This window comes from Clupea harengus, chromosome 15, assembly GCF_900700415.2.
Source record: "Clupea harengus chromosome 15, Ch_v2.0.2, whole genome shotgun sequence".
In the NCBI taxonomy this organism is placed as follows: domain Eukaryota; kingdom Metazoa; phylum Chordata; class Actinopteri; order Clupeiformes; family Clupeidae; genus Clupea; species Clupea harengus.
Window position 1 is genome coordinate 378,805 of NC_045166.1, and position 144,179 is coordinate 522,983.

The following is a 144,179-nucleotide window of genomic DNA, read 5'->3' on the forward strand; positions in this document are numbered from 1 at the left end:
TTTTCACTCCCCCTTGCCAGCATACATGGAGGAACTGTTGGGCTAACTACATTTTGAAATCAATGCTGTTTAGCTTTCACCTCCAAAAAAATCCCCAAAAATGTGTCAACCATCACTGAATGCAAATGGTTGTAACACAAGAATGAATGTTTAAGATGGCGTTATCTTTATCCATATACATAGGAAGACCTAGAGCGGCAACGCCAGCGACATGGCCGGTCACTTACATTACTTTTGGAAACCAGGAAGTTATCCCACTGGGAGGGACCAAGGGGACAAGGAAGTGTTTTGCCCATGGAGTGAACAGGAGTACTGGGGGGAGAACTGGGGTCCAAAGTAATGGAGTGATAGTAACATTTCTCTGAGAACAATGATAAGACATACATCCTTAGGTCAATACATAGGGCAGTTAAACCTTCGTATTAAAGTGTTTTCCATGTAAAAGTTCCACTTCATGTTTATTCAGTAGACCATTTAGTGCTGTTGACAAATCCCAGACTTTCATGCATGCTTGTTTACACGGAATACAAGCTAGGCTCTAATGGCAAATAACTATGGAGGGACAAACGTAACACCAGATATTTAAAATAAATGCTAAATATCTTACTGTATGTTTATACTGTTTTTCATGGAAGTGAAACATGGAAGGGCAGTTTAAGTGTGATGTAATACCTTTGGGCGGGTGTTGCCGTGGTGGGTCACATATCATCATTATAACCTACGTATAATACATTGCTTTTACAGCTGTACCTAGCCTATGTTATGCAGGAAAAATGAATTGTATATTTTTTTTCCGTCTAATATATATTTTTATTTATTTTATTGTATTTGACCGAGCCTCTATTATCAGGTTAGATTACATATATATTAAAATATACTATTATGATGTGGAGAGAAAATAATAATTGCTATATTTTGCAAAAAGTCTGGCCAGAAATGGTAGACTATGAATGTAATTGTCATGGAAGAAGAACCCGCTCCCTATAAAGATACAAAGGGCTCATGCTAGCGAAAACACAATGATTCATAGTTACAGGTAGACTATACACTAATGAACACAGAATTATGAATACTATACTGCACCTTTTATTGTTTAAAATGGTGTTTTCATTTAAAAATCTGCAGTGACATTAATTTCCCTTATTTTGGAAGTAAAGGTATTGCTAGTAATGTGTCATTTGGGAATGATGTTTTTTTTTTATAAATCTTTTCCACAAGGATGGTTCCTGCCAATCTTCCATGCCCATCCTCCAACTCGTTTATTTAGTTTGCTTGGTTTTTTGTGAAAGTGCCCTGTGGGCAGGAACTTGCTCCCTGATACGACTGTGGAGCAGCATAGGGGCCAGCTGTAGTCCAAAGGTTTGAAATCTTAATGGTCGAGCTAGGTACCTGAGCTTAGTTTCACCGGGAAAACATTGTAGGCAACCATACCCTTCGGTGTGACTAGGTGCTTTCGGACCGGAGGAACTTCTTTAATGGTTCTTAGAACTGCTGGAGGAAGTACCCCTTTTAGGGTGTCCACACTGCAGGACCTGAGGATGATCATAGTTCTTAGAACGCTGTTTTGAGGGACTTATTTGAGGTTCTCTCCCAGCACAAGAGGAATCATGAGTGACCTAAAACGTACTGTGATTGGTCGAACACATACCCGTGTAAACAACAGGTCCTACCGTTACCATTAATAAAAAATGCCGCAATACCAACGGTTGGCCATCTTAACCAACATCACTTCAGCTTTCCTGCTGGCGGTGCAAATGCAAACAGAAAAAAAGCCCTTGAAGGTATGTAGTTCTCAGGGAAATACGTTTGCAAGGGTGACTAAGTGGGTAGTACCCTTTAATGAGTCCCAGTTTACACTGTTTTATGTGTGTATGTTACATGTTCTTATTTCCGCCTTTAGCATGTCCCTGCCTTTCATTTTCAGTGAAGGAACAAGTTGCCAGGCTAGACATCTCAAAATAACCACTCGTACCACATTCACCAGTGAACAATGATTCAATAACGTTTTCACTGACAAGGTCTGAATCCACCACTGTCATTCCTCAGCCCCCTAGGTGAAAGATAAGTGTTCCTCCATGACCCAATGATGTTCTCATCCTGACTGATTAAGCCTCGTCCACACGACAATGGTGAAGTGTCTGTTTTTCCAAAAACTGAAAAGTTGTATTGCATTTTGGTCTTTCTTCCACATTAGAACTGTGTTTACTTCCCGTTCCAGGCAGGCATGTAGGAATTTTCTGTTTTTGTTTTGCGAGAATACAGTAAACATTTGAGTGAGATCCTTATGTCTTTGGAACGGTCTGATGAAAGATTAATACATTGTTGAAAAAAAAATGTGCCATGCTTTGGTTTTGTTTATAATCTTACAATCTGATCAGACCAATCCATTTATCAGATGGGAAAAACCATAGTTTACAATCTTACAATCGGTGTCTTTTTCCGTTTTTTGAGAATATAGTAAACGTCAGTACTTCATTCCTTAATACACAGGATAAGGTGTTACAATCCCTTATGGTAGAATATAGTAAAACATTTCAGTGAGGTCATAAGGTCAATGGATTGGTCTGATCAAAGATTATTATGTATTATTATTATGTTTGAAGTCATGTGAAGTTTTGGACAATTTCTTTCCATTCCATGCAGTGGAAACAAGATTGAAACAAGATGCCAAGTACACTTACTTTGTTTTGTCTTATTTTCACAACTGAAGTGAACTGAGTATTGCCTACTCACTGTGTGCTAGTTTATTTTAAGTCACTTAGGTTAACTTAAACAGATACGTTCTTTTACTTAATTTTTTCCAGGTAATCGGTTTCCACAATTTTTTTTAAGTAAAGTTAACTTATCAGGTGTTATAGTGTGGGCCTGAAAAAGCAAACTTTTTAAAACTGGTTCCAGAGTGTAACCTTTTGAAAATGCAACCCTTAGGTCGTTGTGTAGACAAGCAAATGCTGAACCATTTTAAACCGATGACATCGCGGTCACAACTTTATCCAACCACATTTAATTCCCTATTAAACTTTAGTCTGCACTCTCTAAAGCCTTCAGCACATCCTCAGAAGCAATGAATAGAATTTTTAGTTTTGTTTGCCAGACATTTTAATCAGCCAATTTATTCCATATATACAAAGGTGAAATCTATCTGGAAAATCATTGGCCAAAGCCTTTTCTCAGTTCGACATAAAGTGACGCTAAATTCTAGCAGGTTCACTTCACCAGGGAAATTCTGTTCAGCCAAACCACATTTTGCTGATGTTGACAAATAAACGATTTATAGGATTTATCTCAGCTCGTAGTGCCATTGTCGTGTGGGCCCTGTGTTTTTTTTATGAGGGATGTCTTATGTACAGTGCCCTCCACATCTTTAGTAAAAATGAGCAATATGAGATGCGAATAAATGTCTTTATTATTTATCCTCATGATCTTTCATTTCAAAATATTTATAATAATCAAATCTTTAATTGAAGTAACATAATTGAAAGAAACATAAAATTCTTATAATGAAACAAATATTTTTCTCAGAAATAGGTGTGCCACAATTATTGGCACCCCTTCATTTAATATTTTGTGGAGCCTCCCTTTGCCAAGATTACAGCTCTGAGTCTTCTCTTGTAATGTTTGATGAGGTTGGTGAACACATGGCACAGGATCTGAGACCATTCCTCCATACAGAATCTTTCCAGATCATTCAGATTCCTAGGTTGACGCTTGTGGACTCTCCTCTTCAGCTCATCCCACATATTTCCAATGGGGTTTAGGTCAAAAGCTTTATCCTGTGGTCGGGAAACCATCTCTGTTGATTTTGATGTGTGCTTTGTTGTTGATTGACAGCAGAGGCTTTTTTCTGGCAACCCTCCCAAACAACTTGTGGTGATGTAGGTGACGTCTGATGGTAGTTTTGGAGACTTTTTGACCCCAAGACTAACCTCTGCAATTTTCCAGCTGTGATCCTTGGAGATTCCTTTGCCACTCGAACCATCCTCCTCACGGTGCGTCGGGTCAATTTACAGATAGGTCCTCTTCCAGGCTGATTCCTTACATCTCCTGTCGCTTTGAACTTCTTAACTATTGCCCTGATTGTGGAAATGGGTATTTTCAACTGTTTAGATATTTTCTTATATCCTTTTGCGGATTTCTGCAGCTCAACAACTTTTTGTCGCACTTCGACACTGTGTTCTTTTGTCTTTCCCATCTTGATGAATGACTAAGGGTATTTGGCCTGTGTCACCTCATATTTATACCCCAGTGAAACAGGAAGTCATGGTTGACCACTTAAGAGTTCCTAATCAAACAGGTGAACTTAAAAATGTAAAATATGACTGGTAATATACTTCAGTTAGATTTTAATTATAAGATTTTCTAGGGCTGCCAATAATTGTGGCAACCATGTTTTGGAGAAAAATATTGTATTTAAATGTCAAAAAGAAAAAAGTCTTTCAATAATTTTACTTCAATGAAAAGGTAAGATTTTTGTGAATATTTTGAGTGAAAGACCAAGAGGATAAACAGCAAAGACACATTTTTTATATCCATATTATATCTACATTAAGATATCCACCCAAATCCACAATAACAACAGCAAACCAATCAGATCATGTTTCAAAAAGTATGAAATTATATTTATAAAAATATCAGTACATCATACGTAATTTCAGGATGAAGGGGAAGGAAGATAAATGCTACTAATAACAGTGTGTAATATGCTAGTGTGTGTGTGTGTGTTATATTTCACTATATGTTTAAATTTGGAAGTTCATTAAGTAATCTAGGGGGATGCTGATAAGGATATTTTGTTGCTCAAGGTTAAATGTTAACACTTCCAACCCTAAGGCCTTTTTTTGACTCTGGTAGGTAGTCTGCCATGCCTGATATTTTTGTATATTTTACTAAACTAAAAACAATGAGACAAAAGTGGCATTTATTATTATATTCTGGAATACCTCAGCAATAATAAAATGAGAGTAAACTGAATGTAATCAAACTAAATCTAAACATACTCTTACAAAAAACTAGTTTCAGAGGTGCTCAGACTTTGTACAAAAATACATTGTAAATATTTTGGAAGTTTTCTTTTGTACTCTGAACCTTGAAAACATATGTGTTATCTCCACATAGGTGAGTTTAGCATTCAGAAAGTGTTTCTGGTTTCTATACCAATTATGAATAATTTAGCAAGTGACACTTTCTTCACCTAACCCACAATGAATATTGATGAGTTAGGTAAATGGAGGCCTACGATGGCCTAATAAGTCTAAGGAGATTTGCACAATTGATTGATTTCCTATTTTTTTCATTCGTACGCATATCAGGAAAGGTGCGATGTTGGTCTTAAATTTCATTTAAAGTGGTCTTGAAAAGGTCTTAAATTTGAGGTGAAAAATCCTAAGGGTACCCTGCATGCAAACAAATAGGTTCAAATAGGTCAATATAATGATTCAAATAATTGAAATAATGATTTAAATCTGTGGCTGCAATCTATTATTATCAAATTCATGTCTCAAATTAATTCAAATTCAATCTAGATTAATCACGATTAAAAGTTTGTTTTTCTTCTAAAGACTAAATCTTATTAATTATAAATTAACGAGTAATCACTTCAGACAGCGTGTATTTTAGACACTGTTGTTTAATGGTATTTTTTTCGTGCTCACTCGCCGTCATACAAGGAATGTATGCGAGACACAATGGTGCCCCTCACGGTAAATCGTAAGAATTGTCCCCTGAAGCAATTCGGAACACCTCAGTCAGCCCACCGTCTTCAACTATGTTGATGGGCCAACATTCACCGGCAACCCAAACTGCTACAGCGTTGGTAACCTTTTCACGGTCTACTTATTTTCCTAGAGAAGTCATGGAGTGTGGGTTGGCGACCATCTAACCTGTGACTGCTTTCTGTCGGGTGCTTTTGCATTAAGGTGATAACTTAAAGACGAGCTGCTTCTGTGATAGCTAAATTCAGCATGACAAATGCTACATACAACTTTAGTTTTGTCGATTGTTCCGTCATTTTGCCTCTTAAACAGAAACTTTCCACCCAACAATCCCTCAGCTCTCTCCATCTTCCACTAGCCAGGGGGTATTCGTCATAGCTCGCTAAGTGGTTTAGCGAGCTAATTTTCAGGCTAAAATAAAAAACGCCCCTCTTTTTGGTTCGTGGAAGCAACTTTCGATAAATCACCATAGTAACATATCACTTAGCACTAACCTGCTCCAGCGCAGGCTATCTTAAGTGTAGCTGGATAAGCTTGCCACACCCCCGGAAAAAGGAGGGATCCCATTGGCCAAGGAGCCATATTAGATAAGTAAGATTAGCGTAGGGAGAGAGTTCTTTGCGATCGCAAAGATCCATTATTCCATCTTGTATGAGCGCTACCGATTCAGCCGACAAGGAATAATTAATTTACAAGACCTTCTCGAGTCATTTATTGCAAACACCACAGTCGAACATTGACTCTCTTGCGCTTTTTTGCGAGTGGTACATTTTTGTAGTGTCGGCGATGCGGAGAACAAAGCACTGATAATTATATGACAGTGTTATTAGTACACCATTGCAGGCCCGGGGTGGGTAATCGGAGAGTTCCCGCTGGGCCGCTTCACTTCTGGCCAGTCGAGAATTAAATTTTTTGACATTTGTCACGTCAGTCCATCTTCTCTTAAAGTAGGCTACACACGTTCCGCATTCTGACACCGCAGCTTCGGTATGGGTTGTAGCATGCGATGGAGTTCTCCCCTCCCAAATAGAGTTGGTTGGGTCCATAGCCTGTCTTTTCCAAAAAGTTTTCTCAGATAGACTACCGATAGCTGGGCCGGCCCTACCGCAACGATACGTGTCAGGGAGGATGGATGGGAGGAAGAGGGGCTTAAAAAGCCAGGTTGAAAAAAAGAAAGGCATTGGAGGAGGATGCTGCCAAATGTGCCAAGCTTACTGATTTATTTTCAAGAGGACAAACACAAGTGGCTACTGGTAAAGAGAGACATAGGCCTAATGATTAGCAACGTAACTATTCGGTTAACGTTGTAGCGTTGGTTAATATCGTTGTAGCGTTGTCAACCTATTCGCAAGCAAAATATTACCAGAGATGGAGCTTGAAAGCAGGACCTGTTCCTCCTGCAAAAAATGTGCCATTTGTTTCCATTTAATACTCTCACAGTACAACCTCCTCACGGATGCTTATCATGTCATTGGGGTTAGCATATAAGTTTCTGTTGACTTTGTCCATCACACAGGTTGCATGTGAGAGAGCTTCTCAACCTTAAAATTTGTGAAGAATAGGGCTACGAAGCTCATTGAGTCAGGACAACTTTGGAGGCTTTCATGTTAATGTGCACAGAGAAGGAAATCCTCATGTCTATAAGCAACGACACAGTTATAGATAAATTGGCTGAAACCAGTGCACTGCTTAGGCGGTTACTTACTGATGCTGTAGATGCTGTTGGTGCTATTTGCAATGTAACTGTATACTGTACTGTGAGTTGAACTGTAAACATTAGTTCAATATGCCTCTTTGTTGAAGAGTGGGATACGTTTCAAATGCTTTATTTATTTATTTCTGCTTTTGTTAATTTATCAACCTATCCTTGTGGAATAGTGGAATATTTTTGGTTAACTTCTCAGTTTAAGTGGATTATTATTTACCTTTACATTATTTGTTGAACCACGGTATTATAAAAAAAACTACAGGATAGTAAGAGCTGAACTGTTGCTTCATTTATCCAATTTCCACTACCATGGAAAAAGTGGGCCGGTCTTGGGCCTGAAATTCCCGGGCTGAAAAGTGGACCCACTCCGGCCCTGCACCATAGCATATCATTATTGTAGAAAATTATTAAGGTGGACTCAAGATAAGAATAGAGAGAAATACACACAATTTATTTTCACTGCTTCAATTTATTGCATTTGTTATTAATACATTTACATTTAGTAATTTAACAGACGCTTTTATTCAAAGCGACTTACAAGGAAATGTAAAACTACACCAAGGTAGGAGGTGAGGGGACTCGAACTAGCAACCTTGCAGTTTCTAACCGGTAGCAGTATCCTCTGTACTAGTCCACACTTGCCATCACGTTTTCATACATAGATATCATCCTATAAACATCCAACACACTGCCTCTTGTTTTGCTCTTACAGCAGTGGCAGTGTTAAATTTTGCCATGACTATGGTCTTGTATTCTTCATAAGCGTTCATGTTCATCTCCTGCTCGCCAGCGAAGAAAAAAAGAGCCCTTTTCTTTGAGTTTAGAACCATTATACCGTTAGAAAATCGTTGTTTTGGCGATCGACCTTTCCTGCCTTTTGAAGTAGGACGTGCACGCGCAACTGCCCTGATAAGTTTAGACTGGTTGAAATTAACCACATGATTTGGAGGCGGATGAGCCGTTGACGAACCGATATTTGCTGTTCTCAATCAGCTCGCTAATGTTAACGGGCTAAAAGGACAATTGATTAACTTAGCTTCAGCCCTTACGACGAACAGGGCCCAGACCCTCCAGGATTTTGCGATGTTGCGATCGCACCAATTCACGCGAATTCAACGATTCCCCGCGAATTCAGCGCAACGTTGCAATTTTAACACATCACCGCAACTTTCCCGCAAATTTGAAAAATCATTGGGCCTCATTCTCGAACGCAGTTAAGAAGAATTTAAGAGGAATTTAAGAGGAATTTCTTCTGAATTGGATTTAGGACAACATTTGGCATTCATGAATGTTTTCTCATCTGGGATTTGCTCTGAACTTCAGAAGACTTTTCGAACTCGAATTAGCAGTCGTAACTCGGCCAGAGTTTTCTCAAATGCGATTCCTTAAAAAACCACAAGATGGCCCCGTGCGCCCTCTTGTGGTTTTTTGAGGAATCGCATTTAAGAAAACTCTCCGTGTTAATGAATTTGTGAGAAATCGTTGGTGATTGCGTTCACATCAACTCTACAGATCCTCGGATTAAAGTATCATTAACAATTACGTTTCACATGTAGGCCTATAGTCATGATTATACGAGGCACCGTGATGTCATAAAATAAATAAAAGGACTACACCGGAATGCTGCGCTCGTCTAGTTTTGGCACTGCCGTCTGTGCAAGTACGGCAATCCAGAATTTTCAAGTAGTTCCACGTTGGTGGAACGAACTGCCTAGCACTACCAGAGCAGGCGCGTCCCTCTCTACCTTTAAGAAGCTTTTGAAGACCCAACTCTTCAGAGAGCACCTCCCTTCCTAACTGGCACTTCGACTAGTGCTTAACTTGCACTTATAGCAGTTACATTACTGCACTTCGTTTTTATTTCCTATTTCGTTTTTCTATTTCTTATGTTAAGTAGTATTTATTGTTACACTAGGTCTCTATTGCTCGTAGCTTGACTGTTCTATCCCTTGTACGTCGCTTTGGACAAAAGTGTCTGCTAAATGACTAAATGTAATGTACACGAACACTGCAAATGTAAGTGAATAAATAAATAAGCACTAAACTCAATCACGTTGATATAGCTATAGTGGAATAGAATGGACACATCTACATCCTGCAACAGTCCATCTCTGCACCGTTCAAGTCATAGACATGACTTTCCGCTTTGACATGACTCGTTTACGAGTTGCTTTCGTGTAGATTCGGTCGATTCCGACTGCACACGTCACTACGGTTGCGTGCCCTTATAAGGAGCTAGCAGGGCGTGTATGTATGCAAATTCAGGAGCACGAGAACGCGCTTTCAATTTAAGAAAACTTTTCCGGGGGAGCACAGCCCAGAAAACTTCTGCTGCGTAGGACCCCATTTTCAAGCGTACATGAATTTGGCGGATGTCTTTTGCTTACGTTGTTTTTCCGAAGCCCGTAAGAAACATTTCAGAAGAAACTTCAGAAAATGTTCGAGAATGAGGGCCATTGTCGTCTCCCACAACTTTCTCGCTTCCGCGGCGACACCAAGGGTGGAAATTCTGCCCTGCGGACACAGTGCAGACACGTACTAGCAGAGTTCTAATCCGTTGTAAACAATGAGAATGGCTACACCAGACGTGGAAACAGAACTCAGCCCATGTCCTCCGAGGATTCAGAAATAGATCTGGCTTCAATTTTTATAATTTTCTGCAAGGTGTGCGTGGTCCTTTTTACATAGAGTCTGGTAATACATCTATGAAATGTAATGGAAATTCTATATTTTGCTGTGAATAATGAAGGAAGCAATGAATCCGATTATTTCCCAGACCCTCGAGAGCTGTTGCCATGGAGATTTAACCTTACTTTCTGCTTGAAGATAAGGTAGCAGCTAGTGTTGAAGATGGATAATGGATAACTTGAAATTAATATATGAAATTGAACAACATAAACACCTATACGGATAAAATAAATCAACAAAGATAGCAAAACAGATTGATCAGCATAGAATGAGAACGCCAGAAACGCAGGAAGGACGTCATATGAGCATACCGTAACTAGCATATGTTTCTAGTAGTGCTGTCAGTTTAACGCGTTATTAACGGCGTTAACGCAAACCCATTTTAACGCCGTACATTTTTTTATCGCGAGATTAACGCGATTTTTTTATTTAAGATTTACATTCTTTTTGGCCTCGCAAACTGTGTAGTAGGCTAACGTTACGGTTTGAGTGAATGGTGAGCGCGATACGGCGAAATGGATGATAAAAAGCTTCTGAATGGAAAGTTTACTTTTAAAAGTTGTGTTGTGCAAAAGAAGCGAGCTTCACTGTTGTCTGAAAATGTCAACAGGCAGCTGGCTGAAAGCAGAGAAGTAGTAGGCTTACCTTTTATTGGTAACCTAACTGTTACAGTTCATTGTTTCTGAAATAAGAGGCCTGACTGCTATGTTCCCAGCAAACTTGGAAAAAAGAAAATATTAAGCCATGGTTTAACTGCACTATAGGCTTAGTCCTTGTTTACCTGAAATGTGCACTTAATAATTTTATTTTGTACCGCCCTGTTTGGCAATGTTGGTTTTCAATAAAATAAAAGATTTGCATAAAGCAAGCCAATCCACTTTTCCATGTTGATAAGGGCATTAAAATAAAAATAAAATGATGGAAAAAATAAATAAACGAAGGGACATTTAGAATAGATAAAAATGTGCGATTAATCGCGATTAATTTTGAGTTAACTATGACATAAATGCGATTAATCGCGATTAAATATTTTAATCGTTTGACAGCACTAGTTTCTAGATAACTGTCTAACAGCTGTTGCTATTCTCACGAGACGAACATTTTAATGATTAAAAAGTAAAAGTCCAATACTATACTGTGTTCGTTTCTATAACAACAATACAAGCAATATACATTTGTTGACCTAAATAAGCTGAGGGCAGAACAGCCTATTTTGCTAAATTTTTGTAGTCCTGGTAATCTTTTGTTTGGTATGTTGGTAAGGTTATTTAGAGGACCATTTCTCAATGGTTTTGTTCTTTAATGACTGTTTGTTTAACTTATTTTTCGACAAATAACTCAATTATAATTACAAAGAGGGAAATTCGCAACTTTCATTTGCTCTGCAATTTCATCGCAACAAACACCTAAAAAGCCACGCAACTTTCAGCGCAACTTTTTGGAAAAGCTCCCGCGAAATCAGGAATTTTAGGCCGCAACTATCTCAAAAAAGGCCCGCGAAATCCTGGGGGACTGGGCAATGTTGCTTGGTGTCATATGCAGTCAACCTGAGCTACCTACCAGAGACATTTGAAGCTCTTCAGAAGATTATGAAACTAGATGGAAACAAACTATCAGTGAAAAGGCAAGCGCATTTGAAGCTCTTCAGAAGATTATGAAACTAGATGGAAACAAACTATCAGTGAAAAGGCAAGCGCTCAAAACCAAGCTTTTCAGCGAGTCATGTCATTGAAAAGGACACTGACGCACTACGTAGCAAGGACCACATTTTTTAACCATATCAAATATTTATAGTGACAGTTTTAGAAACTCTGCTCCGCGTCGTGCCTAACAACTCCCCTTACCAGTTCTAAAATCAGCGCAAAACACGGCCTCTTGGGGCTTATTGCTTAAATAAACCAGACCCACCTCTGTCTAGTTGTTGGTAAATAGAGAAGCTGGGCCCCGTTCGTCGTAAGGGCTGAAGCTAAGTTAATCAATTGTCCTTTTACCCCGTTAACATTAGCGAGCTGATTCAGAACAGCAAATATCAGTTTGTCAATGGCTGATCCGCATCTAAATCATGTGGTTAATTTCAACCAGGCTAAACTTATCAGGGCATTTGCGCGTGCAAGTCCTATCACCAAAACCATGATTTTCTAACGGTATTATGGCGGAAAAGACAAAAGAGAGAGCAGTGATTTTCTCGGCATCCGAGCAAGCTATCATAATGAGTCTCTACGAAGACCATAAAGATATTATCATGGCTAAGTCAAACACCGCCACCGCTGCCAGAGCAAGACAGGCAACTTGGCAAAAAATTGCCGATAAGCTAAATGCGTAAGTTTTGGGGAAATGTATAGGCTCATCTTAAGTGCCTCATTACCCCCAATCAATCAGATCACATTTCTTTAAATGTGCCTGCTGGCAGTAGGCTTAATGGAAATGAATCATCGAATGAGATCTTGCTAGCGAAAATAATGATCTCAACTCTTTCAAAATAAGTAGATAAAAACAAGGCCAAAGAGTATCTAATTGATACGAATTCATAGACACTTATGAGGATATATGTACTGAAAGCGCTTATATATCACATACTATGTGTATATGCATGTATGTGTAGATGACCATATAGAAGTAGGAGTTTGAATATTTGTGTGCAAATCTGTGTATGGGCGGATCACAGTATGTATGTATGTATGTATGTATGTATGTATGTATGTATTATTCATAATCAGAAATTCAATCAATTGAAGCAGTGTAAAGAAATTGTGTTAGATTCTCTCTTCGTATCATGAGTCCACTTTAATAATTTTCCACAATAATGATATGGTATGGTGTACTAATAACACTGTCATATAATTATGAGTGCTTTCAACCCCCATGTAGTTGCAACCCGGCCACTAAAAGGACTTGGGAGCAAGTCAAAGTCAAGCATAAAAACATCATTCAGGGTGGTCAATACAATATGTGCCATGGTAATGTATTGAACAGCTTGTCAGTGTCATATCCTTCATATTTTAGCAAACAAGAAAAGGGCTGACATGGCGAAGACGGGGGGGGACCCAGAGGTCCAGAGTTAACGCCTGCTGAGGAGCTGGCCCTGGCCAATAACAGGGGTAGGCCCATTATGCAGGGCATAGCTGGGGGCAGCTCCTCTGGAGAGGTGGTGGCAGGAGAGAATCCCTATGTCCAAGGTAGGTGCATTTCATTCTATGAGTTTCCTTCATAATTAGTCATTTGGTTAACCATCGTCACATTTTGCAGTGGTAGAAGGTTCACTCACACTCCTGCAGCCACCTACCAATGTGTTGGTCGGGGGAGAGGAGCCCACTGCTGATGTAAGTTGATATTGCTGCATCATTGTGTAATGATTCTAAACATGTTCATTGTGTGTGTCTTTTAAAACCCAAGGCAATTTTCCACAGTTCCTAATAATTCCTAATTCACTAACAGGAGGTCGGTCTAGACGATGAGGACACTCTTTCCGCCTTCTCCAGCGATTTGGTAAATGCAAGTTGTGTTAACTGAGAAAATGTCATGTCTGTGCTGAACTCCTCTCCGGCCACGCCCCCCTATTCAACGGCTGATGCACACACACACACCTCCGCTACAGCCTGTCACATTCACTCGCTCATCTTCCCAATCGCCTGCAAATAATGTCTTCTGTTCTGATGGCTGGCAAACAACAATCTTAGAAGGTCTGGGTCACTTGTGGCACATATTATTCAGTCATTTTAAGCCATCAATCTACCTCAGGGTGAACAAAATTAGCCGAAACAGAATAAAACGGAATTCACCAAAATGTGAAACGGAAAATTCATTTTTTTTAAACGGAAAATCATTGATGTTTCGACTGAATGGCAATAACAACGAACGTCACACATGCCAGCTAAAATAAAATGTCAAAGTTGCATGTTGTTACTCTAACCAGCATAGTTCTGTTTCATTCCTTCATCCCACTATATATTTTCTATAGGGAGATGACAAAGATTCTCAACCCAAGGTATAAAGACAAAATAACTGAACACATAAAAAAAAAAAAAAAAAAACGTATATCACTGGGCTACAGACAGCGTATGTTGTACCCTGCAACCCTAACAAAGCTTACGACTAAAATCTCCATATGTACCAAACCAAACTAATTGCTAAATGGCAGCATAACTAAACATAACTAATGCTAAACCAAACTAAATGCCAAACCAAACTAAATGCCAGCATAGCTAAACACATCTAAAACACATGCAATACCCCCCTAATCAACATAACTGGGCTACAGACAGCGTATGTTGTACCGTGAAGGAGTGCGGAAGATCCCGGGTACAGCACACGGCGCGTATTGCGACTGTCACCAGCCAACTAAATACTAAATAAAATCCCCATACACCCAGCCAGGCAGCCTCTCTCTCTCCCTCTCCTTTCTTATCACATTGCTAATGCCTATAATAACCCACTCACTCTGTTCCTTTTCTTTCTCTCCTAATCTAGACTATCTTCGCCATGGGACGCTGCTGTAGTCTCTCTACCCGGTCTACCTGCAGAAACCCTCGACCAATTGCACCCACCGCACACTTACTCTACCTCATACCCTATGCTAGCATTTATATACAATATATATTATTGCCACCATCGACATGTTTCTCTGTTCCTACTCCCCTTACCCCTGTATTAGTAACCCCATCAGCACAGTGTATATCCACTAAACTGATCTTGTCTGTATCATGTATTTACCACTGGATGTCTGTATATATATTATGTACATCTACCAAATGCAGGCTATGTACAACACCTGTTGTTTCCCTTCCCCTTCTACCACACAACCCTCCCCCTTCCCCCCTTCCTATCTCCACCCGGCCGACCTCAAGCAGATGGGTTCCCCCTTATGTGCCGTGGTTCTGCTTAAGGTTCCTTCCTGACTAACAGGGAGTTTTTTCTTGCCCGTGTTGCCATTGTGCTTGCACTAAGGGGGTTTCAGGCTCTGGGCTCTGTAAAGCGCCTAGAGACAATTGTATTGTTATGGCGCTATATAAATAAAATTTGAATTTAATTGAATTGAATCCCTGCTTGGTATGAGGTTGAAAAGAAGAATCTTATGTCAGAGCTGAAGCTTGTCAAAAAGGCAGCCATCACTGCTGATGGATGGACAAGTTCACTCACTGAACCTCGGAGCTCAGAAGCTGTACAACTGTAATACGATTTCCAACTGGGTGGCAAGGATTCGTTCTGTGGTTGTATGGATGAAGAGATCCCACATGGCCAAAGTAATCCTCAAGGAGAAGCAAGAACTCCTCAGTAAGAACACATTTAAAATACTTTCTTTAGATCATAGCCAACTACGCTAACATACATATGTTAATGTAAATTAGCAGATTATGATCCATTTAAAATGATAAACTAACTAGTAATATAATATTGTTTATTGTAAACTTGTATGTGTGTGTTTGCCTTTCAGAGCTGCCAAAGCACATGCTCCTCTTGGATGTGAAGATGAGATGGAACTCTCTGTTTTTGATGATGGAAAGATTCTGTGAGCAGTTTTGTGCCATCCAAGCTGCAGCTATAGAACCACGGCTTAGAAAGCCCATGGAAAAGGAGAAGTAAGTAACACTGTTTTAAAAGATAAATAAATAAATAATATGGCTTATTGCTTGATGGACTAAAAGCAATTAAAAGATTTGTTAATGGAATATATATTTAAATGTTTTTGTGATATTGCAGACTGGCCAAAATGGGCAACGAGGACTTGAGGAAAGCAGAGGAGTTTGTGCTGCTGATGCGGAAGCATTACATGTCCACACTCGCTGTCTCCAGTGCCAAAGTCCAACCTGTGGCCAAATACTGCCTATCCTCCAGAAGTTGCAGACACATTACACAGTGCAGGCAGATGACTCTGCATTCGTGAGGAGCGTTAAAGAGAACATTTGGAACGATCTTTCAAAACACTACCAGGTACAGTGTCTGACATTTATTAGTTTATATATTATTAATAATATATGACAGTTAATCATATACACTAAATTAAATTCATATTCAGTAACCAGACCCTCCAGGATTTCGCGATCGCTACTACTAACGCAAATTCAACTATTCCCGCAAATTCATCACCGCAACTTTTACGCAAATTTGACAAATCATTGTCGTCTCCCACAACTCCCTTCCTTCCGTGGCTACACCAAGGGCAGACATTCTGCCCTGCTGACACGTGCAGACTAGCCTGGATACCAGACCGAACTTAGCCCCGCCCACAACATTTGAAGTTGGGAAGTTCGGTCTGGTGTTGCTCCATTGGGGAGAAATTATCTCCGGACAGAAATTGCCGGACCAATCAAATTGTCAAGGCGGCTTTATACGATGATGGACAGATGATCAACAGTAACGTAATCAACACACGGGTTGAATTCGTTTTCAACAAACATGGCTGCCGCTTGAGAGCTGAATTGTATAGATTCGAGTCCATTTAGACATTGACAGTGCATTCATTTTGAAAGAGGAACAGAGAAACGCGATCAAAGCATTTGTCAATCGAAAAGATGTTTTTGCCTTCCTTCCTACGGGATCCGGTAAAAGTTTAATTTATCAGCTGGCCCTGGTCTCATACTACGTTGTTCTGATTGGTTGTAGGTAACCAATTGAGCAAAGAGGCATTTTTTCTCCTGGTTCGGTTGAAACACGCCCCATAATCACAGCCCAATTGAGTGGTATCAGACTCATATTGTTTACAGGCCAGTCTTCACCTCACCACTATGGCGGCGACGTTGGCACGTCGCAGCAACGGGCTGAAGCGGTCAATGGGGCGTCTATGTGTAACGGCCAACTTCTTAATTTTCTTATTTCAATATGTGGCCATATAAGAAAATGTTTTTCTCATCATTATTGCGTTAACATATAAACAAACATTGAAAAGAAAGTTTTAACACTTGATTTATCTTCAGAAAGTACATTAAAGAATCATTGAAAGCCACATAAACACTGGACTAAATGCCACTACATGCACTTTGTTTTAATCTTACTATTTAAAAATTCAATGGAAACGTTCAGTACAAAGTAGACCTATACTGGCCACTATTGCTTAGGCCAATAGCCTATTGAGGCAGTATTGTTTCTGCACCTTAGTGTTCTTAAGGGTCAATAAATAAATGATCATACTGTATAGCCTATGTCTGTGGACACATTTCGCCACCGCTGAAGTGTCCCCTTTTTCACAAACTCAAATCTGGTCACCCTACGTATAATAAACCCTGATATATACCGTAACCGTGATATGAAATGACAAATTACGTGATAGAAGATTTTGGCCATATCGCCCACCCCTACCAACTACCAAATAACCATGAAAATATACAAACCGTTATGTTCGGTGCACAAAACAGATGAAATACATGAACAATGGCATATGTAAACAGTCCTATGCTTAGCCAGGTTGTGAATAGCTAGGATAGCTAAATGCCCAGTTAATATCAAATTTACCAGTCCTTTAGAAAAGGGTCGTGCTGGCGGATCCAACGTTGATTAGGCAGAGAAGAGATGATGATGTCCGTAGATGGAGAAAGTTGTCCTTGCTGGGATGTCTTTGTTTCACTGCAGTTTAGGTCGGAGGATTTGATAGCTCGTCCCGTTGCAGGTCTCCGCGATGTATGTTGTTGTGCTTTTTCCCGTTGCAGGGTTAGCTAGCAGGTCTCTTGTTAGCTGCTTGCGGTAATCTTACTTTGTCTACGTTAGCGGTCCGTGTTTGGCCAACGAGAGAGCTTAGGCAATTATTTGCCGTAGATAAAAGTGAGAGCTTTGTCTGTTGTCGTTCGTGCGAGAGAACAAAGAGAGTAGGGTTATGTCTCAAACCGAGCACTTTACGAAGTGCACTGCAATACAGTGCACTTACATATGTAGTGCACTCCGTCGGTGATTAGTGCTGTCTGAAATGAAACACTTACGTTAACCACTTGGTGGAAGTGATGGACGCAAATCTGCTCTCCAGGTGCCTCCACTTTCTCTTGTGTGTACGTGCGCATTGAATCAGTAGCCTGCCGCCCCCAACTTACGAGAAGGAGCCTGTCATGACCTTGACTCTAAGCCATGACAAAAAGTGGTGAGGACACAGTTTTGAGTTCAGCGAGATACGGTATTTTATTATTACAACGCAGTGGGGTCAGACCCAGTCTTCTCTCTCTGGTGGATGTTATAGCCCGTGGAGACGCGGGGCCCAGGTGTAATCACTTTTCCACTAATGGCCTGCTGCAGCCACGCCTACAACATAGATAGAAAGAGAGCAGGTAACAGGCATAGCCAGTAGGCCATGACAGAGCCTCACTTCATTGAACTTTGAGTCTGACATTTAAAAATTATTTGAAGATGGGGCCATAGAGTAGGCTAGGCCTATCTTACAATTTCGGCCTTAATTATGCCACTTCAACAGTATCTTGTTAAGTTTGGACGTGTGCGGCCCACTGACATCCCGAATGGAAAGGTAGCCTTGCATTGTCCACTAGTTAGGCGCTCAAATGGCCTTAGTTATCTGACCACATCACATGTGTTTGTTTTATAGTAGGCCTATAGCCTTTATTATTTTGGACATCACGACATAAACACATACAGTTTGAGATTTGTGCCATGGGGTGTTTGCCCGTCTCCTAATAAAGTTGGTGAAACAAATGCAACATTCGCTGATTAGCCTACCTCTTGTTACTAGCAGAACACACAACACTATCCAAAATGGCATTGCATGGAATAAATCAGGCCTATGATGTGCATTGTGCATGCATGCTTTGCCAGTGCTTGACAAGATCTGCGTAATGTCCTGCGACAATCTGCCGGTGATTTCCTTCGCACGAGTGGTACCCTATATTCAAATCCAGAGTAGGCTAAGTTAACAAATATTGCCTAGGAAAAGTTATGTGCGTGATAGCCCGGTGAGCGTCTCCGCTCTGCTGCGCAAACTTAATGCTGAGTGTGTTTTGTGCCACTTAAAATATTTCTAAATTATGTCAGGGGGTGCAATGCCCCCCCCCCCCCCCCCCCAAAAAAAAAACACAGCGCATGCATAGGCCTACATTTGGGTATATCATTAAACTCGTGAGCCTGCACTTCCAGCATCCCTGTGTGTAAAACATGAAAATTCCTCCCACGGACTGCAGCAAACACGCCAGTGAGCTGGCCTCTTGCATTGTTCACCTTGCACACGCACTTTTTGCCACAAACATGAATCCGGCACCACTGGTCGGAACAATGGCATTTCGGAACAAAATTAATTTTGTCGGAGTAAAGATATTTCGGACTATTCTTCGGAATATTGAGATTTCGGAATATCGGTCTTTCGGAACACTGGGCCGTTCCCCTAAATAAATACATTAAATGTTTTATAGGGGGTTCTGAACACCAGAATTCCCCTATAATTGGCAAACAATCTATGAGTTTGTAATATTTCAGTGCTTTTTGTCAATATGCCTTTAAAACTCCACGAGAGACCACCCACAGAAACCTTGAACCCTTTACTTTCCAAATGTATGCAGTTTAAAACTAAAATATAAATAAGCATTTTATAAGAAGAATAGAACTAACCCCTTGCACATTTCAGTCTTTGAGTGAGGTTTGAGCTCCTAACAGCCCGCCCATTAGCAAATGACAGCTACTCATATGATAAGGGTATGGTAATTCAGTGATCACTATTGACTTCCTAAAAAAGTCAAACAGGCCTCAGCCCCTAAACAGACATCTACATAAATCTGAAGTGACCAGGCTTTATTCATTTTTGAGCACCAAACTTTTCTAAAAGGGTGAGGAGGCGCTCCTCTCTGGCGGCTACCTCCCTCTCTCTCCGCTCCTCTCTGGCGGCTGCCTCCCTCTCTCTGAGAAGATGAAATTGCCTCTCCTCTCTTTCCACCATCTCCCGGTGGCGACTCTCTTCCTTCTCCAGGGCCTCCCTATATCGCCGCTCCTCTTTTTCAGCAGCCTCTCTTGCCTCTCTCACCCTGGCCTCCTCTGCTCTCCTCTGCTGCTCCTCCATCTCCTTCCACGCCTCGGTGAACTGCCTGTCATTATCATTGATGAGCTCCACAACCTCCACAGTGTCTACCCTCCTTCTTTTTGGGGTTGACACTGTGGAGGAAGCTTCACTCACATTTGTGACTACAGGGAGGGGTGTCACCACAGGGGGGGCCTTGCCCCGGCCCCCAGTGCCTCATAAGGGAATACCACTTCCAAGAAGTGGCAGTGACCCCACCCCCCTCTGTGCTGACACCCGTCCGGGGTTTCTTGAGCTCCTGCGGATGAAAAGACGGCCAAAAGAAAGAAATGCTGGCAATATATGCTCAGATTGAGAGTTATAGCAGGTATACATTTATGCTAAGAAATGGATTCCATTTTACCATAATGGAGTTGCACATCATTGCGCCTTCAACTGGTCTGGTAATTGGTTATTGAACTGAAGGCTGACCATAACATTACTTTACACAACTTGAGCACATTACATAGATAAGAACAAAAGTAACATCACCTTAATCATAATATATTGCATGCATGTAAATACTCACTAGCCATGCCATCTCTACATTGTGTAAGTGTGTCACTCTACAGGGGCAAAGTTATGATCAAGAAAGATACTTTATTGGACACTAGGCTTAGTCTGACCTTGTATTTGTGAATGAGGTTTTCCCACCTCTTTTTCACAAGCTTGGGATCCAAGCCCTTTCTCCTTTAAGAAGACCCTGATGAAAACATATGCTGCTTTAACATCTCACCTCAACCACATCTCATATATTGATCATTGATCATTGTAAAGTTAGCAACTAAGGCAACCATTTACCATAAAGCCCTTTGACTATTAGCTACCGTATGACTAATTTCACTTACTCATATCCTGTCACGGAGGCGTTCCTCTTGCCCGTGAAGAGAGACTTATTAGCTTCACGCCATGGGATTAAGGCCCTTGTGTTCTTGTCTGTCCCTAGACATGTGAAATGTCACGACATAAAACAAAACAACGACGATTGAAAGCTACAATTATATCTAGAAAGATAAATTGCAGATCCTAGCTTAGATAGCTATCGTAACGGTATTATTTATCAGACGGCGTGTTACGGGCAAACGTTGGCGTTATGTTAACCCGTTAGCATTAGCATTTCAATTGTTTAACAGAACAGCCGTTGTTTGACACTGTCTGATAACTGACATAGCTATCTGTCGTCGGACTGACCGTTGGAGCGAGCGCCTCGAGCCCGCCACCTGCCCCCGCACGTCAAAAGAAAAGTGTCCGATAAAAGTTCACCTTCGTCGGACTGGCAAGAGGACCGAGGCCGTTTGGTGGATTAGCTAGCTAGCACAATTACATTTTCACAAAACAGGGAATTGTTTGCAGCACCTTTAACTGTAGAGCACAACTGAGTAATTCCTAATCGCTAACAAGATGCTAGCGGCGAAACCTGTTGAAATTTGCTACAGGATACCGGCAAGGCAGGTGTAGCTAAAACTACAGCTTAGTCTCTTAATATTGTGCCTAAAAGGACACTATGTAACCCGGACACTTTTTGGCTATCAGTCAGATAGTCTCAAGAGTTGTTCGAAAGCCATCAGCTGCTTTTTAGTCGCTTAATATTGGCTGCCAGTCTCCTGTAAGTAAGCACATAGGCGTAGCCACTAGCATCTCGTTAGCGATTAGCAATTCCCCCGTTGTGCAACAATCTTAAGCGACTAAAAATCTGATGGCTTTTGAACGACTCTTGAGACTCACTGACTGATAGCCAAAAGGGGTCCGGGTTACGTAGTGTCCGTTTAGGAACAACATTAAGCGATTAAAAAGTAGCTGATGGCTTTCAAACGACTCTTCAGACTCACTGACTGATAGCCAAAAGGCGTCCGGGTTACGTAATGCTAGCGTTGGTATAGCAACTGTCACTCAAGAGTCGTTCGAAAGCCATTGTGACGTCGCCCGGACCCCTTTTCGCAGCCGGACACCTTTTTCCATGACAGCTCCTCCTTATCCGCTACGTAGCCAAGATGGCGCCCGTTTAGGGTGAGTAGTGTCCATCGTTTTACACTGCATTTTTTGCAGTGCGCCATCCGGATACTTTCAGTGCCCTGAATTCTGCTGGTTCTGTCAGTGTGAGCGCCCTAAGCACTGAAAGTCAGTGCTCAAAGTGCACAAGTGCTCGGTTTGAGACGGAGTCTAGGTCTACACCCTTGGAGGTGGACGAATGAGACGGTGTGCTCCAGGCGATGCTGGAGGTGAGAAGAAAGGTGTTTTCCTGGCAAAGCCAGCGGAGAGAGAGAGAACAAAAGGACACAACTGTTGGTCTTGTAGTCCAGTTCAGGGGCGTGATTTAGAGTGGGATCAGGTTACAGTTACAGTAATGGCTGACTGTTGACGTAGGTTCCCATTTAAACCATACGCAATTCTGTGATTAAAGTCAAACACAATAGACGAATTCCAGGTGTACCTGCACTGGCTTTAAAACTCAACTGACCTTTTAGCTCAAAAGAGGTACGTGAATGCAAATGTTATATGAATGAATTAAACAACATTAATTGACATTAAACTTTATAAAACTTCTAAATGAACCATTATGTTAATCTGAATTCCATCATACGTCAGCGCTGAATTCCAACGAATCACAACTGTCCCTCTGGAGTCAGTTTTTCTCCAAGCTGGATCTAAACTCCGCTAAACTTTGGAAAGTGTTTGATGTCTTTCCTCATAGTGATGAAATTGACGTAAAAAGAGAGTATGCATCCTCAAAGCTTTGTGTGTGTATATGAATAAAGATCCTGGCAATCCGGCCTGTATTTGGGGCAGGCTTGTATTAGGGGCAGGCCTTTATTTCTTACTTATTATACGGCTCTTCAGAATGTTCCAAAAAGTTCCGTTGATTTGAATGGGGCACCCCAACGTTAGCAGGTCTGTAATTTCTTGATATTCACCACTGCGAAAAGTTAATGGCCACTGTCATTGGCAAGTTCTATTAGCGTGAAGAAAAAAAATTCTTAGCGGAAATCACGAAACGGCAACAAAATCATTAAAAAGAGGTATTTTGTAGGAATGTCTTCTATCGTTTAGGCAAGTAACTATAATAAATTCGCCTTGTAGGCTGAAACATTTCCTTTTTTATTGCAAACACCCATGAAATTAGCCAACAACATTAAACATGAGGAGAACATGTATTTATGAAATGCATTCAATTAAATTGTGATGTCTGCTTTGTGCTGATGCTGGTAGGCTACAGTAAAATAGGCTACCGGTACCCTTTTTAACCCCTGGTTTGTATTCGGGGCCCGGCCTTTATTTGTACGTATCGACCACGCCCCCGGCTACTATCTGAAGCCCGGCCTCTAATTGAATCCCGGTCTTTATTTGAAGATTTACAGTATTACCTATTTTCTCTGTATATTTTTGTGAGGACAAAAAGATTTATGACAAAAGACGGATATATACATTTAACATGTTTTCTAATTTTATTAGGGCTGTCAGCGTTAACGCGTTAATCCATGCGATTAATGCGGCCGCGATTAACGCGATAAAATATTTTAACGCAACTTAAAAATATATATATATATATATAAAATTATTATTATTTTTTTTAAATGCCTTTATTTGGATAGGACATGAAGTTATGACAGGAAGCGAGGCGGAGAAGAGGTGGGGAGAGGATTGGGAAATGACATCAGGCCAGACTTGAACCTGTGTCCCCTCGGGCAATGTAGCCCGTAAGTAGGGGGCTTGGCCTACCATTTTATGGGAGCGATGAGGGACAGATGGGGCTTGAAAAGGTTCCATGGCAATGTTCCGAAAGCCCATTATTCCGACAGCCCGCTGTTCCGAAATTGTGAGCACAGCAACGTGAACCACTATAGCCCACATGCACATCCCAATGAATTGATCACACAATCATAAACATATAAATGCAATTATTTCACAAGCATGAACTTTAATTCAGAATATTATTATACACACATGGCATTTGCATCGCGATGATAAAAAAAATACTTTTATGATAGCCAACGCATGCATGCTTTGTCAGTGCTTGACAAGATCTGCATAATGTCCTGCAATAATCTGCCAGTGATTTCCTTCGCACGAGTGGTACCCCATATTCAAAACCAGAGTAGGCTAAATTAACAAATATTGCCTAGGAAAAGTGATATGCGTGATAGCCCGGTGAGCGTCTCCGCTCCGCTGCGCAAACTAAATGCTGTGTGTGTTTTGTGCCACTTAAAATATTTCTAAATTATGCCAGGGGGACTATTTTTCGGAATATTGAGATTTCGGAATATCGGGCTTTCGGAACACTGGGCCGTCCCCCTTGTTCAAAGTGGGGAATGACAGAAAAAGTTTGAGAACCACTGCGGTAGTTGAAGATGGAGAGAGCTGAGGGATTGTTGGGCGGAAAGTCTCTGTTTAAGAGTCAAAATGACGGAACAATCGACAAAACTAAAGTAGTATGTAGCATTTGTCAAGCTGAATTTAGCTATCACCTTAATGCAAAGCACCCGACAGAAAGCAGTCCCAGGTTAGAAGATCGCCAACCCACACTCCATGACTTCTCTAAGAAAATAACTAGACCAGTCCGTGAAAAGGTTACCATTTGGGTTGCCGGTGACTGTCGGCCCATCAACATAGTTAAGGACAGTGGGCTGATTGAGGTGATTCGAATTGCTTCAGGGGAAATTCTTACGATTTACCGTCGAGGGGCACCATTGTGTTTAAAAAGAAAAAATACAATTAAACAACAGTTTCTAAAATACACCCTGTCTGAAGCAGTGTTAATTTCGTTGACGAAAACTATGACGAAAAATATTCGTTAACGACCTTTTTCCCGTGACTAAGACGAGACTAAGACGTGACGAAAACGGATCTTTATAAATAAAAACTATAACTAAATCTATTTTAACTTTCGTTGACGAGACGAGACGAGACGAAAATGTTGGTGGTTGACTAAGTCACAATTGTTTTTTTTTTCTAAACTTGTATGCACATCATTGGTTGAATGTTGCCCGGTCCTGTATCTATCCCTCCTCCACTCCCTGAGATGGCCAGACATGCAAGTGACGCCCTATGGCTTAACGTTATGATGGCTGAAGTTCAAGCACTCGGTACTGGAAGAAAAATAAGAATAGATATCTGGACAGTCTTTAATTATAACTTGACAGAAAATAAAACACAATGCACCGCAATAACCGGAGAGAAACCGTGTGGCTTCAAAATAGATGGGAAGAACACAACAAGAGGCACCTGAAAGCGCACAAGACAACCCTGCCATTTATGCCAAGGTAAATTAGCTAGTAACTGTCAATGATAATTAGCTAATGTTAACTAGTTATTCGAATATATTAGCCAACGTTAAGTTAACTTCAAAGGGGCAGTCGAGTGTATAGGTTGTGTCAGCTTGGATAACTAGCTAGTCATTTTCGATTGAAACCTCCCGTTTGGCTTGGCAAATGAGTTCCAAAACTTTTAGCTAGCTAACGTTGGCTAACTATGAGGTAGCATAGCTAAGTTATACTAGCTATCGATAACTAGCTAGTAAACACATTGCAGAATGGACTATAGGACAGGCCACGCATGACATTAATCAAGAAAAAATAAATGAATATGTTATTGGTTTACATATCCTTGTCTATTTATGCAATTGTTATTAGCACTACTTTCAACTCTCAAACTATCCGCCTAGCTAAATACTGTATGTTGGTTATCAGATTGCACAGCAATTCATATGGAGGATATGTGGTTGATTTAACTAAGGCCAGGTAGGCATAGTAGTTGTATTGTGTTATCAGATCATTTGAATCTTCAAAATCTAGACTTGATATTCTCTTATATTTTAATGATAATACTGTTAATTAAGTATTGCCTTAAAATTATTATTTACATTGAATTCATTGGAATTCAGCTGTAGGCATAGGAGATCTGTATCTTAGAGACTAATTGCATCCACAGTTTACGTACTGCAAGCTTGACTATTATGCAGTTGTAGACACAACACAAGGGGTCCCCGGGCCTGAGAAGGGATGGAATGGAGTTTAATGTGACTATAAGATGGACTTCATTTTTAGTTTAATGTGACTAAAACTAGACTAAAATGTAATGAGACTTCGTCGACTAAAACTAGACTAAAATGTTCTGAGTTTTCGTCGACGAAAACTAGACTAAAACTAAGCAGGATAAAAATGACTAAAAGTGACTAAAACTAATATGCATTTTCGTCTAAAGACTAAGACTAAATCTAAAATAGCTGCCAAAATTAACACTGGTCTGAAGTGATTACTTGTTTATTTATAGGGCGTATTCACCCACGTGACCCCTATCCATAACAACAAGCTTTGGCGGCCATCTTGGGGTCCATGTACGGCATTGTTTTGCTGTGTTTTATTCCGCTCTGACCATCATATTCTGAAGGAGACACAATTTCAGTGCTTTGTAATTATGGTACTGTGCCTCATTGTTGGATGTGGGACTAGGACGGGTAAAGCGCACACACACCGCGAAAAGGTTAGGTTATTTCGCGTCCCGCGTGTGATAACTAACCAGGGGGAACATGTGGATGGACTAACATCTACTCGGCGCAGACAATGGATTTCTGCCATAAGTAGAGCGAATCTGACAGCGGAGAAGTTGGAGAATGAACGTGTGTGTGGTAGCTTCAAAGGTTCTTGCTGCTCCTGAGGAACAAGACAACGCTACTACTGGTACCAAAGAAACATGGACAACTTCACATCATCCAGAAAACCAGACTCCATCCAGTTGTACGGAACTCACAGGTACAAGCACTTCTGACAAATCTTCCCAGACATCCGAATTTAACTATCTGTTCAAGGAAAGCAAGATGCAGTCTTTTACTGAGGAGTATTTTTCAAACTGTCATGACAGTGATGACAAGGTACGATTTTACACAGGCTTGCCAAGTTTTGATACATTGAATACAGTTTTCAATTTTGTTAAGGCCCATGTGTCAAGGAGGACCAAAACCTTGACACCATTTCAAGTTTGTGATGGTTCTCTGAACTAGAGGCTCAATGTGCCTCAGCAAGATCTGGCATATCGATTTGATGTCAGTCAGCCTACTGTCTCAAGGATTTTCTGGTCATGGATGATAATGATGCACGACTCTCACCCCTTCTCAAATGGCCTGAACGAGAGGAGATCATTCGGACAATGCCAGCATGTTTTGAGTACTCATTTGGTAGTAAGGTGACTGTAATAATTGATTGTTTTTAAGTGTTCATCGAGAGGCCTTCCAACCTGCTCGCAAGAGGGCAGACCTTCTCCAACTACAAGCACCACAACACTGTTAAAGTACTAATCGCTATCACACCACAAGGATCCATCTGTTTTGTGTCTAGGGCATGGGGGGACGTACATCTGACAAGCACCTTACAGCAAACTGCGGTCTGTTGGAAAGACTGAAACCTGGTGACTTAGTCATGGCTGATCGTGGTTTCACAATTCAAGAGAGCCTTGCCCTACGCCAAGTGAAACTGGCCATTCCTACATTCACTCGTGGTAGCAAACAGCTTGACCCAGTTGACATTGAGCACACATGAGGAATTGCCAATGTGAGGATACATGTTGAACGTGTGATTGGACAGTTGAAACAGAAATACAAGATGTTACAGGAAACCTTGGAGATTGATTATGTCAGCCTTACTGGTGGTATGTGCTGTGTTAACAAACATGCGCCCATCAGTTGTACCCTTAACTTGAATTGCAGAAGTCTCAACCATTACATGATAAGGACACTGTTTTTTTTATATATACTGTTTTGAATTCATATTCATACTGTACAGATAAGGATAGTAATAATCGTCTCCCACAACTTTCTCCCACACCAAGGGTGGAAATTCTGCCCTGCGGACACAGTGCAGACACGTACTAGCAGAGTTCTAATCCGTTGTAAACAATGAGAATGGCTACACCAGACGTGGAAACAGGACTCAGCCCATGTCCTCCGAGGATTCAGAAATAGATCTGGCTTCAATTTTTATAATTTTCTGCAAGGTGTGCGTGGTCCTTTTTACATAGAGTCTGGTAATACATCTATGAAATGTAATGGAAATTCTATATTTTGCTGTGAATAATGAAGGAAGCAATGAATCTGATTATTTCCCAGACCCTCGAGAGCTGTTGTCATGGAGATTTAACCTTACTTTCTGCTTGAAGATAAGGTAGCAGCTAGTGTTGAAGATGGATAATGGATAACTTGAAATTAATATATGAAATTGAACAACATAAACACCTATACGGATAAAATAAATCAACAAAGATAGCAAAACAGATTGATCAGCATAGAATGAGAACGCCAGAAACGCAGGAAGGACGTCATATGAGCATACCGTAACTAGCATATGTTTCTAGATAACTGTCTAACAGCTGTTGCTATTCTCACGAGACGAACATTTTAATGATTAAAAAGTAAAAGTCCAATACTATACTGTGTTCGTTTCTATAACAACAATACAAGCAATATACATTTGTTGACCTAAATAAGCTGAGGGCAGAACAGCCTATTTTGCTACATTTTTGTAGTCCTGGTAATCTTTTGTTTGGTATGTTGGTAAGGTTATTAAGAGGACCATTTCTCAATGGTTTTGTTCTTTAATGACTGTTTGTTTAACTTATTTTTCGACAAATAACTCAATTATAATTACAAAGAGGGAAATTCGCAACTTTCATTTGCTCCTGCAATTTCATCGCAACAAACACCTAAAAAGCCACGCAACTTTCAGCGCAACTTTTTGGAAAAGCTCCCGCGAAATCAGGAATTTTAGGCCGCAACTATCTCAAAAAAGGCCCGCGAAATCCTGGGGGACTGGGCAATGTTGCTTGGTGTCATATGCAGTCAACCTGAGCTACCTACCAGAGACATTTGAAGCTCTTCAGAAGATTATGAAACTAGATGGAAACAAACTATCAGTGAAAAGGCAAGCGCTCAAAACCAAGCTTTTCAGCGAGTCATGTCATTGAAAAGGACACTGACGCACTACGTAGCAAGGACCACATTTTTTAACCATATCAAATATTTATAGTGACAGTTTTAGAAACTCTGCTCCGCGTCGTGCCTAACAACTCCCCTTACCAGTTCTAAAATCAGCGCAAAACACGGCCTCTTGGGGCTTATTGCTTAAATAAACCAGACCCACCTCTGTCTAGTTGTTGGTAAATAGAGAAGCTGGGCCCCGTTCGTCGTAAGGGCTGAAGCTAAGTTAATCAATTGTCCTTTTACCCCGTTAACATTAGCGAGCTGATTCAGAACAGCAAATATCAGCTTGTCAATGGCTGATCCGCATCTAAATCATGTGGTTCATTTCAACCAGGCTAAACTTATCAGGGCATTTGCGCGTGCAAGTCCTATCACCAAAACCATGATTTTCTAACGGTATTATGGCGGAAAAGACAAAAGAGAGAGCAGTGATTTTCTCGGCATCCGAGCAAGCTATCATAATGAGTCTCTACGAAGACCATAAAGATATTATCATGGCTAAGTCAAACACCACCACCGCTGCCAGAGCAAGACAGGCAACTTGGCAAAAAATTGCCGATAAGCTAAATGCGTAAGTTTTGGGGAAATGTATAGGCTCATCTTAAGTGCCTCATTACCCCCAATCAATCAGATCACATTTCTTTAAATGTGCCTGCTGGCAGTAGGCTTAATGGAAATGAATCATCGAATGAGATCTTGCTAGCGAAAATAATGATCTCAACTCTTTCAGAATAAGTAGATAAAAACAAGGCCAAAGAGTATCTAATTGATACGAATTCATAGACACTTATGAGGATATATTTACTGAAAGCGCTTATATATCACATACTATGTGTATATGCATGTATGTGTAGATGACCATATAGAAGTAGGAGTTTGAATATTTGTGTGCAAATCTGTGTATGGGCGGATCACAGTATGTATGTATGTATGTATGTATTATTCATAATCAGAAATTCAATCAATTGAAGCAGTGTAAAGAAATTGTGTTAGATTCTCTCTTCGTATCATGAGTCCACTTTAATAATTTTCCACAATAATGATATGGTATGGTGTACTAATAACACTGTCATATAATTATGAGTGCTTTCAACCCCCATGTAGTTGCAACCCGGCCACTAAAAGGACTTGGGAGCAAGTAAAAGTCAAGCATAAAAACATCATTCAGGCTGGTCAATACAATATGTGCCATGGTAATGTATTGAACAGCTTGTCAGTGCCATATCCTTCATATTTTAGCAAACAAGAAAAGGGCTGACATGGCGAAGACGGGGGGGGGGACCCAGAGGTCCCGAGCTAACGCCTGCTGAGGAGCTGGCCCTGGCCAATAACAGGGGTAGGCCCATTATGCAGGGTATAGCTGGGGGCAGCTCCTCTGGAGAGGTGGTGGTAGGAGAGAATCCCTATGTCCAAGGTAGGTGCATTTCATTCTATGAGTTTCCTTCATAATTAGTCATTTGGTTAACCATCGTCACATTTTGCAGTGGTAGAAGGTTCACTCACACTCCTGCAGCCACCTCCCAATGTGTTGGTCGGGGGAGAGGAGCCCACTGCTGATGTAAGTTGATATTGCTGCATCATTGTGTAATGATTCTAAACATGTTCATTGTGTGTGTCTTTTAAAACCGAAGGCAATTTTCCACAGTTCCTAATAATTCCTAATTCACTAACAGGAGGTCGGTCTAGACGATGAGGACACTCTTTCCGCCTTCTCCAGCGATTTGGTAAATGCAAGTTGTGTTAACTGAGAAAATGTCACGTCTGTGCTGAACTCCTCTCCGGCCACGCCCCGCTGTTCAACGGCTGATGCACACACACACACACCTCCGCTACAGCCCGTCACATTCACTCGCTCATCTTCCTAATCGCCTGCAAATAATGTCTTCTGTTCTGATGGCTGGCAAACAACAATCTTAGAAGGTCTGGGTCACTTGTGGCACATATTATTCAGTCATTTTAAGCCATCAATCTACCTCAGGGTGAACAAAATTAGCCGAAACAGAATAAAACGGAATTCACCAAAATGTGAAACGGAAAATTCATTTTTTTTAAACGGAAAATCATTGATGTTTCGACTGAATGGCAATAACAACGAACGTCACACATGCCAGCTAAAATAAAATGTCAAAGTTGCATGTTGTTACTCTAACCAGCATAGTTCTGTTTCATTCCTTCATCCCACTATATATTTTCTATAGGGAGATGACAAAGATTCTCAACCCAAGGTATAAAGACAAAATAACTGAACACATAAAAACATTTTTTTTAAAAAACGTATATCACTGGGCTACAGACAGCGTATGTTTTACCCTGCAACCCTAACAAAGCTTACGACTAAAATCTCCATATGTACCAAACCAAACTAATTGCTAAATGGCAGCATAACTAAACATAACTAATGCTAAACCAAACTAAATGCCAAACCAAACTAAATGCTAAATGCCAGCATAGCTAAACACATCTAAAACACATGCAATACCCCCCTAATCAACATAACTGGGCTACAGACAGCGTATGTTGTACCGTGAAGGAGTGCGGAAGATCCCGGGTACAGCACACAGCGCGTATTGCGACTGTCACCAGCCAACTAAATACTAAATAAAATCCCCATACACCCAGCCAGGCAGCCTCTCTCTCCCTCTCCCTTCTTATCACATTGCTAATGCCTATAATAACCCACTCACTCTGTTCCTTTTCTTTCTCTCCTAATCTAGACTATCTTCGCCATGGGACGCTGCTGTAGTCTCTCCACCCGGTCTACCTGCAGAAACCCTCGACCAATTGCACCCACCGCCACCGCACTGCCGTACACTTACTCTACCTCATACCCTATGCTAGCATTTATATACAATATATATTATTGCCACCAGACATGTTTCTCTGTTCCTACTCCCCTTACCCCTGTAATAGTAACCCTATCAGCACAGTGTATATCCACTAAACTGATCTTGTCTGTATCATGTATTTACCACTGGATGTCTGTATATATATTATGTACATCTACCAAATGCAGGCTATGTACAACACCTGTTGTTTCCCTTCCCCTTCTACCACACAACCCTCCCCCCTTCCCCCCTTCCTATCTCCACCCGGCCGACCTCAAGCAGATGGGTTCCCCCTTATGTGCCGTGGTTCTGCTTAAGGTTCCTTCCTGACTAACAGGGAGTTTTTTCTTGCCCGTGTTGCCATTGTGCTTGCACTAAGGGGGTTTCAGGCTCTGGGCTCTGTAAAGCGCCTAGAGACAATTGTATTGTTATGGCGCTATATAAATAAAATTTGAATTGAATTGAATCCCTGCTTGGTATGAGGTTGAAAAGAAGAATCTTATGTCAGAGCTGAAGCTTGTCAAAAAGGCAGCCATCACTGCTGATGGATGGACAAGTTTCAGTCAAGACAGTAACTCTGCACTGGGTCAGGGTCAGAATAAGGACAAAGTCCTGAAAACTAAGGCGGTGTACAGACAGGGCCAGCTGTGGCAGAGGAGATAGATGGGATCCTGGAGGAGTTTGAAGTGAGGCAGAGGGTAGTGGCAGCCACTGTTGACAACGCAGCAAACATGAGTGTAGCCTTGAAGACTGATCAATTTGCCATGTTTCGCGCACTCACTGAACCTCGGAGCTCAGAAGCTGTACAACTGTAATACGATTTCCAACTGGGTGGCAAGGATTCGTGCTGTGGTTGTATGGATGAAGAGATCCCACATGGCCAAAGTAATCCTCAAGGAGAAGCAAGAACTCCTCAGTAAGAACACATTTAAAATACTTTCTTTAGATCATAGCCAACTACGCTAACATACATATGTTAATGTAAATTAGCAGATTATGATCCATTTAAAATGATAAACTAACTAGTAATATAATATTGTTTATTGTAAACTTGTATGTGTGTGTTTGCCTTTCAGAGCTGCCAAAGCACATGCTCCTCTTGGATGTGAAGATGAGATGGAACTCTCTGTTTTTGATGATGGAAAGATTCTGTGAGCAGTTTTTTGCCATCCAAGCTGCAGCTATAGAACCACGGCTTAGAAAGCCCATGGAAAAGGAGAAGTAAGTAACACTGTTTTAAAAGATAAATAAATAATAATATGGCTTATTGCTTGATGGACTAAAAGCAATTAAAAGATTTGTTAATGGAATATATATTTAAATGTTTTTGTGATATTGCAGACTGGCCAAAATGGGCAACGAGGACTTGAGGAAAGCAGAGGAGTTTGTGCTGCTGATGCGGAAGCATTACACGTCCACACTCGCTGTCTCCAGTGCCAAAGTCCAACCTGTGGCCAAATACTGCCTATCCTCCAGAAGTTGCAGACACATTACACAGTGCAGGCAGATGACTCTGCATTCGTGAGGAGCGTTAAAGAGAACATTTGGAACGATCTTTCAAAACACTACCAGGTACAGTGTCTGACATTTATTAGTTTATATATTATTAATAATATATGACAGTTAATAATATACACTAAATTAAATTCATATTCAGTAACCAGACCCTCCAGGATTTCGCGATCGCTACTACTAATGCAAATTCAAAGATTCCCCGCAAGTTCATCACCGCAACTTTTACGCAAATTTGACAAATCATTGTCGTCTCCCACAACTCCCTTCCTTCCGTGGCTACACCAAGGGCGGACATTCTGCCCTGCTGACACGTGCAGACTAGCCTGGATACCAGACCGAACTTAGCCCCGCCCACAACATTTGAAGTCGGGAAGTTCGGTCTGGTGTTGCTCCATTGGGGAGAAATTATCTCCGGACAGAAATTGCCGGACCAATCAAATTGTCAAGGCGGGCTTTATACGATGATGGACAGATGATCAACAGTAACGTAATCAACACACGGGTTGAATTCGTTTTCAACAAACATGGCTGCCGCTTGAGAGCTGAATTGTATAGATTCGAGTCCATTTAGACATTGACAGTGCATTCATTTTGAAAGAGGAACAGAGAAACGCGATCAAAGCATTTGTCATTCGAAAAGATGTTTTTGCCTTCGTTCCTACGGGATCCGGTAAAAGTTTAATTTATCAGCTGGCCCTGGTCACATACTACGTTGTTCTGATTGGTTGTAGGTAACCAATTGAGCGAAGAGGCATTTTTTCTCCTGGTTCGGTTGAAACACGCCCCATAATCACAGCCCAATTGAGTGGTATCAGACTCATATTGTTTACAGGCCAGTCTTCACCTCACCACTATGGCGGCGACGTTGGCACGTCGCAGCAACGGGCTGAAGCGGTCAATGGGGCGTCTGTGTAACGGCCAACTTCTTAATTTTCTTATTTCAATATGTGGCCATATAAGAAAATGTTTTTCTCATCATTATTGCGTTAACATATAAACAAACATTGAAAAGAAAGTTTTAACACTTGATTTATCTTCAGAAAGTACATTAAAGAATCACTGAAAGCCACATAAGCACTGGACTAAATGCCACTACATGCACTTTGTCTTACTATTTAAAAATTCAATGGAAACGTTCAGTACAAAGTAGACCTATACTGGCCACTATTGCTTAGGCCAATAGCCTATTGAGGCAGTATTGTTTCTGCACCTTAGTGTTCTTAAGGGTCAATAAATAAATGATCATACTGTATAGCCTATGTCTGTGGACACATTTCGCCACCGCTGAAGTGTCCCCTTTTTCACAAACTCAAATCTGGTCACCCTACGTATAATAAACCCTGATATATACCGTAACCGTGATATGAAATGACAAATTACGTGATAGAAGATTTTGGCCATATCGCCCACCCCTACCAACTACCAAATAACCATGAAAATATACAAACCGTTATGTTCGGTGCACAAAACAGATGAAATACATGAACAATGGCATATGTAAACAGTCCTATGCTTAGCCAGGTTGTGAATAGCTAGGATAGCTAAATGCCCAGTTAATATCAAATTTACCAGTCCTTTAGAAAAGGGTCGTGCTGGCGGATCCAACGTTGATTAGGCAGAGAAGAGATGATGATGTCCGTAGATGGAGAAAGTTGTCCTTGCTGGGATGTCTTTGTTTCACTGCAGTTTAGGTCGGAGGATTTGATAGCTCGTCCCGTTGCAGGTCTCCGCGATGTATGTTGTTGTGCTTTTTCCCGTTGCAGGGTTAGCTAGCAGGTCTCTTGTTAGCTGCTTGCGGTGATCTTACTTTGTCTACGTTAGCGGTCCATGTTTGGCCAACGAGAGAGCTTAGGCAATTATTTGCCGTAGATAAAAGTGAGAGCTTTGTCTGTTGTCGTTCGTGCGAGAGAACAAAGAGAGTAGGGTTATGTCTCAAACCGAGCACTTTACGAAGTGCACTGCAATACAGTGCACTTACATATGTAGTGCACTCCGTCGGTGATTAGTGCTGTCTGAAATGAAACACTTACGTTAACCACTTGGTGGAAGTGATGGACGCAAATCTGCTCTCCAGGCGCCTCCACTTTCTCTTGTGTGTACGTGCGCATTGAATCAGTAGCCTGCCGCCCCCAACTTACGAGAAGGAGCCTGTCATGACCTTGACTCTAAGCCATGACAAAAAGTGGTGAGGACACAGTTTTGAGTTCAGCGAGATACGGTATTTTATTATTACAACGCAGTGGGGCCAGACCCAGTCTTCTCTCTCTGGTGGATGTTATAGCCCGTGGAGACGCCGGGCCCAGGTGTAATCACTTTTCCACTAATGGCCTGCTGCAGCCACGGCTACAACATAGATAGAAAGAGAGCAGGTAACAGGCATAGCCAGTAGGCCATGACAGAGCCTCACTTCATTGAACTTTGAGTCTGACATTTAAAAATTATTTGAAGATGGGGCCATAGAGTAGGCTAGGCCTATCTTACAATTTCGGCCTTAATTGTGCCACTTCAACAGTATCTTGTTAAGTTTGGACGTGTGCGGCCCACTGACATCCCGAATGGAAAGGTAGCCTTGCATTGTCCACTAGTTAGGGGCTCAAATGGCCTTAGTTATCTGACCACATCACATGTGTTTGTTTTATAGTAGGCCTATAGCCTTTATTATTTTGGACATCACGACATAAACACATACAGTTTGAGATTTGTGCCATGGGGTGTTTGCCCGTCTCCTAATAAAGTTGGTGAAACAAATGCAACATTCGCTGATTAGCCTACCTCTTGTAACTAGCAGAACACACAACACTATCCAAAATGGCATTGCATGGAATAAATCAGGCCTATGATGTGCATTGTGCATGCATGCTTTGTCAGTGCTTGACAAGATCTGCGTAATGTCCTGCAATAATCTGCCAGTGATTTCCTTCGCACGAGTGGTACCCCATATTCAAAACCAGAGTAGGCTAAATTAACAAATATTGCCTAGGAAAAGTGATATGCGTGATAGCCCGGTGAGCGTCTCCGCTCCGCTGCGCAAACTAAATGCTGTGTGTGTTTTGTGCCACTTAAAATATTTCTAAATTATGCCAGGGGGACTATTTTTCGGAATATTGAGATTTCGGAATATCGGGCTTTCGGAACACTGGGCCGTCCCCCTTGAAAAGCCCCCCTTGTTCAAAGTGGGGAATGACAGAAAAAGTTTGAGAACCACTGCGGTAGTTGAAGATGGAGAGAGCTGAGGGATTGTTGGGCGGAAAGTCTCTGTTTAAGAGTCAAAATGACGGAACAATCGACAAAACTAAAGTAGTATGTAGCATTTGTCAAGCTGAATTTAGCTATCACCTTAATATAAAGCACCCGACAGAAAGCAGTCCCAGGTTAGAAGATCGCCAACCCACACTCCATGACTTCTCTAAGAAAATAACTAGACCAGTCCGTGAAAAGGTTACCATTTGGGTTGCCGGTGACTGTCGGCCCATCAACATAGTTAAGGACAGTGGGCTGATTGAGGTGATTCGAATTGCTTCAGGGGAAATTCTTACGATTTACCGTCGAGGGGCACCATTGTGTTTAAAAAAAAATACAATTAAACAACAGTTTCTAAAATACACCCTGTCTGAAGTGATTACTTGTTTATTTATAGGGCGTATTCACCCACGTGACCCCTATCCATAACAACAAGCTTTGGCGGCCATCTTGGGGTCCATGTACGGCATTGTTTTGCTGTGTTTTATTCCGCTCTGACCATCATATTCTGAAGGAGACACAATTTCAGTGCTTTGTAATTATGGTACTGTGCCTCATTGTTGGATGTGGGACTAGGACGGGTAAAGCGCACACACACCGCGAAAAGGTTAGGTTATTTCGCGTCCCGCGTGTGATAACTAACCAGGGGGAACATGTAGATGGACTAACATCTACTCGGCGCAGACAATGGATTTCTGCCATAAGTAGAGCGAATCTGACAGCGGAGAAGTTGGAGAATGAACGTGTGTGTGGTAGCTTCAAAGGTTCTTGCTGCTCCTGAGGAACAACTACTACTGGTACCAAAGAAACATGGACAACTTCACATCATCCAGAAAACCAGACTCCATCCAGTTGTACGGAACTCACAGGTACAAGCACTTCTGACAAATCTTCCCAGACATCCGAATTTAACTATCTGTTCAAGGAAAGCAAGATGCAGTCTTTTACTGAGGAGTATTTTTCAAACTGTCATGACAGTGATGACAAGGTACGATTTTACACAGGCTTGCCAAGTTTTGATACATTGAATACAGTTTTCAATTTTGTTGAGGCCCATGTGTCAAGGAGGACACATGGGCCTTAACACCATTTCAAGAGTTTGTGATGGTTCTCATGAAACTGAGGCTCAATGTGCCTCAGCAAGATCTGGCATATCGATTTGATGTCAGTCAGCCTACTGTCTCAAGGATTTTCTGGTCATGGATGATAGTGATGGATGCACGACTCTCACCCCTTCTCAAATGGCCTGAACGAGAGGAGATCATTCGGACAATGCCAGCATGTTTTGAGTACTCATTTGGTAGTAAGGTGACTGTAATAATTGATTGTTTTTAAGTGTTCATCGAGAGGCCTTCCAACCTGCTCGCAAGAGGGCAGACCTTCTCCAACTACAAGCACCACAACACTGTTAAAGTACTAATCGCTATCACACCACAAGGATCCATCTGTTTTGTGTCTAGGGCATGGGGGGACGTACATCTGACAAGCACCTTACAGCAAACTGCGGTCTGTTGGAAAGACTGAAACCTGGTGACTTAGTCATGGCTGATCGTGGTTTCACAATTCAAGAGAGCCTTGCCCTACGCCAAGTGAAACTGGCCATTCCTACATTCACTCGTGGTAGCAAACAGCTTGACCCAGTTGACATTGAGCACACAAGAGGAATTGCCAATGTGAGGATACATGTTGAACGTGTGATTGGACAGTTGAAACAGAAATACAAGATGTTACAGGAAACCTTGGAGATTGATTATGTCAGCCTTACTGGTGGTTCCACAGAACCGATGGTAGACAGAATTATCAGAGTATGTGCTGTGTTAACAAACATGTGCCCATCAGTTGTACCCTTAACTTGAATTGCAGAAGTCTCAACCATTACATGATAAGGACACTGTTTTTTTTTTTTGTAGGGATGCTCCGATCTGATCGTTGCCGATCCATATCGGCCGATATTCCCATTATCGGTTTTGATCGGCGTTCTCAAAACGGCCGATCAAACATGGCCGATCAGATGACATAAAATCTGCGAGAACTACTATCAGGGACATTTCAATAAAACGTTAGAGATAGGCATTTCAGGCCGCCAATGGTAAGAAATGATTCTTTAAAAAAAAAAGAAGCTTGTGATTGGCTGTCTCTCCGTGTTATTAAATTTCATTGGCCCCCGTCTTCGGTGGCGGGTAGGTGAAACCACTGAGATAAAATGGCTTCGCCGGTCTGGCAATATTACAAGGTGTCGGAGAAAGATAACAAATTTGTAGTTTGCAACGTCCGTGGAGGAACGCATCAAAGGGGTTTCAACACCACGAAACTCATACGGCATTTGAAGGCTTGTCACATCAATGAATTTGAGGGGTTTACGAAGTTGGCGAGGACATAACCACCCGGTGGAATAGCACTGTTGCCATGCTAAAAAGTTTACTGGAACAGAAACGTGCCCTATGTGCTTACGCAGCTGACTTTGAATTGCCTTCCACGTTGACCGTCCATGAGTGGAAATTAGTGGAGAATATGATTTCAGTGCTTGACCCTTTTGATGAGCTTACAAAAACGATAAGTTCATCAACTGCAGCAGCTGCAGATGTCATACTGCCTGGACCAACTCTTAGCACCTCTCTTCTCGAAGTCCTACTGCGCTTTAGACAAGATGCAGTGGCCATCAGCGGTGACATACGCAGTATGTTCCATCAAGTCAGGCTCCAACCAGAAGACAGGCCACTTCTCAGGTTCGTTTGGAGAGACATGAGGCGAGAGGACCCCCCAGATGTGTACGAGTGGCAAGTCTTACCATTTGGCACAACCTGCTCCCCATGTTGCGCCACGTTCACGCTTCAGCGTCATGTCAAGGAGCATAGCTCTCCCAATGAAAACGTGAGGCGGTCCGTAGAACAGTGCTTCTACGTCGACAATTGCCTACAGAGCGTGCTAACTGTTGAGGAGGCTAAGCAGCTCGTGGATAAGCTCTGTGCTCTTCTCGCCACTGGTGGCTTTGAACTCCGTCAGTGGGCAAGCAGTGCCCCAAGTGCAATCAGTCACTTACCCACAGAGGCCAGGTCCAACAGCCTTGAGCACTGGCTTTCGAAGGGTGATGCCAGCCATCCAGAATCTGCCCTCAGACTTACACTGGGAGTCTGATAGGCTCGGCTACAGGCACCGACCCCTAGAGTATGGAGAATTAACAATGCGGAATGTCTACAAGGTCCTCGCTCGACAGTATGACCCGCTGGGGTACATTCTGCCATACACAACCCGTGCAAAGATCCTTGTCCAGCGCCTCTGGGATAAGCATCACAGCTGGGATGATCCACTGCTCCCCTAAGAGGTGCTGCGAGAATGGAAGGATTGGGAAACAGAGCTTCAAGTGCTGCCACGTATGTCACTTCCCCGACCTTACGTGCCAGTCCAGGTTGACGTACTCACCAGGCAGCTACACATATTCAGCGACGCATCTGAGAGGGCCTATGGGTCCACCGCGTATCTTCGAACAGAGGACACACAGGGTGGAGTCCACCTGTCATTCCTCGTGGCAAGATCAAGAGTGGCGCCACGGCGGCAAACATCAATGCCAAGATTGGAGCTCTGTGGTGCCCTTACCGGAGCGCAGTTGTATAGCCTGCTGGAAAAGGAGCTCACATTGCACATAGACCAGACCATACTGTGGACAGACTCCACCACAGTATTGACGTGGCTCCAATCTGAATCGTGCCGTTTTAAGGTTTTTGTAGGCACACGTGTGTCTGAAATCCAAGAGTTAACGGACTCCAGCTGCTGGCGCTATGTAGACTCAGCCCAGAACCCCGCCGATGACATTACGCGGGGCAAGACCCTGGAGGAGCTAGCACAGCCAAACCGTTGGAGTCATGCCTAACACTTAACCCGTAGGGGGCTGAGGCCTGTTTTACTTTTCTAGGAAGTCAATAGTGATCACTGAATTACCATACCCTTATCATATGAGTGGCTGTCATTTGCTAATGGGCGGGCTGTTAGGAGCTCAAACTGAAATGTGCATTGAGATTAGTTCTATTCTTCTTATAAAATGCTTATTTATATTTTAGTTTTAAACTGCATACATTTGAAAAGTAAAGGGTTCAAGGTTTCTGTGGGTAGTCTCTTGTGGAATTTTAGAGGCATATTGACAAAATAATTTGGTTAACAAGTGAAATGGTGATGGTGAAATATTACAAACTCATAAATTGTTTGCCAATTATAGAGGAATTCTGGTGTTCAGAACCCCCTATAAATATTTAATGTATTAATTTAAATGTAATCGTGGTCTGGGACATAGCACTGAATGGCTATCCTATTTCTGTTTTCTGCCCCAGAGACGTTTCCTGGAGGTGCTGGTGATGGTTCTGGTGCTGGCTGGTCCTCTGCTGCCCAGCAGGTCACCGTTGGTGAGGCAGATGTTGTGGAGCACAGTGCAGCAGACAATGACCTCTGGCACAAACCTCACATCCACCTCCAGGGCCTTTAAGAAGATGGACCGCCATCGCGTCTTCAGTATCCCGAAGGACCTCTCCACAACACACCTCGCCTTTGACAGGCAGCAGTTGTAGCGTGCTTGGAGGTGGTTGCGGACAGGCTGCCTGAAGGGGGTCATGAGGCAGATGGGTTGGGACAGGCAGGGGTAGCCACCATCCCCCAAGGATACAGTATCCTGGTGGAGGGTATGACTGCTCATAGAAGATGGGGCTGTTTTTCAGGATCATGCACTGAGCCTGGGTAGCCCACACACACATCTATGAATTTGCAATTATCATCACAGATGGCCTGCAGCTGGATGGAATGAAAAAGCTTCCTGTTGAAATAGCAGGCAGCATCGTCCACTGGGGGCTTCACTCGGATGTGGCAGCCATCAATAGCCCCCACCACTCTGCTGAAGGCTGCCGACCCAGCTAGACGGGCGAAGCGGGCACCTAGGCGTGGGAGTTCCTCTCCTGTAGGGTGGCGGACAACGGTGTACAGGAGCGCAGCGATCTGCCCACTCATCCTGTGCACCAGCCGGTGAACGGTGGCCCGGGGCATGTTGAAGGCCCTGGCCACCACCCGATAGGAGGTGGCGCTGGCAAGCCAAAAAATAAAAACTAGACAGGAGATCTCGGGGCCCCAACCGTGGTCACAGTCAGTGCCCAGCACAGCCATGAGGGCGTTGAATGACTCTCGGGTGAGCCTGAAGTCCACCCTCATGTCACTGTGGCCATCAAAATACAATGCCAGCAGTGGCATTGCATCATTGATACGGCAGCGCCGCCTGGGACTGGGTGGCTGCTGTAGAGTGTGTGGGGAGGAGAAGGGAAGATTTTATTAATATGTAAGTCATTTTATCAATAAAATGTTGTGTCATTGAGGTTTTGTAGTCTTTTATTGCGTTTTCTGATTTATATTAGAATTGATGCATGTTTGTAACAATAATTAATATGCCTGTGTGTTCAATTGCTAATTGATTCCTGTATCAGGGTAAACTTAACTACAATAGAGATGTGTATAAAAGTACAGTCAGTCAAAGTAGGCCTATTACTGTGTGAATTCAAGCAGATGATGCCTATCATTTCAGTGGATAATTCTTAAAACTAATTGGAATCTAGGGACAAACATGTACAGATTTGTCATGTTTTATTTCCATATGGTGTGTATGTGGACTGCGAAGAAGAAGGCTACTTCTGACAAAGATAATTGAGAATTAAGCATACCTAGCTAGGAGAATTTAATTGCAACTACTACATGAAGCTATGCTGTGAAGGTAAGGCAAAATCACAATTAAATGTACATACCATCTCGACTTCAGCCAGAAGGCGGAGGCTCCTGCCGCGATTGTGGAGGTATCGCAGTTTCCACATGGGGTGGAGAAAGGGGTAAACGAGGGACAAAAAGAGAGCAAGAAGTGCATTCATTTTGTCAGTTTTAGTTTCGTGGGTATCGCAAGCAGATTTGCGTACGTCACTCCCGGCTTAATTTAGCGGGTGCCGTGAACAGATTTGCGTCCGTCACTTCCGCCAAGTGGTTAACGTAAGTGTTCCATTTGATACAGCACTTATCAGCGACGGAGTGCACTACAGATGTCCGTGCACTGTATTGCAGTGTACCTCGTAAAGTGTTTGGTAATAGACATAGCCAAGGTCTTGTTAACCAATCTATGATACTATGCTAAACTATCCTAGCTATCTCTAGTTTAGGGAACCATCTTAACAGTTGGAAGCTAGCGTGTGTTTAATATGAACTCGTGTCTCTTGTAAATATGAAGCTGCACAGGCACCCTAAGGGTTTATAGGTCATCCTAATATAATTTTATAAGTTATGCTCCATGTAAATAAGCTAGGTTATCATACTACTCAGTTATGCTAATTACTTGCAGCTAATGGCTGACGTCTCGTCACCTATCCTAGCTACTTATTACGATTTTCTTCATTTCTAACCTAGATCAGTGTCTTTGTAATGCACTGAACTCAGAATGTAATGTGAATGTAAGAGAAATTTTGCGAAATCAATGTATAAACTGGTTAATAATCTGGAAATTACAGTAATGTCATTTAAAGTTTCGTTAGCTAGCTAGCTCGTTTTGTTAAACCCAGCTAGCATAGCAATTAGAATAGAATAGAATAGAATAGACTTTATTTGTCATTGTGCATTGGATACACAACGAAATTTGTTTGTGCAATCACTAAAAAAAATTGCAGTTGTGCTGGGTGGAGGGTATGAGGGTTGTGTGATTGTTTAGTTCTGTGATGGCCCTGGGGATGAAACTGTTCTGCAGTCTGGAGGTGCGGGCTGTAGTGGCCCGGTAGCGCCTGCCAGAGGGTAGCAGGGTGAAGAGATGGTTTGCGGGGTGAGTCTCATCCTTCAAAATGCCACATGCTCGGCAGAGGCAGCGTGTCCTAAAGATGTCGTCCAGGGGAGGCAGTGAAAGTCCAATTATTCTCTCCGCAGACCTTATGACCTGACTGAGGGATTTCCTGTCCTTGTCTGTGCAGTTGACATACCATGCAGTGATACAGTATGTGAGGACACTTTCAATGCAACAGTGGTAAAAAGACTTAAGCAGCTCAGTATTCTCAAGATATAGAGCCGCTGCTGTGCTTTCTTGACTGTGGCGGTTGTGTAACTCACCCATTTCAGGTCCTCTGAGAGCATAACCCCCAGGAACTTAGGAGGTCCTCTCCACTTCCTCACCATTGATGATGAGGGGTTGAGGGTTTGCCTTTTGCCGTCTGAAGTCAACTATGATTTCTTTTGTCTTTTTGACATTCAGGGTCAGGTTGTTTTGCTTACACCATCCTGTCAGTCTGTCAACTTCGTCTCTGTAGGCACTTTAATTTCCGTTGGTGATTTGTCCTACCACAGTCGTGTCATCTGCAAATTTGATTACTGTATTTGAAGTATGGGTGTTGGTGCAGTCATATGTGTAGACAGAGTAGAGCAGGGGACTCAATACACAGCCTTGTGGAGCTCCGGTGCTGAGGGACAGGCTCGAGGATTGGTGAGGACCCAGTCTCACTGTCTGGGGGCGATCTGTTAGGAAATCCTTAATCCACATACACAGGCTGTAGCTGAGGCCCTGATCAAGGAGTTTGGTGATCAGCCGGTTGGGGACGATGGTATTAAAAGCCGAGGAGTCTCACATATGTCTCCTTCTTGTCCAGGACTTGCTGACTTACGAGTTACGTTAAATGACCGGACTACTTGCGGAATGATATGATATGAAAGACGTGAATTAAAGCACAAAACCCGTTGCCAATGATGGTCATTACTTTTTCGCAGCAGTGAATATAAAGAAATTACAGACCTGCAAACGTTGGGGTGGCCCATTCAAATCAACTGAACTTTTTTGAACATTCTGAAGAGCCGTATAATACAACCAGACAACCATGCAACCAGGAATCATTGTTTGCTGCATAGTCTCAAGCAAGTTTTCATTTTCTTAAAATCAGCTTACCAATAAAAGGAAGTCTTCAAAGTTATCCCAATCACTCGCGGATGATGTTAAATGGCTTCACATAGCTATTAAACAATCCTGAGAGAAGTAATGAAACACCAAGGGAGCAAGGTCTTACTCTGATATCAATGTAGTCCCCCCTGACGAAAGAATCAGTCACAGGTGTGCTTGGCTGAAGAGCGCGCAGGAAACAAAGTGCGGGTGTCGGTAGGGAAAACGTATGGCTAAGGAATGTGTATTAAAACCGGATGTCGTCACTTTAATCCGGTCTCTGGTTGGATAAAACTTTTCAACAGAAATGGACAAGGACCTTTACGTTTTAGTTGAGAAGTTGTGTTGATCGCCTGACATGCAAACGATCGGTTTTCTTTAAATTATTATTATTTTAGTGAAGTTATACGGCTTATGTGAATAAAGCTATCTACACATGTTCATGTGGTACACGTAGGTCTTAACTGAAGCTAACGCTTAGACCAACAATCCATTGGAACACATAGTAGCTAGCTAGCCTCGCTGCTAATAAGTCTAACGTTAGCATGCTGATATGAATAGACCCATTATAGTCAGGTGGCTTAATGCTCAATTGACTTGTTAACCGAACTTTTACGAAGTCATACAACTAAACACACAAGTGACTTGTTAACCTATGTCTACATTGACTCGGTTAGTTGTTCATGTGGTACACGAATGTTGCAGAGTATTGTCCTATTGTAGGACTTAACTGAAGCTAACGCTTAGACCAACAATCCATTGGAACACATAGTAGCTAGCTAGCCTCGCTGCTAATAAGTCTAACGTTAGCATGCTGATATGAATAGACCCATTATAGTCAGGTGGCTTAATGCTCAATTGACTTGTTAACCGAACTTTTACGAAGTCATACAACTAAACACACAAGTAACGTGTTAACCTATGTCTACATTGACTCGGTTAGTTGTTCATGTGGTACACGAATGTTGCAGAGTATTGTCCTATTGTAGGACTTAACTGAAGCTAACGCTTAGACCAACAATCCATTGGAACACATAGTAGCTAGCTAGCCTCGCTGCTAATAAGTATAACGTCAGCATGCTAATATGAATAGACCCATTATAGTCAGGTGGCTTAATGCTCAATTGACTTGTTAACCGAACTTTTACGAAGTCATACAACTAAACACACAAGTGACTTGTTAACCGAACTTTTACGAAGCTGTATGACCAAACACAAAGCTAGCACTGTTAATTCCGCTATAGCTAGCCAGGTCAATTAGCTCGCCTAAGATACTGCAATTTAAGCTAACTAATTACCTAATTTCCCCCAAAACCCATCGATTACGTGTGTTTGTGATGTGTAACATATATCCTTAATCAGTCATTCAAGTTATTAACGTTTATTTACCGCTAGCGATTACACGACACAAGGGTAATTCAATCGCTATTAATGTTGAACTTGAACTTCAACAACGTCACACAACATTAAAAGTCAGGCATCGGCATGGTTCCTAAAGAATAAACCGAAGGTCCTTGTCCATTTCTGTTGAAAAGTTTTATCCAACCAGAGACCGGATTAAAGTGACGACCTCCGGTTTTAATACACATTCCTTAGCCATACGTTTTCCCTACCGACAGTGGGGTTCAGGCAAGACACGGAGCAGAGTAGCTGGGACCATGGTGTACAAAACGTAGCGTGATGGCTAATTACAGTGCATGAAATGCCCTGTATTGTTATTCCGACGTGGCTTCTTATTACAGTGCATGCAATGCCCTGTATTGTTATTCCTAGGCTTCTTATACTTCTTCTTCTTCTCGACTTCTGAGATTAATTCAGCTCGAACCGCTTAACGTAGAAACTTCGTTCAAACGTTGTCGCGTAGGTCTTGTAAAGGACACATTTTTCTTAACTTTATACTTTTTAAGATATTAACGAAAAACTAATAAAAAAATTCCCATTGACTTACATTGGGCCATTATGACATCATAATAGGGTAATAATAGGGTGGCTTAATGCTCAATTGACTTGTTAACCGAACTTTTACGAAGTCATACAACTAAACACACAAGTAACGTGTTAACCTATGTCTACATTGACTCGGTTAGTTGTTCATGTGGTACACGAATGTTGCAGAGTATTGTCCTATTGTAGGACTTAACTGAAGCTAACACTTAGACCAACAATCCATTGGAACACATAGTAGCTAGCTAGCCTCGCTGCTAATAAGTATAACGTCAGCATGCTAATATGAATAGACCCATTATAGTCAGGTGGCTTAATGCTCAATTGACTTGTTAACCGAACTTTTACGAAGTCATACAAGGTTCCAAGGCTCCTCTCCTCTCTGTCCCTCTCCATTCAACTGTATAACTAGGAATATTATTCTTTCCTTCTTCCACTCTTCTTTCCTTCTTCCCCTCTTCTTTCTTTTCTTCTTCCTTTCTTAACTATTACATTTCATGCACTGGTATTTCCTTCAGGAAATGCATTTTCTAGTTGTTAATTATTCAACTGCTCCTCCGCGTCCCCAAAACCATGCTCCGCACCATGGGCGACCGGGCCTTTTGCTCGGCAGCGCCACGCTTATGGAACAGCCTCCCTGACCACCTAAGGGCAACGCAGACGCTGGACTCCTTTAAAGCTGGACTAAAAACATTTTTATTCAGGAAGGCATTTCTGGCCTTGTGTTAAATCGTATGTTAAAATGTTAAAAAGTTTTCTATTATACTTATGTTAATTCTTTTTTATTTTACTGTATTATTATAGTTAGTTTCTAATATGTTGGCACTCTGAGATTCGTTTGAATAAAGAGTGCATTACAAATAAAATAAATTATTATTATTATTAACTGTATTAACCTTTAACATCAAAATATTGCAGTGCCTTTTATGTATTGCCCGATATGCATATTGAATAAAAGGATACTTATACACAACTCTTGAGTCTGAGGTAAACTTGAGTGTGAATTTTCACGTAACAGAAGTTAATATAAGCATGTCATTACTGTGTTTACTGTGCACACATCTCAAAAAGGTCTGTGTCATTGCTGCCGTCTGAACGTGTGCAGGTTTACATTTGGAAGAGGTGGAGTATGATGACCCTGCTGGAAGAGGTGGAGTATGATGACCCTGCTGGTATGTTCTCGTGCTACCGTCTAGAGTGTCAACATGTAGGTCATCATGGTTTGAGATGTCTGAAAATACTTTCACATACTAAGAGAATTGGCAATTTATAATAATAACTACTACTTTACATGAGTGCAGGAAAGGAAGACCCAACTCTTCAAAGAGCACCTCCTTTCCTAACTTGCACTTCCTCTCCTTATCCTTCCTCTAATGCCATCTCCTCCAACTAGTATTTAACTCGCACTTACAGTAGTTACATTCCTGCACTTTTTATTTCTTATGTAAAGTAGTATTTATTGTTACATTAGGTCTCTATTGCTCGTAGCTTGATTGTTCTCTCCTTCATACTTCGCTTTGGATAAAAGCATCTGCTAAATGTAATGTAATGCGCTACACTCACTAGAATGATTTAACATCTTGATTTGAATCTCCTGTCACTGCTCAGTAATGTCTCCAGATATTAAAATCTACATGTTATTGCCAAGTGTGTCATTTCAGAAGTAGGCCAAATGGTCTCAGCTGCTGAAAGAGCAAAACAAGTTTATATGTCTCTGAACCGAGAATCAAGTGGCCTCTTGATATCATTCGTAAAGGCCAGAGTATCAAACATACCCACAGTAGAGAGGCAGGCTTAGCAAAGCAAAGGATCTAAAAACCAGCTGCATTTTCAAAAACACAGCAAAGGAGGGTATTCTGGTTTGGTGAGTCAACTGTTGAATTGTTCTGCTAAGGTTTTTATAGGGAAATAAATCAAATAACATAAGAAACTGATGCAATATTTTCAAAATCCATCAGTAGTAGCTCTGTTTCTGTAATGCAATTTCTTATGACAGTTGACGTGCTTCTTTCTATAATTTTGCTCAGGAGTGCATTTTTTATGCTCATACAGCAGTGAATGGAGTGTGGTTATAAAAACATTATATAGAAACATTGGTTATGGTGGCTACAGAAACAATAATCAAAGACTATGCCTGATTTCACCTGGTTAGCCTACTGATTAGTATTTAAGAAGTCTACAAAGCTATTTCAGAATGCATCACTATAACAGTGTGTCCAAATTGCACTACAGTCATTCTTGGACATTTTTAAAGAAGAGTTCCCAATCTGCTCATATATACAGTATATATCTATAAGCAAGGCTTGATTGGGGTGCAAACAGAGATGCACCGGAATAAGGCCCAAAAGCCAAAAGCACTAGTTTAAATCTGAATTTAAGTTGATATCTATATACTATTTTAAGTAAAAATTGAAGTTGCTATTTGACAAAAGTCTCCGCTGCACATATAGCTAAATTTCAGGGAGGACTAATGACAGAACATTGAGTTCTTCAAATCTAGCCTCCAGCCCCCAAAGATTTCAAATATGTGAAAAAAAACTTTTTTTAAGAATGCATCAAAGGCTTGAACCTGAGTTTGTCCGAGTAGCTGGTTAGCTAACCACCTAGCTGGTCCAAGAAAAAACTTGTGCACAGATGTGTTCAATGAAATTCACCATTATGCACTAACTAAACAGGTTATGGACAGTTATGTCACCAAATATAGGGCAACTTAAACAATGAAACTTAATGAAACTTGATTTTAACGGACGGTAACGGTAAGATAGACCTTCCGCCTCCTCCTCAGATTCACCAGCGAGCTAACGGAGCGAACAAGGATTTCTATGTTAAAATTTAGAATGGATCATATTCTTTCTTGGCTGTCAGATGAAATTGATACATAGCATCTTGTGTTTCCTGGACATGCATTTTGTGTTCGTTGCCATATTTTGGAATGTATTAGCGAGGGGAGGGGGCTGACAGTATTAGGTTTATATTCATTCAATATCACTGAGGCAACAGGTCCATACATATTACTTTCCATAAATACTACAAAACCTCATGTCAGTGAGTTCAAATATTTTGTGTGATTGCTGAGCTTGGGTGACTGATCAAACGTTCATCCTTTACATAGTCCATCATGGCGGCTGCTAGCGTCAGCAGGCATACACCCACTAACCAAGCTTTTGAAGACTACAGTGTCTACAGTCACTTATCTGACGAAGAACTAATTCAGCTGGCCGTTGAACGCAGTTTTACGGATGCCCACTGTCCTTCACAACCTGCTCACCAGTCAGCATATTCACCACCCGCACAAAATCAGTTGGAGCCCTCTCAGGATGAAAACATGCCTACATTCCGTGAGGTCCGAGGACAATATGCAGCGAGCAGACAAGCTGCCATGCCCACTCAGAACGTCCCTCCCCCTGCCAATCCACCCCAACCTGTCAATCCCTCCAGGTGATGTGAAACTTTACAGGTGTGCTGTATGTAGAACAGATCGTTTTCTTGAGATTCACCAAAAATCTTTTATCTTATTTGAATCACCTACAGTATAAGAAGGGTCTTTTAGCTCTGTTCTGGTATGACAGAGGATGCAATGGATATATTCACACAGAATGCTAAATGGAATAGACATCTCTATTAGTATTTTGTGACCTTTGGTTGCAAGTTATGTTGGAGTACACTTGAGCATTTTTGGAACCTCTGCTATTTCTGTCTGTTTACAGTGAAGGTCAAAGCGACGAAAACCATACTGAACATTTCTTTCCTGGAGACAGGGAGAAGTTACTGGCTTGGAGAAAAAGAAAAAGATGTTTGGAGGTTACAGTGGAATCTGAGGAGTAAGGATCTCTCTCCATGTAAATCCACTTAAATCCTACACTTAGAGGTTTTAAGATCTAAAATTGTTCTTGAACTCTAAGTAGTTTACTTGGGTAGGATGTAGCCCATAAATCATATCCACTTGGCATAATGCACTGACTAGTTAGCTAGCCAACACAACAATTCAACTTTATGTTAATGATAATAAATCTTCTTTATTGCAGTGTTGTATCCCATTTCAATTCAGCTATCTGGAAGAATAATGCCAAAACAGTGAGTGAAATTGTACAGAAAGAGCCTGCGGAGAGTCTGAGCAAACCAAACCAGGATGGTTGGATACATTTGCATGAGGCTGCATACTATGGTTCTTTGGATTGTTTGAAGGTGCTTGTAAAAGGTATGGCTGAAAAACAACTTACTGTATGCAACAACAGTTCAGAGTGAATGTTTATATAATGTACTAATATTTCATTTTTAATTTCTCCATCTCTACACATTATAGCCTTTCCTCAACTAATCCACAATCGTACCCACAAGAACCAAACCCCTCTGATATTGGCTGTTGGTCGTAAACACCTCTCATGTGTCCAGTGTCTCCTTGCAGCTGGAGGAGATCCTAACATAGCCAACACATTAGGAGAGACAGCTCTCTTCAAAGGTATAAAAATAAAATACATTTGTTAAAGATGGTTGGTCATAAATCAAGAATAAATATAAATTGTGTTTCTTTCTGTATAAAAGTTAAAACAAATGACAACGATGAAACAAAAATGGCTGTTGTTTCCAGCTTGTGAGAAGGCAAATGAGGAGATGGTGGAGCTTATTCTGAAATCTGGAGGCAATCCCTCCAGGGGCAATAATTACGGAGTCACACCTTTACAAGAAGCAGTGCAAAATCAAAATGTCAGTATGTGTAAGCAACTGGTGGAAGCTGGAGCGAAGATATGGACCAAAAATACTTACGGCATTGAGGCACTGTACACAGCTGCCCAGGGAGGATGGACAGAAGTACTGAAGTTCCTTATTAATCAGGGTGAGTTTCACCAAGATTCTGGAGGTTTATACTAGCATGGAAAGCAGAGGATTTGCCAGCAAGGATGTGGCAAATATTTCACTCTGGCCAGTGCCTTGACTAGGGGTGGGAATCTCTTGGCACCTCACGATTCGATTCCGAGGTCAACGATTCGATTCTAAACCGATTATCGATTATCAATTCTAAACCGATAAAACAATTATCGATGCATGTCGATTTTTAAAACATTTGAGTTTGCTACTCAGAGTCTCAAATCACTTCCTACTTTGTGTTTGATAATTAAAGAAAATCAACAGATGAATTACCTTCTCTATTTTTTTATTAGAGAAAAAGGTTTTCCTTGTCACAATTATGACTTTCAATGAACAATGCAATTAATCAATGCAGCTTGCATTTCAACACAAAATGGATTTTTTTAATTTTTTTTTTTATTAAAAAATCGATTATGAACTTTTCTGAATCGAGACAGAATCGTTCTAGAGAGAATCGAGAGAAATCGAAGAATCGATTTTTTTCCCACCCCTAGCCTTGACACTCTTCATTCTGAGGGTTCAGTGCGCCCCCTTGAGCGCTAGAGTTCAGCTGTCAGATTGGCCCATCATAACATCTGGTAGTCATGTGGGGAGGAGCTGAAGCTGTGCAGGGTCTTCCATTTCAGTTATCTTAGACTCAACATGTTTAGTTTCTGAATTCATTTGAAACTTTGACTTGACGCTGTGAGGGACCGCTCGGTCACCCCACGTTCTTATAGGGATGTGGCGACTGGACTTGGTGGTGTAGTGGAAATACAGTCCAGGAGATAGTGGTTTTGATGTACAAATATATATTTATTTATTTACAGGGGGACTGTCAACCCCAACACAGTGCACACAACATAAACACATATAAATCAAACAGATCACAGATACAGGGCGTACTCACCCGGGACTGAAGTAACCTGGCACCCTAGGCACTTGCTTGGCCGATTAGGCCCAAATATCGGCACCCTCTCAAGGCCCAAGCCAGGCCCAAACTAGGCCCAGGCACTCAGCCCGAAGCTAAGTACATATACTAGCCGTACCAAACAAAGCAAACAAAACAAGCACACAAAAACAGGCACAATATACAAGACACACCAACAAAGCACAAAGACACAGTCCACACAACTAGACACAAAACCCTTCACCTCACACCGGTAAACAGGGAAGTGTTTTATCTTCATACCTCTCTTTGCCAGTGCTCTCATGCCTCTAACAAACAGTCTCTCTTCACATAAAAATGAGGCACCCTTTAAATAGGTCCATCATGGACACAGGGGAACCCAGACCAAACCATTATGGTGGGGGAGTCCAAAAGTCTTAAAGGGCACCATCCCTTCTTGCAACAGGAGGGGGAGAATTCACATAATATACCAGTCCCCCCAGGATTTCGCAGGCCTTTTTTGTGATAGTTGCGGCCTAAAATTACTGATTTTGCGGGGGCTTTTCCTAAAAGTTGCGGTGTTTTTCAGGTGTTTGTTGCGATGAAATTGTGGGAGCAAGTCAAAGTTGCGATCAAAAGTTGCGAATTTCCCTCTTTGTAATTATAATTGAGTTATTTGTTGAAAAATAAATGATTCATAAACAAACATTCTTTAAAGAACAAAACTATTGAGAAATGGTCCTCTAAATAACCTTACCAACATGCCAAACAAAAGATTACCAGGACTACAAAAATGTAGCAAAATAGGCTGTTCTGCCCTCTGCTTATTTAGGTCAGAAAATGTATATTGCTTGTATTGTTGTTATGGAAACGAACACAGTATAGTGTAGGACTTTTACTTTGACATCATTCAAATGTTTGTCTCGTGGGAATGGCAACAGCTGTTAGGCAGTTGTCGAGAAACATAGCTAGTTATGCTATGTTATGCTAAACACGTAGCGGGAACAGTACATAGGATTTACTTATCCACAACGAAGTGCACCTGTTAGTATTACAAAAGGACCACAAGTAAGACTGAATAAAATGTTATGAATATCTCAGCCTTCACATAAAACGAAAAAAAAAACAGCCTGTGTCACTGTGATCTGTTTCGTCGTTTGACATCCTGCCTGCGTTTCTGCCGTTCTCATTCTATGCTTATCAATCTGTTTTGCTATCCTTGTTGATTTGTTTTATCCGTATAGGTGTTTATGTTGTTCAATTTCATATATTAATTTAAAGTCGTCCAATTTCAAGTAATCCATTCTTTTACACTAGCTGCTACCTTATCTTCAATCCGAAAGTAATGTTAAATCTCCATGGCAACAGCTCTCAAGTTTGGGAAATAATCGGATTTATTGCTTCCTTCATTATTCACAGCAAAATAAATAATGTTCATTACATTTCATAGATCTATGTGTAGCCGGCGTGGTCTGTACTTCGCCGACTACTGCGTTGTGTTCAGGTGCAATTATCACAGGACGCTGAAGTTCTTTTAATCACTTTACTTTCTCTTCCAGTATGTAGAATGTAGCTCTCTCGTTGCCAAGCAAAACACATACAAACATAAGAAAAGAAGGACAACTGAAACATATGGGCTACATTACAGAAAGACAGAAAAACGAAACCTAGCATACAGTTAAACAACACACGAGGTTAGCTATATCAGCAAATATATCCCTAACTCTCAAAACAGCAAAACCTCCAAAACAACCCGACCAATTTATCACAACTCATCACAAAACACATTTACAATCCACCGTGTGCATCCAAATTTAAGCTAAAACACATACATTTGAAACCTTCATAGCACTACAATGTGAACACGTACCTCTCGTTGCCAAGCAAAACACATACTGAGCAAGGCACGAAAATGCAGCCTGTAACCACCAAACCAACCAATAGAGGGCGCACTTACCCAACAAATGATAGGCCTAATACCTAGCTACCATGAAAGAAACCAAGATTTTGGTGAAATAAAATTACATATACACAAAATAGAAAAGAAGATTGCACAAATATGCGTCATTCATTAGCCTGTTACATTCACCCCTCTTCAATTTCGCCAAAATCCTCAAAACATAGAGGGTAGAAAAGAAACAAAAGATATACAAAACAAAGCTCTTGTTCACTTGGTCCAAGATAACCCTGAGAACTCTATTTCCCATTCACAGCATATAAAGCTACTTACAATGTAAGTTAAAAGAAAACAGCAGTTGATCAGGCTACTGCCTCTTCCAGTGTGTATGATGCCTTTTACACCATATAAGATCTTGGAACACATCTCATGACAAGTCATACTGCATGCATTAAAGCAAAGTATACCACAGCACCTAAGTCTCTATTATTTTTCTATCTAAAATAGGTTGAGTAAAGACAGTGACCTTCTATTGACCCCTTCAACAAAACCCTTGGTGAGTGGTTTTTGCACCATGTTCTCTATCATGCGATTTACTGCCTTAACAACCCTGCCAGTACGTGTCCTGACTACCTGTCTCACAGGCCCTAGTGTTTGTGTGGGTATCTGACTATCAGTTCTTGTAACAGGTGAGTCGACATTAGGGGGTACTGTCTCTCCTAAATCAAGAGCCTCAGTTGGGGAGTCAAAGTCAGTGTCAGTCAAGTTTGAGTCAGGAGGAACACTGGAACCAATTAAGTCTCTCACAGGTGAGAATTCGTTTTCCCCTTGACCTCTGACCTCATCAGACTGGGTTATCGTGGGTGTCGATTGAACAGAGTCTCTGGACAGAGAATGGGGTCTCTCATCCTCCACCTCACACTCATCAGCATCTCCCATAGACTCACACACAGCATCAGATGATGTGCTTAACCACGAGTAGGTACGGTCCTCAGAAGCATCTACTGCCAGGCCACTCAAGGCATCAACAGAGGGAGGCTGGAACTCACTGGCCACATCTGAGGCATCTTCATTCAGCTCCTCACTGCTTTGTTCTGGGACAGGTAAGAAACTCACATCCAACATCAGGTTCCGATGGACGACTTTGTTTTTCCCACTCTCATCCCTGACTTTGTAAATGTGAGTCTGAGGGTTCCGGTCTATGATGGTATACATGGTGGCCTCCCACTTGTCCGCTAGCTTCCTCTTCCCTCTCTCCGTTTTATTGGCAAGCAAAACTCGGTCGCCAACGTTCAGGTGGGTTCCACGGACTCTCTTGTTGTAGCCATCAGCTTGATGTTTCTGTTCTTTCCTCACATGCTGCTGAGCTATGCCGGCAGCCACATGGAGGTTCGCCATCAACTTCTCTGCATAGGTCTTATAATTCACCACGACTGGATCCTTCAGGACTTGTTTGAAGACCATATCTACCGGGAGTCTGGGGACTCGACCGTACATCAAGTAGAATGGAGGATATCCAGTTGTTTCATGGATGGTGGCATTATAAGCAAAGGTCAAAGTCTGTATCTGTTGAGCCCAGTGTTGTTTGGCTGCTAGTGGTAAGGCACGCAACATACTGCCGAGCGTCCTATTGAACCTTTCAGTTTGTCCATTCCCCATGGGATGGTATGCTGTTGTGTGTGTTTTTGTAATCCCTGTGAGGCTGAGGAGTTCGGCAATGAGTTTACTTTCAAAATTGGCTCCCTGATCGGAATGTATTCGCTCTGGAAAACCATAGATGCAGAACACGTTATCCCATAACTTCTTCGCTATTTGCTTTGCAGTTTGGTTGACACAGGGGAACGCATGGGCCAATTTTGTGAAGTGGTCTGTTATGACCAACACATCTACAGATCTTTGTTGACTGTCCTCAGCACTCCAAAAATCAATGCACACCAGTTCCATGGGTGCTGAAGTGCGAATGCTCTCCAAGGGCGCTCGGGCAGCTGGTTCAGGGGTCTTTGCAAGGATACAGCGTTGGCAGCATTTCACATATTCCTTGATGTCTCTTCCCATTTGCGGCCAGAAGAAACGCTGTCGGGCAAGATGTGCTGTTCTAGCTTGCCCTTGATGCCCAGCGAGATCATGCACACCAGCGAGAGCCTTGGCCTTCAAGCTAACAGGCAGCACAAACTGATACCTCTTCTCTTTGCTTAATGGGTCTTTAGTTACCCTGTATAGGACTCCGTCCTGGACTTTCAGATGATGCCACTGCTTGCACAGTGTCTGAGCCGTAGCTGTTAACCTACTTCTCCCTCGCCTAGGTGGTGGCTCACCCCTCAGAACGAGTGGCAGGACCTCCCTGATAACTGGATCCGTTTCCTGGCTGTGCCTTAGCTCGCCGATGGAGAGGGCTGGAGGTGTGTCCTGTTCTGAGGGCACCGCCTGAGGAAGAGCTTTGAAAAACTGAGTGGCTCTTATCTCTGCTCCCTTTTCCCACTCTACGTGAGCTTCAAAAGCAGATCTTACATGTGAGGGTTCTTGACTACCAGCCAGTATGTCTTGAGTGGTGTCCATGATCACACAGCAGCCTGCATCATCTGTCCGGAGACACTGGACCTTGCAGCGGAAGAGATCCTGAATTTTCTCCTCCTTTGTTCTCTCTGCTTCGGCCAACAGACCTTCATACGACTCGCTGATCAACCTTTGGCTCACTGACTTGGCAAAAGGATCTCTACTTAGGGCATCCGCCACGATGTTCTTTACCCCAGGGATGTGTTTGATACTGAATGTGTATGGGGAAAGCTTTGCCACCCACCTTTGTTCGTAAGCGTCAAGTTTCGGTTTTGTCATTATATAAGTTAAAGGATTATTGTCGGTCCACACTGTAAAAGTGTGGCCCTTCAACCAGTGGCTGAATTTTTCACAAACACTCCATTTGAGCGCCAAGAATTCTAGGCGGTGGGCAGGATACCTCTTTTGTGAGCCAGTGAGGGTCTTGCTCGCAAAGGCGATCGGGCGTGCCTTCATTTCCCCCTCTGGTATCTGGGACAGAACTGCCCCAAGGCCGTCAAGAGAAGCGTCAATGGACAGAACCAGGGGTTTAGTAAAGTCTGGATGAGTGAGGACCGCACAGTTCAGGAGCTTCTCCTTGAGGCTGGCGAAGGCGGAGTCGCAGTCAGGGGTCCAGTCTGCAGGTTTGAGCTTTCTGTAGACTCCTGGATTCTGACTGTACTTTCCGGCCTTTCCTCTCCGTTTCTGGCCAGCTGTGAGGGCGAACAGGGGTTTTGCGATGGAGGAGCAATTTGGTATGAAGTGCTGGTAATAAAATACCATCCCCAGGAACGACTTCACTCTGCGGACTGAAGGAGTGCAGCTATCATTTTCCATCAAGTCCCTCTTCGACATTTTGGCGATGACCTCAACTTTTTCGGGGTCAACAGCAACACCGTCACTGTCAACAATGTGTCCGAGGAACTTCACAGACCTCCGCAACAGATGGCACTTTTTCGGACTCAATTTCGGGTTGTGCTCCTGCAGCCTCTGAAAAACAATCTCCAACCTGCTGAGGGCCTGCTGTTCAGAGGGGGCAAAGATCAAGAGATCATCTAGGTAGCACAAAAGACTGCTGAAGTTTAGATCGCCAAAGATGCTTAACATCATCCTCATGAAGGACGCCGGACTGTTGCAAAGCCCCTGCGGCATTCTGTTATACTCATGCAGGCCTAGTGGTGATGTGAAGGCGGTGTATTTTTTGTCCTCTTCATGCATGGGCAGGTTATAAAAACCAGATGTGAGGTCCATGGTGCTGAAGACAGTGTTACCGCCAAGGGCAGCCAAGCAGTCAGATTGATGGGGCAAAGGATGAGCATCCTTGATGGTTCTCGCGTTCAGCCATCGAAAGTCTGTGCATATACGAAGATCGCCATTCTTCTTCCAAACCATCACGAGTGGGGAAGCATATTCACTCATTGATTTCCGTATTATTTCCTGCTCTTCCATCTCAGTGAGAGTTTGACGCAGCTTTTGATAGTGGGCTGGCGGCACTCTACGATACGGAAGACGGAAAGGACGGTCGTCAGTGAGGCGGACTCTATGCACAAAGCCCTTGGCTTTCCCGCAGTCTAGATGGTGCTTTGAGAATACGTCCTGATACTTCTCCAGCAATGTCACGAGTTGAAGCTTGGTGGAAGGGCTTGCTTCACAATGGTCAATGTCAACGTCTCCCAGACCAGACTTCTGCAGCCTGTCTTTCAGATCAGTGTTGTCGTCCTGTTTCACATTAGTCCCTTTAACAGGGCCATCGTCACTCTGAGAGGAACCCTGGAACAGTGTGAAGTCTTCAGCCGCGACACAAGGAGAGACGTCTGCCAGCTTGCTGTTCTTTCTAAGGGTGAGTGGTTTGTCGGAGATGTTGGTGATTTTCATAGGGGTCCAGCCATCTCCCCACAGCGGTGTGACCACTCTCCCCACCATGATGCCCCGAGGCACACACCTGGAGGTGGTAGGCTCCACAATAACCGTGCTCCCAGGTGACTTGGGCACGTTACTTGGCAGTCTACCCCACAGTAGGTACTCTTGTTTGGGGAGGAGAGTCACCGCCTGAGTTAGTTTCACTGTCCCGACTTTTTCTGGCACATCTTCACCCCTCCATCTCGTAAGGCTTGCCATCATCTCCAAAAACTGTTCGCAGTCTGAAGACCCCTGTGTGTTGCGTGCAATAAGTGTCCAATAATTCTTCTCATTTTTCAGCTGATGTAGAACATATTTCAGCATGTTGGTGCCTACTATGACGTCATCTTTCTGACCAGTGACCACAAGGACTGGCACCATGCACTTCACCCCATACAGACTCAGTTCCATGTCGTACATGCACTTGGGGCTCACCTGTACTCCTCCACAGCCGACAAGGATGATGCGCTGCGGGAGTTCTTGTTGTTGGGTCAGGACGCTATCTGATAGCAGCCGCTGCTCCGCCTCTTCACTTATCGTGCAAGCCATTGACCCTGTATCGAGGAGCCCTTGTAACTGAGTGCAGCCATTAACTGTCACTGGTGCGTGAAATAACTCACTGAACGCTTCTACTTTGTGAATATTCTGAACGATTACTGTACAACTATCTGACATTGCTTTACAAACATTGACATACATCTCCTTTAATTCTTCACCTTCTCCAAGGGTTGATGCTTTAACGCTCACACATCCCCTCTCCGTATGTAAGCCATCTAGTTTAAACCTGCTCCACCTTGCTCATGTTTAGGCTGTGCTCGCGCTAACTGTGGCTGGGTGTTAATTCTTGGCCGGCGCTGTTGGCACTCTCTCTTCCAGTGGCCGGGCTTGTAACAGCCCATACAGAGGTTTGCCTGTCTACAGTGTGCAGTAGTTGAGTGTTCAGCAGACTGACAGACTCTACATCTACTCTGAACAATGGCTACTGGACTCCTATTCGGCGGCACGACTGCTGCTGTCTGGGCCTTCTGCTCCAGCACACGGTTCAGCAAGCCAATGAGAGACTGGATACAGACGCTCTCGGTCTGAGAAGAGGATGGAGGCTCCATTGCCTTTGAGTAGCAGGTAAGATCTGTGGTGTTATTAGCAGTGACTGTCTCTATTGCTGATGTCTGAGCATGTGCACCAATGTTCTTTGGCCGGTAAGATTTGGCTTGAGACATTGTTCTAGCCTCTCTCTGATGTTCAATGAGGTGTTCCTGAATCTCATTCGCTGTCCACTTCTCTGCTGTTTTGCACTTTAAGACACTTGCAAGAGCGGGGTCAGGACAGTGTTTCACCAGCATCATTGTGACCTCGTGAGAGGGGTCCTCAATGTTTCGCCCCTGCCTTCTCAGACACTCATCCGCGACATCGACAGCCTTATTCAAGCGTATCCAGTAGTCCATGGGACTTTCTCCGGCCAGTGGAAGAGTGTTATAAAAATCTGCTAGAGGCATCGAGGAGTAGGTTACCTCACTGAAATGTTGTTTCAGGATATCAAAGACAAGCTTGGAGTCTTCAGCTGGCCGCAGCGATGGCATGCTGCGCAGTGTGACTTTAACAATGTCTCTAGCCTTTCCCATTAATCTTGACATTATCTCCTGGGACTGTTCTCGTGAGGACACACCCCTCTTATTCAAGTAGACGCTCATAATTTCTTCCCACTCATGCACTGTGTGTTTGTCCGTTCCATCACCCCTGAAGTACGGTGGCTCTTTGACATCTGTCTTCATAACTAACTTTACTCCAGTCATGTTCAAGTCAGACTGTCCATGTCCTAAGTTCAAACTAGGTGTAGGAGTGGTTTGGCTATCTGCGCTACTAACAGATCTCTTTAGCTGGCTAGCAATGTTCTCTCCTATTTCGTGAGCTAATTGTGTAATGAGGTTCCCTAGGTCTGAGGAGCTCACATCTGGATTAAACACTGGCTGATGTGGAGAATGCTTATCTGTGTGCGTGTGAGTGTATGAGAATACAGGGCGACCCACTGGACTAACACCGCTTCCCATGTCTGAGACATACCCTAACCTACGCGCGTGCGGTGCAGGGAAATGTGCATCAGTATGTACACCTGTGGACGAGAGCGCAGGTTTGCCCAGTGCACCAGCACCTCTAACCGGCGTGCTCTCATCCCTCATAAACTGGCCCCTACCTAGGCTTACCAAACCAACATCCCCCCAACTAATTGGTGTCTTAACATCCTCACCATCAGTCATTTTTGCAAAAGTTGTGATGTATTAGGCTATGGCAATAATATATGAATTACTAGTAAAGGCAAATATGAATAGAAAACATTAAATAAAAATCACAATGTAAAATTATACTGAGATAGAGTTACAATTTACACATTAACATTAGCCCGTGTACTTGTCAACGTCCTGAAGAGGTTCTTACTCGTCACAGCAACCAGCGGCAATCATCCTGGCGATGATCTGAAGATGTCATCCGTGTCACGGCACCAATGTAGCCGGCGTGGTCTGTACTTCGCCGACTACTGCGTTGTGTTCAGGTGCAATTATCACAGGACGCTGAAGTTCTTTTAATCACTTTACTTTCTCTTCCAGTATGTAGAATGTAGCTCTCTCGTTGCCAAGCAAAACACATACAAACATAAGAAAAGAAGGACAACTGAAACATATGGGCTACATTACAGAAAGACAGAAAAACGAAACCTAGCATACAGTTAAACAACACACGAGGTTAGCTATATCAGCAAATATATCCCTAACTCTCAAAACAGCAAAACCTCCAAAACAACCCGACCAATTTATCACAACTCATCACAAAACACATTTACAATCCACCGTGTGCATCCAAATTTAAGCTAAAACACATACATTTGAAACCTTCATAGCACTACAATGTGAACACGTACCTCTCGTTGCCAAGCAAAACACATACTGAGCAAGGCACGAAAATGCAGCCTGTAACCACCAAACCAACCAATAGAGGGCGCACTTACCCAACAAATGATAGGCCTAATACCTAGCTACCATGAAAGAAACCAAGATTTTGGTGAAATAAAATTACATATACACAAAATAGAAAAGAAGATTGCACAAATATGCGTCATTCATTAACCTGTTACATATGCAAGGTCGCGCTGAATTCGCGGGGAATCTTTGAATTTGGGTGAATTGGTGCGATCGCAACATCGCGAAATCCTGGAGGGTCTGAATACTTTTACACGTATATACACTTTTACTTATGTACAAGTCTTGTATATAAATCCTCAGTTCACTGCTGCATTTATTCTTTGGACCATGACCTCACTCCATGACCACAGTGACCTATTGAAATATGTCATGATCCAAATCTTTTGTTTTTTCATTCTTGTTGATAAAGTTCATGGCACCTCTTATTGACATACCTTTATTTACACAGGAGGAAATATTAACACTCAAGCTAACGATGGAGCAACAGCTCTGTACGAAGCATCCAAGAATGGTCATGAAGAGGTGGTGAAGGTGCTTCTGTCTAAGAGAGCAGATGTGAACAAAACAACTAAAGCAGGATTAACTCCTCTTCATGTCGCATCAAAGAATGGACATGTGGGGTGAGTGTTGGTGTCAATGTGTGATTACAGTGTGTAAGAAGGCCTATTTCTTATATATTCCCCCCCATTTCACCGTTATTTTAGAGTGTGAAAATGTATCTCGAAGACCTTAAACTATCAAACTATTAGTCACTACCTAGCTAACAGTACTGTGGATCCCTAAGTGACCCTAACAACGTTCCAAAATGACATACAGTATTATCAGCTGTTAGTGTTATCTAATGCTAAATGGGGAAAGCAGCCAATTCCAGAATTATTTTTTTAAATAATCACATTTCCCTCGTCTGCAGTACTGCGACAGATAGTTGGCACTGATCCCTCTTTCAATCTCAATCTTGTGGAGAGTCAAGCGTTCTACTGGCCCAGTATGGTACAGTCAGATTCAAAGTGGTTAGCGCACACTAACAGGGTTTGGCCAATTGTTGCTGGGACATTGCTTTCAAATATAAAATCAATCCATTTAGCTCTTGTGTCTTCTGAGGCTTGGGTTTGGTGTACCTTGAAGCAGTTAGTGTGCCGACTCCACTTCAAGGTGCTATCTAGCTTATCCAAGCTCATCCAACGCTTGCCAGAACAAAATGGCGTACATTTCTTTTTGTGTGAAGAGAAACAAGCCTACAGTTACGGTTGTCCAGGTTGTCTGTGTAAAGTTATAAGCCTATATAGCATTTAATTCACACTGTCAAAGTAATCCTATAAGACAGGGGTTTTCAACCAGGGGTCCGTGGCGGCATTGCAGGGGGTCCGCGACATTTTTTATTTTTATAAATTCGCTTTGATATTTCAACACATTTCCAGATTACTCTTGAATATCGTGAAAAATATCGAAGAAATTACACTGACAAGTGCTACAGGCAGAATATATTTGCAGGGGGAGGGGGCGTGGCGGAGGCTGGCGATGTACCCTGATAATTTCACATATTTAAGTGTTATAGGCAGAATATCTGTGCAGGGGGAGGGGGCGTGGCGGCGGCGGTTACAAACACGCACGCGCGTGCGTGCAGGCACATCAGTGGGCCGCAAATTACTTTCTAGTCAGAATGGTGGTCCCTGGGCAAAAACAGTTGAAAACCCCTGCTATAAGACAATATAGTTCTACATGGGTAATGAAATGCATAGCCTACAAGCCTGCCGTCTGTGTAATGGATGTAATATCATTCTAATTCTGGGAAAAAATCTCTCATTCAATTTTGTGTGACCAGCTGAAATCAGACCACTGATCTAGTCTTTTGTTATAGTCTTTTCGAAATGCGCAAGCAGGTGCACACATTTCTGAAGGAGAAACGGTCTCCCCTGGAAAAGCACTATGAGGAGCCTGAATTCCTTGGGAAACTGGTGTAACAGGGTCCAAAAATACATGTTTATTTTTATAAGATATGAATTTAACCTGATACCTGTTGTGTGTTTTATTGTTTCCATTGCTGCTGTGGATATGTTTTTCTTTCTGTAGGGGACTACAACTACTGCAATACTTATCAATCTTTTCCGTGCTAGTCTGGCTAGTAACCAGTTATGTCAGTGAGTTCTGATTGGTGGAGAATCTGATTAATGCTAGAAGGGAAACCCTGGAATCTGGAGATTCCGGAGCGCTACACTGGCATTTGTCAGATATCTTTGACCAGCTAACCTTATCCTGTTTTGTTGATGGCTGACAAAATGAATGCATTCAAACGGAAATTGGTATAGTGGGAGAAGTGCACAAGAACATTGTTGACATGTGTCCTAACCTCACTGATGTTCTGCAGAATTCCCTCACACCAGCATGAACATGCAGAGAATTGTCCAAGACCACCTGACGAGATTAACACAGAAATTCACAGATTATTTTCCCAACAACCGAAGAGCTGTGAATGTGTGGATTCACGTTCATTTTTCAGTCAACCACCCAAGTGATGTGGATGTTGTACTCTAATTTGCTAATATGGTTAGCGGAACTTGCATATGATGGCAGCTAGCAGCTTGCTTTTTGCAGAAAGCTCCTTCACAGACCTAAACTCCTTATGAATTCAAGCCAGACAGGAATATCCAGACCTTGCAGAACGTGCAATTAATCCATTTAGCATCACCTATCTTTGCAAATCCAGATTAAAAAAAGTGACTGCAATGAAAACAAAGAGTAGGGTCCTGTTCGGATAGGAAAACAAAGAGTAGGGTCCTGTTCGGATAGGAAAACAAAGAGTAGGGTCCTGTTCGGATAGGCTTTTTTACTTAGGAAGGTTCCTAACTGAGTGAAATGACCTTGGAAGAATCTAGTGACAGCCATGATGAGAGTTGGTCGAATTCTCCAAATGCTTAGGAAAGGTACTTTAATGCTTCCTTTCATATCTCCTTTAGCATAGGGTAAACTGGAGCATCCTTTACAAAAGTAAAGGAGATAGGACTGCCCCACCATTCCTTGTGTGACCCACCTCAATAACATCTGCCTTCACATAGTTAGTAGCCGAGTGTAATTCCAGTCGGATTCTCTTGTCTTTTCCTAAGTCCTTATGAATTCTACTTCACATCTTTCCTTGACCTCATGATGTTTTCCATAGAGGTCTAGGAAAAGATGTTAGAACAGACTATCCGAGCGCATCCCAGGACTACACTGACAATAACAAGCTTATGTGTGACACTACAAGTCGCCCTTTCCCCAATTCCACCACGTCAAGTGCTTCATAGTCTGCTTCATAGCGCTGGGTGACATCACGTCATAACATTTTTTAATTATTTAAAATGTTTTTAGTGCAAATTGTTTATTGTGTGCTCAAATGTGCACAAATTAACTGAAATACTTGTATTCACATTCTCATTATATGGGGTCCCAACTTCATTGAGGTGATGTTTGTGTATGTCAATGAAAATATAAAGCCCAGTTCTTTGTACAACTGAATCTACATTTGCCCGATGATGAATAGAGAATTTTAAGGTCAACTTCTTTTCACTCTCTGGGCAGAGTTGTGTTGTTACTGCTTCCACGCACCAACAAAGCCGTTGTGAGACGCATTGGTATAAGTCCACTCCACCTTGCAGCAGAGCGTAACAGACAGAACATCCTGGAGATTCTCATTGAGGCAGGCTTTGACGTCAATACCCAGCTGTCGCCCGACCAGTCCAAGATGTATAAGGACCGTCGCAGCACCGCACTCTACTTCCTGGTACGCAGCAGCAACATAGACGCAGCCTCCACGCTGTTGAAGGCTGGTGCTGACCCCAATCTGGATATCTTCAACCCTCTTCTGATAGCTGTGAGGAAGGGAAATGCAGAGATGGCCTCTTTGCTGTTGGAGTATGGTGCAAATGTGAATGCCAGCATTCCAACACACCCAACCAACCTTCCCAGGGGCTCTCCTTTTCTGTATGAGGTACAGACTCATGTTTCAAGCTCCTGCTGGACAATGGATGTGATGCGAATGCCTGTTTCTCTTGTGTTTATGGACACGGCACACATCCTCCAATCACGATTAGGCATACAACTAGGGAGGATCTGTACCTACATGGACTCGAAGCTCCTCATACGACAACTGCACAGGTTAGGGAGAATTTAATCTTTGAGTTCATGTATAACCTCCGGTAATGTATTTTGATGTTGAGGCTTTGAACTGCGTTATCCTCTTTATATTCCCTTCAGTTCTGTGAGGTGATGGCAGATCCTTCTCACTCTCCATGGGTAGGAACTATAATTGATCTCCTCCTAGATTACGTGGGTCATGTGAAATTGTGTTCAAGACTCATTGAACTTCTGGACAGGAACAAGGATTGGGAATACATCAAGGATAAATCAAGTAAGTAAATCAATCTTTCCTTGTTGTCTTACTTGCAGGGATTAAAGTATTCCGGCACCGTGCCGGATTTCCGACGTGCGGCGTTTGGCAGCGGAAAAAAGTCTTATATAAAAAAAAAAAAAAACACGTCTCGATAGCATCACCATCACTTTCGACTTGATGAGTTCGTCTGCCAATGAAATGAAAGGAGAACAACTCTCCCGCTCTCAAAATAACATTATTAGCCAATCAGAAGTAGATTGGGGCGGGTCTTGGGAAAATGTGCTTCAAACACAGACTTTTCTCTATCGCTCTGCCTATGCTGCGTAGATGCCCGAGTAGAGAGATGTCACCGAAGGAGAGTAGGATGGAGAGTAAGTTCATGAATCCTGGGGAAGATCCTAGTCCTCCTAGTTGATAAAGGATTGAAAAATAAATGGCGCTGGGCATGGATAGAAGAGATAGGGAAGGACAGTCAGCCTTTTGGTAGCTGGTGTAACTAAGTTAAGAGAAGCAGGTGCTTGCTTCTGCACTTTGTGCTCGAAAAAGATACTATATGCAACTACCCGGAAAAAAAGTGCTTCCACGTCATAAGTTAGACCCTGCTCATAGAGCAGCCGTTTGTGCTCTCCAACACACAACGCCGTTACCGGGAGCAACAACCACAGCTGATGTACCGGCATCAATAACTGACCGTGTGTGTGACCTGAAAATACGCGTGTGCACGTTCATTGCATAGCAAGATCTGTCATTCAGGCCCGCCCAACCCGTAGTGAATTTATGCCAAAAAATAGCTGAAGACAATTGCTTTGACTAAACTGTCGATATCCAATCAGCATACCAGCTATTTTAACACACAAGGCATAACACCAGAGATTAAAAGACGTATTTCGGAAAAGCTAAAAAAACGGCATGTTTTCCTTAAATGTCGACGAAGCCACCAACAAGAACATGGACAAAGTCCTGTTTTGTATTTATTTCCCAACATTTAAGTTACCAGTTCTTGTAACATTTTAATGTTTTGTTTGTTATTTATTTTATTGATATATTTTCTATTAATTTCCTAGTATTTAATTTACGATTATTTCTTTTGAACAAAGTAATTATTGAAATGTTGCAATATAAAACTACATTATTATCTACAGTTCAACGGTGTAAAAAGTGAATCGCTGTCCTTTTTCATACATCCTCAATTAAATGGTTCCAAATCAAATCTTCTTCTTCCACTGACTGAATTTCACATATCCTTATAACATGTCACCTTAGGATTGTAGGTCATCTTGTAACCTTTCAAGGACAAAGCTTAGCAGCAAAACTTGAATACTGCAATAGAATTCTTAGATACAGAAGTTTTCTTTATACAGGAACACAACCAACTTAAGAAACTCGCAACCAGAGTCTTCTTCAAAAACACAGACACTCATGCATTACTCCATAAAACATCTTACCATCCTAAACACACATTTAAAGGCATTGTAAAATCTCAAATCATCCGATTTCGGCGCATTTGCTCCTTGGAGGAGGATGTGGAGATTGCTACCAGGACACTTTTCGCAGCACTCCGTCCACGGAGTTATTCGCGTCGTTTTCTTAGATATATTAAATCAGAAGTCAGACACAACTTCACCGCATACAATTCCAAACCTAGAACAAAAAAACAACATCCGTTAATACCATTTGTACACACATATTCCACACAACTACAGTCATTTAATAAAAGATTAAAATACAACTTTACCCAGCTCCAGGAACAGGTTCCAGAGTTGAAGGACCATAAAGTAATTGCGGCATATAGAAGAAATAAAAACCTGAAAGACCTACTGATCCATACACGCTTGAACAGGGAAGATGAAGATAATTGCTTCTTCATATTCCCTTCCTATGCACTGAACTCGGTGAGTGGTAAGGGCCTCCCTATTCATAAAAAAATTGATCCCCACACGCAAAATGTGGTCTATGCTATTAAGTGCATGACCTGTGGAGCGATTTATATAGGGGAAACAATGCATACTATGGACATTAAAACAACACCTATACTGCATTCGCAAATATAATAAAAAAACAGTCCTATATACACATTTTCAAACTCATTCCGTAGACCATTTAAGGGTGATGGGGTTGGAGACAAGGTTGGCTTGGAATAGGAGACAGAGACAGAACTGTGAGAGGAAGTGGATTAGGGGGCTGAACACCTTAGAGCCGTGGGGTCTCAATGAAAGATGGTGATTCCATCTTGTCCCTAGGCCTTTTCACCATTTTACACTGGTAGAACCTAAGCCTAACCCTAACCTGACACTACACCGGTCCTACTACAAGGGGAATATCGATAGAGTGGGACACATGTGCCAGTACATAACATCTGTGGAACAGATACTTAAAATTACACCTTATTTTAATTGATATCAAAAGAAATCGTAAATGCTACATGTGTTAGTACCATATTGTAGTGAGGTGGAGTAGTATTGCTGACCTTTCTTGGGATTGCAGTTTCAAAAGTCTCACCATAATCTGCAATCATTCATTTCTAAATGTTTTTTTGTTTGTTTGTTGGTTTGTTTTTACCCTGCGAATGTGTCCACGCCACGGGACGATGCCCCCCCCCCTCCCATTCACCCACACACCAAAAAAAGTTCAGGCTCAGGATTTTTTTTTGCTTTAACCCCTGTACTTGACTTTATGTTCAGAGCCATAGATACTGTTCATGGCTGGCCACCTTTTGGTAGTACTGTGATTTTTGACCAGGTGTAAGGTCTGTGTTCTGTCCGTGTTTAATTTCTGTGTTTGTCTCCCTTGTGTGGTCACATGTTTGTTCCCATGTCTAGTCCTCGTGCTTCCTTGTTCCCGCCATGTGCTTTCCCTATGTTTGTTTGTCTATGCCATGTGCCCTCTTGTTGTTGTCCGTGTCTCCACCCCTCACCTGTTCCCAATCTCCCGGTTTGTGTGTATCATTGGTTTCACCTGTGTCCTGTTAATTCCCCTTGTTTAGTCCACCTGTGTCTTTGTCTGCCCCGCCTTGATTGTTCTCACCTGTCCCTCGTTATCTGTTGCCTGTGTGTATATATAGTCCTTGTTTTCTTGTTTCTCGTTGCGTCGTTGTAAATTGTTGTTATGTGGTATGTTCCTTGTGTTTCCGCTGTTCCTAGCGATTAGCGCTTCCTCCTTGTTAAAGTGATTACTCGTGCTTCTGACCTCTGCCTGTCCTACAACTATTCTCCTGCCTATTCCCTGTTTGGATTTGTTTGCTATTCTTGGACTGCCTACCTGTGTACCTAACCCGGCTAGTAAAACGTTTTCACCCTTTAAATCTACCCCTGTGCTGAGTCGTGCAATTGAGTCCTGCACAACACCCACCAGTCGTAACACAAGGTGTTTTTTAATGCATTTTCTACTCCGGATGACAATTCAGTTGAGTTACTGTTCAAACAGCAACTGGTGACTAGGCTGCATTCCAACTGGCTGCATTCTAGAGGTGCACTTGAGATGTTCCATTGGCAATGTTAAGCCCTATAGACTTCCTCACTAGCTGAGTCCATGGAGTATATGGATCTTCCATTTAAGGCAGTAGTTCACAAACTTTTCATGGTAGACATCCCTTTCACAAATAAAAAAATCATTTGAGTTATTGTAATCCCTCCTAACAAAGGCTAAACGGTAGGCCCTGGCCATATTCTATGGGCACAAAGTAGGCGATAAACGCAGAACAAAAGGCTACTATGCTGTAAGAGCCGCGCCGCACTTCATTTGTTACCTGTAGTGGGTTGTTTAGGGCTTCTCATTCCCCATACTTTGGGAACCACTGCTTTTAAGGAGAGTTCTCAATTTGTCAGAATTCAATGACCTTGAAATGTCCTTGAAACTTTCAGAGCCACCCTTCTCCCTGATGCATCTGTGCCGGGTGAAGATCCGCCAGCAGGTGGGACACCGGAGACTGAGGCGAATGGACAGCCTTCCTCTGCCTGGACGGCTCATGAAGTACCTGTTCTATGACAATGGAGAGTCTGAGGATTTCTTGCAAAGTAGTTTTGACTAAGCGTGCACAGGCTTACTTTCAGTTGCTGAGAAATGCAGCAGCTCTTTCAGGATTGACTGTGTCAGTCAACATGCTGTGTTAAAACAAGCTTCATTTCGTCAAGCTAATTTGATGAATCATATGTCTGTTTTAAGGGGTAGTCACGCTATGCAATCGTTTTCCATTTACTTCCATTCAACGTATGCATGGGCAAATGCAGATTTACATGCTTCGGGCTTTCATTCTTTGAATGAGAATTTGCACTTAAAAATCCTCTAGAGAAAAAGTCTTTCATTTTATTGTGATTCATTGTGTTGTTTGTTTTGATTTTCTCTTACTAATGGATTTGAGTCATTTACAGTAGTGTTGAGTGCACATGTTAATGCCAAACTCAAGTCATTCAGGTATTTGAGTCAAAGTGTGGAAAATTGATTGTAAAACTATTGACAGAATACATTTCCCAAGACAACGAGAGCTTGGAGATCTATGTGCTAGGTTGTCACACTATTTAATTACCTATGATAATTACTTGCAGCTAATGGCTGACGTCACCTATCTTAGCTACTTATTACGATTTTCTTCATTTCTAACCTATATCAGACAGTGTCTGTGCAATGCACTGAACTCAGAATGTAATGTGGATGTAACAGAAATTTAGCAAAATCAATGTATAAACCATGGTTAATAATCTGGAAATTATCGTAATGTAATTTAAAGTTTCCTTAGCTAGCTAGCTCGTTTTCTCAAGCCCAGCTAGCATAGCAATCAGACAACCATAGCAACCAGGAATCATCTTTTTAATGTCTCAAAACACTACTGCCAGTAGGCTTTCATGTCTTTAAATTGACTGTGTGTGTATGAGAAATTAGAAATTGCTACAGTGCTTTAACTTATATATAATTTGGTTTATAGAAGTTAATATAAGCATGTCATTACTGTGTTTACTGTGTTTATCACACATCTCAAAAAGGTCTGTGTCATTGCTGCCGTCTGAACGTGTGCATGGTTACAATTGGAAGAGGTGGAGTATGATGACCCTGCTGGCATGTTCACGTGCTACCATCTAGAGTGTCAACATATATGTCATCGTGGTTTGAGATGTCTGAAAATGCTTTCACATACTAAGAGAATTTGCCATTTACTGCAAGTCAGCTGTGATACAGTCACTAGAATGATTTAACTCTTGATCTCCTGTCACTGCTCAGTAATGTTTCCAGATATAAAAATCTACATGTTAGTGCCAAGTGTGTCATTTCAGAAGTAGGCCAAATGGTCTCAGCTGCTGAAATAGCAAAACAAGGTCATATGTGTCTGAACCCAGAATCAAGTGGCCTCTTGATATCATTCGTAAAGGCCAGAGTGACAAACATACACACAGTCGACACGCAAAGAAAAGGATCTAAAACAACAGCTGAATTTTTTAAACCACACAGCAAAGGAGGGTATTCTGGTTTGGTGAGTAAACTGTTGAATTGTTCTGCTAAGGTGGGGGTTTTTTTTCAAATAGGAAATGATTTAAGAAATTGATGTAATATTTTCAATAGTAGTACTTCTGTTTCTGTAATGCATTTTCACATGACAGTAGAAGTAGCCTACTTCTTTCTATTATTTTGCTCAGGAGTGCATTTTTTATGCCCATACAACAGTGAATGGAGTGTGGTTATAAAAACATTATATAGAAACATTGGTTATGGTGGCTATAGAAACAATAATCAAAGACTATGCCTGATTTCACCTGGTTAGCCTACTGATTAGTATTTAAGAAGTCTACAAAGCTATTTCAGAATGCATCACTATAACAGTGTGTCCAAATTGCACTACAGTCATTCTTGGACATTTTTAAAGAAGAGTTCCCAAAAAACTCATATATATATATACATATATATATTAAATAAATATCAGTAAGTGTGTTCAATACTTTTTACCTGTGTCATTTCACATTATTACACATAACTTCATTTCTGAACTTATTTGTTTTGGTTTCTTTGTATGTATGGATTACTTGGGTTGTTACCGACATCTGGTGAAAATGTCATGTCAATAGCACCTTTGGAAATATATCTACTGAGAAAAATGGTGACGTGTTCAATACAATACTATATTTACCCGCTGTATATATATATTATCAATTAAATTCACAATTATGCACTAACTAAACAGGTTACAGACAGTTATGCCACCAAATATAGGACAACTTAAACCAAACTAAATGAATTAAACTTGATTTTAAGATAGACCTCCCTTAAATTAAGACCTCCTTTAAGACCTCCTTAAATTCACCCACAAGGTAACGGAGGGATCAAGGATTTCCGCCTGGTCTACTATGAATTTGAAAAATCAGAATGGATACTATTCTTTCTTCTTGTCAGATGAAATTGATACATAGCATCTTGTGTTTTCTGGACACCGTCGCCATATTTTGGAAAGTATTAGCGAGGGGAGGGGGCTGACAGTATTAGGTTTATATTTATTCAATATCACTGAGGCAACAGGTCCATACATATTCCTTTCCATAAATACTACAAAACCTCATGTCAGTGAGTTCAAATATTTTGTGTGATTGCTGAGCTTGGGTGACTGATCAAACGTTCATCCTTTACATAGTCCATCATGGCGGCTGCTAGCGTCAGCAGGCATACACCCACTAACCAAGCTTTTGAAGACTACAGTGTCTACAGTCACTTATCTGACGAAGAACTAATTCAGCTGGCCGTTGAACGCAGTTTTACGGATGCCCACCGTCCTTCACAACCTGCTCACCAGTCAGCATATTCACCACCTGCACAAAATCAGTTGGAGCCTTCTCAGGATGAACACATGCCTACATTCCGTGAGGTCCGAGGACAATATGCAGCGAGCAGACAAGTTGCTATGCCCTCTCAGAATGTCCCTCCCCCTGCCAATCCACCCCAACCTGTCAATCCCTCCAGGTGATGTGAAACTTTACAGGTGTGCTGTATGTAGAACAGATCGTTTTCTTGAGATTCACCAACAATCTTTTATCTGATTTTCATTACCTACAGTATATGGTCTTATAGCTTTGTTATGGTATGACATTACCTACAGTATATGGTCTTATAGCTTTGTTATGGTATGACAGAGGATGCAATGGATATATTTACACAGAATGCTTAATGGAATAGACATCTCTATTAGTATTTTGTGACCTTTGGTTGCAAGTTATGTTGGAGTACACATGAGCATGTTTGGAACCTCTGCTATTTCTGTCTGTTTACAGTGAAGGCCCAAGCGACGGAAACAAGACTGCACATATCTTTAGTGGAGACAGGGAGAAGTTACTGGCATGGAGAAAAAGAAATGGATCTTTGGAGGTTACAGTGGAATCTGAGGAGTAAGGATCTCTCTCCATGTAAATCCACTTAAATCCTACGCTTAGAGGTTCTAAGATCTAAGATTCTTCTTGAACTCTAAGTAGTTTACTTGGGTAGGATGTAGCCCATAAATCTTATCCACTTGGCATAATCCACTGACTAGTTAGCTAGCCAACACAACAATTCAACTCTATGTTAATGAGAATAACTCTTCTTTATTGCAGTGCTGTATCCCATTTAAATTCAGCTATCTGGAAGAATAATGCCGAAACAGTGAGTGAAATTGTACAGAAAGAGCCTGCGGAGAGTCTGAGCAAACCAAACCAGGAGGGTTGGATACATTTGCATGAAGCTGCATACTGTGGTTATTTGGATAGTTTGAAGGTGCTTGTAAAAGGTATGGCTTTCTCAATGAGTGAATGTTGTTGTCATGGTGTTCACTGTTCATTTGTTCACTCCTCAAAATAATGTCTGCAGTCTCTGTTCTCTTTCACTGTTGTGGTACTAGTAATACTACTACTATTTCTAGTCATTTCATTTTTTATTTCTCCATCCCTACACATTATAGCCTTCCCTCAACTAATCAACAAGCGTACCCACAACAACCAAACCCCTCTGATATTGGCTGTTGGTCGTAAACACCTCTCATGTGTCCAGTGTCTCCTTGCAGCTGGAGGAGATCCTAACATAGCCAATGTATTAGGAGAAACAGCTCTCTTCAAAGGTATCAAAATAAAATACATTTGTTAAAAAGTGTTTGGTCATAAATCAAGAACAAATATAAATTGTGTTTCTTTCTGTAAAGGATGTCAAAACCAGTGACAATGATGAAACAAACATTGCTGTTGTTTCCAGCTTGTGAGAAGGCAAATGAGGAGATGGTGGAGCTTATTCTGAAATCTGGAGGCAATCCCTCCAGGGGCAATTATGACGGAATGACACCTTTACAAGAAGCAGTGGGAAAAAATGTCAGTATGTGTAAGCAACTGGTGGAAGCTGGAGCGAAGATATGGACCAAAAATACTTACGGCATTGAGGCACTGTTCACAGCTGCCCAGGGAGGATGCACAGAAGTACTGAAGTTCCTTATCAAACAGGGTGAGTTTCATCAAGATTCTGGAGGTTTATACTAGCATGGAAAGCAGAGGATTTGCCAAATATAAGGATGTGGCAAATATTTGACTCTGGCCAGTGCCTTGACGTTGACGCTCATCATTCTGAGGGTTCAGTGCACCCCTTTGAGCGCTAGAGTTCAGCTGTCAGATTGGCCCATCATAACATCTGGTAGTCATGTGGGGAGGAGCTGAAAAGAAATTCTGAAAGATTATTATCGCTGGGGGTGATTGTCTTGGTGAACTTAATGAGGGGAAACTAACACAAGTTTGCCTCAGTGCATGGTCTTCCGTTTCAGTTATCTTACTGCCTGTGCACACAGGGCATATGACCAGGCGTAATTTGTCTCGCTCTTTTTGGGATTGAATGTGAGACGAAATTCCGACTGTTTGTCCGTCACGGCGAAGAATACGCCTCTGAATCCAATTAAAAATTGCCGATTCTTTAACTTTATGCAAATTGCGAACCACGCAAGAGCCAATCATTTCGGGGTGTGTGTGATTTGGAAGCCTACGTTGTCCAGAGGGGCGGGAGTAATCAGAAAAATTGAACCACCAAGATGGCGGTGTCTCGGGAGTCTGTTACTGGGAAATATTTTATGTGAATAAAGGTTTCTACATGACTTTTTATATGTCTACATCGACTCGGTTTGTTGTTTATATGCTACACGAATGCTGCCAGGGCAAACAGAATATTTGAGGTCTTAACTGAAGCTCTCGATCATTATTGTTAGCTTGCTGCTAACACTTTAAATGAAAGTCTATTAGAACACATTAGCTAGCTGCTATGCTAATAAGGTACATATAACGTTAGCATGCTAATATGAATTATATGATGTTTCTGTAGAACATGAGTTGTTGTCAACATTCAATTCAATTTCAATTCAATTTTATTTATATAGCGCCATAACAATACAATTGTCTCTAGGCGCTTTACAGAGCCCAGAGCCTGGAACCCCCTTAGTGCAAGCACAATGGCAACACGGGCAAGAAAAAAATCCCTTAGTCAGGAAGGAACCTTAAGCAGAACCACGGCACATAAGGGGGAACCCATCTGCTTGAGGTCGGCCGGGTGGAGATAGGAAGGGGGGATGGTTGTGTGGCAGAAGGGGAAGGGAAACAACAGGTGTTGTACATAGCCTGCATTTGGTAGATGTACATAATATATATACAGACATCCAGTGGTAAATACATGATACAGACAAGACCAGTTTAGTGGATATACACTGTGCTGATAGGGTTACTATTACAGGGGTAAGGGGAGTAGGAACAGAGAAACATGTCGATGGTGGCAATAATATATATTGTATATAAATGCTAGCATAGGGTATGAGGTAGAGTAAGTGTACGGCAGTGCAGTGGCGGTGGGTGCAATTGGTCGAGGGTTTCTGCAGGTAGACCGGGTAGAGAGACTACAGCAGCGTCCCATGGCGAAGATAGTCTAGATTAGGAGAGAAAGAAAAAGAACAGAGTGAGTGGGTTATTATAGGCATTAGCAATGTGATAAGAAAGGAGAGGGAGAGGGAGAGAGAGAGAGAGGCTGCCTGGCTGGGTGTATGGGGATTTTATTTAGTATTTAGTTGGCTGGTGACAGTCGCAATACGCGTACCCGGGATCTTCCGCACTCCTTCACGGTACAACATACGCTGTCTGTAGCCCAGTTATGTTGATTAGGGGGGTATTGCATGTGTTTTAGATGTGTTTAGCTATTCTGGTATTTAGCATTTAGTTTGGTTTGGCATTTAGTTTGGTTTAGCATTAGTTATGTTTAGTTATGCTGCCATTTAGCAATTAGTTTGGTTTGGTACATATGGAGATTTTAGTCGTAAGCTTTGTTAGGGTTGCAGGGTACAACATACGCTGTCTGTAGCCCAGTGATATACATTTTTTTATTTTTTTATTTTTTCTTATGTGTTCAGTTATGTCTAGTTATGCTTGCTGACTGGCTGGCCCAGCAGGTAATGGGTTTGTTGACGCAATTACTTATGGCTATAGGATGCACTAAAGAGGAATGTCTTTAGTCTTGATTTGAATATAGGTAGGGTGTCTGCATCTCGGATGGACATAAACAATTGATTGTTGTTTACTTTGCTCATGAACATATTTAGGGCAAATAATCCACTAACTAGCTTTAGCTTCCTAGCCGGCAGCCAGGTGCTGCACTGCAACTGAACTTGCTACTTGACAGCCAAACGTGATTTTTCTGACCACCCTCCTAGGATGAAATTTCACCTGACGAATTACGCCTGGTCATATGCCCTGTGTAAATGTACAGTTAGAATTGATTTGAAACTTTGTCTTTACACATATACTTTTATTTATGTACAAGTGTTATCCTCAGTTTACTGCTGCATTTATTCTTTGGACCATGTCCTGGCTCCATCACCACAGTGACTAGCCTATTGAAATATGTCATGATCCAATTTTTTTCTTTTTTCATTCTTGTTAAAGTTCATGAAGCACCTCTTATTGACATACCTTTATTTACACAGGAGGAAATATTAACACTCAAGCTAACGATGGAGCAACAGCTCTGTATGAAGCATCCAAGAATGGTCATGAAGAGGTGGTGAAGCTGCTTCTGTCTCAGGGAGCAGATGTGAACAAAACAACTAAAGCAGGACTAACCCCTCTTCATGTTGCATCAAAGAATGGACATGTGGGGTGAGTGTTGGTGTTAATGTGTGATTACAGTGTGTAAGAAGGCCTATTTCTTATATAAGTATCAGTCAAACCGAATGCAAGGTAAACCCAAATGAATAAGTACATCTGTAAATAATAAAGATTGAATACACAGGTTGGTTGCCCGTTAGACCAAACACTTAAATTACCAAATATACTTTAAAATCCTGAATGCATGGGATGTAAAGAAATTAAACCGAAACGTAAATTCGATAAACATGAGAGAAGGGCAAAGATAGAGGAAAGAGAGAGAGAATACGAGTGTGAGTGAGAACAAAAGATGAGCGGGAGAGCAAGAGACCAAATCTTAAAATGGCTGCTGTTTAATTACCATCATTTCCATTTCCATACATTTCCACAAACCAATCCAATGGCCACGTCCTTCTGCCCAACTAGCTCTCTGGTTGGCTGTCTGGAGTTGAACAGCACAGGGGTGTGTCAGGGAGGCTGATTAGTATGCAGAAACTAAAGTAGTGAGATTCTAGTCAAAAACACAGTTATGTGCAGATAATAGATTGTAAGGAAACCTTGATCGACTGCTGTCCACATCACAAGAATCAATTCAAGGCTAAACACATGTTGCATTCATATACATTTACAGATCATTTTCTTAAGGTCAAACTCTGTGCCTAAGTTTCAGAGGTGTGACCTCGCCAATAGGTGGCCTGGCCTATTTCCGCAGATGTGTGAAGTCCTTTGTGGGGGTTGCTAAAAGTCCTTTCTTGTTAAAAGATCAGAGAGAAGTCCTCTGATAAGCTAACTCTATGACCCATTGGCCAAATAATCAGAAATTTTAAGGCCATTTGTTAGGATTCACAGGGTTTTCTGCCTTACACATTATGTGGGTGATCAGCCATCTTTTAACAGTTAAAACAGCAGTAAGCAGTAATTGTCTAAAACTAGCTGAAAAGATTGGCAAAACCCTTACAAGCGTCAACAACAGCACTGTTGGTGCTGATAAAAGGCTTGCTAGCATGCTAACTCATGTCTTTTAACAATATAGTTGGCGATGTTGCTGTTGATGATATAGTTGGTGATGTTGCTGCTTTTTTTTTACCTTTTGCATGGGGTGGTCGGGCAAGGACCACAGAGTTGGTTGAATTTGAATTTGAATTTGAAAATGATGCCAGTAATAGTTGCCTATAGAAAACATGCTTCAAATTGTTGCATAGTGTCTCTTTAAAAGGTGCTATATGTAAGAATTTTAGTTTAAAATGTTCAAAATCATCTAGAGATGGCAACAGAATGTGAAGAAATAACCGTTTTGACATAATATCAAAAACAGCTATGCTCTGTGATGCCCAGAAATCCACAAAATATCCGGCCTATCCACTATGATAATACCAGAGGCCATGTAGAGAGACTCGGTAGGTGTAATTCTAGAAAACTCCTGTTTGGAATTAGCCTGGATGCCAGACGAACTTAGCCTCGCCCACAAAATTTTAGGTTGGGAAGTTCGGTCTGGCATCGCTGCGTTGGGGAGAAACTATCTCCTCACAAAAATCTGTGAGGAGAAGATAGACCAATCAAATTGTCAGGGCGGGCTTTATACGATGATGGACAGATGATCAACCGTAACGTAATCAACCACGTCACTAAAGAGCTTTTGGGGTGAATTCGTTTTCAACAAACATGGAGATTCGAGTTTGTTTTAGAAGACATTGACAGCACATTCATTTTGAAAGAGGAACAGAGAAACGTGATCAAGGCATTTGTCGATCGAAAAGATGTTTTTGCCGTCCTTCCTACGGGATCCGGTAAAAGTTTAATGTATCAGCTGGCCCCATGGTCTACGTTATGGTCATACTACGTTGCTCTGATTGGTTCTAGATATATCCAATTGAGCGAAGAGGCATTTTTTTTCCTGGTTCGGTTGAAACACGCCCCATAATCACAGCCCAATGGAGCAGTTTCAGACTCATATTCTGACTAGAATTATGAGTATGACATCGTCAGGCTAGTTTGGAGTAATACCGGGAGGCAAATCAGAAGTGCTTGCTGAAGCGTATTGTTTCTGACATAGAGAAACCATAACTGCCAGGGTTGTTTTTTTCCAGCGTTTTTGGGAGGTAGACATGCCAGATACCTAAATTAACGTGTAGAAGCACTAAAGAAGTGACATTTTCATAATATGTCCCCTTCAATGTAGCAGCTGAAGTGAATGTGGCCTGAGTTTTCAATTTTGTGTTACCAGCTGAAATCAGACCACTGATCTAGTCTTTTGTCATAATCTTTTCGAAATGCGCAAGCAGGTGCACACATTTCTGAAGGAAAAACGATCTCCCCTGGAAACGAACTATGAGGAGCCTGAATTCCTTGGGAAACTGGCATATGTCAGATTTCTTTGACCAGCTAACCTTATCCTGTTTTCTTGATGGCTGACCAAATTAAAGCATTCAAACGGAAATTGGTATAGTGGGAGAAGTGCACTAGAACATTGGGCTTCATTCTCGAACGCTTCCGGTGGATTTAGGAAACCATTTGGCATTCATGAAAGTTTCTCATCTGGGATTTGTTCTGAACTTCAGAAGACTTTCCGAACGCGAAATAGCAGTCGTAAATCGGCCCTGTGGGCCCTCTTGTGGTTTTTTGAGGAATCGCATTTAAGAAAACTCTGTGTTAGAAGTGTTAAGGGCTGAACGTGAGAAATCGTTGGTGATTGCGTTCACATCAACTCTACAGACATCCTCGGATTAAAATAATTATAATAATAATAATAATAATAAATACGAGAATATTTGTATCATTAACAATTACGTTTCTATAGTCATGATTCTACGAGGCATCGTGATGTCCTAAAATAAATAAAAGGACTACACGAACACTGCAAATGTAAGTGAATAAATAAATAAGCACTTAACTCAATCGCGTTGATATAGCCATTGTGGAATAGAATGGACACATCTACATCCTGCAACAGTACCTCCACCTCTGCACCGGTGAGGTGAGATCTGCGTTTACTCGACCGGTGCTTGCTTTCCGCTTTGACAAGACTCGCTTACGAGTTGCTTTCGTGTAGATTCGGTCGATTCCGACTACACACGTCACTACGGTTGCGTGCCCTTATAAGGAGCTGGCGGGGCGTTTATGTATGCAAATCCAGGTGCACGAGAACGTGCTTTCAATTTAAGAAAACTCTTCTGGGGGAGCACAGCTCAGAAGACTTCTACTGTGTAGGAACACATTTTCAAGCGTTCATGAATTTGGCGGAGGTCTTTTTCTTACGTTGTTTTTCCGAAGCCCGTAAGAAACATTTCAGAAGAAACTTCAGAAAATGTTCGAGAATGAGGCCCATTGTTGACATGTGTCCTAACCTCACTGATGTTCTGCAGGAATTCCCTCACACCAGCATGAACATGCAGAAAATTGTCCAAGACCACTTGACCAGATTAACACAGAAACTCACAGATTATTTTCCCAACAACCGAAGAGCTGTGAATGTGTGGATTCACGTACATTTTTCAGTCGACCACCCAAGTGATGTGGATGTTGTATTCTCAATGAATTTGCTAATATGGTTAGCGGAATTTGCATCTTGATGGCAGCTAGCAGCTTGCTTTTCGCAGAACAAACCTAAGCTCCTTCTGGATTCAAGCCAGACAGGAATATCCAAAATGTGCAGAACGTGCAACAAATCCATTTAGCATCACCTATCTTTGCGAGTCCGGATTTTCAACAGTGTCTGCAATGAAAATGAAGAGTAAGGTTCGGAGAGGCTTTTTTTGCTTAGGAAGGTCCCAAACTGAGTGAAATGACCTTGGAAGAAACTAAGTGACAGCCATGTTAAGAGTTGGTCGAATTCTCTAAATGCTTAGGAAAGGTGCTTAAATAATTTAATAAAACTGGAGCATCCTTTACGAAAGTAAAGGAGATAGTACTGCCCCGCCATTCCTTGCATGACCCACATCAATAACATCCGCCTTTGCATAGTTAGTAGCCGAGTGTAAGTCCAGTCGGATTCTCTTGTCTTTTCCTAAGTCCTTATGTATTTGTACTTCACTTGTTTCCTTGACCTCATGATGTTTTCCATAGAGGTCTAGGAAAAAATTATAGGACAGACTATCCGACCGCATCCCAGGACTAGACTGACCATAACAAGCTTATGTGTGACACTACAAGTCGCCCTTTCCCCAATTCCATCACGTCATAGTCTGCTTCATAGTGCTGGGTGACATCACGTCATTAAACATTTTCTTTAAAATGTTTTTAGTGCAAATTGTTTATTGCGTGCACAAATGAACTGAAATACTTGTATTCACATTATCATTATATGGGCTGCCAACTTCATGTCATGGTTTGTGTATGTCAATGAAAATATAAAGCCCAGTTCCTTGTACAACTGAATCTACATTTGCCCGATGATGAATAGAGAATTTTAAGGTCAACTTCTTTTCACTCTCTGGGCAGAGTTGTGTTGTTACTGCTTCCACACACCGACAAAGACGTTGTGAGAGACAGTGGTATAAGTCCACTCCACCTTGCAGCTGAGCGTAACAGAGAGACCATCCTGGAGATTCTCATCGAGGCAGGCTTTGACGTCAATACGCAGCTGTCGCCCGACCACTCCAAGATGTACGAGGACCGTCGCAGCACCGCACTCTACTTCCTGGTACGCAGCAGCAACATAGACGCAGCCTCCACATTGTTGGAGGCTGGTGCTGACCCTAATCTGGATACCTTCAACCCTCTTCTGATGGCTGTGAGGAAGGGAAATATAGAGATGGCCTCTTTGCTGTTGGAGTATGGTGCAAATGTGAATGCCAGTATGCCAACACACCCAACCAACTTCCCAGGGGCTCTCCTCTTCTGTATGAGGCACAGACTCATGTTCAAGCTCCTGCTGGATAATGGATGTGATGCCAACTCCTGTTTCTCTTGTGTTTATGGATACGGCACACATCCTCCAATCACGATTAGGCGTACAAATAGGGAGGATCTGTACCTACATGGACTTGAAGCTCCTCATACGACAACTGCTCAGGTTAGGGAGAATTTAATCTTTGAGTTCATGTATAACCTTCGGTAATGTATTTTAATGTTGAGGCTTTGAACTGCGTTATCCTCTTTATATTCCCTTCAGTTCTGTGAGGTGATGGCAGATCCTTCTCACTCTCCATGGGTAGGAACTATAATTGATCTCCTCCTAGATTACGTGGGTCATGTGAAATTGTGTTCAAGACTCATTGAACTTCTGGACAGGAACAAGGATTGGGAATACATCAAGGATAAATCAAGTATGTGAAGTATTTTTCTTTCCTTGTTTTCTAACTTTACTTTATGTTCAAAGCCATAAATACTGTTCATGGCTGGCCACCTTTTGGTAGTACTGTGATTTTTGACCAGGTGTTTTTTAATGCATTTTCTGTTTTTTAATGCATTTTCTGTTTTTTAATGCAAACTTTCAGAGCCACCCTTCTCCCTGATGCATCTGTGCCGGGTGAAGATCCGCCAGCAGGTGGGACACCGGAGACTGAGGCGAATGGACAGCCTTCCTCTGCCTGGACGGCTCATGAAGTACCTGTTCTATGACAATGGAGAGTCTGAGGATTTCTTGCAAAGTAGTTTTGACTAAGCGTGCACAGGCTTACTTTCAGTTGCTGAGAAATGCAGCAGCTCTTTCAGGATTGACTGTGTCAGTCAACATGCTGTGTTAAAACAAGCTTCATTTCGTCAAGCTAATTTGATGAATCATATGTCTGTTTTAAGGGGTAGTCACGCTATGCAATCGTTTTCCATTTACTTCCGTTCAACGTATGCATGGGCAAATGCAGATTTACATGCTTCGGGCTTTCATTCTTTGAATGTGAATTTTCCATGTCATTGTGGCATAGTGTGGATTGATTTATCAGACAGGCCTCTCTGTGGAATGTTAATCAAACCAATTAATATTCCATCGGTTTCTGTTGTGTGGTTTTTTTTTGGAGAAGGGTGAGGGGACAGAAATGTGTTGAATTTAAAGAAAGTAACTTTTTCTCATTAACACTTTGAAAATTGCTGAGTTAATTTGGTTGAAGACTGTAGTGAAAAAGCAAGATGTGTGAATTTCTCTCCTTCACTTAATTCACTAATGCTAGAGGCTAATGCCACACAGCAGCTGTTAATAGTTAGAGATGGACAGTACTCCTACTTCTTACCTTTAATGAGTTCAAATTCATTGCCAATTATATGTATGTGTATGAGATAGCTTGCTGTTTTGCACAACTGTCAAGTTGCATTCCTTTTAGTTGTTGTAGCTGGTAGAGCTTGGAGCTAATACCACCAAGGCCATTTCACTGAGTCAGGTGAATACACAGACATAAATTATATATTTTCCTTGTAAGGAAATGAATTTGGATGAAAGCATCAACTAATTGAATGGCAGCAGCTAATGGACCTGTGGCTTGTAATGTAACACAATTGCTCTTTGACAAACTACAGGTAAAGTAATTTGTCATTTTAAAATGTGCTGTTCAAATAATACATTTCTTAGTTTATCAACTGTGAATGAAGTATCAAAGGTTATTTACTGTTCCCATGGCAACTGCCATACCAAAGGACAGATCAATTGCATTTTATAGATGCATGTGACCTACTTCTGGAATGCGTGTAAGACAAAGTTTAGCACTGTAGTCTAACTCATTAGCCTTCACATAATTAAACTTTAGCTCACCATTAACGTACTGACTATTGCAGTTCTATTCACGCTGAAGTTGGTCTAGCATAGAATGGCGGTGTGATTTTACAACTTGCAGCCCAAACAGTTATTGTGCGCCATTTCCTAGTATACAGTAAAACTCCTACACATAATTGTAGCTAATTGTAGCATATTAAAAGTATGAAATGCTCCATAAGGTTTGACGTTCTATAGCCTAGAAGTGTTGGAGGACAGCAGTTTGGATTGAAAGGATTGAAAATATCCAGACCAAATCATTTTGGTGACTGGGGTGAAAAACATTGGCATGGAGCCCTTTTGACACTTAGGGCCTCATTTACTAACAGGATTGCGCCCATTTCAGGCGTAAAATAGCGGGTAAAGACATAAAACCGTATTTACAAAGGAGGCGCACTTGAGTAAAACCGCAGATTACCGCTGCTGGGAGGTTATAAGGGGAAGTGGGTATTTGTCGCAAAGAGATGGGAGGAGATGCGTAAAGTGCGCCTAATTATGTATTAGTAACGAAACAAGAGGTGTTTTAGCATGACATATCGGCTGCTAAATTAAAGCTATGTGCGTGTGAGAAATTTGAAAAATACGAACATCAGAAATGTTATTTGTTTAAATGTTTATGTTTGATATATCATTTAAACTAGGCATATAAAAAAAAATTCCCACCAGCTAGCTGTTCAACCAGGTCTTACCGCCGCTCCAAGTATGGTTTAACCCGTATTTCCACCAATCGTTCAAGCACACCGAGCACAGTGCTCGCCTTCTGCGTAGGAGTAACGCTTATCTATTCAGGAAAAGTACTTGTACTCGAAGTACACTAACTAAACTAAGTAGAGACAGAGCAGCATATTTATTTCACCTTCCATGTTTATTTTGACGTTATAGCCTCTGGAGCGCAAGCTACCCCCAGTGCCATGGCAACCGAACTTCTGAAAACTTCAGTTTCCCCTGTCCACACTACAACTTCAGTTTTCAAATGTATCCGCCTAGGGCAGCGTTTTTGAAAAGCATGGTTTTCAGTGTTGGAATACGCCGTTTTAAAGTAAGGGGTGTTGTGTATTCCTACCAGACTATTTAACGGGATGCTATGGAGCAGTTAACCTGGCTATTAAGTATCCTAGCTATCTCTAGCTTAGGGAACCATCTTAACAGTTTGCAGTTGCCTGTGTGTGATTAACTCATGTTAATATGTGTGAATATGAACTTGTGAACATAAACTCGTTAATATGAAGCTGCACAGGCACCCTGAGGGGTAACCATAACAACCCAGAAACTCAATGTTCGCTGAAAAGTTTAATTTCCCAAAATCAGCTCACCAATAAAAGACAGTCTTGAATTCAAAGTGATCACAACTTTTAGTGTGGACAGAAGGGCTAAACGGAGAAATATTTATGAGTTTCTATATTTAGCCGGGTTAGTTTGCTGTAACCTTGTGAACCAAAAGCTCTAATTCTGATTTTAACTCATCATCCATGGTGCCAAGAATACGCAGGCTCTTTCTTCCCTATTTTAGCTGCGCGCTAAATAAAACTAATGGGCGGGGTTAGGCGCTGATTACGCTGGTAAGGCGTCGACACATTCAGACGAGGTTCTTGTTTGATAAATACGATGCAAAATACCATGCGCTATATGCGGGTTGGCAAAGGCGCTGATTGCGCTGCCGCCGCAGTGTTAGTAAATGAGGCCCTTAGTGTGAATATGTACACTCCGTCCTGTATAGGGTTAGGGTTGTATTGCAGTGTTAGTAAATGAGACCCTTAGTGTGAATATGTACACTCCGTCCTGTATAGCAGCTGACTGGTGGACTGATGTCCCAGATGTGACAGTAGTTATGCCAGATCAGATCATGACTCAGCTGTTCTGTAGGATATAACATGGGATGTATCTGTGAGTGGGGGAACCAGCTGGGAGAGGGAAATACTCAAATGTCTCAACTGTCCCTGACCTTTGACACTTGGTATGCAATAAGTTACACAATGTGCGTTTTTATTAACGTGGTTTTTATTAAAACTGCTGAGGTTGCCGAGTGGAGTGGTTGTGATTCATTGTGTTGTTTGTTTTGATTTTCTCTTACTAATGGATTAGAGTCATTTACAGTAGTGTTGAGTGCACATGTTAATGCCAGACTCAAGTCATTCAGGAGTCAAAGTGTGGAAAATTGATCGTAAAACTATTGACAGAATAAATTTCCCAAGACAACAAGCTTGGAGATCTATGTGCTTCCAAGTAATGGAGATCTATGTTCTTCCAAGCTCTGTGCTAAATTTGGTATTTCCAGGGGAGAGTATAAAAGAAAATACAAATTGGGCAACCAAAACAGGTAAAAAAACTAAAGTTACCTTAGTAAAAGACATTAAGACATTCTGTGAAGTCATTCAGTAAATATTACGTCACGCAAAACGAATCTGCTGAGGTGCTGCATGTCTTAATGCTTAACAAAGCAATGAGTGTGAACATATGCACCCCTATATATACGCAGGGTATAACTGAATACAGGCTAGTCCTAAAGACAGCTGTAAAAAGCACTTTTGAACACAACTGAGAGATTGCAAAGACAATCCACCAGCTATGGCACAGAACAACTACATTATTGAAAAGGAAGAGGTAGCGTGACCTTGCAAACAAATCTGGCCTCTCTAAATCCATTTGTTTGTCTATAAATACAGACCAGGCATTCACACCATGTGTTTGTGTTCCCTTGGCATTTAGGTCATTTGATCCATCTGAAACTCAACAAGACAGTTTTTGTTTATTACAGACATAATATATGTAACACATCAAGGTCACTCAGACAAAAAGAGGACAAAAATAAACTAATAAAAAATAACACAAAGCAATACAACTGCAATAGCAAGAACAATGACTGTATACAGGCTGTGTTTTACGGGCACCTGTGATTGCATCAGTGGTGATATATCAGTATGACTCTGACCTGTTGATGATGACGGCGGGTGGCTGGGCATATCAGCACTGTCTGGGCCAGCCCCTGCTGCTCCACTTTAGTAAGTAGGCCACCTGACCCCTCAGAGCAACCCGAGCTAAGAGGTTTCCAAAATAAAGACTTGGACTGTCTCCCACTGCATATCATCTACATGCTCTGGAGACATAGCATAAACACACTGAGACCCTGTTGTACAACAGGGAATCCAACGTCACTTTTCAGCAGCAAGAAGAAGGAGTGTTTACTAGAAAAAAACAAAAAACACCCACAGCAACGTTAACGGCATATATTGCTGACAGCAAACCATACAGAAATCCTTTGGCAGGAGGAGAGGGTAAGTGTTTGTTTTTAGAGGTGTTGCTCCTCTTCTGACCTGCCCTGTATTACAGAGCACATATATTCTGCACGAGCGAGCTCACAGGTTTGCATTTTATTTTGAGCTGGTGTTAAGGCATGGTGATTAATGTGCTAATATGATTCTAAACCAGTGCCAGAGTATAGTACCATATTTAACAAAGACACCTTTTGTTCATTGGTAAATAAAATAATTTCTAATTTGTCACCACAAGCAACTGCATTGAATTATTTAATTAAAGTATAATTTTATTACATCCCCGACATTCAAGCTTCAGTAGACCTTGGAGTATGCGCTAAGTATAAAATCTATTCAATGAGACAAAGTACAAGGAGAAAAGTGAGGAAGTGCACAGTAAGTGCAAGTTGGGCGTGTTAGGGTGTAAGGGGTAATAGGAAAGGAGGTGTTCTCGGAAGAGACGAGTCGAGAAGAGATTCTTGTTAGCATTTAGTAGCTCGTTCCACCATCAGGGAACAGCAAATGAGAACAATGAGATTGCCTTGTGATTCAAACGCTTTGCCCGAGATGCCCATATCAGAGAGTACGGCTGGGTTGCCGCGGATGCGGTTGTTTACCTTGTCAAAGGCTGCTGGTTACAGACAGCAGAGCTGTTTCAGTGGAGTGGCCTGATTGATTTGGATCAAAGAGGTCATGCCGTGACAGGAATTCTGTGACCTGTTTGAACGCCGTCTTTTCCATGACCTTAGGAAAGAATGGAAGTAATGAAACGAGTGTCAAGGTTGGTGGTTCTCAACTTGAGCTTGAGTGGAGGGAGGGCTCTTTGGTCAGGGCTGTCACCCGAGCCTGTTCCAATGTGGTTAGAAACATTCCCCAAGCCAGTGCAGCATTTATCACATGTGTGGTTGCTGGCACAATGGAGAGAGACATGGCTTGGAGGAGGTGGCTTGTGAGGAGCTTTGATAACCTCGCTATCAGTGAGAGGGGGTGAATGAAGGAAGTGATGCACCATTGATCGGGGGAGACAGAGAAGGACATGTAGTAGGACTACTACTTGTTTGGTCAACGTGAGAGGGCTGACCATTTGATTTCATATTGTCACTGAACTTTTTACATAGAGCGTTAGAGGAAAACTCTGCCCAGATAAAGCCTTTAAAAGTATATGAATGATGCAGGAAATTTGAGTGCACTTTGCAAAAGTCTATTTTTATACAGTGAGGGTGGGAAGGCAAAATTAGGGCACGCTGACTTGACCTCTAAGCACTTTATCTGTCGAAGCAACACTCTAGAAATTGTAGACATCTAGTGACTTTGCCACATGTTTCAGGAATATCATGTGACTGATATCTCATGACAGTTCACAGGGCATAGACAGATATAAACAAGATCAAATATTACAAATGTCACCTGTTTAATGCCAAAAGACAGTATAATGACAAGAAATATAAATGCGTTTCAGGGTCAACTTTAATGGCAAGTTAATCCAATATAGCCAATCTCACATTTGAATTACTTTTCCATCAAGTAGTTATTAAACCTGATCTGTTGCTCATGGGAATGTTTCTCTGCTGTGTTCCTTTCCCAGGGTCCATCATGACGTCTCCCAGTGTCTCCATGCCGAGCTCCTCCGGCCCCACGCTGGGCTTCGAGGACTACAGCATGTACGGTAACCTGTCTGAAGATGAGCTCCTTCAGGTGGCTATCGAGCGCAGCTTGATGGACGCGTGCACCCCTGCCCGCTCAGTCGAACTCCCCAAATCTCCCCAAGCGACACCTCCAGCGAGGCCGAGTGCGGTTGTCAGACGGCCTTACTCGTCCCGGCCTCCTGCGGACCTCTCCGGGAGTCCTTCTCCCTGCCCGCCCAACCCTCCCAGGTGCCACAACCAATAACTTAACCAAGAAAATGTGCCACTGGCTCTTCTAGGCAGTTCAATCATATTTGTGTAGTAAATCTAATGCTCATTCGCACCACAGAGGGCTGAGGCTTAAAAGGGATGGCTCAACACAAACGGAAAATGATTCCGTACTCTTCTCAGCCAAATGACAACTGTCACACATAACAATTACAAAATGGCAGCGATCAGAAACAACTGGTCTCTATTCACACTTCAGCACTCAGGAATGCAAGACACACTGTGACACATTACTGTTGACATTGTATATTTATGCACGCAGGTTTCTTATGGCCAACACAAAAGGGCACCACATGAAGCTATTTTGCACATTCGTTAAGTTCATACTTGCGCACAGACCTAAGTGCCTTTGAGGGCAGTGCAATGCCTCATTTGGGTGTTGTCTGATCAAAAAGATAGGCATTTGTTTTGAGGAAGGTGTTCTGCCGCTTCCTTCTTTGAAATGTCTGGCAGACAGTTTGATAGCAGAACATCTCAACTTGTTACTAGTTGACTGATCATTTACCTCAACAACATATGTTACCATAGTTCCTGCCTCTCTAGCGTCCTATGAGTGCATACATGCAAATAACAGTTCTTTTCAACTCCACCTTTTGATGTTGTTCCATTTGGGGACTATCATTATGTCACACGTGTAATGCACAGCTTGTCGACCTTTCAAATTAGAGCCCCTTATGATGGAAGAAAAGCTTTGGGGGTACAGCGGTATCTTACCACTGTACTTATTGCTGTAAACTGTATTCCATGCCATCATTACCAGTGAAAGAGACACTTCTCACAGGTGAAACCCATAATATTTGACCTCCCAAACCACACTAAATAGAAACGTGGTAATAGAATCTGCTTTGAAATACTTACAGGAGGAGAAGGAGGAAAGTTCAAGTTAAAGAAAGAAACCAAAGATTGTTGTGGTTGCGTTAATATGTCAATCCAAATAGTTTACTCAAAATGCAGATGTGGTATGCAAGGTCAGTCAGATATAGAACATTGTTTAGGTCTCAGAAAGATCCACTGAACACATACTGACTGATTAACCTGTCCCCCTCCCAGTATCCCCCGACACGTGTTCTTCTAATGCTGCTCTTACTGAGCCATTAAACTGCTAGTTGGCTGGAAGCTCCTGCGTATCAGTTACTGTTATCGGACACCAGACCAGACGGCCAGGCACGACAGTATCCCACAAGGCCACGTGCGTAGCACCTGTTCCGGAGCATTCTGTCACACTGGCCTTGGCACCTATGCCCCACAGGACACTCCACTGAATGACATCCAAGTGGCACATCTTAGAAGTCTACATGCCACCACAGCAAAAAATAGCAGTGCAAAAGATGAAAACAAGCTCCTATGACCTCAGTTACAGTGCCATTATTGTGGCTAAACTCAGCTACATGCAAGTTTCAAGTTTCAAGTCTTTTATTGTCAGATGCACAGAACAACAACAGAGTCAGACTGGGCACTGAAATTCTTAAGAAAAGACACCGCACAACAACCTACCATAACATGCAGTCAAATCCAAAGACAAGTTACGACTGGGTGATTATCAGTTGTGTGTTTCCTGAAACAGATTCCATCTTCAGATTTACTTAGAATTTTGATGATGATGATGTAGACATTAGTGCCCTTCAGAAAAGAATCTCACTCTTTTTTTAAACATGTCTGACACATAATGAGGCCTGGTATCGTATCTGCTGTGAATGACAGGGATATCGAACAGGAGCTGGAAGGAAGTTGGGTGAGCCATTTCACCACAGGATACGGAAAGAAGATGGTGGCCTACCGCCGAGTCGATGGGAGCCTGATCAGGTCACGGCCTGAGCCAGAGGCGTGAGTATACGTTGTACGTCACTGACGAACGCATGCATTCATTATGAAGGAGTCGAAGAGCTTCACAGCCCCGTTATTCTGTAGCTGTTAAAGTACTGGAACTTAGTGGTGAATAAAATGTGCCGCTCTCCCCTCAGGGAAGTAGATCCTCTGGTGAAGGCCATATGGGACGGTAATGCATCATTGGTGAGGACAATGGTTAGAGCTCCTGACTTGAATCTTCTACAGCTAAATGAACATGGATGGATGCCCATACATGAAGCTGCGTATTATGGTCAAGAAGAGTGTCTCAGGGCTCTCCTGGGAGGTCAGTGGATACATCTGTTACATCACCAGAATGTAATATTTGAAGTTGCATAATGTACATCATCATCATCACCACAATCATCATCATCACGACTGCCATTTTCTTAATCCACATCAATGGCTACCATCACAAGCGCCATTACATCACCTTCATTATGTAGATCATTAACCACAGTCATCATTTCCCCACCAAGCTCAACCTGGAATGGTCAACAAGCGCACTCGGAAAGATCAGAGCGCCCTCATCCTGGCAGTAGGAAGAGATCACTCCAGGTGTGTGGAGTGCCTCTTGGAGCAAGGAGCTGACCCTGATATCGCAAACAACGAGAAGGAGACCCCTCTTTATAAAGGTATCAATACAATCTACAGGTCACTGTAGTGCTAGTGTTTTTTTTTGTCAACTTGTAAAAATATGTGGATTCGCTTAAAAGTATTGGAAATGGCTTTGGCATTTATGGGGATACAAGAGATGTTCCCAAACCTCATTAACCTCCGCCTTTTTGTCAAAATGTCCTTGCATTAATTACTTCACCACACTTTCTCCAGCTTGCGAACAAGGGAATGCAGAGATGGTGGCCATCCTTTTGAACTTTGGTGCTGCAGTGAACAAGCTGTGCATCCAGGGCGGGACGGCCCTGCATGAAGCCGTGGCCAACAACAATGTTGAGATCTGTGAGATGCTAATAAAAGCTGGGGCGAAGATTAACATTGTCAACAAGTACGGCGTCCTACCTCTCTTCCTTGCTGCCGCGAGTGGACATATGAACACCCTGCGTTTCCTCTTAAAAAACGGTACCATCCCATCTGTACTTTGCCAAACTGTTCAGCTTAAGTTAAGATAATTGGTAGTGCTCTTGGCTCTGTGCTTGTCGTTCATGCTTTGTCAATTCAGAAGATAATAAACTCGCTTACATAGAAGTGACAGAAGATCAGAAAGTAGCATGAATGGCAAATACAAAGTATATGTCTCTAAATACGGAAATATTTTGAAACTGGCACTCATGAATTTAAAAGTGCACATACATACGTCATCAAAGTGCTTGCTATTAATCAGTAGACTTGATTCGGAGATAGGAACCAGGAATAGATGATCGGTGTGCTCTGTAGGTGCGGATATCAACAGCCACGGAGGAGACGGTGCCACAGCCCTCTATGAGGCGTCGAAGTACGGACATGAAGATATTGTGGAGTTCCTCCTCTCCCAGAAAGCAGATGCCAACAAACAGGGCAGGACCGGCCTCCTTCCCATCCATATCGCTGCTCTGAATGGGAATGATGGGTAGGCATCTCCACTTTTAACCCTCAGGCCTTTATCTCAGACTTTAACGTGAAACTATCCCAAACTTAGATCAGTTTCCAACCTGAGCCAATAATAGGTATGAGTGTTATGCCCCTATGTGCCCCTATGTACCCCCACTGGCCTTGCCGTGGCAGCCTTTGGATGGTGGAAGGGCATTTCGCTGATTTGACACATTTGTCCCCCAGACAGGCTTGCATTCTCGCCACTGCCTTGCTGCAGGTGCTCACCATGTTTTCATGTGTGTTTTACTTTTGGTGACAGATCCCCAAGATTTTTGCTAAGGATTTATTTACTGAAATAAAACCTGGCTGTTGCCCGTCTCCATTTTATGTTGCAGCCTACAAGCCAGGTCTTAACAATGACAAACATTGTGATATTTTGATCCAGTGATATTTTTTTTTTTTTGTATTAAGGGTCTTGTCACACAGGGGTGAGAGCCGGTCTCATAGCACTACTTAGCAATGGTATTCATCACTATCTTGCATTATTTGCAGAAAAAAACTCAACCACGACTACTCCAACGGCAATTGTATCGACTCGGTTAAGTAAGTCGATGGCGGGTTTTGGTGGTGGTAAGACCTGCTGTTGTGCCATTGTGCAAGAAGAGCAATTAACCTGTGACCTCCTATGAGCTAGCAGCTAATCAGTTTTATAGCAAAGACGCTATTACTACTGTCTAAGGAATGCTTGTTTTTAATTTTCCTTCGTTGTATGGAGCCTCTGTTTTTTTTACTATGATAATATCCATAATTGTGTCAATTAATGATTCCCATCATAACAGGGATGTGTATAATATTCCTTGTATTTCTCATTGACAAATTAATTGTGTCTGTGATGCTCCATGGGAGTAACTGTGGACCATGTTTATTTCAGTGTTAATTAATCCTCTTTTGCTGCCCACCCAGTGAGAGGCATGTTCCCTGTGCTAAACCTCTGTCTAATATGTTTACCATCCAAGAGTTCGATTGTGCAGTTTGATGTATGTATGATAAGGTGTTTCATAAATGTGATCTATAGAATTACGTGTCACAGCTTAATCGTATTGTCCGTGTCCGTTTTAACCCAGTCAACAGACATTACGTGCTATTCAGTGAAGCTACTTAGCATAGTAGCTACTTAGCATAGTACCGTAATTTCCGGACTATTGAACGCACCTGAATATAAGCCTCCCCCACTGAATTTTTTTTAAATAATTATTTTTAACATAAATAAGCCGCACATGTCTATAAGCCGCAGGTGCCTACCGGTACATTGAAACAAATTAACTGTACACAGGCTAAAATGAATATAAAAAGTAATACAATAGTGATGCATATTATTAGTTTTGCCAGTTACGATAAGTGCACTGTTGCTTTAAGAGAGCACAGTTGGAAGAGTCAATCAGAAGCTAGAACGTTAGATTGAAGACAGCGAGATAGAAGAAAGACGCTAGTTTGAAACCAGTGAGCTAAAGAACTTGAAAAGACTGGATTTGTATTGTTGTAGACTTTTTTTAAATTTTCTAAAGTGTTTTGAGTTGTGTTCTGTCTACGCCGGTAGACTGGTTATTTTGATATTAGTTAAGTTATTGAGAGATACTGAGAAATCGCGTGGAGCTAAGCATCCATGCTAGCATCCTAGCTCCACAAAGCCACCGTAAACACAAAGCCACCGTATACAGTCACAGGTATCATAATCCATAAATTAGCCGCGTCATTGTTTAAGCAGCGAGGTTCAAAGCGTGGGAAAAAAAAGTAGCGGCTTATAGTCCGGAAATTACGGTAGTTCTCTGTCAAGCTAAAACCTACATACCCCATCACATGAGCCTGAACAGCAAGCTAAAGCTAAAACGTTGACCCATAGAGTAACTGATTCTGCAATGGATCTCGAGGGCTGAATGCATTCCAGAGTTGGTTGCTCTCTGGAAGTTCTTTAACCCAACAGCAACCTGATGGTGTCTCTTCCAGGATCATCCAGATGCTGATACCGGTCACCAGTCGAGCAAGAGTCCGGCGCTGTGGCATCAGTCCGCTCCATCATGCTGCCGAGCGCAACCGGGATGAGATTCTAGAGGTTCTGATCGAGGCCGGCTTCGACGTGAACGCAGAACTGTCTGAAGACCACTCCAGGCTATACGAGGATCGGCGCACCACGCACTTTACTTTGCCACCATCAACAACAACCTCGAGGCTACAACCATGCTACTGGAGGCCGGTGCTGACCCCAACCTGGACATCTTTAGCCCCCTGCTGGTGGCCGTCCGCCAGGGCGCCATGGAGATCGTCACCCTGCTGGTGGAGCATGGAGCCAACGTCAACGTCTTCATCCCCACCGTCCCAACCACCTTCCCAGCCACGGTCATGTTCACCATGAAGTACCTACCCATGCTGAAATACCTGATGGACAATGGCTGTGACGCTATGTCCTGTTTTGACTGCTCATACGGGAGCAACATTCATCCGCCCATCAAGGCAACACGCAGCAGAAGAGATGAGCTGCGCCACAGACCGGAGGAACCAGACCACACCAGTGTACAGGTAAGAGGGAGAACAAAACAGAGCAGAGGCTGAAGGTAAACTGAAGCTCACCTTAGAACAGAACTGGTGCTCTTTAAGCACTGGTTAGGACTGATTCAAGCTGTTTTGTCTTTTTGAAATGGCAGTTCTGCGAGATGATCTCTGAGCCCTCCGTTTCCAATTGGGCAGGGCCCATCATAGATGTGCTTCTCAACTACGTTGGCAACGTGAAGCTGTGTGCGAGACTCGTTGAACATCTCGATAGCTATAGTGATTGGGAACACATCAAGGAGAAATCAGGTACGCGCACACGCACACGCACACGCACACGCACACACACTTTCATTATGTGAGTGGCAGTAGACATGTAGGTGGCAGGTACACACACACACATCTCCCACTCTGTCTCTGTGTTTGTGTGTTTGTGTGTTAAAAACACCATTTTGTCGCACATGCAGAACCCCCCAGAACACTGATGCACCTGTGCAGAGTGAGAGTGCGGCAGCTGGTCGGGATTAAGAGATTACGACACATCGACAAACTTCCCATCCCCGGAAGACTGATCAACTTCCTCAAGCATGTTAACTCCTTCGAAGAGCTATGAGCAACCATTACACAGGCGGACTTTCGCCGTTCAGTCACTGTGGTGTCGCTAGCTGCCATTTAACATATCATATCTCTCAGAATTCAATCACAGTTGACCCAGAAAGCTTTGTGTGGCTTTGTTGGAGTTGAATATGGCTTTGTGGAAGATTTTAAACTGTTTATCAGGTTGTTCTGTACCACTTCACTACTTTTTGTATATGTCAGAAATGTCCTCTATTTAAAAAATAACATCACATATGCATAATTGAAATGTGTTGTTCTGTGTTGTACCTGTATTGAATCTGTTTCTGTTATGTAGGTAGAGGGGGAATGTTTTGCGCAGAGAATGTTCCTAGAAAGATGACCAGTGGTTGTCTGAATGAATGCTGAAATAGCCTGTGGTTATTGAAATTAAGTGTTAAGTGGAAGCTTTTAATTGAAGAGTTAAATGTAGAATGTTGTAAATATTTTTTAATGTATTGTAAGCGGAAAATATTGAACTACTCATTTTAATCACATACTGATTAAAACAGAACGTTGATTGCTCGTTACTTCCAACCTCATAAGAGTTTCCAGTACAATAGTTTCAAAAATGACACTAGATATTGATGAAAATAAAATTCAGTTTTCTTTTTACTGGTGTTTTGTCTATTGTTAAAATTGCAAATGTGATGTAATAAAATAACAAAAATGAACTAAAGTAATGTGAGATTTTCTGATAATGGCAACAACTTTATTTGCTGTGGTTGGAAATTCCATATATATTTTGGGTTTTGGGTTTGCCCCTAAGAAGCATACAGGGGCAGATGTATTTTAACAGGCTGCACTGAAGATCCTCCATAGAGCGCTGTGCTTAGTCCACAAATAGGTCAGTGTTGTAATTGTGGCTGCCAACTCTGTCCAGATGGGGGCGCCAAAGTCCTTAACATGAATAACATTAGCCATGGTTATCCAATATAATGGAGGAAAGCAGGAAGACACAGTTGTCAAAGTTATTATGATTATGTAATTCCATCTCCTCAGTGTTGGGAACTCTCATATTTGTCATATGCTGTGTTCCCCACGTGATTCTCATAGTCTCCTTAAAGGCATGCTGGCACATACTGATCACCACAAAATGATATACATCAGTCTATTATTATTCTGAGAAGTTAAGGAAATTATTCCATGTGTAATAAAATTTGCAAGAAACTGAATATGCCTTCCGAAGGTGTGCACCACATCCTTCACAGAAGAGTGCATGTTTGCTCTAACCAGGATACAAAGAGAACCAGGAGAGACCAGAGAAACCAGAAACTAGGAGAGACCAGAGAACCCCGGTGCATAACTGTGCAGGTGGATAAGAACATCAGAATCTCCATTTCAAGGACCAGAGGCCTCACAGGTATTCAGCTGGCAGTTTCATTAAATAGTACCTATAAAACACCAGTCTCATCATCAGCACTGAAGAGGCTGGAATGCTGCCCTTTAAAGCAGAGTTTCAAGGAAAAAGCCATATCTGAGACCATCTTTGCCATCTATCGAAGACACGCATCAAATGAACACTCAGGAACTGATGACGAATGGGCAGAGGGGCAGGGATCTTATACGGAGACTCAGCGCAGAGGGCACGGGTAGACAAAGACACTAATACACTACACCAAGGCGTTACACATAACACAGAGACCAAAATGGCAACAGAAATACACACTGACATTAACACAGACCAAGAAACCCGAGTGCATTCTGAAGTGGAATAGCAAACACAGATTTATCACGTGCACTGCTAGGCCCACACAATATTATGGATGAACTACACACAAAAAGGAAACACACGGTTCTCCAGGATGCCACAATATGTTATAGACAGACAAGTCTAAGTTGAGGTGTTTGGATGACAGAGAATAAGATTTGTGAGGCACAGAACAATTGAATATATGGCCGAGGAGGGCTTGACACCATCTCTCAAACACGCAGAGGAAATATAATTGTCTGGGGGAGCTTTGGTGCTGGTAGAGTGTGTAATTTAAGTATGTCATTTGTACTGAATAAAAGGAATTTTTAACAAGGGAGGTTAAAACTCAATTTTACCATTTCTTAATTGCCATGCCATACCCTGTGGACGGCACTTGACTGGAGGCCATTTTGTCCAACGACAAGATGGAGACCTAAAGAATTGCTCTAAATTATGCAAGACCTATTTAATGAAGATCCAGTCTAGCTGTAATGGCGCAAAAGTTTGTAATGGCTGCAAATGGCGGTTTCTTTGATGAAAGCAAATTTTCAAGCACAAAATTGTTATTTCAAATGACTAACTTAGACAATGTCTTGATTATATTAATTTCATTCAACTGAGTTTCCTGGAAACTGTGTCATTTTCTGAGTGATCCCAAACGTAGTGCACACTAAACTACTCAGTGCAAACACACAACAACATACTTTTGCATACCTAATGTTACACCTGTTACATCCTGAAGTGTATTTGCACAGTAACAGTTCAGTGGGAGCTGACTGTGATCATGATGCGTCCACACCAGAGCCCGCGCGAGGTGCCATCTAAGTTGCACTTAACGTGTGCTACCCCAAAGGGGCTGATGGGAACCTGATCTGAAGAGCGCTGCCTCTTCAGGCGTTTCTCACGTGGCCCCTTCTATGGCTCACAGAGCCCTCATCTTGAGGTAGGGTCTCCTCTGTGCTCAGAGGATAATCTGTCTTTAAACCTAAAGCAGTGAGGGACAGCAGAGGACAGAGGGAGTGTGGACATCCAAAACTAATTTCTGCTCATCTCTAGCACCTACGAAGTGGTGTAAAGGTATGCCTGGTATTCCAATCTTCATCTAATACAATATAAACGTTGCTATTGATTGTTTTGACTGGTGTTTTGACTGGTGTTCATCTAGGACAATATAAACATGCAAGTGATTGTTTTGACTGGTGTCACAAAGTCTTTCATGTGCATAGCAACCTTCTTGTCAAGTGTGCAGAAGCATGTTTTGCATAATACTGGAGGTTGTAGAGACATACTTTACCCAATAGTACCTTTTCACGCTCAACTATTCTGAATATTTCTCAGAAAGCAGATTATATTACAAGTCTTTTAATCTGCATGCTCAGTGGCTAAATAGGCTATCCGGAACCATGCCAGTTGTGATGCATACCTAGATTATGCACAATCAGACCAAAAAGTGGTCGCATTGTTTTATTTTTTCATTTTCATAGCATTTTATAATACTGCAGGACTTGTTAACCACCTCAACAGAAGTTTTGAGTTGTGATATTGTGCAAATTGTACCGGGTTCAAGATTCAATCACTATCTTGAACTGTAAATTCTTCAATATTTCATTTTTGTCATTTTGCACTTGCAGAGTCATACTTAAAGCAGGAACAAAGTTGAGCTTTTCATGAAGTTTATATATATTCTCTTACAACTATTTGGCCATTTTCTCATTTTGAGAAGGACTACCATCACCACCTTTCCTGGCCACGACCCTGTACTGTATTGTCCATCATCATATCATGCATTATGGTAGAACATAGAGCTCCTACTTACCCGGCATACTCTAGCAGATGGGCAGCATCCTGTGAGACCACTTTGCACCCGTCAATCAACGATCTCAGATCTTTCTGAAAGCTGAACCAAGCACATCCCACACATACCAGAGTGTTGTGAGACAGTGGGACACAAATCTATTCGAAACAAGAAGTTTTCAAGCTTTCAGTGGTCCTGTAAAATGATATATAGAACTTCAGTGAGCTGAAAGCAGGTTTCGTAGAGGCATAGTGACGGGTCTACTATCTAAGGCTCACCCCATATGCCTCTGCAATGCTCACCTCCCTCGACAGCTTTTTCCTTCGTGGTTGTTGATCCTGCTGAGACATTCGGAGCACTTGAGCAGCCTGTTGTCTTCGTATCTCGTGGCAAGGCCATGCCATCATGTGTTTATTGACCTATGTTTCCTTGGCTGCCTGATCCTAATTTTACCTCCAAGGAGGTGAAGGGTGGGTTGTGCTGCCTTGACCAAAGGTCACTATGTACTGCACCGTGAGTATCACTGATGCGCCCCAGTCAGTGTGAGACTCAGCAGCTGTGAGGGATTAAACTGGGATGGGTACAGAAGGAACAAATGGATGGGAAGAGTGCTTTCTGGCAGGCAGTCAAGGCCAAGTTATGAAATAATGCTTTAGTTTAATTAACAATTCACCACTGAGCTGTGGGTGTCTCAAATTAATACACATTGCATGGGCTAAAGTTTATTCCTCATATAGAATATGAAATGCTATTGTAAAATCACCACGTTTCATTAGGTTGGATGGCTAACTGTGTTTTGACTATATTTATGAGACTGGAACTGGCCTGTTCAGAGTTTAATTAAAGATAGGCTTTTAGAGCCCAGGATTCAGTAACACACATCCAAATTCAACAATCAATCCTGTCGCTTTTTAGGTGAACTCCTGAAGTCAAGCAACCAAATAGTGATCTATGAAAACAAAACAATACAGAGTTCAACAACATCAATATCCTGTGTGAAACAAAACAATCAAACTAATAAAATCCTTATTTTTGCCCCCAGATGAAGCTTGTCGATTTACACAATTTTCCGACGTCTGAGGCAACCAGAAGTTACTCTTTCACCAGCGATGACGGAACACGGTGCATTGCATGGAGAAGATATGATGGAACCTTCTACAAAACCCAAGAACCTGAAGAGTATGGTAGTCTTTCACTTAAGGAGCAGTATTTGTATGAACAGGGCAATACCACCCAGACTGATTCATATTGAAAAAACACATTTGATTAGCACTTGCAATAGCCCACAACCTCGACATTGCAAGCCACACAACTTGAACAAACTCTACCATTTTACTACTAATAATAATAATACATTGTATTTGTATAGCACCTTTCATACAAAACAATGCAGCTCAAAGTGCTTAACAGCAAAGAAATGACATGCACAAGAAATTAAACTTTTAAACCCCTGGGTTACTGGCTGTCAATGCTAATACAGCAACAGAACCCAATATATCAGCAAAAAAACACAAATAATCTCTGATATTGTTCCTTTTATTCCTATTTAGGATTGCAGACCCACTGACCACAGCCGTCACGAGTGGCTCAGTGGACACACTGCTGGAGCTGATGAAGGCGAGAGGGGGTCTTAGAGAGCAAAGCATTCTGGGACGTCTCCCAGTGCACTTGGCAGCCATCCATGGGCAGGAGGAATGCCTTAGGATCTTGCTGACAGGTAGTTTACAGCCTCTCAAGTGTATTTCAAACACGACCTTGCTCCTCTACATGCAGTCTTCCCCCTTGGCCCAGTCCTTAGCAGAAGGTTTCTGTACTTTGTCTGGGTGTAGTGGTGTGTCTTCAGACCAACACAAATCAATCTCATCATACGCATATGCTTTTGTGTAACGTACTAACCCATTACCATCGAGATTTGTTCCATGTGAACATTATATGTTTTGTTTTTGAAATTTAGATCATACTCCATTTAAATTCATATTCTCCAGGACAAACTATAACTTGACAAGCATTTGGTCTGTTTATGTCTGTGAAAATGTAGTCCAGCCTGAGCTCATTGATCAGGGTGACAAACAGGAGAAAACCCCTCTCTTCCTGTCTGTGGAGAATGACCATACCGCATGTGTGGAATATCTCCTGGAGAAAGGAGCTGACCCCAACAGAGGCAATCAAGACAGAGAAACTGCCCTACATAAAGGTAACATTTCAAATATATAAGATCCCGAATGCCAGTGCCAGCTTTGGTAGTTCATTTGATTATACATTCGTCTAAGGCAGCATGCCAATGTAAAGGTGAATGGATGACTAGTGGAGAGCAAGGCTGACTGACGCACGCTTATTGTTAGTAAAGACAAACACGTCGGTTTATATATGATCTAGAGGTCCTCCCATTTGTCCTTTAAAACACAGCTTGTGAGCTGGAGGACCTAGACGTGGTGGAGCTGTTGCTGAACTACGGAGCAGGGGTGAACAGGGGCTGCTCTCGAGGCTGGACGGCTCTTCATGAGGCTGTGTGTCGCAACAACGTAGAGATCTGTGCGATGCTTTTGAGGGCCGGAGCCAATCTCAACCAGAGAAACATTTACGGCATCACGCCTTTCTTTCTGGCAGCACAGACCGGTAGTGGAGAAGCCTTGACTCTCCTCCTGAACCATGGTGGGCTATGACTGTGATATGATATGTTGCTAGGTTATTAGAAACCAAAAGGTAGCATGTCCTGGTCTGATAATGTCATTTATGTTAGCCACCATTCAGTTATTACAAGGCTGTTTAGGCTACGACTACTAAACAGTGCCTCAAGCACAACTGCTGTAACTTTGGTGGTAACCCTGCTGTGTGTATTTTGTACAGTGTTCAACTGGGCTATCCCAACAGTAAGCATACCTCTGTGTGTAACCAAGGTGCTGATATGAACTTCCAAGTGAGTGACGGAGCCACTGCCTTGTTTGAGGCCTCCAAGAATGGACATGGCAGTGTGGTGAAGCTGCTTCTCGCTCACAAAGCTGATGCCAACAAGCCAACCAAAACGAAGCTTCTGCCTCTACACGCTGCAGCCCAGCACGGCCATTTTGAGTAAATACAGAGATTTTTTTTTTTTTAAAGATTACTACATGACAATTTTTCTCTTTGTCACAGTTCTGTTACAGGTTCATTAAATATGAGTTCAGATAATCTGCTCTGTAGAGTTCTTGAAATGGTTCTTGGAACAAGAATTTGTTCGTCTTGTAGGATAGTAAACATGTTGATCCCAGTCACCAGTGAGGACAGAATCAGACAAAGTGGCATCAGTCCGCTTCACCTGGCTGCCCAGCATGACGAGGATGAGATCCTGGAGGTCCTCATTCAGGCTGGATATGATGTCAACTCCCCGCTCTCTCTGGACCATTCACAGAAGTACCCGGACTGCCGGACCACGGCTCTGTACTTTTCAGTCACTAACGGCAACTTGGATGCAGCAGAGATGCTGTTGGAAGCTGGTGCTGACCCAAACCAAGACACGTTCCAGCCCCTTCTGGTGGCTGTGAGGCAGGGTAAGACTTAGGCAGTGATCTTATGGGGATTGTATTTTAAAGTGGCATTATGTAGGAATTGTACTTCAGGGTTAGGGTTAGGATAAGCAGTTTTACCTTAAAATAATGGGGCGCTACAATGACGTTTAATATGGAGAATCGCCTCCGTACCATTGCCATACCAGGGTCCGTAGGCATATTACTGCGTTATGTTTGTCTGCCTGAAGCCGCCCGGTTACTACTGTCTGCCGAACTAGTAAGTAGCTTATTTGCCGTCTTGCTTTGTCTTGTGTTACACTTGCTTGATGTTTGACTGTGTTAGGAAAGTTGTTGACTCACTACTTTGTCATAGTTTCAAATTAAGCAAATTTCAAGAGGTTTCGCTAGGTTTAGCCGCTAGCATGTCGTTAGCGATTAGCAATTCCTCCATAATGCCACTTTAAGTAGGCCTTCATGAAAGTATATTTAATTTGATCTTAAAGTAAACTGCTTTACTACTCACTTGGACACAATTAGCTCCCTCCACTATTCATAACTACGTTTTTTCTCAAGTAGAATTTGGAAGTCCATAAACGAAAGCGAACTACAAAATCTGTGCTTTTATTATGCCCATCTAAAATGAAGGAATAATTTATTACTTTTCTATATTCTCTGTAGATGCACGCAATTATACAATTGTATGTTCATTTTATAAGACATCGTCTCTATCTTTTCATCAATTTTACATAGGTAAGTTTTAAAGTTTACAACAATTCTTTTTGTGGCAAGGGAACATCCAGATGGTGCGACTGCTGGCGGAGCAGGGGGCAGATGTTAACACCCGGATGCCTAACTGTCATCTAACATTCCCTGCGGTGGTGATGCTGTGCCTGAGATTCCCACCAATGCTGAAGCTCCTGCTGGATCATGGCTGCGACGCCCTGGCCTGTTTTCAGTGCCAGTGTGGCTCTAATTCACACCCACCTGCCAAAGGGCTCTGCAAGGACGACCTTGGTCTCCAGAGGGAGGAGCCCTGCCTGCAGGTACATTAACACAGAGGAGAGAGGTGGATGACATTTACATTTACATTTTACATTTAGTCATTTAGCAGACGCTTTTGTCCAAAGCGACGTACAAGGGAGAGAATAGCCAAGCACGAGCAATAGAACCTGGTGTAACAATAAATACTACTTTACATAAGAAATATAACAAAATGAAATAAAAAGAAAAAAGAAGTGCAGAAATGTAACTGCTGTAATTGCAAGTTACGCACTAGTCGAAGTGCCAGTTAGGACGGGAAGTGCTCTCTGAAGAGTTGAGTCTTCAAAAGCTTCTTAAAGTAGAGAAGGGACGCCCCTGCTCTGGTAGTGCTGGGTAGTTCATTCCACCAACGTGGAACTACAAATGAGAATAGTCTGGACTGCCGTACTTGCACAGACGGCAGTGCCAAACGACGCTCACTAGAAGAGCGCAGCATCCTGGGTGTAACATTGACTTGGCCATCTATACAAACCGTATGCTAACACTGCACATGGCCATCTATACAAACCTCATGCTAACACTGCACATGGCCATCTATACAAACCGTATGCTAACACTGCACATGTTTGTACTTACGTACATACATAGATTGTGTGTCGAATAATGGTACACAAAAACATGACATGTAGGTAGAGTTTCAGTTCCACTGACCCCAGTGTGATAAATCGTATGTTAAAATGTTAAAAAGTTTTCTATTATGCTTATGTTAATTCATTTTTAATTTATTGTATTATTATAGTTCGTTTTTAATATGTTGGCACTCTGAGATTCTTTTGAATGAAGAGTGCATTACAAATAAAATAAATTATTATGAATTATTATTATTATTATTAAGTGTGATAAATTGGTCGGGTCACGCATCCAAATGCACTGATGTGACGTGTGTTCACCCCTGCAGTTCTGTGAGGTGATCTCTGCCCCCCGAGTCTGCAGCTGGGCGGGCAACACCATCAACCTCCTCCTGGACTACGTGGGACAGGTGAAGCTCTGTGCCAGACTCACACAACACCTAGACGGCCACCAGGACTGGGCTGGAGTGAAAGACAGGACAAGTGAGTGCGGCTTACAGTTACACTGACAAAATGTTTCCAGACAGAATACAGAAGTGGCATGCGTTCTCTACTCGATATTATCAGTAACTGTGCACCATGGAATGAATGACAAATAACTTGATGATGATAATGAGGGTGATGGTGATGATGATGACGGTAATGGTGATGAAGATGCTGATGAGCTGGAGAATGAGGATGATGATGATGAAGAGGATGAATGTTCAAGAACACCAAATACATGACTGCTATGGTGATTATGCCATTGATATTGAGGTCATGTCCTCTGCCGATTACAGAGAACCCTCCATCCCTCAAGCAGCTGTGTCGACTGCAGATCCGTCAGGAGGCTGGACTTCAGAGGCTCGGGCTCCTGCACACCCTGCCTCTTCCCAGAAGACTAATCAGATACCTCAGCTATGATGAATGAGCCTGCATCCCACATCCCACATGTCAGAGCGGATCATTATTAAATGCCTGACATGATGGGTGCAGTCTGACAGTAGGAGAGTGATGGATCCCTGGCCTGGGTTAAGGAACCTGGGCCTGCGAGCCTGTGACTTTGTACTGTTACATAAATCTAATTATGGAATATATGTGTATGCGCGCATGCTGATACAGAATATTCATGTAAAATAAATCATTGAATAGTTTGAAATTCATGACCATATCACAAAATAGTCTTTGTTTCCTCGCTAACGCTTCAATATTATGACCAGTACAACGCCGACACCAGGACTGTACTTTCCCTTCTGTGCCACTGGATTACATCACGGTGTCGATTTGAGATACTCACTTCCTGTGCCCTTTGACCTCAAACTCTCTGTTGTCCCCTGCAGCTGCTGTGCTGAGCCAGGACACCTCTGAGGTCACAGGGAGCCAGTGGCACCCAGTGTGCGGATGCGCTGGCTTTGCAGGTTATTGCATTCTTAGGGAAGCCTAAAAATATCCATCATTTAGCCAAGTGTTAGCAGCTACTGTAAGAGGATCTCGCTGTCATACAGTTACAAGGTGCCAACAAAACACTGTAGTATGTCTTCGCTCTTTTCAAACTTCCCTTCTTGGGATTGAATGCGGGTCTGATAAATTTGGAAAATCAGGCAATCCGCAACACAAAGCCCCTTATTTCTATGAAATTGTTCTAATCCTTCATGTAAAGCTTAATTTCAATTCAATACAACATGTGACAAAAAAGGTCTCTGAGATGGTATGTGGTTCAGGGAGAGACCTTGGGAGGAACAATATCACCCATACCAAACTAGGTTCATTGAAATGTGTCTACCCTTACTCCACGTGTAAGAATGTATTGAGGCGTTGTTGTAGTGCAGAGGTTCTCAGTCTTGCTTCTTGCCCTACGCTGAATATCTTCCATCCTTCCCTGCACTGCATCCTTGGCTGAAGGGGCAATGGCACTTAAGATTAGCTGAAAACACCTGATATATGAGCGCTTGGATTAGATTCAAGATTTTTTGGAGAGAGGCACCAACACCAGAATTAAGAACCACTGAACAAAACACTTATAATACTATATGTGCTATAGTGTGAATATACGTCATAAACATAATTGATTGGCAACCTCATTCTGGCAAATCAACACATGCAGTGCAACCTTCTTAGATGTCATCACCTTAGGAAACTAAATAAAGAAATTCAGTAGCACAACACAGCCATTGGGTGGCACTGCAGCTCCTTGTCGAGAACTCATATTCCGGTTTTGGACAGGACCTAGAATTTTGCTGTAAAAAAGACTGACAGATGGCAATGAAATTGAACTAGTAGCTCTTCTAGAAAAAACTATTAAAGAGCGCATTTTTTATGATGTGTGGTGACTGAGGTTTGGAGGCTGGTGTGGTGTTCAGTGAGACATGATTCAGTCCTAATGTCTCTTATCTAAACACCTTTTAAACACACATTTGTTCCTTCATCTTAACTGTTCTCAAGCAGTTCTTTGTAATGCTGACGCTGTTCTCAAATGCAGTTTCATGCTCCAAAGATTAATTTCCAGTCCCAGGCCCTGTCTCTTGTTTGCTATTTCTTTCAGCCAGCTGAGTTTTCGTTTTTTTTTTTAGATCCTTTTTCACAAAAGTCAACACAGCCCATCTATTGCACTGGCCCAGACTGCAGGGGAGAGCTATATCACTGTTTGGTTAAGGGGAAAGTCTCCAATTGACAAATAAAAAGTGCTGCCCAAAGGCCGGCTCTTCTGCAGCACTCTCCATCACTGGTGTCTGAGCGAATGACAACACAGCACAGTAAAAAGAGCTGGCTCCACCTCTGCCAAGGCTACTGTTTACTCAAACCCTCGTTCACTTTTTTCTCCCTCTACTTTAATGAGTATCGCTTTTTTCTGCTTCTGTCGCCATTCTCTTCCTTTTCTTTTTCTACCTCTTTCACATTCTATCTCTCTATCTCTACCACATTCTCCTTTTCCTCTGTGTGTGTGTGTGTGCGTGCGCCATTCTGTTTACCTGCATTTTTACTGTAGGTAAAAGGATTCTTTCAGCTCACTCATTTTAATCTCTCAGCTGGCAGTTCAGCATCCAAACACCAGAGAGAATTTCAGTTAAACCTACATATTGTTTGCACCCCCGATTAGAAAAATAAATAAATATTGAGGACAAAATTAGCTTAATGAGGCTTTTGCATCATAAAAAGGAGAGTGCCACAGCCACACTGCCCTCTTTTCCCCGTTCTCTAAATGTCAAAAGCTTGCATGCATAAGTAAGCGAAGAATAGCACATAACGCATAATTGACATGGCTGTAGCACATTGCTTCATGAAGGCAGGCAGGCAGGCAGGCAGGCATCCATTTTTGGAAGCAGTCAGTTGTGTAAGGTTTGAATGAGGCCATATTCTCTGTAGATTCGTTTATTTATTTTTTTACAGGCACTCTCCAAACAACCATCCCTGCTCTAGATGAGTAACTCGATCAGACTAGCAGACACTCTGGCCAACTACTGTAGAGGAGAGTCTGGTCAGCTTACACTCCACTGGAATGCGGCACTTTTGGTTGAGTGGTGTGGTGTGGTGTGGTGTGGTGTGGTGTGGTGTGGTGTGGTGTGGTGTGGTGTGGTGTGATGGGGTGTGGTGTGGTGTGGTGTGGTGTGGTGTGGTGTGGTGTGGTGTGGTGTGGTGTGGTGTGATGTGGTGTGGTGTGGTGTGGTGTGGTGTGGTGTGGTGTGATGTGGTGTGGTGTGGTGTGGTGTGGTGTGGTGTGATGGGGGGGGGGGGGAGCGGGGGGGAATCGACAGCCACCATAATATTTCAGGCTTGATTTTATTTTATTTCATTTGCTATGACAAAAGGATGCTTGTAAGATATCACTCAGACTGCAGACACAAAAGGGCAGTTGTCCACTCAGACCCTCTGGTCAGACCACTAAATGCCATGCTGCCTCATCTCATCATATCTTGCTTTTCTCTCTTGTATGTCAGAGTCATGGAGAACACGATTGAGTGTTCATTCTCCAGCTATTGACCAGATCTCTGGCCCTAATTTGCAAACGATAACATAACTTGCCAGTATCTCCCATGCGTATCTCAATATTCTTAAAGAAAACAGGTGGTCCATCGTAACTATCATCTGGACATACATGGTCATAGTAAACATTTCTGCCCTGACAACACAGTCCCTGATATTTTTGAAGGCTACAGTATTACAGAACAGAACGTCATGCTTCTATACATGCTGTCTTTTCAAAGATAGCTAAGCTGTCTGCTAAAGCCCTCCATGAGAGTATGACACATTTTAACCAGAGGTGGACAAAGAACATAACTCCATTACTTGAAAGTATAGTCAAAGTATAGATACTCCTGGTCAAATATTACTCCAGTACAAGTGAAAGTTGTACAGTCAATGTTTTACTGGAATACTTGCAGCAACGGATGACATCGGTGATTGGTGAATTATGTTTTAGTTTTTTTTAGAGCTGAAAGGCAGACACCCTCTGGGGGTAGGCAGACACTACTTCTGTTGATGAGTGGAAACTGCTTGTCAGTAGTCACTATGGCCATTATCAACAATGCCAAATTGCCGAAATTCAAACCAGGGCAACAAGAACATCCCCAGTACATTACCATGCAGGATAGTGTTACTATGGTTTCCATCAGACTGCTTTGGTTTTCACCTGGTTCAATCACCATCCCAGGTTCACTAATCTTCTTTTCACACATATTCCCCATTTCTCAGTGCATTTGAGGATATGTTCTCGCCATAGATCACACACACCAAGGCTTATTTCCCACGGTATTTGACAAAGGCAAACATATTGTTTTTCTGAATCAGTCCAGAGAGGAGTTACATCTTGTGATCCTGATGCAGACCAGAAAGTAGTTATAGTATTGAGAATGATACTGAGTAGTTATTTTAGTATAGTTTTAGTTATGTAGACTAGTATATTCATACTTTATTGTATCTTCCTTCTACTGTGAAAATGCTGCATTTGTTTATCTTTTCATATGGATCTGTCAATCAGCACGTGTTTGCCTGCTAGAGACAAGACATTGAAAAATACTTGCTAGCAATCAGGAAGAACTGTAAAATGTTTCAAACAAATGGACATGGACATGCAGTCAGAAGCACAATAGTTGTCTTCCATGCAGTAAGTTTAAAAAAAAAACTAATGTAAAGTACAGATACTCAAAAAATACTTTTGTATTGCCCACCCCTGCTCTGAGCGCTTTGATGAATGCCACAGGCCGTAAACCTACCTCCATTAAAGAAACCAGCATGCAGTGAAGCAGTCTTCTTTTTGCATCTGCTTGGTTGTTGTGTGTAGACATTTTGGTTATTGGTTTCTTCCTGTTACAAGTCTCTCTCAGCAATGTAGGCACTGACTCCTGAGGAAGACCTGACCTGTGACAGTACTCAATATTAATGACAATGATGGGAAGTACATTATTTTTAACATCATTGAGTCTTGTTTAAAAGATCCAACAGCCATGTTCACACACACACACACACACAAACACTAAACCAATCCCAGGCTTGTTTGAATCACACACACACGAACACTTAACCAATCCCAGGCTTGTTTGAATCACACACACACGAACACTTAACCAATCCCAGGCTTGTTTGAAGTAGAGCAGGGAAAGACCGGAGCGTGCCCAGAGAAGCACCCGCAGCTGGCCTATGACTGATGGTGAGTGGGGACTCCCGGTTGGGGCGCTGCTCGACTTGACTCCTCTGAACCCCATCCAACTGCGTCACTGGGACAGAGCCAGGCTATCCCAGAATGCATCCGGCCAGCTGCACCTGACACCCCGGCCAGTGTGTGTCTGTGTGCGTGTGTGTCTATGTGTGTACGTTTGTGTCTATGTGTGTACGTGTGTGTGTGTGTGAGTGTGTGTGTGTGTGTGTGTGTGAGAGAGAGAGAGAGAGAGAGAGAGAAAGAGAGAGAGAGAGAGAGAGAGAGAGTGTGTGTCTGTCTGTCTGCATGCACACATGTGTGGGCATGTTTGTGTCCCACGTTTTCATCCCCCTGTTGGAGGAACCCCACCGGTTGTCTCGCACACGCAGGGGAAGCCGTTACACAGGGATGCTTTTAATGAAACGCTGCATCCACCACAGGACCTCGGTTCAGTTTACACCTCCGCTGTTCTGTACGCCTACTGAAAGAGCTGCACAGCAAAGCTGGCATGGCATGCACGGCTACTACAAAAACATATTGATAATTGTTTGCCTTTCCAACAGCACTGGTGGAATTCAACATTCCGCTAAATGACTGGACAAGGATTTTCTGTCAACAAAGGTTTTACGTTTATGAAACAATTCAGTCATTAATAATTAATATTCATTATTATAATAATGAATTAATAATTATTATGATAATTTTGAACCATTTCCTTTAAAAACAATAAAGCAGGTACCACTGCTCTACCCAGAGCAGGTGATTTAAGCGATATGCTATGCTTATGCTAAGCTGTCTGCACCATCTGATAGCTACTGTAACTACAATTAACTTATAACTCCAACCAAACTATCTAAATTGTTACCCAAGCTAAACTGACCTCTAGGAATGTCACAATAGGTAGTTAGTGCAGGTTATTGCTATGAGTCGCTCCATAATTAATACAAAAATTTAAATGAACCATGTAGACTACACATCTTATGTGCACATGGTAGGAATGAATTATTTATCTATTGTGCATACATGGTTGCAAAAAACAAGCTTACGAGAAATTAAAAAAAGATATGCATACTTCACAAGAGACAAGAGCAGAAATAATAAATACAGTAAACTGTCACTGTGATATTTGAGGTCAACAGCCAATCAAATTACACCCCTCCCTTCCATGCTCCTGAAGCAATGTGTTGATTGGCTAGAATCGGTCTGAGCTTCTATATTTGTTTCCCATTTGCAGAGGACTGTGTACACACACCAGAGTTTGAGCATCCACACTGAATAGATAGTGTGAGGACCGTGAGAAGCAATTCACTGAATTTGCCATTTGAATCGCAGACTACAAATAGATAAAAGTTTTATTTTATTTATCCATGTCTCCTGCATCAGATGAGTTACTGTATATCAGATTTAGATTTCTCTTTCATTATGTTGTGACAGAATAGCTAACATTAGCATTAGCTAGTACAGAATGTTAGCTCATGCACTTCTACAGTCATCTCTGCCTAACCACTGTAAAGGTGATGTTATCAGTGGGTGAGTGCTTTAATGCTCCTGAGCCTTCACTAGTAACCACTGTCCTGACTGTTAGGCTGTCAAGGAATGGAGGCAAGCTTTAACAATATTTAATAGGAATTTTAAAACTGGTCTGCACACTAGATCTTTCACATAAGACTGCTATTTCTGAACCACTTCATGCACTATGGAGAAATCCTTGGGTAAATACCAGCATCAGGTGAAGGGCACGGCATGCGTGCAGTCTCCAGTTGAACCTCATAGTCTCTAGAGATCAACAACCAACTGCACAAACACTAAATGTCAGGTCATCAATCTTTTTGTGCATTATTCCCCCCGCTTTTCAAATTGGAAAACATGTCATGGAAAGGATGCCAAAGGATACCTCACTAAATACAGATCTCTTAAGCCTTTGTATGTAAAAGACGTCTTGACAGATACTGTCCGTAGCCTTATCTTTATTCTGTGTTCTGGAAGTAAATGTATGGAATGCATTTGAAGCATTTTATCCTTCGATTTCTATGACACTTGAGCGGTTACTGAGGGAGTTGCAGGCAGGCTGAAAGAATGAAATCAGCCAGTGTTGCACTAGAGTCCATGTCTTCGCTGCGTGGAAGGAACTGGGGCTTAAAGTCCTTGAATCATGTCTGTCTCACATCTCCATCCAGGGAACGCACAGTGGTTCGGTTTGCTGATGTATCCTTCAAAGGAAAATTTGCCTCCTAGCGACGAGCCCGAATGGACAAACCTGCCAAAGGAGATGGTCATCAAAGGGAGGTTTTTTCCATGATGTAATTAATGTGGACAAAAGACCAAAACCTGGAGCCTTCAGCATTAAATAATAAATCAAAAAAGCACCATGCATAATCACAACCAGTGGACACAGGCATCACTTTGAAAGCCATGTCTAATGGAAACATTTTACAGTGATCAAAAACAGCAGCAGACTTTTCATGTCTACGGTCACCAGTCAGTAAATATGACAAGATATGATATGACTGACATGCCCTGAAGATCTAATGACTGATCTTTTTTTTTTACGTAACTGCAAAAAGCTGCTGTAATGTTGGATTTGGGCTTTGATTGTGTCTTTGTACTGATAGAGCCAGCTACATCCCTTCAGATGAAACCTGGCTTTAAATAAGTTCAAATATTTAATTATGGCCTGGTCGGCCATGACCTCAGAGGGAGCTCTAAAAGGCCTGGCCCTCTGGATATTTAAAGAGAAACCCAGCAAGCATGTTCTGATCTAAGGACTGACATATGTTTGCAAGTTCAGACCTTATTAATTTGTGTGTGTGTGTGTGTGTGTGTGTTTGTGTGTGCATGAAGGAGTACAATTGTGTGTGTGTGTCTGTACATGCATATCTTGTATACTCTGTCTTGTATACTATGTCTGTGTGTGCATGTGTGTGTGAGAGAGAGACAGTAAGTCCATCAGTCCGTGTGTGGGTGGGAGTGGGGTCCATTTTCCTCTTCTTTTTTCTTCTTTTTCTTATCCCTCTGTTCCGTGTCATTCCATGTCTTCCTGTTCCATTTTTTGTATCAAATAAAATACAAGAAATAGATGAAAAAAGCTTGTAGCCTGTATTCTAACAATAGCAATAACCAATCCATCATTTCAGTGAACAGTAGATGACCTCCTTCCATGTCCTAGCCAATCACTCCTTGATTCACCTTCTATGTGCATATGGAAAGATTTTTTTGTTCGACTAACAGAGAGCGAGAGAGAGAGGGAGAGAGAGAGAGAGAGAGAGAGAGAGAGAGAGAGTCTGTGTGTATTTGTGAACTCTAACCGACCTCTCTAGAGTGTAGAGTTATCAACTGTCAGTCTGCATCACTCTGACCTTCTATCATATTTCTCCTATGCGACTCGCGCACACAAACACACCCATCATCCATCCATTCCGTGACCTTTCAACGCCCACTCACCGCTGAATATGTGTTGAGTCAGACGACACACCAGAGGATACACACCTACAGTCAGCTGGATTACTTGAAAGCCAATCTAGCATAATGGAGCTCTCCTGTCTGTAAGAGTGTTATGGAAGTATCCTACTTTCTACCATGAGATGCTCTCAATATGGAATTGAATGTTTGTTTTCCATTACTTCCACACTTTTTAATGCTAAGAAGTATGTGTGTGTGTGAGAGAGAGTATGTGTGTGTGTGTGTGTGTGTGTGTATGTGTGTGTGCCCGTTACCGATATAGGAATACAGCACAGACAGACAAATGACACAATGATGTTTCCATTGTTGTGAGCCTCACCATGTCTTACCTCTGACTTCTTTACTCTGAGTCACTACATAAGAGAGGGGGAGCTCTACTTGTCAACCCAACTGACACATAGGAAATGGCCAATATTTTCATCTTCATTTCATCGTTTGTTTGAACTGTGCGTTCATTTGAACCTTAGAAGTCAGGAGGACACTTTTGAGCTTAAGACACCTTGTTGCAAAAGACGTATAAATCAATGGAGAGGAACTCGGGCTAGTGTCAAATAGACTCACACAGACATGTTCTTGTGTAATGGACACATATGGGCACTTCTGTGTCTCTTTATGTTCGTCTGAAATTTGAGTAAAAGTTTTCTATGCTGGCCTTTGAAAGCTGACCTACAAATGCTCAGCCGTGTCCATGAATGGACGTGTTCATATAAGGCCTGAGCTGCACCATGCATGAGACATTATGAGGGAGACTGATCTAACCAGGACTGAGCTGAAATATAAAAAAAATGGCTATTGACCTGGAAGCACAACAGCATTGAGTGATGACCTAACTCCGCTCAGGAGTAAACCCTGCAGGGATATCATACAAGTTACTTCAATGCAACATTAACACATAATGACAACATTGTAGGATAGATGTGTTGTCCAGTCCAGTCGGAATGCCATACATATCAGTGTTATCCGTGGCACTTTCACATCATTTTACACCCAAGCATTTGTGATGTGTGGAAAGGTCCAAGTGTCCCGGTTTGTTTAGCACTTGATGAAGAGTGTGGGGAGGAGCATGTTGGCACACAAGAGATTTTCACAAATTAAATTATGAAGACATGAAAGAAAGATTTTCACAAATTAAATTATGAATAGACATAAATCGCCCACTGAAAGAAAACAGTGAAACTTTCCTCTACTTTCCATTTACCAGACATTACGTCCGAGGTTTGTAGATCAAGATATGTTGGGTATCACCACCTACCCGCGATATGAAATATATCATGATGCATCACAATACATCACAGTATCACAAGTATCATGAATGTACTGCTTTCAGCAGTTAGCACATTTAGGGAAAAGTGGTATTAAGCTTTTAGAAAGACAAACTTGGACTGCACTCTTAACACTCCACCCTGCAACTATTGATGCACCTCAATGTATATATTTATTTTTTAATTTACTCAGGGATATTTATTTATCTATTTATTCATTGTTATCTATTATTATTTAGCTGTGGCAGTTAATGTCCACAGCAACTTAAGTTTTTAGCTGTCTGTTGCTGCCTCTACTGTCTCGTTGTTTTTCTGACAATGACAAATAAAGTACTTTGAACTTTGAACTTTGAACTTTGAAACTTAAGGCACTTTTATCATGATAGCCCTTATAATAAAAAAGACCCGAGTGTATCCTTTCATTGCTACTGCGATCTACAGGCATTGGGTAGGGCCAGCTCTGAGCAACAAGGAACCTTTTATGCATAAGGTGTTTCATATCCATTCTATGTGACCCTGAGTTTGTACATTGTAAAGATATACACTTCATAAATACTTGTTGCCTTTTCAACATAACTAAGCACAAGCTGATCATAGTTGACAATAACAAAAATAGAAAATAACAGAATGGCTGCCATGTCATGAACCATTTTAGAGGGTGGTCTTCTCTCGATATTTTGAGAGATGTGGCCTGCGTCCTTTCCCCCAGATTAGGGCAGTTTGTGGATAGCGCATGAAGTGTTCACTCCCACCTCCTCTGCGCTAATGAAATCGCTCTTCCTCACCCTCGGAGCGCCGGGCCCAGGTACACGGCACAGCCCTCGGGAGAGACCGTAGAGTGCCATTCAAATTGAAACAAACAAATTGCAACAAATGAAGAGGCTCTAAGTAGGGGGAGCTGGTGTTGAGGATGCACTGTTTTCTGATGCTAATGTTAAAAGCTCTTGAGTGTCACTTATGCCCCGTTATCGTCTGAGAGCAATCCTCTATCTTTAAGTGGAGCAGCCAAAGGAGCCATCAGTGAGACACTCGAGGCTATTTACAGCATTTGGGTCTTTTACAAGTGACCTTGAGGCTAAGGAGGGAGATCAACTCTGCTTTCAGGTTTTTTATTACAGTAGATGAGAATTGTTTGAGGGAGTACAAAGTGAAGCAACATGTGCAAGACCAAAACAGACTGACTGCTTTAAAGAGCAGTTAGGATGTTCTGCTTGGGCTGTTTACGCCCCATCATGAGACGTGTGTGTGTGTGTGTGTGTGTGTGTGTGTGTGTGTGTGTGTGTGTGTGTGTGTGTGTGTGTGTGTGTGTGTGTGTGTGTGTGTGTGTGTGTGTGTGTGTGTGTGTGTGTGTGTGTGTGTGTGTGTGTGTGTGTGTTCTGGTTGGGCTGTTTACGCCCCATCATGAGACTCAGAGGGGGTACTGGTCCTCTAGGCTTTTAACAGCCCTGCCTGTCAGTTTCCACCATGAAAGGGAGACGGATAACAACTCTGTTTAAACGAAGGAACTGATCAGTGCTCCACCCCTCACCAGCGTGCAAGATGCCCCCATGTCATATGGAGCATTCAGTCACCTTGCTGCATTTTGACACTGATAGATAGATAGATGGATACTTTATTTATCCAGAGGGAAATTTAGGAAGTATGAATAAGAAGAAATATGTTCGTATTTGGCAGTTATGCTGTGTTGAGCTATGGCTTCAACTTAACATTCTACCATAAAAACAGCGGAGTGTGTTCTGCTGTACTGCTATGCGTGGTTTTGATTGGAACAGTCTGTGTTTCCATTAGTGTCCCTCTGTTAGATTCCTCCTGCTGATTTGAGCTCCAGAGGAACCAATAAAATGACTCTGTACCAAGCTGAAACGGATCTGTTTACATTGCAACTGCCTTTGGCAGTCATCAGTCTGTACCTGGATGTTTGCTGACGTGTGGCAGAGAGGGCAGCTCGGGGGGGGGGGGGGGGGGGGTGACATGGGACTGGACCACTTAGTCTGACTTTTTGGACTCAGTTTGGTAACAAATGCCTTAAATCTCAACGCCACAGGCAAGCCAACAGCCCTTTGGCAATGCCTGTCACCAGCTCAATATCTCATAAGCCAACTCGTGTTCTTCAGAACACTGTCATGGAACACCACAGTGACTTGGGTGAGCTCACACAAGACCGAGCAGCCATATCACTTTGACTGAAACATATACAGCATGCGGACATCCAGTGGGTGAATTCAATGCAACAAAAAAGCACTAGAGAGATTTTCTCAGGTTGCGTTGTGGGTTCTTACACGTGGGTTGAGGGTCATATTTAAACTATAGGTGTTAATGGCGCTGAACATGACACCGGTCATGAGAAGTAGTGTAATGGAACCGTGACATGCACCTGTGAATTTATTATCCCTCTCCATTTAAAAAAAAAAACTCACGGAGATTAAGATCTTTGGTGATCAGCCGTGTTTATGACTTAAATCATCCTCCATAACTGCCTCAGTATTCCCTTGAGTAAACATTCTCAAAGGACGGGACGCTAATGTAAGCTCTTCTCCCCCACACGCTCAGTCTAAATTTCCAATTTATTATCAACTCCAGAAATAGCAAAGTAAATCTACTGATGTGAGTTATTTTTTTAATCTTTGCTGTGCTTCTTTTCCTTTCCTCCCTCCTCTGTCCAAATAAAATAGATTCGAGAGGGCTTTAAACTTCAAAGCTGTGCCTGAACAAAATACATTTAGAGGCTCTGGAAGTAAAATATGAAGTTTTGTTTTAAGCTATAGGGCTAAAGGACTAATCACAGTGGATGTGCTGACTAGACTGTGTGTGTGTGTGTGTGTGTGTGTGTGTGTGTGTGTGTGTGTGTGTGTGTGTGTAGGTGGTGCTCCTCCTCTGTCATCACTAGACTGTACCTTGGGGATTTGGAGAGAAGGGACTGAGGGAAATTCGACAGCACAGGCTGCGGTAGAACCTTCCGGCACCAACTGTGAGCTCTGCTTGTCTAGGGAGACCAAGTTGAGCAAAGAATACTGGAGGGGTATGCGCATCATTAGAATAAGAAAACTGTATATTAACCATGATTTTTCATGATCAGCACCCACTTTTTTCAAACCATGCCCCCATTTTTATATTTAGAGGCAGTTCTAAATGATCTGGTGCCAAAAGAGCTACAGTTCGCTCCTCATATTGGCAAGTAACCCTTTACAGATGAAATGATGAGCACTGCAGACATAAGGACTATTCCAAGCCTTTGAGGTATAACGTCTTTAAGTTCTACGCTTATCGTCCCTGGATTCTGTAGGAATATTTTAATTGCTTTAGTTCAGGATGATAAAAAATATAAAAAGGAAATTACTACTGTAGGACGTTGTCTTGCTTGAATGGCAAATTTAATTCAGAAACACAGATGATAATTTGTAGCAATTATTGCATTCTTGTACATAGCATTAGGAATTTGTTCATGTTCACTGGCACAGGAAATGGGCATCTTTTCATTCCTTCAGAATTCAATTTGATAAGAACAACTTTTTATCTCACATGGCAAAGAAGACTTCAAGCGTGGCTGTTTTAATTCAGTTCAGCGAACCTAAAATGGCACTACTTTCCTCTGGCTGCCTACTCTGAGGAGCAGAGCCGCATGCAGATTGCCAATTATGGGCTGACCTGACCAATTTAAGATGTTTTTATTAGCATCCTTGGCCTTTGGTTGCTGCACACTATATGCCGGGCGATTGATTGGACACAAATTCAGACTTGTGAATGTCAGCCAACAGCTGAGGGGAAAGATATGTAGGAAACATGTTTTGATAAAAGAGGACCACTGTAACCCTTGTGCGAACCCCTGTTATACAATTAAGTTGGCCTATTTAGATAAACATTAAAAAGCTAAATTAATTAAAAACAAGAGCAGGGTTCAAATGGCAGTGATTTTATGGCAGAAACGGGCCATTTGGTATCAAAATGGCAGTCATGTTTGAGCTGATGTCATAGGGGTTCACGAGCAGATCATGGTCACTAGGAAGCCAATACTGTCGACACAAGTTCTGCTGGACACCTTTTTCCAGTATTCTATTTACACATTTTGAGTCTGAAGCTGTTAATATGGTTGGAGCTGAGATGACATCAGTGACTACATATCAAAAATAAAAGTCACTTGTGAGGTCAGAAAAACTAGGCGTTGGTGATGCTGTAACTGTCTGGTCATTAATGCTTCCACGAGGTCAAAGGTGACTCTGACATCATCCTGACAGCGCCCGATGATGCAACCTCTTTGCCGCCCAATTAGATTAGAGCCCAGGACTGCAAGGGGGTTTGCCCTGAACACATCCAAAGACACAGAGCAGGGATAAAGCCCACTAGCAAGGTAGAGGCAGAACAGTGGCAAGAGGAAACGGCAGTAAAGAGAATATAAAAAAAGAGGGATGAGGATGAGTGAGGGGTAGAGGCAAATCTTGATTGAGTGACAGACTAATGGCCGGGACTGAACTGGATCACTAACCAATCAGCCACATCTCTCCTAATGCGCCCCTCACCCATCCATCAGGCCCCTATTAGATTACTGCACACTTTAAGGTCAGTCAGTCAGCAGTGCAGCCACCCCGCTCTGCTGCAGATCAACGCAAGTGTTTCGCCGACATCCCCCGCCTCTAACTCTACTGCTCTCTGCATCCTATACCCAGCCCCCTCACAGTTGGCTTTGCCCAATATTGAACACATCGCACAAAGCAGCTGACTCTGGAACAGCTCCAGCTGGAGTGGATCCAAACCTGACCCAACATCAGATCAGGACGAGACCTGATCCAGAGTCAGTGTGGACCTAGGAGGGCACTAAATCTCTCTAAAGATGTGGTAAGAAGTCTGCATCGCACCCTTAACCAATGACACTCCCCACCCTGTGGGCCCTGTGTTAAGTCCATTGGTCCATGGACCGGTTGAGAATGATTCAAGACATGGCCATAAATTAAACTTTCTTTTGTTCAAATTTCATAATTATTACACATAAAAATAATGAACACCGTACTGAAAGAGATGAAAAAACCTCACGCAAACAAAAACAATCTTGCCCGTAAAGAAGCTCAGTCCTTGTCTTTGTCCCAGAGGATTTGCTGTTTGAGGCAAAGCACCTCGTTGATGAACTGCTAGGGTGTGTGTGTGTGTGTGTGTGTGTGTGTGTGTGTGTGTGTGTGTGTGCTAAAACAGTCATTAGAGCTCCCTGATTGGAATTACTGACAGACTGCTTGAAACGCTCTGGTCTCAGCACCGTCTCTCAAAGTTATTGCGGTGCTTATCAGCAGTCAATAAAGATCCTGCAGCTTTCCCCCGAAGACCGTTTGTAACAGCACATGTCTGTGTGAAAATAAATAACTAAGTAAGAAGAAATAAAGAATGCTTGTGTCTGAGGGTGATTTCACAGTATTGGAAAGCTCAGTTTGTATTCGCTGAAAAAACAAGGTCCATAAATTAAGATTCGATGTAATCCTTCGGCGATTTGTGTGGTCGATGAGACCAAATGGAGTTACAGTGCTGAGGATGATCACACCAAAGAGGCGCCTCGCGTCTCGTAAAACTGCGACGAGGGGGACAGGTTTAAGTGCCACGCAGTAAAACTTCAGCTGTCTCCTGCCGACAGTGGCCGGGGGCCGGGGAGGGGCGAGGGAGCGATGGGGCGGAGACTGCCCCTCTTTAACAGGGTCTGTCCAGCCCAGGCTCCTGCAGGTTCTGTAGACAGGCGAGACCTAGCAGGTGCCGGGGGCTGCTCTCCATGTTGTGTGCTTAATGATCCGCAGTCCTGGCCACTGGTGTACTGTATGGTGGCGGGTGGGTGGGGGAACGGTGATACATAGGGCTGAGGGGTGGGGTGCAATGTGCTGTAACTGTGAGGGGCATTAATGAGGCCAACAGGGGTAACTTACTGCCCTCATTTCTGGTGCCAAGGTTGGCATCCAGCTGATTAGTACCTCTGTGGGAGAGTGGCAGCTGGTTGGGAGGTGTGTGTGTGTGTGTGTTTGTGTGTGCATGTGTGAGTGTGTGTGTGTGTGTGTGTGTGTGTGTGTGTGTGTGTGTGTGTGTGTGTGTGTGTGTGTGTGTGTGTGTGCTTGTGTGTGTGTGTATGTGTGTGTGTGTACTTGTGTAAGTGTGAATGTGTATTTGTGTGTGTGTGTGTGTGTGTTTGTGTGTGTGTGCTTGTGCTTGTGGGAGTGTGTATGTGCGTGCGTGTGTGTGTGTGTGTGCTTGTGTGAGAGGGAGAGAGAGAGAGAGAGTGTGTGTGTGTGTTTCTGTGAGCATGTGTTTTGACTGAATAAATGTGTTTGTGCTGTGAGTGTAAGACAAAGAGAAAGATGCATGTAAGTGTGTCCAAATCTCGGTGTGCTAATGCCTCTGGTACATGTGTCTTTGTCAGAGAGTGTGTGTGAGTGTGTGTGTGTGCGTGTGTGTGTGTGTGTGTGTGTGTGTGTGTGTGTGTGCGTGTGTGTGTGTGTGTGTGTCTGTGTGTGTGTGTGTGTGTGTGTGTGTGTGTGTCTTTGTCAGAGAGTGTGCCTGAGTCTCGTGGGGCTCTCCCTACATCACATCATTCACTAGCAGCAGCAGCAGCAGCAGGCTCATATTCACCAAGGCCCACCTAACACACACTCACACACACACACGCACGTTCCCCCTGAAACTCACACAGCTGCTTGCATGTACACATACACCAGATGGAGATTGTGGTATGGTATAGACACATGGATGGAGAGTAGAAAGTCATGACATGGTGAAAATCGCTTTTATCACAGTGCACTCATCCAAATATATATAATAATATATAGCAGTATATATTCCATGTGGCATTTAAGTTCTCATCACTGACTTTTCTGATTAAGATGATAGCCATGAAGAGGTAACTGTAATTTCATATTTTATGTTTGGGTGGAAAGTCTGTGTTCACTGAAATCATATTCAGGAGCAGCATATTGACAGAATCGTATATGGATTAATCTTTAAAAATTATGTCATTCAGTTCGTGTTCGTAAATAGGAGATCCAAGCTTTTAGTCTGGTGTGCTGTCTATAGTTACAGTATCAGGTTATTGTGTGGACTCTACATCTCTCTCTCTCCCTCCGTCTCTCTCTCTCTCTCTCTCTCTCTCTCTGTCTTTTTCTCTCCCTCACTCACACACACGCACACTATTGTGGTCGCAGTGTAGCTCCTTCACTTGGCATATCCCTCCAACTCGCTCGGAGCGTTGGCTGACTGAACGACGCCGTGATCTCCCTAAACATAGCTTATCCTCCAACCACCGTGGATATACTCTCGTCGGGTCGCGTCTCTTCAGCTCCGTTAAAGGTCTATGCGCACTTTCTCTGTCATTAAATTATTCTTTGAAGTCTGATAAAAGGATGGAAATGTTATTTTAGAGAGCGTTGCTATAGCAGGACTGTTTATTCTTCATTCGCAACCCTAGGCGATTTAGCTGACGTGAGAGCAGTACTCCGCCTCATTAAAAAGAAATTACCGAAAATCTGTCGTCGCGAAAGGACATGGACAAAATACGCTTTTTCGCGTGTTAATAAAATATGGTATTTGGTATTTTCAGCCCAGGTAACTTTTGCGGTGTGCTGGCGCTATTTCATGCCATGCAAAACAAGAGATGATTCCTTGTGCACCCTGCCAGTATCATATCCCACACTTACTCTCTGGAGAACTTTGGTCCTTCGCCGGGGTCTGGATCCCCATCCTTACGCACCATATCTCCAAAAAGTGGACCAAACTTTAGAGTAATACAAAGCAGGGATTTTTCTTTTCTTCTCATTTTCAATTTTTCAGTGAGACGTATGTCGTTGCGATATCTTCCATGCCACCGACCATCGTGATAAATGGACAAGAATGTGGCAGACACCATTCGTGGAGAAACTCAATAGAGAATCCGCTGGCAAACCGGGAGGACTGGATTAAGTTCTTAAAAATAAACGAGTCGTATGCAACCCACGCGTCTTTTTCTGTGAGGTGGGCTTTGAGAAGAGCGAAGAAGGGATGTTGGTCCGAAACAAATTTCCGTTCATCTTCGGGTTTTGGCACTTCGTGTTCAGCCAGTTCTTTTTGACATCATTTCCCCTTGTATTTCAGGTATGTATTTTCATTGTGATAAAAGCTGTCAAAATTATAAAAATTCTAACACATTTTAAAAGTTGCTCGGTACAAACATCACATTCCGGAACTAAACAATAGCAAACAGAACACCCAAGCTCAGAGAGCTCCAAGAGTTCAGCATACTTGAACATACTTGGTGATTGTAACCTACATGAAGGAGATGTCAGCATTGTCATCACTCTCACATCTTCCTGTGGTCTCGAAGTTACATGTCTTATGTTAAATGTATAACATTTATGATATTATATGTATGTATTATATTATATACTATGAACAGCCATTTGCTGTATAGTCATTTTGGCTAAAGTGAACACAAATAAAAAGCCTAGCTGTTAGCTGACAACAGAACACAAGAGTTGTGTATTTTTGATTTGATGGAATCATCCTTAGCAGACAAAACTGAAAAGGTGTGATCATAATCCATTCATTTAATCAACCCAAATCGTGTGATGTGTACATACCACTAAGTGTTGTTTTATCGCCTTGTATTACTTTTAAACTGAAGTGATATGATCATGCGTTGGTGAGTAAACAGAGAGTGTCAGTGTTAAGCCTTTTGCCACGCTTGGCGCTTGGAGAGAGGAGGCAGTGTCAGGGATCAGGGGTCGCCCTGTGCTTCTCGCCAACCATTTAGAGGCGTGTGGTGGGTACCACAGCATGCGTGGGCACTAGAACTGCTAGAAGCAGAGGAGAGACCTCAGCCTCCTCAGCCCCCACAGCCTCTTAGCCTTCAACAGTGGGAGGGAACAACTCATGCACTAGAGTGCAGAGAGAGAGAGGGAGAGGGAGAGTGTGAGAGACAAGCAGAGGCAGAAACACAGAGAGAAATGAGGTGAGAGAGAGAGACTGGAAGAGAGAAAGGGAGTGATAAAGCTAGTGTGTGTGTGTGTGTGTGTGTGTGAGTGGAACAAAGAGTGACAAAGTGTAAGAGAAAAGAGTGCGCAGAAGAGATAGGATACGCAAAAAATAAAGTTAAAAAAAAACAGACATCATTTGATGGTGAAAGTGAGAGTAACAGAAAGGGAGAGGTGAAGTGAGATGATAGTAACATTGCATTCCGTGTACTCCTCCTGTGCTAACGTGCTAACGTGCTCTTCGTGTCTCAGTCTTTCTTCTTTCTGGTCCTCTCTACAGCTCGCTCTGGGAGAGCCACAGAGGTCATGCTCTCGGACTGTGAGCGACACAGTGGGCACCAGGTGCCAGCTGGCGTGTCAGTGTAGGCCCTACCCTCCTCTGCCACCCCCGCCCCCACCACCTCCGCCCCCCAGAATCATGGTCCCTGGTAAGTGCCACTCCTTCAACCAGGGATATGGTTACGTCACCCTAAGAGGGCTTGGTGAAAGATAGAAAAACAGAGAGAGAGAGAGAGAGAGAGAGAAACCACCATTATTATAACGCTATCTGTTATAAACAGATGTGGCCGTGTTGAAATACGTTGACTCAAGCGCAGCTTGAAAGCAAATCTAGTCTGAAAAACCTTCATGGACACAGTGTGCAGTGGCCTTACGATTACACCCATATTTGCATTTTTTTGTTCTGTGGAATTCTGGGGGGAAAAAATGCATTTAGAAGCTCTCTCTCTCTCCACATGGTATCTGAAGAGCCTTTGCTTTTGGAGGTGAAACCATGAGCAGCTATGCTAATTTCCACAACTGATATTTTTGGTGTTCATGAGCAGAGTACAGTAAGTCCATTACCCTTCTTTATATTCCTCTCTGCGGCGTGAAAAAAGACCAAAAAAAAAAAAAGAAAAGAAACCGTGGATGGTCTTTGCTCCGGGCTAATCTGGTTTTGGAGCATTGCGATGCAATCAGTACCCAGCAGTCCCCAGCAGTACCCAGCTGTCCTAAAGAAGCCCCAGCATGGGATGGGCTGCCTGCTGGGAGTCTCATCACTTTAGCAGGAAAACAACACAGAAAAAATGCCCAACAACAACAACATTACTTTTTGTCTGTGCATCACGCCTTCAAAGGTGATTGTCTCCATCAACAATGCGGCAGTTTTAGGCTAAACTGGTGAGGCTTGCCCACTGAATAAGATGCTTTGCAAGAGCGTGTTTCAATTCTTTAAGGTGAAGGTAACATATATAACACGCTTTTATTTCCAGATAGCACACACCGGAGTCTGATATTATCCTGCTACTCCGTCCGCCTAGCTGGTGCGCTGAAATTTGTTTTCCATTTTTGACATGGTTCCAGGAAGTTCCTGCCTCCTCTGGGGTGCCAGGCTACTGACTAATAAATTGCCTTTCTGGACCAAGACCATTTTCATTTGCTTCTAACTGTCCTCTCCTTGAATTATATCTGCGGCCATAAAGTATGTGGCTGTTTCTGTTGACACCAAGCTCAATCCAGTTTATTACTTGAAGTTTATGTTTTAAATCTGTCATCGGGATCTCCACAGAGCTGTGTTTGTGGAGGAGTGCTTGATCAATAAATTCTGAGCATGGGGAAGGTAGTGTAATCAATCTGCTGCAACCCCTCTTTTGGATCAATCATTTTAGGCGTCTGCTTGAAGGGCACAATTTATCTAGTGCGAGGGACAAGACTCTGTCTAATTTATCGATATTATTCATTGGACAGAATTTCATCCAAATATATTCAAACCGGTCGAAAATATCTTTACTGCACTCAAGATGAATTTTACATGTGGTGTACCATTGTACCACTAATTCCAGGGACCACTGGTTGATGAACTGTAGATAGGATTCCTATCATTTGTTTCATGTGGTCTCAGCAAGAAATATTTACGTAATTTACTTAAAGCTGGCTTCGTGTCATGGGATATGGGTGGTGCGTAACGTAACCAAACCCAAGGCTGTGGGTTGTGCTTTAGATTTCATGGTGCTGTGCTCTGAACACCTAGAACAAGATGGGGATTTGCACTGCTCTCATGCCACTTAAAGTGCTGGGGATTTTACTGCAGGGCTTTTGATAAGCAGCCTGTTAAAAGAGTCGGTGTGCCTTTGCCTTTTGGGCAGAAAAACCACCTCTGCTTTAGGTGATTGGAAATATTCATGAGGAACTCGTACATCATTAGAACTCCTACACCTGTACTTATCAAGGGTGTGATAAATGGTATAACCGAGATGTTCTGCGGGGAGGATAGCAACATAAAATAGATACAGCCTCTTATCAGGAAAGGAGGTTACCTAGGCAGATTACATTCAATCCTACAGCCCTGTCCCTTAAAAAGAAAAAGATTAAGGCAGAAGTTTGCTTCAGCTGCAGGGAGCTCTAACATCCAAAGGCTCCCAGTGGTACTCAGGTTGGAGAAAATGTGCCTCGTCATGTGTGGTGCAGAGCTGAGGCCTCAAGAGTGACTGCTCTGCCTCGGGTGACTAAACAAGTCTCAGATTTGACAACATTGAGAGGGAAAATAACAGTGGACACCACATCTCGGTCCACAACACCTCATCTAAACCTGCCTGAATGAGGTCACCACAAGTCGAAGCTACAAGAGCAGTAAATGATTGGGAGGTGACTGACACGTGTATTACAGCCATGTGTACAAGTCTCTGAAATGTGCTCAGAATGTCACTGACGGGAGTGAGTGCTTGTGTTTTATCGCCTGATCAGTTAGTTGTCTATTTTTAGCCAAACTGCTGAGGTCGTAGATTAGGGGAAGTAGATTACACAGAATTGCTCCTGGGCTCTCGTGGAAGATCTGGCCGTTTTAAGCCCAAAAAAGGGAATGTAGGACTGACTACACACATGGCTAACTCAGTTAGCCACAAGGAGGTGTTGCCAGTTGTATGAGCCTAGGAAACCCTGCAGACTTGAAGCATTATCATGGTGCATTGGGATATATTACTGAGAGACAACTTCAACAAATTGATCATGGTCTGTGATGTATATTTATAGACTGAGATGCCTGTATGTCTTCTGATTTATTTTCATAGAGTATGTATGAGTAACCTTCCTTATCTTTTGCTTCATGTTGTAGATATATCTGTCTTCAGACTGTGCAGTTCTAGTATTATGCTGATATGAAAGTTTCAGTGAAATATAGAAGCATGGTTCGGTTCTTTTTGTTTAAGAAATGAGATTGCACTGCCAGTTCTCATCCCATGTAGACCCCTTTGATTCATTCCACCAGAGATCATCTGTGCACATCTTAAATAATCAAGAAAGAAATGTGTGTTTACAATGATATGACGAACTGAGCCGGGTGCTCCTTTTTTAAGTGTCAGCCTCCTCCCCCAAGACTTGTCATCTTGACTCCCCCACCCTCCCTCCGCCCTCGCCTTCTGTCAGAGTCAGGAGGAAAATACCCAAAACAGGCCTGCCCAACTAACCATAAGCCTGTTGTATCCCCCTAGTGAGAGCTCTCATATGCCTCTTCGTGCCAATGCGTTGAGTGAGGAGATAAATTAAGCATAATTCCACTGTGGCAAGGAATTACAACTGAATAAAGCAGCACCTAATTTCAGATAAACCTGCAGTGTTTTTGAAGTGTAGTTCAAGGTCTAGAGATATTACTCAGATCCTTTAGACATTGTTTTTTTTAACAGATTATGCAACACTTGAAACCTGACCATTTCAGAATTTTGTGTGTGACGAGGAATAAGAATCGCTCACTTCTTACTAATCACTATTATTTGGATCTCATGTCTCGTCTCACGCGGTTGCCTGATCTAATGATTGTGATGGCTACATGCCTTCTGCCAGTGGGACTTGAGGGGTGTTGAGTAGGACACTAGGGTACCAGTAGGGCATCACCTGTGGCAGTGTGGAAAACTGACAAGTCATAGCCTCGCTTTAACGGTAGATGACATCACATGCTCAAAGCTGTTTCAGTGCCCAGTGCAAAATACTTCAGACCTCTCAAGTTAATGGCGCTGAACCACCCATAGAGCTCGAGTGGGCATGTGATGCTGCAGCACATTATGAAGATTCTTTATTTATGCTCTGCTCTCCTGGAGCTGAACCCAATCAATTTAAATGCTAGCAAGCCCAAGGTCATAGGTTCAGTGCCCAAGGTCATAGGTTCAGTGCCTATGGTGCACAAACACACAAACACAAAGTCTTATGCTTTCACAATATTGCAGCTCTGGAGAAAAGCATGGGCAGGATGATCAAATGTTATGTAATCCAAGTGTTATGAAAGGAGGTTACACATTACAGGGAATATGCCTTACTCCTTATCGCTCTGGGGAGACGAGGTAGATTTCATTCAGAATGCAGAGAAGTCCCCAAGCAATAAGGAATCTAAATGTGCGAATCAAAATGTCCTCTTTATGCACACAAGTAGTGAAGGGTTTATGGAAGGGGTGTCCAAAAGCTGTTTGGAGCAGTGGAAGAAATCATTCTGATAATAATACCCACTACATTTAATCTAATGAGGGGGTCGGGGGTGGGGTTACTCCTGTGTATGACGAGTCTCGATCAGCAAATGAAAATGAGACTCAAACTCATGGGCGGGGCTTGAAGGAGGTGGGCCGCCTATTTCATGATGTGGATGTGTACCACCTGGTCGTAGATACATCAGCATCAGTCTGGCAAGGTTCAGGCCATTTTCAACCCATAACATTTATTTTGTCAATATTAACACCAGCATTAATCTGTTTCATCGCAGTTCAGTCATATCATAGCTATGTATTTATGTAGTTTACAGCTCAAAAACACACTTGTACTTACACTTGCACAAAAAACCTCAATCTTTGGAGGAAAGAAGTAGTTCTACACACAAGCCAGTTTTAACAATCAAAACATGGAAATGATATTAGCAAATTAATTAAAAAAACGCAACTGTGGCAGCTGTGCTATAACAGGAAAATGGACTTCACAGATTTCAGGTAGCAGAAAATAACGCACTTCGAGCTGCAACTCGGCTTCGTGTCACGGTCGACCTCAAACAGGCATTATGTTCAGCTACCCAAATGCTGTGTCATCATTATCCAATACTTAAGCTTTGGGTCTTAATATGTTTGTACTCAAAAGACAGTAACAGTGGAGTGGAGAACTGACTGGGTACTGAACCCATAACACTGAAGTCGCTAGCACCATTTTCCCCGAGTGGCTCTATAGGAGCAAGCTCATGTGTAGCGGTAGCTGCCAGTTAACAAATGGGGTTCCCTGAGCTTTAGCCGCCCCTTCAGCCCCCTCCGGCTCAGAACTGGCTGCCATTTGGAAGGATCTCCTGGGGGCTCCTTCCTCTCTCCTTGCTCTGATTTACTGAGAGTCTGTTCTGCTGACGGGATGCGGATCGATCCCTCGCACTCTGGCCCAGGTTGTCCTGGAGGACATCAGTAATAGAAGCGCATTAGCAGATTGACCATTATTGGCTGGGAGCCGTGACTGACCCCCCCAAGATTGCGTCAGGAAGTGGACAGACCGCAGGTGAAGGCGACCCGTAGAACCGAGGGAGCCTGGGGCTTAGCAGGCTGGGTCCATAAAACAGCCTGCTTTAAGGAGCTAAGTCATCACATGCCCTCCATAATGGAGACTTCATTCCACTGGGACCTATCAGAAATACTGGGATGCTAAATGGTGCTGTGGGTGTCTATATAATCAAAACAAGCATTATGACTAGCATCTAAAATGATGCCCAAAGCTATTTCTTATCAGTACCGATGTTAAGCGTTAGTCTCTATGTAGGTACCTATGTAGGTATCTATCTACTTGCCTATCTTGCGTGTTTGGAAATCTGAGCTGTAAAGGCTGGCCACAGCTCGTCTCCTCTCAGAGATCCCTCTTCATTGTACATCTGTGTGGAGATTACGTTGTATTCCCCGCTTGCATGCCCTACATTCTCCTACACGTTGTAAAGATTTATAGTAGGTTGACTCAGCGCTCACAGTCACAGCTACAGTAAATAAAAACCTGCTGATATCAGCCTGCCTTCAGACCCAGGACAATGCTGATTTATTGCAAAGCCTGAAATTGGGCACTTGCTTTAGAGGAGAGGATGCATGAGGAGGGAAAGGCTTTTTCTCGCCCTCCACAGATGCCCGAGCAACACACTGCAATCCCACTAAAAGCCTTGCCGTCTGTGCGGATGTGTTTGTTCAGTGCCCAAAGTGAACAGTGAGAAGGGGGATCTGCTTTTAAGAGTGCTCGTCTACTGCGGTCAGCCAAAAACCACAAAAAAACATGAATGTTTTTTTCTCCATATCTCAGTACACATGACATTTTATGTTGGCTTAAACACACAGCATTTGAATTCATTTGGGCTGGCTGGCCCACATCTAGTGCCTTGCAGATGCTGGGGAGACTCTGGCCACTGCTGTCTGCCCTGGCATGAAACCATTTCACTTCAATCAGAGAAGGGGATTGGGCCAGTGGCCTTGTGCCATCAATCATCCAAACTTCTTCACACCAGCAGATCATATTCCTGTAAATTAATTCCACACTGCTGAAGCCTCTGTGTGGTGTGTGTGTATGTGTTTGTGTGTGTGTGTGTCTGTGCAGATTAGTTTGTGTGTTTTTTTACCATGCATGGGTATGTGTGTGTGTGTGTGTGTGTGTGTGTGTGTGTGTGTGTGTGTGTGTATCTCTGTGTGTAAAGGTATGTGCTAATATTCATGAATATGTGTATGGTGTGCAAATATGTATCTCTGTATGCGCATGTGAGTGTGTGTGTGCACTTCCCTGCCTTTCCAGCATGACTAACCGTCACGGTGCTGATGCTGGGGGAGGCAGCGATGCCGCGGGCGTCATGGCGACCTTTGCTCCGCTGCACACTGTTGAGAGCACGGATGAGCCTTCGCCCACGGGCACGGGAACCCACGTCTGCTCTCTCCCCTCCTCCCCACCAGGGAGCACCCTAACCCACCCGCCCCCCCGACTCACCCCGTCCTATCTCTCCCTATCCCTCCCCCTTCTTGTGGGAAGCGTGACTGAAGAGGGCCCTCCTCCTCCTCCTCTTCTTCATCTGTGTGCACGAGTCCTTCCTGAGCCATCGGAGATCAGGGTCGTTCCTCGTGGGAGCCCAGTAGGGAAAGAAAAGCTCTTTTGATTCAGAGTTCCTTCCTCTTTTCCTCTGTTTGTGTGTTTACTTGATTTATGTTGAAGACAACATCATACTCAGCTCTGACCCTGTGCTAATCGCACCAGGTAAACACCACAAGACTGCCCCCTGAAAGATTTTCATTTTTTTAGGTTTACAGTTTTCAGTTTTTCTTAAGGCTAGCATGCATTGTGTAGGTTCAGCGCCTGAGATTTAGGTCTGTCCTTATTAAATGAATCCCAGATTGCTGCCGGTCATGCTGCCAGATCTATCCCAGATGAAGGCCTGGCCTGTCCCTGTGTCAGAGTCTCCTGTTGATATTTAGAACCAAGGTATACCCAAAGATCAGGTGGCTGTTGGTGCTGCCAGTGCCTGTTGTTCGAGAGCCAGTGATGTTACCGGGCTTCAAATTACACCACAGCTGAAGTCACCTTATACCAAGTAGTTTTTGTGACGTCTCCACCACTCCACCAGCGTGTCTGCAGACACATGAGTAACTTCTGTCAAGGAGACAGGGAAGGGCCCCGCTCTTTAGGTGCAGTGTTCCAGGTAGATCATTTGAACCTTTTAATGGCTGAGAGAAAATGAAAAAGCATCCTGCTTTGATTGATTGCACACTATCAATATATCAATACATTGTGTACTCCTACAATGATGTTTTAGTTCTAATATCTGGATTGGTTAATCCTGTTCATATCTGGACATATTTGAAAAATATCGTCAGCTTTTCTTCTAGATTAGCTCAATAATTACCGTGACCTAATAACCTCAAACATTTAAAATCACCAATACTGCTTTTTTTCAGATAAAACTGATACACAAAAATGATCATCCATCTTTAGCTGCTTGTTAGCTTTGTAGACGTTTGTATATGTTTGGCTGCAAGCCTGTGTTAAATGGAGAAACATAAATACAGTACTCTCAAGGGGATGTTTCCCACAAGTGATAAACATGCTGCCCAAGTCGAGTGGGGAAAGGTGAATCCCCTCAGAGGTGCCTCTCTTGTTTATGCATGAGGATTAGAGGCTACTGGATGAAGGGTTGTATATGAGGATTAGACTAGAGGCTACTGGATGAAGGGTTGTTTGACCACTGAATGAGGATTAGAGGCTACTGGATGAAGGGGTGTTCGACCACTGAATGAGGATTAGAGGCTACATGATGAAGGGTTATATATGAGTATTAGAGGCTACTGGATGAAGGGTTGTTCAACCACTGAATGTGGATTAGAGGCTACTGGATGAAGGGGTGTTCGACCACTGAATGAGGATTAGAGGCTACTGGATGAAGGGTTATATATGAGGATTAGAGGCTACTGGATGAAGGGTTGTATATGAGGATTAGACTAGAGGCTACTGGATGAAGGGTTGTTCGACCACTGAATGTGGATTAGAGGCTACTAGATGAAGGGTTATATATGAGGATTAGAGGCTACTGGATGAAGGGGTGTTTGACCACTGAATGAGGATTAGAGGCTACTGGATGAAGGGTTGTTTGACCACTGAATGAGGATTAGAGGCTACTGGATGAAGGGCTATATATATTAGTATTAGAGGCTACTGGATGAAGGGGTGTTTGACCACTGAATGAGGATAGGGCTGGTCTTTGTCTGACTGTCCTGGGCACTATCTGGTCCCCTTCTTCATAATCAATTTGGCCAAACCATCTAGAGCCTTCTAACCCAATCAACCTCTGTGGCAGGTATAAAAATAGCCTAATCTAATAGCCATGGCTTGTTTGCTGCCATCCTGACCTGAGACATATAATGCCTGCTGTTCTCTGAAACACTAAGTCATGTTTCACATGCCCCTGTTCTTTCAGTGTCCTGCTTATATAAAATCTCATGATTGGTTGCTGTTGATCCATGTATGCTGTCAATATTTTGTAAGTGCTTTACTTGCTAAATGACTAAATGTAAATGTAAAATGTACTTATCTTCATGATTTGAACTGATCTGACAAGGCCTGATGAGGCTAGTTTAATTAGCGATGAGCTTACTGTTTAGCTGATTTTACTGATAGACAGTCAGTAAAAGTACTTTATCAGATCCATAGGTATAGTTACATTGTTTGAAACATGAACTGTGATCTGACATGTCCAAAGGCTGAAACTAAAGAGAACCCAAATCAACAGGCTAAAAAGCCAACAAACTGATCTCTGAACTGAACCCTTGCATGGACCAAAAACGTCAAAGCATCAAGTTAGCGGTCATTTTCAAATGTCTTTTTTTTTTTCCCTGCCGTCATATTTTGGTTGGCTTTCTGTCGCCCTCTCATCTCTTTTTTCCCCCGGAGAGCCAAAACAGCCCAATTACTGCGTTCAGCCGAGCCAGACACCCCATGCCCTCAGGAGGCCATCTTTGTGGGCGGCCATTTTTTTTTTTTTAAGGCGTCAACAGACCGTGTGCTGGGGCAGCTGAGGCTGACAAAGTCGTGCAAGGACAGCGAGCCAGGGATTGGGGCCGCCAGGGCTGGAGATCAGGCCTCTCTCACGGAGTGGGATGGCCGGAGGGGCTCGGACACTCCTCGTTAGCGCAGATGACTCCCTTCACTGTTGGCTCGCGGCTCCCTCGTCCAGCTCAGACATATGCACGAGTCACTTCCAATGAGTGGCTGCTCACACAATTGAGGCAGACAGCTTTTTTCGGCTGTGGTTTTCGCAGGGAGCAGGGAGAGACACGAAACCGTGGACGAGATGGACGGTGACAGCCAAGCCGAGCTGGCACACAGACTTGCACTTCATTGTACTTCTCCCTTTCATCCTCTCACTCTCTTTCATCCTCTCTCTCTTTGTTTATCTCTTTCTTTGCACTCTCATTTGTTTTAACCCTAAAACACACAAACACAGCCACACACACACACACACACAAGCAACTGTTAGCACCGACAAGCTACTTAGGTTATTGGGTTCTGTAATTTGGGAGAGAAGCAATTTCCATTGGAAAACACATTGAAATTTGAGGCTAAATCAGTGATTTTTCTCTGTGTTTCTGTCTATTGTCAAAGGTTGGATTTATTGTGTGTGTGTGTGTGTGTGTGTGTGTGTGTGTGTGTGTGTGTGTGTGTGTGTGTGCACGCATGTGCATGCATGCATCTGTGCACCTGTGTATGTGTGTGTAATGTGTTTTCTATGTGTGTTGGTGTGAATGTGAGAAAAAAGTGTGCCATCTGGTGACTGTCGGCATGCAGATGGTGTGTGTGTGAGGAAGTAAGAGGGTGTGTGTGTGTGTGTGAGGAAGTGAGAGGGTGTGTGTGGAAGTGAAAGGGTGTGTGTGTGTGTGTGTGTGTGTGTGTGTGTGTGTGTGTGTGTGGAAGTGAGAGGGTGTGTGTGTGTGTGTGTGTGTGTGTGGAAGTGAGAGGGTGTGTGTGTGTGTGTGTGGAAGTGAGAGGGTGTGTGTGTGTGTGTGTGTGTGTGTGTGTGTGTGTGTGTGTGTGTGTGTGGAAGTGAGAGGGTGTGTGTGTGTGTGTGTGTGTGTGTGTGTGTGTGTGTGTGTGTGTGTGTGGAAGTGAGAGGGTGGGTGTGTGTGTGTGTGTGGAAGTGAGAGGGTGGGTGTGTGTGTGTGTGTGTGTGTGTGTGTGTGTGTGTGTGTGTGTGGAAGTGAGAGGGTGTGTGTGTGTGTGTGTGTGTGTGTGTGTGTGTGTGTGTGTGTGTGTGGAAGTGAGAGGGTGTGTGTGTGTGTGTGTGTGTGTGTGTGTGTGTGTGTGTGTGTGTGTGTGTGTGTGTGTGTGTGTGTGTGTGTGTGTGGAAGTGAGAGTGTGTGTTCTGCACCTGTGATGGGGGCAGTTGGGGGATACAGTGATGAGTGCAGGGGACTAAACTGAAGACCCCCACACATAGTTCCACAAGCCAGTGTTTTCCAGGCATTTCCACTTCTCACTGTTCTAATAGAATTTCCAATCTCTAGTCAAAAATATTCATAGAATAGTTTTTGTAATGGAATAGAATACATTGTGGTAAACTCATATCAGAAACTTCCCCATCACTTTTGTATTGTATATGAGGAAAAGCTTGAAGCAGGTCTCTAACAACACTGAGAATCCCGGACATGTTTACTTTGGCCAATTACAGTAATTAGACATAGTGCTTAGGCTAAAGTCCTGCATTGTTCCCCAGAGATGTGGTTTCTCAAGCAGGAAAATCTCCATAATCCATTAATCAATACTAGTGTTTGCATTTTTTTCCCATTTAACACCGCCTCATTTCACCGCTGCTAATATTTATTCTGTGAGTTATAACAGAGAGATTGTTTGTGCTATTTAATCAATTGCAATTACGATGGGCAAGGGAATCCGTCTGGATGATTCAGAGAGGGGGAAACTTTCAAAGTCGCTGATGCATGGGTTCCTGCCCTGACAGGATGGCTCGCTTAATAAATACTCAGCTTTTATGAAGTGAAATGGCACTGCCCCCGGGAGCCATGCAGCCGACAGTGACTAGGCCAAAAGTGGAGGGAGATAGAGAGCGGACCAGCTTGGAAGTTTTCCCACAAGTGCACTTTCATCTGAACCAGAGCGATGAAGATGCTCAACACGCCACTGATGAAAAGGTCTTTTAATTAAGACCTGTTTGGGCTGGGTAGGGAACAGGCCTAGGATTGGTAGCACTTCCCCTGAACTGCAGTAGTGTATTGGCTGTGATAAGTGAGGCTTTTTATGCAAAGTGCCTGGTGATTTCATAAACTAGCACTGTGGGGCTTCAAAACAGGCAGTGAGAGATTAGAGATGGTGTTCCGATCCAAAGCAGCAAGCCTGTCTGTTCCATCACTGGTTGTGTTCAAAATGTCTCTGTTAGCCCAAGTTCATTTGTATGCACAGACTTGATCAAGTGGATGAAGCCAAAGTAAGCCACCCCCACCAGCATACATTTTTGATAAATTCGTGGCAATTAGTGCTTCTTGTGGTACATCTGGTCTGGAGGCAAATATTTTTAATGGTTTCATCCCTAGAAAGTGAGCGTGTGTGGTTGTGGTAGAGAGCTATGGGAGATGGAGAGCATTGACACACACACCTGTGTGTGGTAGCAGGTGTGTAGGAGTAGACCTAGTTCCAAGTGTTCATACTCTCCTGCATACGGGGTCCGGTTGCAAATGTACGAACATTAAAGGAGAGTGCCAGGGATTTGACAAAATGACACAATTTCTTGCTTGCAGAAAAAAAAAAATGTGTCAAGAGGGTTTTAGGAAAAATTTGACTGATCTGGAGGATGCTATGCATATAGATCCTGGTAGCAAAATCCCATTTTTTTTTTTTTTTAAAACCTTTTAGAACATTGGTAGGCTTTTAAATACTATGACACATGATCTCAAGTAGGCTACTATGAACATGCTGTATTATTCACACTTGGGGGCAGTCAGGGGATCGTTTATAAGATTGTTTATGTTTTAAATTGAAAGATGCTGGATGCAACAACAGTTATTACACCCCTGTGTAGTATCACATACATGTCAAATGATTCACATTTGTATCACCTCTCAATAATTGCATTATTTCTGAGTTGACAAGTAGAGTATCTCCTCTTGTGAACAATCAAAAACAAATATCAAAAACAACTCCCAGAAACCGCTGCATTGATTAGCCAATCCGAGGTGAAAATCATATGCTAATGCATTCACTGATGAGTAGAATTATTATGTCAGATGAATGTAATATCTCCATGATCCATTTGAAGCACATTCATGCTAACGACATCCTAACACAAGCCAGTCTGTAGTGAGTATGAAAGCTAACTAAATCCTAGCGTAGGTGGTGTTAATGGTCAAAACTTTGCTGAATCCATTACATTACATTTCAAAATATGACGAAGCCTGACTGTTACTGGAGTACAGTCTCACTGGTTGAGGAAGACAAAATAAAGACTATTCTTAAGACCTGTAACTGTTTTACCTGAATCAACAACATTGCACTTGCTGCTTTCATCCAGCTTTCCCCTCGGTCTGCCATCTTGTTTCTCTCTGTTTTCCATCCAAACAATGCAAATAACCTTGGAAGAATATGCTAATATATGACATTTCCTAGCTCAGACTCATAGAGGTATCAAATCCAATGCAGAGTGTGTTAAACACATTACATGTTTAAAAATTAACTCCATTATAAATCACATATTTCATACATATTTTAAATGCATTTTAAACCTATGTGAATTTCTGAAGGCTTCAGCTAATTATTTGGTTATGATATGTCAGGGTTCAGACCACAGTCACTATCTATTGGTAATTCACCAGTAGTTTTTGAAGAGGGCCTATAAGACTATTATATTCACAGCTTTTCAACATGCAAACACACAGTTAATTGCATAATTTAACTCATAGCCCATGCAAACGGCAAAAGGACTCGGAGTATATTTTCAAGAGAGCCCTGCTGCTGGTTTGGGTATAGCCTTTTCACAGCATATCTCCACCTCAGGCGTCCTTGCATTTATACAGCATAGCAACTTTTAAAACAAAGTGTATCTCCTGAGTTTTTGGAAAGCAATTTAAAAATGAAAACATGTCATAAAAATGTCATAAAAATGAGGGACATGTCATATTTTAAACATGACGTGACATTTATTTCCTGCAAAGTGACATTTAATCAGCCTACATCAGGTCATCTCAACTGCTCTGGACAGACAGGGAGGTGGCTGTCACTCAAGCAATAAGTCACGTGTTGTCTGCACACTGACTTTATATACACATATCTCCTATCAATTCATTATAAGTAAAACACAAATAAATTCTCTCCTACCTGCCATGTAGACCCACGTCCAAATAATACAAATGAACAGGCACTTAGGTTGAGACAAGAAACGTCAAATGTGATTCTCCAGCTCCATCATCCTTTTTCCATTTCTCTGTGCTGTATTTCATTGCAGTTTTCAATTACACATCTTGAAACTAGACATCCAAATAGAGACATTCATGTTTTTTGGGGGGGTCAGTCGCTCCATTTTGGACCTGCCGATTGTTCAATTGCACCTGAACGTAAGGCCAGCCCACACTGTGTAACTTCAGTGTCATTTTGAAAATCCTGCAAGTACCAGTCCTTCCTCCTCGGTTGTCTTTAGTCCAACATGCTTGCACACTCTGATGGAGCTAAGTCAAAGCAGGGCCTGAAACATTTATGGACAGCAGACAACGAAGCAGTAGGCTTTCATGCAGTTCATCATCATCAGTTGTCAAAATAGGTACGTTAAATTTCATGTCCCTTCCAATAACGGTTGCATAGCCTCCTTCTGTTTCCAATAATGCATAAAGCTGGGCATAAATATAGAACTTGCACAGGGGCACATTCACCAGATGCCTGGTGCAGTAATATGTGGAATACCTCTGGGGGTGTCTCCGTCCTGGACCTCTGGGGTCCAAAGTGTGAGCATGCTCCCCTGTATCACACACACACATCCACAAATGGAGCACGTTACACATCTCTTAAAGGTGTAGTCTGTGATTCTAGTCCAATACACTTTTTTTTTCCAAATTCAGAGTCCAAAAATTGGTGTTAGGATATATTTGTTGGTTTACTGCTGGTTGTTGGTTTGTCCGCTAGCAACTAGCAAGCTTAATAGCCTGCTCTTATTTGTATAAAGATCCTGGCTAGTTAGCTGTTGTTGGAATTGACAACCCATTTGTCTGCTGTGACAAATGAAACCAATGTTGACAAACATAATTCAGTCAATGTAAAGGATTCTCAACGGCTAACCACTGCCATGTTTCCTCTTTTCTTCCTCCCTGTCTTCATTTTCCTTTCTCTGTGGTCTCCTAGGCCTGGTTGATTATAGATTCGGAAGGGGTCTTCTCAGGGATTTGTCATAGTTTGGCCTAATGTAATCAGAGTTTCTAGCATGGATGCCCAGGCAGTCACCTGCCTTGCCTATTCTTGTGTGGTGCCTTTGGCTTGCAGCGAAGTAGTCCCCATTGAGGACAGCTAATAGGACTGCTACAGGGCTGTGACAGCACAGTGTTCAGAGTTAAGGTAATATGCAATCCTGGTATAACCAGACCCAAGTTCACTTTGTGAATAGGATCTGGCCTCGCTCCATTGTGGATTGTTTCGTTGCATCCTATTGGGCGTAGACTTCAAGTTGATTTTGAAACCTTTGGGCTAGCCTCTAACCAGTCATCATTGACCACTGTGGGATTGCTATACTTCTTACTTCGCCACCAACGGTGCAAGCTGATATATTAGGCTTTTCCCAGTAAGGCAACAATGTCTTTGCCCTTGAATAATATTACATAATATTAATTATTCACATTCACTTACTCACCCCCACTGGTTGCTGATTGAAGGGCCCCTCAGAATGGCCCATCGGTTCATCTTGTGGAGAGCAATTCCAGACTATTACCCCGTCGAAGACTGAACTGGGAGCAGTAGGCAGGTGGAGCCAGGCTACAAGTATACAGCTTGGGACAATGAAAATTGTCGGCTGCTTAGAGAATGACTGTTGCAACAGAGAACAGGATTTTGGTCAGAGAGCAGCTGTTTCTTTCAGATCCATGGCAGGACTGAATCTATCCCCTACTTAGTATTGCAAGGTTTCATATACCTCAGTGTCTCAAAGACCCGTTGGAGCTGAGCTAAAGTGAGGTTAAGACATGGTAGTTTGGTACAATAACATGGCATTTGTGGGACTACTTGGAGAGCAAATTGTCCGTTGTCCATGAGCGATGGTGGGGGACATATAGGTGGCTAAATGAGGGCCTGAAAGCATTAATGAAACGTTTAGTAACCATTTAATCGTGTATATCCTATGTTTGCGCTCAGTATTTAGTACGCATCAAAAACACATATGAGTAGTTCTGTGGCTGCCAGTGTACATGACTGTGTTTTGTTTGGCCCCGAGGACCCTCAAGTGACTCTGTAGCCAAACTCGGCTTTTCCGCTGATGTTCTTGTCCCCTTAATACATTAATCCCCCTATTGTGCTACAAGCTTTTGCATCCAGCTTTGGCTGTATGTGTCCAGTGCTTTGCCCAGTGGGACTGTTGTGCCTCTATGTGTCAGCCACTGAGTCATAGTGACACTTAGACTAGTCGTCTGTGTTCTTTGAAGATCACCGAAATGCTCTTCTCTTTCAAAAGACAAGCTGACTCATTGGATGACCAAGGTTATCTTGAATATTTAAACATTTACAGAACTGAAGCGCTATGAACTGATTAATCTGAACTGTGTGACTCTGAGCTTTGGGCCAAATATGCAGCAGTGATGTGGCGCTCCTGTTCCCCTTCCACCCTTTTCATGGATTCAGTGCGTCTTCTGCCTTATTCGCACTATTCTGCCTTCTAATTGTTAATACAGGCACTTAAACACTATTCATATATGGTGATATGTGTCCCTGTGTTGCTTCTGCACCGCCTCATTGATGGCTGACTGTCCACCGCAGTGACTCTAATCACGAGCAATGTGGACCAATCATTTTTGGCACTATGCTGTAGTCTGCTGTGAGAATTCCCACACATGTTCAAAATCACAATGTTTTCAAATGATATATAGGCCTATGTGACGGACATGGTGCAACTGCACAGGAACGGCACACTCCTGCCCTGTATTAGCCACGCTAGCACACACAAACACACATGGTTTTACACACACACACACACACACACACACACACAAACAAACCCATGAACTGATTGCACAAATTTTATTTATTTAAGTGAACTAAGTTGGTGCAACAACAGAGTGAGTTTGTGTCCTCTGCTAGCTGGTCGGTCCGACACAAGGCAGCGCCGCCGGAAACCCAGATGTGTTTATTTTGGTTCCTAACTGAATTACACTCCTAATTGCCTAGACAGGCTGAAGGGACACTGGAAATGGTCTGGGCCAGACCACTTTGATAAGGTGTTTTTTTTTACATACCTGTAAATGTGATTCTTTATTCGTAGTTATTAAGCATACAGAGAAATGCTACGTTTATGTTTCAGGGTCTGTCTCGTCATCAGTGTATTGTTCGATTTTTGTGTCTTCCTCCTTTTTAGAAATGGTGCTGGCCATCTCTTATATATGTTCATTGTTCTGTCTAGGGGAAAGTTGTCCTCTGCATATGTAGAGACATAGCAGGTTATATTCCCGGACCCCGCTGACTTTTGTCTTAGGCTTAGCAGGTCTCCTGGATATTTTGAAGGGTATTAAAACATATATCTTTGAATCCTCACTCTGTCTCTGAGCTTTTTGGCCAAACCCCACATTTTGATGGCAACCCGAGGCCCGTCACAGCCTACTAATTCAAGTTTATTTGAATAGATCACACTATACACGCTCTGACCTTTGACCCAAGGGTCACACTATACACCCCCTGACCTTTGACCCGAGGGCCTGGTCAGGTGGAAGACAGAGGAGCTTTTTATTCTCCTATCAGGAGAAAGACTGTGGTAGAAAAGCTAGTAACTGGACCGTCAGTGTGTGTTCTCAGTATATTTGTGCATGTATTAGATGCTATCTATTGAGACAAGTTATGTAGTGCTCACTTGACAAAACACTGTCACAATGTGAGGAGATTGGATGGACACACTTAGTGACAGATTTACAAAGAGACGCACTAATTGGACAGATTAGGTGAGTAGTTGGTGATGGCCTATTTAGCGGCAGATTTGCCAATATGTTAAATCACAATTTATCCATTTTTATTTAGCCAGCACTATTTAAAGTACTGTTTTGCACAAAAGTTCCTTATGTTTGGGAAATGCAATGGCATCACAAAAGTGATTTCATAATAGTGGAGCAGCATCAAAAGAAGGAAGGTTTTGCAACCTAAGCAACTTTAGAAAGTTCAATTTAAGCTCCAGCTTTGCTGCTGCCAGGATTGCATGGCTGCCTTTTATTTCATTTACAAAGTAATCGCTTGACAGTCAATAGGTTCCCCAAAGATGTTCCTTGGACAGATAACTTGCTATCTAGAAGAACAGCAAACCCTATTAGCAAGGTTTGATCTACCAACAGGTTTGATAAATCTAATTTAGTTGGTGACACACCTCCATCCAAAATTTCAGTGCAGGAAAATTCAACATTCAAAAAATGCTGTGGGATATTTTTCAAGTTGTGTCTTCAAGCATTGTTACAATACGTTTTTAAATCAAATCATATAATGGAACATGTCATTTTGCATTTAGGGCATCTGGCACTATTCTGCTTCCATAGTGACCCCTTGATTCCGCCTACCTCTCGCTGCTTCATGGAGTAGGAGTGGCTGTCACGACATCTGCGTTGGCTGTCCTAAGTGCCGTGCCACATAGTGGTCTGAGGACAGTGAAATAGACAATGATTTAATCTGTGATCGTATTTCCATGACCTGTCATAAGACCACCATGTCTTCTTGCCAGTCAGGTCTGTTCCAATGATAGGACATGCTCAGGGAATCTTTAGATGGTCACAAGGTGGTAGACTCTGATATACCAGTTCTTGACGTAAGGGAACTAACAAAAGTAGTTTTAGCTATAGAACCAGTTGACAGGTAAAAAGTACCATGGTTATGTGTGTGACCAAGCTAATTTAGGATATTTAGTGAACTTGTCTTCAACTATAATGCACGTTGGGTACCCAGTTGTGGCTTCTCTCTCACAAAAAGGCTGAACACTGCAAGTTGAAAACCGGGCAAACAGACTCATGTGACCCGACAGGCGATTAGACCACGAATGAGGCGAGACATTGAGCAGATGACTTCTGCTTTTCTTTCTTCTTCTCGTTCCCCTCCTTTTTTTAATGACACCATTTAGCTTCTCGCTTCATGAAACCAGCGCTAGAGAAAACTCATCCAAACTTTAAAGTGGCAGAGAAACCAGGAGCACTAATAGTTTTCTGGACGAGGAGGCAGTGTAATGATCTGAAATAAACGCCTCTCGGATAGGGGGAATGATTAATGCCAGGGAGCCAAGCGGTGAAGCCCAGCACCTTTCCTCTCAGGTGATGGAGAACACAGGGGAGACATCACAGCTCCACTGCGGTCTCTGATACAGGAAGAAAAATATAGTTTTAACGATACCAAACATCATAAAGGCACAAATGGCCTTGGTGCTGGCGTGTTAGTGTTATAGCGTTTTTCACTGGATCATGCAGACCGCTGTTCCGGACCAGTATAGAGTATGATATAGTGTTATATAGAATGATATAGTATGATATAGTATGATATAGTATGATATATCAGAGAAAGTAAACGGATTAGGGTTGACACAGCAGGTCTATGACATAATTGTAGATGAAGATGAACAGCGATGCTGAGCACCGTCATGAGCCTCTGGTCTTCATCGCAGGAAATGGCGCCCATTCGGTCCTATGATGTCTTTTTAACAATGTCTTAGTGATTTACTTGCCATTTAGGTGACATTTTTTTCTAAAGCAAATTGCCGTATGACTAGACAAGGCAAAGGTAGGATTCATTGAATAGCCTGGCACAAATAAGGAAGGTCATATAATACAGCATGTTTGTGCTGCTTTGGTGTGCTCTGGTTATTTTCATAGCTGATGCGGTGAGATCAGCTCAAACCGCAAAGGTCCAGTGTGAACTCTTCTAACAATCTTCCAATTAATCTTCTTGCAAAAAAAAACATTTTTAGCAATATCATTATATCAATAAGCAATATATATATTTGTTTAGTTTGTTTGGTCACAAATGATCACATTTACTCATAAATGACCATAGGCTGTACTCCACCTCTGGATGCTGTCTTAGAGTAACAAGAAGACACTTCAAAGTGACTTCATAACCATCTGTTTATCATTATCTCTCCATCTCTTTTCCTGTCTTCTTTTTATTATTCAGAAGATAAAAGAAAGCCCAAAATAGACATCAGACTCTCCGTTTCACTCATTTCTTCGTTATCTACCATCAACCACTTTCAAAGGGTAAACAAGTTTAAAATTGATTGTCTCCACGTCCCTCTTCCTGTAGGCCTCGTGAGGCAGAGGGGCGAGATGGTAAACAAGACAGGCTCAATGGCTTGACTTGATTTACATTCACAATCAAATGTAAACCTGAACTCTGTGCTCTGAGTTGCTGTGGAGTAAATAATAAATAAATAAATGTCATTTATTTGTGTAAATGTTTTGCAGTGCCTCCCCCGGTGGAGCCCGCGAGGAAGCCCTGGTGGAATGAGATGCTGCTGGTGCTCGGGACGACCAGCTGTGCCTCCATCGTCTTCCTCCTCCTTACCGCCATCGTCTGCTATAAGTCCATAAAGAGGTACGAGTTGTTTACACACACACACACACACACACACACACTCAATTTGGGTAAAGGAGAAGTGTGTACAAAGAGATCTTCAACAGACAGTGTGCAGAGGCAAACACTCTCTTATTCCTCAAAGTGGTACAGCCAGTCACTACTACTGTTAAGGACTGTAGGACTAAAGGATTTTATAGCTTTGGGGAAAAAGAATGTACGCTCACATATAAAAAATGTGATAACTGCAGAACTTACATAACTGAGATGTTTTTCCACTCTAGACTGTATAACTCATGACCTTCACTCTATACCACTGTTCGTTGGCCTTTTTGTGTGTGTCCTGTTAGTGATTAGATGAAGGATTGTGTGTTGGTGATAGTGTGAAGTCTTAGGGTTTGGTAATGAAAAAGGTTCATTGTTTTTTCTCTGAAGTTGTCCTTTAAAGAAGAGCCTCTATAGAATAGTCACCCACCATGCAGTTGCTTCACTCGGTGGACCACAATGCTCCTCCTATGATCCTCGTGTCACACTGACATGCCTCTGGACACTCAGTAGACAGTAAGCGGTTGTGGCATTGGGTATAATAGCGTAAAGACCGCAAAGGAGGATAAGCAAGTGGATGTGACAGGGAAGTGAAGGAGCGCACAGAAAGGATGGAGTCTGTATCATGGTGGAGCTGTCTGTTGGACTTCATCATTCGGAGGATGAT

At 42.5% G+C, this 144,179-nt stretch overlaps 5 protein-coding genes and 1 pseudogene across 6 annotated transcripts in view; all 6 read left to right on the top strand.

Annotated features, from left to right (window-relative positions):
• LOC122133548 (ankyrin repeat and SOCS box protein 2-like) overlaps window positions 1-46 on the top strand; it is a 2,441-nt gene extending 2,395 nt beyond the window's left edge. The window contains exon 6 of the mRNA XM_042709966.1: window positions 21-46. Coding sequence (XP_042565900.1) covers window positions 21-46 — 26 coding nt within the window. The remainder of the gene's footprint in view (window positions 1-20) is intronic.
• A 48,163-nt stretch (window positions 47-48,209) lies between these two features.
• Window positions 48,210-70,795, top strand: LOC105897073 (annotated as a pseudogene).
• A 68-nt stretch (window positions 70,796-70,863) lies between these two features.
• On the top strand, window positions 70,864-82,916 carry LOC116223732 (ankyrin repeat and SOCS box protein 2-like). The gene is made up of 10 exons (XM_031581492.1): window positions 70,864-71,354; window positions 72,504-72,829; window positions 73,138-73,251; window positions 73,456-73,628; window positions 73,800-73,955; window positions 74,087-74,329; window positions 76,836-77,007; window positions 81,433-82,006; window positions 82,106-82,259; window positions 82,431-82,916. The coding sequence occupies exons 1-10, from the start codon at window positions 71,169-71,171 to the stop codon at window positions 82,595-82,597; spliced, it is 2,265 nt and encodes a 754-aa protein (XP_031437352.1). The 5' UTR covers window positions 70,864-71,168; the 3' UTR covers window positions 82,598-82,916.
• Window positions 82,917-89,260: 6,344 nt separating this feature from the next.
• On the top strand, window positions 89,261-95,984 carry LOC105897096 (ankyrin repeat and SOCS box protein 2-like). Its single transcript, XM_031581865.2, is given in 9 exon segments — window positions 89,261-90,662; window positions 90,800-90,969; window positions 91,163-91,318; window positions 91,515-91,760; window positions 92,076-92,247; window positions 94,215-94,396; window positions 94,399-94,784; window positions 94,910-95,063; window positions 95,222-95,984. Coding segments are annotated over 9 exon segments (1,770 nt in total). The 5' UTR covers window positions 89,261-90,504; the 3' UTR covers window positions 95,368-95,984.
• Window positions 95,985-99,358: 3,374 nt separating this feature from the next.
• Window positions 99,359-104,862, top strand: LOC105896990 (ankyrin repeat and SOCS box protein 2-like). The gene is made up of 8 exons (XM_031582081.2): window positions 99,359-99,399; window positions 100,408-100,574; window positions 101,264-101,509; window positions 101,755-101,926; window positions 102,083-102,384; window positions 103,132-103,385; window positions 104,282-104,435; window positions 104,732-104,862. The coding sequence occupies exons 1-8, from the start codon at window positions 99,359-99,361 to the stop codon at window positions 104,860-104,862; spliced, it is 1,467 nt and encodes a 488-aa protein (XP_031437941.2).
• A 16,231-nt stretch (window positions 104,863-121,093) lies between these two features.
• Window positions 121,094-144,179, top strand: part of prima1 (proline rich membrane anchor 1) — a 38,868-nt gene continuing 15,782 nt past the window's right edge. The window contains exons 1-3 of one of the 2 annotated variants that reach the window (XM_031581639.2): window positions 121,094-122,369; window positions 123,528-123,675; window positions 143,359-143,488. In XM_031581639.2, the coding sequence (XP_031437499.1) occupies window positions 122,277-122,369; window positions 123,528-123,675; window positions 143,359-143,488 (371 nt within the window). In that variant the 5' untranslated portion in view covers window positions 121,094-122,276. Of the gene's footprint in view, window positions 122,370-122,730; window positions 123,676-143,358; window positions 143,489-144,179 lie in introns of those variants that run through there. The other variant, XM_042709907.1, reaches the window with a different exon arrangement.

Bases quoted from the DNA above. Each gene is read 5' to 3' on its own strand.
- LOC105896990 (XM_031582081.2), top strand. From the start codon at position 99,359: ATGTACTGCACCGTGAGTATCACTGATGCGCCCCAGTCAGT. The intron at 102,385-103,131 runs GTAAGACTTAGG...TTTTGTGGCAAG, and splicing joins TCTGGTGGCTGTGAGGCAGG to GGAACATCCAGATGGTGCGA. The intron at 103,386-104,281 runs GTACATTAACAC...TCACCCCTGCAG, and splicing joins GGGAGGAGCCCTGCCTGCAG to TTCTGTGAGGTGATCTCTGC.
- LOC116223732 (XM_031581492.1), top strand. From the start codon at position 71,169: ATGGTCTCAGCTGCTGAAATAGCAAAACAAGGTCATATGTGTCTGAAC. The intron at 73,252-73,455 runs GTAAGGATCTCT...TCTTTATTGCAG, and splicing joins GTTACAGTGGAATCTGAGGA to TGCTGTATCCCATTTAAATT. The intron at 82,260-82,430 runs GTATGTGAAGTA...GCAAACTTTCAG, and splicing joins ATACATCAAGGATAAATCAA to AGCCACCCTTCTCCCTGATG.